This window comes from Acanthochromis polyacanthus, chromosome 12 (assembly GCF_021347895.1).
Source record: "Acanthochromis polyacanthus isolate Apoly-LR-REF ecotype Palm Island chromosome 12, KAUST_Apoly_ChrSc, whole genome shotgun sequence".
NCBI lineage: Eukaryota > Metazoa > Chordata > Actinopteri > Pomacentridae > Acanthochromis > Acanthochromis polyacanthus.
In genome coordinates, this window is record NC_067124.1 from 1252817 (window position 1) to 1394755 (window position 141939).

A 141939-nucleotide genomic window follows, 5' to 3' on the forward strand; every position below is an offset into this window, starting at 1 on the left:
TGCCTATATCGGCCCCCGCCCTCCCTCTGACCTCCCCCTCTCTGCCTCACCCTCACTACTTTTATCCCCTCATTCAACAGGCGGAGCAGCCTAGGAGAGGGAAGCTGGGGTTGGAAGGGGGAGGGAAAGGGGCTATTACCTGGGAGCAGACACTGATCATGGCCGCTGACGCTTTACTGCACTTCCATTCATGTGGAGTGGCTCACTTGTGGGCAGCAATTACCGACCAAATGATCCAAACTGGGCCTTGTGATGAAGAGGCTGGCCTGACTGAGTGACTGGCTGCACTATTCTTCTTTGCTTGTGTGCAGGGTTTCTTACTGTGCTTTTAAACAGAGTACAGTTAGTGGGCAGTATGGACATGCATCTGCACTATGCACCTGTCTGCTGACTTTGGACAATGATAGTCAGATTTTATACTATAAAGTCAACAATACATCCATCCATCCATCCATCCATTCTCTATACACCGCTTTATCCTCACTAGGGTCATGGGGGGTGTTGGAGTCTATCCCAGCTGACTCTGGTGAAGGCAGGGGACACCCTGGACAGGTCACCAGTCTGTCACAGGGCTACATATACAGACAAACAATCACACTCACATTCACAGCTACGGACAATTTAGAGTAATCAATTAACCTCAGCATATTTTCGGACTGTGGGAGGAAGCCGGAGTACCCGGAGAAAACCCACACATGCACCGGGAGAACATGCAAACTCCATGCAGAAAGATCCCAGGCCCAGGCCAGGATTTGAACCGGGGATCTTCTCGCTGCAAGGCCAAAGTGCTAACCACTAACCACTGTGCAGCCCTCAACAATACATGTGAACTTCATTTCTTTTGTTCATCTGATACAAAGGGTGATGTATACTTGATACCTCACCTTAGACATAGCCTCAAATGGAGGATTGCAGGACACTGAAGTACTATATAATGTCAAATGTAGAAATGAAGGCAGGATATTCATCAAGGAGTGCAGGAGATTTATACTGGAAATCTACATTACAACATTGTAAGTATTACCTTGAGAGGGTTGAATAGAGAACTAAAGCATATTTGAAGCTGCTTTTGTAGAGCACCGAAGAAACAGGACATTTTTGAAAGTGATATGAATTCAACATATTGTTACTTTCTGCACATTGTAACAATAAATTGTCATTCTATCTCAAACATCAGGTTTTTCAAGGAAATCCTGCTTGACCATCTCTGAGTTGCCTGAAACTTTAATATAAAATTTAGATACTTGTGAAGATATTTGTGCTTTTAGACTGATATATAAAACTTTTTTTTGCTTACTGACCAACTTTCAGAGCATCTTTTCACACACTGAAATATGAGTATATGTATGTTTAAATATGTTTTTGTCTCGCAAGTCTTATAACCAAGGGTTTTTGCCTTTTAGGGTCTGGAAATAAAAATAATAATAAAAATGCCTTCAATAAAGCACATATTCTTAATTGTTTTATTTTGAGTACCTTTTTCAAACTGCAGGACTGTGTTAGCCTAGCCATGCTATACCCATGTTTCTGACGGCACAAGGGTCTAGGACCGCTTGACAGGGAGGGAGGCGGGCTAAAAGGTTGTCTATCAAATCACTCTGCAGCAATTGGGTAGGTATACAACCAATCAACGCAACGAATAGGCTGATGTAGTTCCTAGAGTCCCGGATTGTGGCTAAGTCCCATTAGCTTCCCAACCAGCGGAGCCAACTGGTATATTAAGGATTTGCCATATCCCGTCGGCATAAGTCCAAATACGTCTTTCTTCTCAATGAAACACTTCAGTGCCGTCCTTTGTTTATCTTTCAAGTTGAATTTTAGCTTCAAATCTTTAAGGACTGTGGCCAAAGCCGAGTCCAAAGATAACTGTTTATTGTGCGCCGGTTGTTTCTGTCAGAATCGTCACGCCTCTGTCGTCACTTAGTTACGCCCGCCTTCTGACTCTACACTTCATGGTGATTGGTCCGGCCAGTTTTAGGAGCATCCAGCCTCGAGCCTTATGGAGGGTAACTAGACCCACCCTGGCAGAGAATTAAATTCGTTGCCATGGGTTGTCTAGCGCGGCTAGGCTAGGACTGTGTTCTATTCTGACTAGGCTATCTACTGACACTTTAGTTCATGTGGTACGACTTGTGATATTTGCTCAATCAGTTGTCATTTTTTTTAGTATTTCATATTAAAAAGTGTCCTGTACATTTGTTTTGTGCTATTGTGACATGCAGCTACACTTGGTTTAGAAAGCATCACTCACTGACTTCTGCATTAACCATTGTTTTATGTTAATTTTTGCAAAAGGCTTCATTTTTTCTTTCATGTTTCAATCCACCCATAATCAGAGGTTGTTTGATCTACTTGTTCAATACTGAGATCCTGAATCAGGACCTGCCAGCTGTGCATTCTGTGTGTGTTAGAAAAAAGTCTGGTGTCCATACACAGACCTGGCTCTGTAAATGGATGGCCTTGACCAATTCAGCACAACACATTTCCACCTTGCATGCTCATGCTATTGCACCGGACAGAGGGGAGTAGGAAGGACAGTAAATCTGGCAACTAACTAAATATGCTAACTAATTAGATCTCAACATGTTTTCTCTAGAATCACAGACTTACCTTTCCTGAATGGTTTTGGTTAGGTATGCATTTATTAAGTTAGTATTAAAGAAGAAAAGTCTCATCTCTTCCAAAAATGAAATTGTGTGGTGCAAAACCTTCCAATATGGATGTCATCCTTTAGAATCTGTACTTTGAAATAAGTTTGGGTCTAAATTTTCAGTTAGAATGAGTAAAGCATGGACAGCTTTTGCTTCCAAGAACAAGTTCACCCCATGTGTTTTTGAGCTTTCAATCATATTACATGATTTTCTTCAGCAAATTGAGCTGTTTTTGGTTTGTAAATGCTCCAATATCCACTTTTTTACTCGTGACATGTAAGATAAAAATCACTGAGGGCTTCAGATTTAACCTTTTCACTCAATGATAGGCAATGATAATAGGATGAAATAAGATGAACATCTTGCTGCAGTGTTATACAGCTTGAATTTTTGGACATGTCTATCATGTGGACACTTTTAAAATGTTATTCTAACTAGAAAAGCACTCAAAGAGCGCAGTACTCCTCCAAGGCTGTTCATTACCCCATATGTCAGAAATGCAGCATTTGTTTATTAGTTACTGATGATCAGAAATCACGACGACATAGAATGTGTCTATTTAATATACATGTACCCACAAACAAAAGGACCTTGCACTGAGCACAGGCGTGTGTCATGCATGTGTACACTATGTGCGAATACCTAATCGCGTGACCTAACAATGTAGGCGGGAATTGATGGGACTCAGAAACACCCCCACAGTTTAATCAGCTGTTCCTTGGATCATTTCTGATGGATAAGTCCTGATAAGTCCTCAGAGGTGGATTTGTAGTAGGATCACAATCAGCTGATGTAGTGTTCACTGGTTGTCATGGTTACAGTGACGCCGTGCCGTTATCTGGCAATGATACAGAAACCTTTAACAAATCCAGACTATAAGCTGCATCACTGCCAAAATCTAATCACTTGGTCTTTGTGTGATTTCTGACCTTCCCTGAAAATTTCATCCAAATCCGTTTGTCCATTTTTGAGTAATGTTGTGCACAGACGGACAGACGGACAGACGGACACCAATCGTCACAGAACTCTGCCGCGTTCCTCGGTGGAGTAATGAAAACAAAAAGATGTGTTTAATGTTGCTTAGCTGCTTGTAGCCCGCTTTTGAGTGGAGAGCTGCAGCACATGTTGATGCTGTTCAAACTTTGTTCAAATTCAACAGGTGATCACTGAAATTTAAAGGACCTTCACCGGCATGAAAACACTGGTAATGAGCAGATGCGTTTCAAATACAACTTGGTATAAATATCGGTCAAACCGAGGCCTGTTCGGTACACACATGCCCTGCTCCCCTCTCACTGTGAGATCGCCAGTGTGGAGCTGGTGCAACAGGCAGGGCTGTCATCCACAGATCAGAGGCAACAATGGCGCCTTCCTCGGCCGCCATTGAATATGTCACTGTGGGAACAGCATAATCAACCCCATGTCACTACCAGCTGCTCCATCAGGACCGCATTAGAACAAACAACAGGCATGGAAGAGGCATAGGTACAAAGAGATGAGACAAGTGGGTAGGAAAGACAGCAATACACTTGTGTGCCACCAATGGAAAGATGATATTGTTCTGGGCTATTTGGCCCAGTGTCACCACTGTGCTCCATCTGTGGCCGCTGGTGAATGAAGAGGAGGGAAGCACAGCTTGAGGCAGTAACTGAAAGCTAGTAGAGGTAAGAAGAACCTCCTCTGTTCCTCCGTGTGGTGCACCGTAGCCTTTACAGCAGAGACGGGTCACGGTATGTTCATGGACAAGCTCAGCTTCAAATTTATTATATTTTCATTCCGGAAGTTCAAGCTTGTGTTTTGTTTTTTGTTTTTCTGCAGGTTTCCCCTTGCATCGCTGCCCTCACTTTTGGATACACTTGTTTTTCATGGTCATAAATGTGTGTGAGCAGTTTGTTTAATACAGTGCCACAGATTTGTCCAGGACCTCCTTGGACTGAAGACAACAAAGAAGCCAAGAGGAAGACAGATGAAAACAGAAATAGTTGAAGCACCATGACCACAAGAGCCGCCATTGTTCTTTAAAATGAAAGATTTCTTGCAGGGATATGTTTGACAACAATGGAGCGTCCTTGGAAAACTCAGGCGGAATATGAATGGAGGTTTTGTCGTTATGTTTGACAAAGGACCAGTGCTACCTGTACAGAGGAGGCTATGCTTCCAATTTGTCAGGGGTCAAATGCATGTCAAACAGGCCAAAATGTGACATTTGGAGGCGAGGCTGCCTCCAAATGCTCCAAAAGTCACAGCGTGCTGAAGCCACCTTCAAAAAACACTGAGGGGCTAAAATTTCCCACCACCATCTACTATACGGAGTAAATTACATTAAATATAGGTTGCGTAATGCATATACCACTCCCTATTCATCCTGTTTGAAGTGCCCTCTCACTAGTCAAGATCTCTTCTCATCTCCAGTACCTGTGAATTATACAAAATGATGCGTTGCGCCATTGATTTTATCAGTCCACTGTAGTCGCTAGTAATCCCATTATAACATGTCTGTTAGTACAATAGCCAGATATGGCCTGAATAAAGGAAGCCTTTCTTTGCCTTGTCAAAGGTAGGCTGTCTTCCAAATTACTTCTTCAGAAGTTAAAAGGCTCACTGCCTAATCAGTCTATTATACCAGACTAATAAATGACCAGTAATTGCAACTAATAACTTATTACTCATCTACACAAATATTCTAATAGCTTGTATTTAGAAGCCAATTTTTTCAACAGACATAGTGAGAAGGAGGGGGGCTCCTATTCAAGAGCCAGACAGACAGCAACACAAAGAAATACTCCCACAATGGAAGCTTAGAAAGCAACCTGTAGCATGTTTTTTCTTCTCTTAGCTGGATTAATATCTAACCTTATTCATGGGGATGTGAAACCTCAGCTTCGTCTTCATCTCAGAGCTGTCTAGCAGCGGGGCTTTGTTTGGTGTGCGGGCCCCTTTTGAGGGAGAGAGACAGCACAGGGAATTATAGATAATGTCCTCTATCCTCTCCCCCCTGCTAGCCTGTTAGGCCTCAGACACAGAGCTCAGTGGGGACCAGTGAGGTGGACACACTGTACATGATTTGAGCTACAGCAGCCATTGTCGTCCCGACAGGGCTCACAGGTGGAAATGCATTCAGTCACAGCCAGGCAGTGAGAAATTACCTATGAGACATAATAAAGAAGCGTGTGCAGTACATGCCGCTCACATTTGTTTCGTTAGTATTGCACTTCTGATGGGGCAATGTTCATTTCCTGTCCTGTGTGTCATAATGCAAAAAATGTGTAGTTTTTAGATCAGGTTAGTTTAGTTAGAGCACTGCTTGTTGCTCTACTTCTTGTAATCAGCGTGGCTCCATCAAACGCAGATTTAATCAGCTTTCCGGTCTTCACACCTGCATGTTACATAATCTATACCTCACAATCAGTGCCATAGCACAGAAATCTGATTATTGTACAGATACTCTTTTGGTAACTACTTTACTACTACTTTAATATGAATTTATTGTCCAGAAAAATCTGTACAATTGAAAGTCTTTTTTCCACACTATAACTTCTGTGTGAGACTTTTACAATGAGGTTTTACATCATTATTTCTGTCAGGTTTCAGTCCTACATCAGACCTTAGACAAAGCTGGAAAGCTGTCTTACTCTTACACTAGCAGGGGATTACTGCAATTCTTTTTTCCACACTTCACACTTTTTCTCTAGTTTTTCCTACATCCTTGTAGCAATCCTGCAGGAGTCTCCTCTAGAGTCTGCACACCTCAAGACTGCAGCAAGATATCATCTACTAGATCAGTTTGACAAATGAACACAAATCCATCAAACTGCCAAGAAGCCAAGCAACAAGTCAACCACCAAACTGTTGAAGTAGTGAAGCATCGTGGGGATAATGTGAACAGTTGAAACTGTAATCTTCTCATTATTTAAAAAAAAACAGTCACATTGTAAGTATATGTATCACGGTGAGCATCAAGTTGCATGTTTATTGTACACATCATGACCTCAGCACATAAACAAACTCTGGATTGAATCTACGTCTGGGAGGAAGCATCATTAACAAATATGTTTATTAACAGCGGCACATTGAGGATTCAATGGGAAGAATACAATAGGGGTAGTTAAAGGGGCAGGACGCACAAAAACCCACTGGGAGTATATAGCCCCTGCTGATCAATGACCTCATCCAGAGTCAGTTTCTCTTTCAAAGGCGGCGAGACCAAAGAGCAGCGGGGCCTTTTCAGCTCGCAGATAACAAACCAACACCAGACACCCAATAAAGAGACTTCCACTTCATTTAAAAGCAATTAATATTCTTGGCCGGCCGGCGTGATCTCTTTGGTGTGGCAGGTCTGTACACGCCCCCTGCACTGTAATGGAGTTGACTGGTTAACTCTGTGGCCACAGTGTTGGCTGCCGGGGTGAGAGCGCTGATGCGCAGTGGGACACAGTGTTTAGATCACAGTGAATGGACCTGTCTCACAGCCCAGTGCACCCCAAAAGAGCCTCCTCTTCTCCATCTCTTTCTCTATGCCATTCTCACTTTTCCGTCTCTCCCTCTCTGTCTTTCCCCTCTTCTTTCTCTCCTCCACGTTGTCTCGCAGTCTATATCGGCTTTTGTTTCCTTTTCTTTCCTCCCTTTCTTTTTTTTAAAGTTCTCCTCTTCAGTCAGTATGGATTGGCTTTCAATAGGAGCAAGGGTTTAAATAGTTATCCTTTGTAATGTTTGGTAATGATTGTCTCCTGAAGATGTGAAAGACAGAGTGCAGGGAAAAATATTTTGTTCCTTAAAACACACACTCACAATCCACAACATGGGGTGATTAAAAAAGACAAATCGTTGAATGATATAGTTTACTTACTTTAGTTAGAATTGCAATGGAAGAAATCACGTTGAGTATAGACTCCTGGGTTTTTCTGCTTCTGTCTGTTGCTTGTATGTAAAACACTGAACCTCTCCAAGCGCAGCCACTGAGAAAACCATTCAATGAAAACTGAAATAAATTACACTACTGTCCAACAGTTTGGGGTCATCCAGACAATTCCATGCTTTCCATGAAAACTCACACTTTTATCCATGTGCTAACATAACTGTACAAGGGTTTTCTAACCATCAATGAGCCTTTCAACACCATTAACTAACACAATGTAGCATTAGAACACAGGAGTGATGGTTGCTGGAAATGTTCCTCTGTACCCCTATGGAGGTATTCCATTAAAAATCAGCTGTTTACAGCTACAATAGTTATTTACCACATTAACTATGTCTACACTGGATTTATCATTCATTTGATGTTATCTTCATTGAAAAAAAAACTGCTGTTCTTTCAAAAATAAGGACCTTTCTAAAGTGGCCCTAAACTTTTGAACGGTAGTCTAAATATTTCATGGCTTTCAATCAAGGTCATCTAAAGATATGCAGAACAAAGCAAAGATCCTGAAGTGGTTATTTTGACTAGAATTAATCCTTTTCTTTGATATTCATGCTGTACTGTAAACTTGGCACACATACAGTACAGAAAACACAGCAGTGAATGCCCTCAGACTGAAGGGAAAGGTTTGCCTGCAGAGACCTTGCCCAGCCTCCTGAATGGTAATGACTAGTGCATTAGCAGTCGCCTGGTTGTTTAGTAGGCTGAGGGTAATGAGGAAATCAATGGGCCACATTCAACACATCTTTAGAGCTTTTCCAGCAATGGAGCTTATTCATCTTGAGCTGTGTGAACATCTTTCTCATGAGTCGCACACCAGGAACACAACACAGAAACACAGAAGTTGCATCTGAACACCTCAGCAGAGGGACACCTCAGCCAGGTCAGCTGGGTTAACAAGATGACTAGTTAACTCTCACTCTCCTATAGAACGGCATATCGATAGTAGCTTGTAGCAGCCTGTGGGCTTCAATTAAATCCAACTATTTACCCGCCAGGTAGTCAATGAGAACTCGATCTGCTACTTTTATACCTCACACTTGTTTATTGTCAGTTTGTAACCACTTACCAGCACAGTGTAGTACAGAAAGTTACAGTTCAGCATCACTCATTTCTGAATATCTTTAGGTCATTTTGAGTCAGAATTTGAATGAAGTCACTTTGGATATAAGGGTGTATGACCATGTTATCACAGCAGCGCTTTTACAGCTGTAAAGAAAAAGTTTGACATTTTTGAACACATGCTTATCTCTGATGTTGTCGTTTAGACAAGAAATGTGTTGTCTGCCTGGTAAATATCAAGCTACAGCAAGGACAGCTAGCTTAGTCACGCATAAAGACAGGACACTAAATCGTTTGATAAAAATGAGAATTAGTTTTATTTAAATTGACTCCACAGTAAACCAGTTATCTCCAAACTCTGTCTGTTAGAACAGAACACACTTCTTGCTCACTGAGCGTTAGCTTTGCCACCACAGCTACACTTTCTCTCAGCGACCTTTTCAGAAGCTCAGTTCCCTCAAATGCTTTTCATTGTCTGGGTTTCACTTAATAAGAGAAGCTAAATCATCCTATAATATTGATACAGTGATATTTCTGCAGAAAAGACAGAGCATCAACATAAATGTTGGAACTTATTGTTTGCCTATAGCGATGTGAAAGATATCCAACTTTTCTTAGTTTGTCTGAGCTCTTTTGGTGTTGCTTCTTGTCTATTTCTCCATGGATTATGGATTCATTTAGTATGATAAATGATATCAGCTCTGCAAGCCAGGCAGATAAATCAGCTTCTGAAAAGGTAGAATTTTCCAGATGCTGGCGTACAGCGTGTTCATGTTCAAGACTTTGGATTGAAATGTTCAGTCATTAATTTGCTCATTCGTATGTCTTTCACATTACCAGTTTGCACTTATTCACTGAGAATGATGCTGACCTGGGGTTCTCCAAAGGTTGTAGAAAAGACCATCTAACTGCACCTACAGCTCACAATAAAAGACATTATATCTGCTACATTTGGCTGCCTGGCTTGATCACGTGTGCATGCAGATGAATTTAAATGTTTTTCTGCCTTTGCATAGAACATTTGACAGGAGACATTGAAGAAAGGAGAGGTCATAACTGAGGTCACACTGCTCATTCTTTGTTCAATTTCCTCATATACTTTATCCAAGGATATCCCTCTCTTCTGTGTGTGTTGTGTGTTTCCTACATGGTCTGAGCGATCAGTTGTTGTACTCTACCTGGTTTACCTGCTTCAGGACAGCAGCCTGTCAGCACTAGAACATCCACTTCACATCCACTTTGATGGATACTCATCATTGCCAGAAGGCCCTTCTGACAAACCAGAGATGGCTGCTGTACCAACCCTAAAATAGCCACAGTTTATTGGACTGAGTGAGAGTGTTCACTTTGGATATAGCTAAAACATCTGCATTTATATCACAAAATCTGTCATTAATGTGTGGATTTGAATTGGATGTATTTGTTTCTTTGGAAATGAATAGACTCCTGAGCTCACAGACCTGACTGCTTGATGTGACAACCCTAAACAAAAGGTATTATAGTTTTCTGAAACCTGCGCAAATGAAAATTCATCCTCATTATTCATGACATCAAACGGGACTGGGGCCCAGAGCAGGCTCATTTGCAGCTGAATGTGGGAGGCAGTGGAGACAGTGGCCTGTTTAGCATGTGTTTGTGTTGCTGAGGTGGTGGAGGGACGGAGGAGGAGAGGGTACCAGTGGGCCACAGCTGGTGTGCCACAGTCTAAACCTTCTACCTGCTGCTATCACAACTGACAGGCTGCACCGCCATCACAGACCAACAGCCTCTCTCTGACTGACGGTGAGGCGGTGGACTCTGCCCACACACCCACCTCGTTACCTTCATGTCTGTTTGCTTGTCCAGCTGAGCCAGAGTTGTCAGCTTGTTTCTCTTGCAGTGTATTTTTTGTATGTCCATCTGTCCACCTTTGTGATTACAGCTTGTGTCCCTCCCTGTGCTCTGCTGTTTAACTGCCCACAGTTATGTGCATGCATGCCAACATGGATCACTTTCTTCTGATGCTCTTATGTGCTTTTCTTCTTGAATGTGTGTTCCATCCCTCTACACAGCTCAGGGAAACCAGCTGCGTGTGTTTACTCTACCTGGTTTACCTGCTCCAGGAGAGCAGGCTGCCAGCAGCAGCCCAGTCACTTCATATCCGCTCTGACAGACTCCCATCATCACCAGGAGGACTGCTCGTCTGCCACATGATTGGGTGTACACACAGAATGGTAGCGTGTACGTGTTTGTGTGCACATGAAGCCATTTGTTCCATCTCTTCCAAGCTCTGTCTGAGCAGTAGTGCATACCTGCATTCATTTCCTGGTCTACCAGCTCCAGGAGAGCAGGCTGCCAGCAGTGGAGCAGTCAGACAACATCAGCTCTGTGAGCTTTAAAACAGGCTGAGAGACCCAGGCAAACATTCGCTGCCTCTTTCTCAGAGACATGTTTTTGTTTTACCAGCCACGCTTGATCAGAAAACCCAGTTAACTGTAATATTCAGTTGAGTAGCACTTTACTGCTGCATGCTTTAAAAAGCTTCAGCTGTGTTCTTCTCCCTGCACAAGCTGTTGAACACAAAACTTGACATAACAGCAGTCACATCACATTATGTTTACTAGTTATTCCTTTCCCTTTGTCTGTGCTCCATTGTGGGCAAAGCAGGTGCTGCAATAAACTGGAAAAAGCTCAACGAGAACTATTCAGTGTATGTCCTAACATTCAGTAAAGGCAGGTATTGTATCATCTAACCAGTGGATCCTCGAGGCCAAGGTCATCTTAGCTGTCTGTATAACCATCTAGTTACAAGCATTCACCTGGTGTCACAGCTCAGAACGCTGATCAGACGGCCGACAATAAGAAGTAACCGAGGACAACTCTTAAATTTAAAACCCTCAACAAGAGCACATGATCTTTATCATATCTGATGAATTTTCAACAACAATTATGACTTTAATTTAGACTCCTGTAGCCACTAAAGTGCTGCCATTCCCATGAAGGGTTAAAATTTCTTTGCATGTACGATTTACAGGACAGAATGCAGAATAGCTGCTCAAATCACATTTCTTTCATCCAGTGCTAAATACCCACATCAGCCAAAAATGCTAAATTCACAGTATTTTCCTGCCATTGGGGTTCTCTCAATCCAAAAATTAGTAAAAGGATAGAGGTTGAGTATTAGAAAGGTTTGTACCTGAATGAAGGACTTGAAAGTGTCGAAGTTGAAGCCATGATAAGAGCTGGTAGAATTCTTTAAATACTTCCTTACTGGTCTCCTTTAGCCGAGTATACGCTGGTTCATCCTTTACAAGAGGAAAGGAGATAATCCAAGCAGACAGCACATCAACAGCATAGTCCATCACACGGTCACACAGCTTAGCTTAAAAGCAGTCACATTGTCCTTTCCTCTGTCTTCGTGAATTCTCTTTGATCTCAATGGAAAACATGAGGTCCAGGAAAGACATATTTATTTATTTTTCAGTATTCAGCCACAACTGTTGTTTGGTGACATTTTTCCAGATGAAAATCTTTCTACGGAGACAGACATGATGTGTTGAAGTTTTGTTCATTATTTTAGTCTAATGAAATAACGGCAGTTAGCTGACATCACGCCAACTTCTAGCTCACCTTTAGATGAGTAAACTACCCATACGGCTGCTGTAGCTGTGGAGTTACAGGGCTGTTTCCTGTGGTAAAAAAAATAAATAAATAAAAATAATTGTAAATACAAATTTAAGAGTTTGGGATCACTATCAATTTCATGTTTTCCATGAAAACACTTTTATCCATGTGCTAACATAACTGCACAAGGGTTTTCTAATCATCAATGAGCCTTTCAGCACCATTAGCTAACACAATGTAGCATTAGAACACAGGAGTGATGGTTGCTGGAAATGTTCCTCTGTACCCCTATGGAGATATTCCATTAAAAATCAGCCGTTTACAGCTACAATAGTCATTTACCACATTAACTATGTCTACACTGGATTTATCATTCATTTAATGTGATCTTCAGTGAAAAAAATGTTTTTCTTCCAAAAATAAGGACATTTCTAAGTGACCCCAAAAGTTTGAACGGTAGTATACATATTTATTGACCGTAGGTAAAGCAGATATGATGTCATTGACATGAAATGATGCTGAATTCAAAGCCATCTCGAAAATCTAGAAAAAATTTAAAAAGATGCCACCAGAAGTCAGATTTACTTGGTGACCTAAGTAAAGCTTCTCAACCACAGCTTCTGTATTTTACATAATTCTCAAAAATAGCAGCCAACATAATAAATGGTCCATAAATACAGTGTTACTTTGCTTTGCTTTTAACATTTCAATGTGGGAAACATTAGCCAACGTGACTTTGGGGTCTTTTTTCCTTCTTCTGTGAAGTCAACATGAATCATTGGGTGACATCATGGTGGCTCTGTCTGTCACACACATACAGTCTATGGTTATAATAATGCACACACAGAGTTTATAAAAGGAAATAATGCTGGTTTTGTTGTTTTTACGTATTGTGATAGGGAAATATTACATATTAGACCTTTAAGGGACAAACGTTGCAGAACAATCTGTTTGTGTCGTATCAGACCCTTGAACTGCATGTCCCTGTAGCAATGAAAGTATGCATTGCAAACTCTCATGGTTAAAGGTAGAAAAAAGGCTGTCTTTAAGTACACTCATATTCTTCAGCATTACTGATTATTCCACCAAACAGAGTTTTTACATAATCAAATAATCAGATATAGTCAGATTCATAGTTATTCCACTAGATGAAGGTCAAATTACACTAGCATGTCCAAAATTTTAAAAAAAAGGCAGTTATTGATCGTGCCATCAAACTTTGGAATAGCTGCCCCCTCCACATACGACAATCTAACACAGCAAGGCCTGTTTCAAATACCATCTTAGAATGCACTACTTAACGGCTGAGCAATAATCCAGTCCAAGTATAATGTGTTGGTTCTTGTTCTGTTTGTTCCTGTTGACTGAATGACTGGTCTAAAATCAACGGATATTAAACATGATGTACATTAGATGTCTATTTTGACTGATGTGATCGAGAAACATGATCTTTTGATGTAAGGTTGTCTTCTTTTGTCGGACCCCAGGAAGACTAGCAGGTGCCATCGGCATCAGCTAATGGGGATCCTTTTAAAGAAATAAATACATCCACTTATCTTATCAGTTTATATCCTTGCTTTGACCAAATTTCACATTTTTTCCTGGGTTTTAAGATTCCTGCTTTCACCTCAGTATATTGGAAGGTTTTTATTTTTTTAAATACTGGAGAATGGCATTTCTACAAAAAACAACAGCAGCGTGTTTTTCCAGAAAAGCTTGTTGAGACGTTTCCTCCTGAACCACTGCAAACTGACTGAGACCAGCATTAGTGTCTCATATCCACAGCAGGGCCGTGGCCAAACATGCAGATGTTCCAGTGAATGTGTCTGGCTTCCTGTGTGATCTCTTTCTGCTTCCTGTGTTTAGGAGAACTTCCAGAAGTAAATGGTGATGCTGCAGGTGTTCAGCTTTAAGACCTGTTCCTGAGCTGGTTCTGTGCTGAGTATGGCTCTGAGATGTTGTATGAACTGCTGTGTAGCACTGAGCCCAAGCAGCCCAACTAGAAATGGGACGTCTTAAGCCCAGATCCAGGCAGTCCTGTTACCTGAGCCGAAAGAGGGTCACTGAATGGTTCCATAGAAACATTTTGCACACGCTGTCAGCTGCACTTGCATCCGCGTTGAAACACCAAACATCTGATGTTTTTCAGCAGCATAAAAAGTTTGTTTTAAATTTTTATTAGCATTAACTTCTTTCCTTCTTTGTTGATTTCTGCTTTATCCATCGTTCATCATAGTTCATCCATTAAACCGTTTAATCAGTGTAGACATGGTATTAGTTCTGATAATGAAAAAGACACTTGAGGTGCAGGAACTCTGTCATCTTTTTCATCACAATAATTGATGTGTTTCTGAAAGACAGATTAGCTAAGTTAGCCATGCAATCAAACATCATAAGACAAATTCTTCAATATCAAAACTATATGCTCTGCTTTTTTTCCCATGTTTCAAAGGATGGTTTTCTAAATAATGCAACAATAGATTTTATTCAGTGCTTCATCTTTTGGTGGAACAAATTCTTAGTGAAACATTCACATTTGCTTTCTGCTTACAGCCTCCAGGTCACAGATTAAATGTAGCAATGTAACACATACAGTATGTTACGGTTAATTCTACCAGAAAAGAGGGTTGAATAAATGGCACAACACCACTGACCTACAACTATTTGTCCCTGTACTTCCTTAATATATAAATATATCCAGTCCATCATCACTTTATTTTTTTTGCCTCTTGTGATTTCAGTTTTTGTGTCCTTGCAGTAATTGTACTTTTTTGTGTCCATGCCAAGAACTATTGATTGGATTATGTATGATGATTGGCTCTCAGTTTAGAATAGCTTTGTATTCAGCCTCTTGCATTGAAAGAATGTTTTAAAGGCTGCTACAAAAGAAGATTTCCTTTTGAAGTGTTAAAGTCCATTACACCATTTTGAATTGATTCCTTAAAAATCAGACTGATAACCAGGGACCTTACACTGTCCTCATCAGTGCACTGAATAGCTTATTTAGTAGTTAAAATCTCCTGTGTGAAGCTGAAATATCCACTAGCTTTATCATGTGTCGTCTATTTCTTGTTCAATCGAGGCAGGAGGTTGAAAAGGATTCCTGTGATCAAGGATACCCACACCAGGCTTTGGAGGAGACTTAGTGGTAGCCTGGAAACAAGTCAGCCTGGTGTGGTGGTTAGCCTGCCGGTGATGTCGGGGTTTGGATCAAATTCTAGGCTGGGAGTCAAACTCCCTCGATCAAACTCTTTTTTCCCTAATGTTCCCACTAATGAACGGCACTAATTGATTGAAAACGCTGGTGGGAGGGGATGAGCGAGCAGGGTGTTGTAGTGTGAGAGAGTGAAGGGGGTTTGAACGCAAACAGAGTGTGGATGTGGTCCAGACTGATGCAGGGGCCCACAGCAGAGCCCCATACACGAGAGAGGGGAGATAATACAATACAGGATACAGTGAATACAAGGCAGCAGACACATAAAGGGACAGTCAGCTCTGACCGCCTGAAGCCACATCCCTGCTGAGTGTGAAAACACTTTGTGGTTAATTCCAGTAGTTCCTGTGGGTTGAATCGTGCCGTGTATTTGTGGCCAATTATAATAAGAATGCATGTTTTGTACACATCCTGGTGAATTATTTCATGTACACCACACTGTCTCTTTGTTCTCACATATGCAAGTGAATAAATTTAGTCTGGTAAATGCATCACATGAAATTCTACTGCACAGCACCACGTGACGATGCCTTACCGCCAAGCTAGCTTTTCTATGCAATCACTGGTGACGTCACCATCCCTGTGGGAAAATCTAATTTGATCTCTTGTATGTGCTATCACATTCCTTCTAAACACTATCCAAAGCTTGTACCCAGTAGGTGAACAAAGATCAACCAGCAAATCAAAAGGCTTTGCTTTGCTGTATCTTTACCGCGGCAGGAACCTGACTCCCCTCAGCCCATCATCCATTTCACCCTCACTAATGGAAAAATCTCAAGACATCTCGCTCTGCTCCACTCTGGGTAGTTGTTATCTGGGTGAAAAAAGTCAAAATTTTTCTAAGAGAGAGTCAAACCTTTCCACTTAAATCTATTGACGCCTAACAGACGCTACTTGAATTGGAGCACTCACTGATATCGAGCAGCAGCATGTTAGACTTCTGCTCAACTTGTTTGTCAATAGGAAGTACTTGTAGTGTAGTCATCATGAAAGCAGAATTAATCAGATTCTTGTTCAAACAAGCCACAGAAAGAGGCAAAAGAGTGCAGCTTTGTGAGGCACGATGTGCCTCGTTTCTCTGAAAACTGTCCATAAGACGTCAACAGAAAGCCCAACAGCTTTCTGCTGGAAAACTTTCTTTGCAAATAAATTATGGCATTACTTCACAACATGTAGGGTTAATGTTTCTGCCTTTTCATTAACATGTGTACATGTATTGGTTTTGTTCAGAGCTCAAAACCCTCCTCACACCCTGCATGTTTACTGTCCATCAACAAGTAGCAGATGGACTGCAGATATGAAGTGACTCCTTATTGATCTGCTGAATATGAGGCCTTTCCTGCACTTGTTAGAATCTTGATTTATCTAGAGACAATTTGACTGAGCTGTGCTGACAAAAATGAAGAAACAATTAGTTATGTTTTCTGTTAATAAAGTACTAACTTTTTAAAATCATGTGTAAAGAAACCACAGCCATCACTCACATTCTCCAGGTGACTTTCTTAATAACAGTATTTTTGTAATGCTAATTTGTAATCTGTGTTATCAAATGAAAATGTAGCAGGTAACGTGTTTTTTAAATTCAAACATAATGTTAAGAAACCACAGATAATGTTTCCAAAGTATCAGCTGAATCTTTAAGTTCTGTTCCTGATTAAAATGCATCTTTGTAGGTTCCACTGCTCTTGCCTTTTGAGTTAAAGTTTGATTTATTGCTAATGTAGGTAGGATGAATTGAAAATCTGCAGCCAGGTTCTCCCATAGACTGTGCTATTGTATATCTATTTTATACAAGTGTATAGAACAGCTCAGCCAGAAAAGCACAGAAGCAATGAAATCTGACAGAGATCTCTCTGCTTTAACACGACAGCAATATTAAACACATTTCTGTGTCTTCCTTAGGCACACCTAAATGTGATCACATTTCACCACATTTACATCAAATGTTTGCTCTATACCTTATTAAGCACCTTTTTTTTGCCTGCTCTGAGGTTCCCTTTGTGAGTCATTTTATACAATAAAGAACCAACAACAAGTCTCATCCTGTTTTTTTTTTTGTTTTTTTTTTAATATATATGACATGGTGTGTTTTTGGAGAATTACCTCCAGGCTGCATCCGTGTTGATTAAAACTTACAGGTGTGAATTGTCCAAGGAGCACTGAGAATGTGAGTGGTGTGAGATTTATAAAATCTGGACACATATAGCCCAGGCATGAAAGGAAAAGAAAATGAGGATCCTATTGTAAGAGCTGAAGTGTTTCTCCTGTGCCACTATACTAATGTATTTAACAGAAGTGCCAGGGACAGAGGAGACTCAATCTACAGCCACTCTATGCAGATTCTTTAAAATGATTACAAGCGGGTATGAGGCCACACTTCTTCTTCACATCTTGAGACGGACATTCACCAGTTTGAACAGTCAGACTGCAAGCAGCTGCATTATACGAATTCTTAGTTTTTATTTTTTCCACCACAGCTAAAGGGAACCGTGTGCAAAACTAAAGGTTGCAGATTGAAAAAACAAACGCTGCAGCGTTTCTGAAGTGGAGGAAGTTTGACTGGTTGGTGGAACAAGTGTGAGTAAGTGTGAGTGTGTGAGTGTGTGTGAGTGTGTGTGTGTGGGGGGGGTGTCAACTCCTCAGAAAGGTCCTTCATGGATAATTCAACAGAACTGCTGGCCTGTGGTTCAGCAGATGAAGAAACATGTAATGTAGCATTTAAAAAGATGTAAATTCATCAGAGCTCTCTGGGATTTTTCATATTTTAGGATGAATAGCTTGTCAGGAATTTTCTATTAGAGATGAGCTCTCATGATGATGAACAAACTCCTAAATCTTCCTTTCTGTCCCCTCAACCAGTTTTTGGACATATTTGCAAAATTTTCAGCTTTGCTGGTGAAAGATCGGAAGTTTCAGGTTTACCGAAGTATCTAGAAGGATCTGGGGGTTTTAGTTAACCAGGCATTTGGTTTTTATATTTCGTGTTAAATGGGACTGCTGAAAAAGCTCTAATTTTACCTCCTTGCATAGATCAAGCTTTTCTTTATTTCATGCCACGTGTTTTCTGCTGTGCTCCACTGCACCCACATGTCATCCTTTTACACCACTACAGCTATTATTTATTTCTAAGGTAGTTATTTGGCCATGTGTTTGATTTCAATTTTGCAAGATGAGCTTGTAAAATCTGAAGCATTGTTTCAAGATCAAACAGAATAAAAAAGTAGCTTTCATTCTTCAGACATCATAAAATAAGGCAGCAGTAATTGTGATTTAATAATATTATATGTTGCAGTGTCACACTCTCTGTGGAGAACATGTTAAAATTTGAAGCATTAATTCCAAATTGGGCTTATATTATTAACTTGTGACTTTGTTTGCATTTTAATAAAGAATATGAATGTTTTTCCTCTGTCACAGGCAGACATGTCCACTTAATAAATTTGGTTTAATCAGTTTATCCATAGGCTGAATGATCAGCATGCACTTTAATCATTTGTTGTTGCTTTTTATTTTTTTGAAGTGAAAAAAGACAGAAAGACTCATTTTTTTCTCATGAGATGCATTAATGCTGCTCTTAATGAAAATAGGCCCAATTGTGTGATTTATTGGGTCATACTGGTGAATTTACAAAAAAATAAAATAAAATGTAAAAAAAAAATAATTACAGAGGGGGAAAACAGAAGGGATTTAGATTTCCTATGCTGCAATAAAATGCAGCTTTAATCAGGTTTTCCATGTAAACCTCCGGGGTTAGATCATTGTCAAACATGGTTAGCTATAAAACACAGCAGAACAACGTTTGCTTCAAATGTTTTAAATTAAATTTATTCAAAAACCAACGACTTAATTGACAGGAGTAAAATATTGTCCTCATAGACAATATGACTTATAAACAAACGTATACAACACTTCTCCACTGAAATGTGAAATATCATACTTTACAACTTCTTTACATAGGCTATAACTGCAACCAATACATCTTCTTTGTCTAGAAATAATTCCTTAAATAAACTGGGCGCTGCTCGCCTCGGCAAGAAAGTGCAAATTTAAGTACAGTGTGTTGTTCAGCGAGGCGCAGAGGAGAGGAAATGAAACACAACCATCATTTTGCAGCTGTTCTGTGGAGTTAAAATGCCCATTGCTGTTTTTAAAGTGCAACTGACAGTTTAGAAGAGAACATGGGGACATTATCACAATAAAAACATAACAAAATACAAAGAACGGTGTTCTTTTCCAGCTCATCTTCCCATGGAGTGCTGAGGAATGTTGCGCTCTTCTGTCATTTTTTTAGTCATTTTTACAAACCCATAAATCCTTTTCTCAGGGGGAAACATTACAAACGATAGTCTTGCTATTTTTTATTTTTATTTATTTTGTTTTGTTTTGTTTCTACACTGCAGACACTGTTTTTTAAAGGAAGTGGTTTCGTCTCTTATTCAGCCTTGATAGATTTTGTCGGTGTTTTGCGCCTTTGGATTGTTGTTCTTGTTTTGTGTGCAGCAGGCTTCATGCCACCCAAAAGAATGTGACAACAACCGTGATGATTTGTGTTTCAAACAAAAGAACATTTCTGAAACACCAGACTTAATTATTCCTTTTTATCATTGTTATTGTTTTGCGAGCCAAAGCGCAAAGGCCAAAAAGGATTTTTTTCTCTGTCTGATGAGGCGGGAAAGAGTCCTTGAGAAAGACTAACAAATACATTTATGAATAACAATATGTTTGTCCAAATTTTCTTGTTCATTTTCTTCCAAAATGTGTCGTTTAAAACTTTATTTGGAGTCCAGAAAGCAAAATTTGAACTGCAAATGTTTGGAAACTTTGGTGGCATCTTGTCCAGACGCATTTGGCTCTTTGTCTAAAATGCAAATAAAGACTTCATACAAGACTAAAGAACGTGTTTTGCTGTGCACACTGTTGAAAAAATCACGAGCAGTCTCTGTGTGGGCACGAAAACATCTCAGTCATTGTTTTTGCTCGACTCCTGGTCGCTCTGGTCGTCGGTGAAACACACGTCCACGTCGCTGTCATTGTCGCTCTTCTGCTCCGCGTCCTCGAACAGGCCGCCCGGTTTGTCGTCCAGCTTCTTCACCGTCTGTCCGGGATGTCTGGACTTGACGTGCCTCTCCAGGTCCCGCCTCCTCACCAGCACCTTCCCGCAGAAGTCGCACCTGTAGGGCGTGTTTCCCTCAGCGTGGAGCCGGATGTGTTTGTTCAGGTTACTCGGGTCTCCAAAGGGCCGGAAGCACACTTTGCACTTGAGCGGTTTGTAACCCGTGTGGGTCCTCATGTGGATTTTCAGGCCGTATTTCCTCGAGTACAGCTTGCCGCAGTACAGACACAGGTGTCCCTTTTTGGGCTTCCCAGACCCGGCGTTGCTGGCGCTCCCGGCTGGAATGGAGTCCAGCCTTGTCCGGTTCTTCTCCACGGCGATCTCAGACAGCTGCTGCGTGTGCATGGCGATCTCCCGGTCAATGTTTGTGATCGAGCCCAGGTCTTGGCTCAGTGAGGGCGCCCCGAAGTAGGACATGGACTCTGGGTATTTGAGGAGGTTGCTGAAGTGGAATTTCAGGGGGTAGTAGGGTGAGCTGTATAAAAGCTCCCCATTATAGACGGTGAAAGGCATCAGCGGGATGTTACAGTCTGCACCGTAAGTCTTGACACCGTCAAAGTGAGGGAGAGAGAACCTTTCAAAATGGAGTCCGGGGGGCATCTGGGGGTAGCGGGAGGGGGACAGGCTGGAGTGCATCCGGCTCTCGACGTGCTTAAAAGCTGAAGTTTCTTCCACGTGAGGCAGCAAGGGGAAGCCTCGGATAGCGTTTGCGCATGGCACCATGGGAGATGCTGAGTCCAGAATTGCAGGTGCGCACTTTGGAGGGTGGTTCCCGCCTCCGTTTAGGCCCTCGCCCACGTTTCGGATCGGTTTCATGTTTCCAATAAGTTTACCGAACCCAAGGCCGCTCAGCTTCCCGCTGCCTTCCTCTCTGGATGAGTCTGCACCGGGGACTTTGGAGACGCCGGTCGGTTTAAAGGCGGAGCGCACACCCGGGTGGAAGCCCATGCTGCTCAGCACCGACGATGTGGCGCCCAGGCCGAGGAGGTGTCCCTGGTTTCTGGCTGAGGTAACGCTCATGTCGAGGGCCCTGTCCTGCTCCTCAGAGCCGCTTTTCTTCGACAGTCCCGTTTTGTTTAAAAAAGGCGAGGAGGAAACCGGCCGCCTGCCAGAGTCTGAGATGGAGGAGTTACTGTGAGCGCTCCTGGGTGAGGTGGAGGTGTTAGGGATGTCTCCAGATTTTGGTGACCTGCTGAAGGTCTCTGTGCCTCTGGCCTGCTCGCTGCTCACGAAGCCCCGCCCGTTGCTCAGAGCGCAGTGGAAGTGGACGTGGGCCTTCAGTGTGTTCGGGTATTTGAATATTCTCCAGCAGTACCAGCAGATGTAACGCTCCTCACCTGCAGAGACAACAAACATGACATTAATATGGCATAAATATGGCTCATTAGATCAGAGAACAAACCCCAAAAAACAAATAATACAGAGACAAATGCACTTTATTTCTGTACGTAAAATACAAATGACAGTTTTGGTAACCTGTAGAAAAAAGACCTGTGAGCGCCGACCAAGGCAAAAAAAAAAATGAATGCAAAATGTATAAATTACTCAAATAAAATAAATGTACATATACTTAATGGACAAAGAATTCCTAAAATGCATATTTTTCATTTAATTTCTTAGTGGGGTTACAAACGAGGAGCTGTAATATTTAAACATAGGAGCAACGCTGCCTTCAAAAATGTTCCTTTAAAGAGGAAGATTTTCAGCAGTCACTGTTGTACATCCCATAGAATTAAAATTCAGGCCTAATGGATGAGATCCGGCCTCTAAGATCTGGTGCCAAATGGTAACAGACACAGGGAACCATCTTAATGCCCCCAGTGGAGCGCTCAGAGGTTAATATAGATGTAATGATTTTGTAATCCTCATTGTTTATGATCAGCATCAAAAGGGCAAACGGCCTGCCCAATCTGGCGCTCAGAAAAACCGGTGCATTGAATGCGGGACTTTCCCTCTCTGCGCTCTTTCCCGTGGAAGTGACAGCAGCTGTTGCTTGAAATCGCAAGTCTCCAGAAACAATGGCGGCGGCCCATCTGTTGACGCCTGATAATGGAGGCAGCGTATGTCCAGGAGCGCACACGGTGTGCTGGGCCGGAGAATCAGGGCAATATACACCCCACATAAAAGTTAGCATTCATTAGGTCACAATACCTTAGCGCACCCACCTAATTTACCGTGAAGCACTTGTTTTTGAATTTATTTGCTTTTGAATACATGAATATTAATGACGCGATGACATTTGTTAACCTCCGTCTCGCGGCTGAATCGCCTCCCTCTTCTCTCTCCATGGTCGCCGAGACGCGTCAGTTTCTGCTTTTAATTGCTTTTTTATTCCCTGTTTCAAGCACCGTAATTACTTTATGACAATTAGTTATTTTTTTCCAAGTCTGATATCATTTCAAGGTATTTTTTCTTTTTACAATAGTGAAGAGGCCCTTTGAGCTGGAAACAAAAACGTCTAATCCAAACTGATCACATATTGAAGGAATTTCCAACAGAGTATCTGTTAATAATCATTTTTTTATTAGATTATTCCCTGTTGAACTGCTGTTTCACCCAGATTAGACAGTAATCCCCAAGCCAAATTATCATTAGCAGCCCAAACAAGTGGATTAAAAGTCTAAGCCTAACAAAACTCCCTCAAATTAGAAATCTCTACATCACAGGTTACAAAATTTCTGCTAATTAATACTGAAATTAAGCTTTAATACCTTAATTGTGTTCCATATTTTTTTTTCCAGTTTTGTTTCGACATTTTCCCCCAAACATGCTCAGTAATAGTTCAGACGGTACATTCAAATTCCCTGTTTAAAAAAATCCTTTATTTTTTCAGCAGCATAGAAATCATTTTTGAGATTAATGTGATTACTTTTCGAAAAATATTTTATTATGCTCAACGGATTCTACTTTAAATATGCCTCATTAAATGAAATATAAATAAATAGATCGACTGCCTGCAGGGGGAAAAACACAACAACAACATCCGATTGATTTCCACCTCTGAGCAATAAAACAGAGGCATCACGGGTATTGGCAGTCATTTAAGCGCGCACTGATGGACCCTTCAACACGTCGATGTGTCTGTAGCACAGGGCATGCGCACAGTTTGGTGCGACACATGGACAAACGAAGCAAAATGTTCAATAAATAATCAGAGATTTCTTTTCTCTCAAAGTTTGTGTTCGATTGTTATTCGTAGAGGTTGTTATTATGCGTGGAAAATCCGAAGTGCTCCACATTATTTTCCCAGCTTCCATAACTCCAAGCGTCCAAAATTCGTTAGATTCCCCGCTCTCTACTGCACCATTAATAGCTGCCCTTCTTACCTTTCTCGTCGTGCGTGGGAGTGGCCGTGGTGGGGATGTCGTACCACTGGGCCAGAGCGTTGGAGTACCAGACACTGAGCTCCTCTCCTGCTGGGATTTCTCTCAGCACACGGTAGAATATCTCCACATAGAACACGGAGAAGAGACGCGTTAACTCAAGTGTCCAAACAGAAACAAACAGAGGAACCTCCGTGGGTTGTGAGTGTGGTGTGATGTGGGGGGAGGAGGAGGGGAGGATAATCACCTGTCCGCCAGGTAGGTCCGACACAGCCTCCAGGTTTTGCTCCTGACTGTTCCTGGCGGCGCGGATGAATCCGATCCAGTCTGGCACCGGGCAGCCGGACTCATCCACGAACTCCCCGCGGACCAAGCGGACCTGAGACAGAAAAGGAAACATTAGGATGGGAATTCTGTGAATTATAAAACACCGAAACCAGAACACCTCTCCAAACTTATCCACGCTCCTTCTATTCGCCTTTTACAATTATTCATTCGTTCGTTTTCATTTTATTCAACTAAATTTGTGGCCAACATGGTCGCCCACGCCTGTTTTCGCTGCGGTACCTGGAGGTGCAGCGCCACGCATCACCAAAGCGCGCTTAATGCGTCTTTATCCGCTCTGCTGATAATTTACTAAAGAGAATGACACACGGGCCTAATTGAGTTGATATGGGAAACGAATTTGAGGAGTGTCAGAGCGTTTCTAAACTGTTCAAGGACATTAAAGATCGAAGCGTGACATTTGACACAGAGATTGCACCTGATGATCGCGGGCAGCCTCGGGGCCACGCATTTAGACGCATCAATCACAGCCGCTGACAGCTTCAACAATAACAGGGTGCAGTTATAGACGCACTTAGAGGCGCAAAATGTTCACTCCAGTGTGCCTAAAAAGAAATATTTGCACGTTTGACCGTTTCAGGTCTTTTTAAAAAAAAATAATTATCATTTCATATCTAGACGGTTTTGATTATTTAATCCTCTGCGATTCTGGTTTTATTAGTTGCTGCTGTTAGTCTGGATTATGGAATTTGTGTAGTAAAAATAATCCCAGACCAAAAACATGCAGTTTGTTTGATTTTATTTTTCATCACTGCTCTTCTTAATACCATTTCGTCCTCGCCTCAGGCTCCTCGGCCTCCTGGCAGCTTTCCTTGGCCGGATTACATTAAAACTAAACGGCTCATCGGGATAACAGACCCGCCAGGCAGTGAAATGTGAGGCGGCTGAGGGCATGAAATCCCACACAGCGGAGCCCATTAGGCCGGTTAAGTAGAAGCACAGACTGACAAGTCGGCCACTAATGGAGCTCAATTATTTCTAACATGACAGGCCAAAGCGATTAATAAGCGCAGGCCCGATGGAGGCTGACGGTGCAGCTTTCAAATCCACATCCACGTCTTTTATTACTGGCTGGGCTCTAGGTAATAATAAACAATGACTTTTAAACGGGAAACATTTCATTTGCTCTAGAAAAATATTGGTAAATTACTCAAAAAATCTTCAAGCAGTTGATGCATTTTTGGAATTTGATGATTTGGAAAAGATTTAGATTTCAGGCTAATAAAAATAAACCGAGCAGGATTTCAGTCTAAAATCTAAAGCCTCACAGGTCAACTTTCCCCTTAAGTTTCGGCGTTTTTACCTTTTTCTTGGGTCCAGCCTCCTTACGGTCCGACACGTACTTCCCCAGTTTGAAGATGCCCGGTACCGGTCCTATCCGGAGCCCGGCCGGGATGCTGCAGTCCGCAAACACACTGACGGTGGTGGACGCCCGGGTGGCTTGCATGGCGTGGGGTGAGATCAGAACCATGAAGACTGATGGAGACCGAGTGGGAGAGCGCGCAAGGGAAGGAGGAAGAAGAAGAAGAAGAAGAAGAGGAGGAGAAGGATGACAGGCCAATATCCGCCCTCGAAGTGACGCGCTGGAGTTTTGCTCTCCGGCTTTTCTAGTGATGGAGCAGGGTAAGGAGCCCCCCCATCACCACCACCACCACCCACCCCTCTGCGCGCACACACACACACACACACACACACACACACACACACACACACACACACACACACACACACACACACACACACACACACACACACACACCCGACCTCTCTGATGTGCAGCAGAGGGGAGGGTGTTGCAGAGAGGTGATGCTGCTATAAGGTAGTCTAAAAAGAGGGGGAGATGGAGGGGGAGGATGAGGGGAGGAGAGCGGTCCTGAGTTTGCATCAGCACTGAGTAGGAGTGTGTGTTTGTGTGTGTTTGTGTGAGTGAGTGTGAGAGAGTTGGGCTCTCCCAGCAGCTGTGTGGAGAAGGGAAAACGGGCCGGCCTGCTCACATGGAGACTTTCCCTCACCCCGCCGCATAATGAATTGCTCCAAAACGGTCAAGAGACACAAAGAGCCAGGCGACCTTCCCATCCCCGAAATCCAATTTGTCAAGGGCAGAGAAAAGAGGGTGCAGAATCAAAGGTCCAGAGCGGCCATTAATCCTCAGCATGTGGCTTTGTCCTCCAGACAGTTCCGATATTTTAACTGACAAATCCACTGTATAATTTATCCATAAATCCTCACCCTTTCCCATTCTTCCCTTTCAGACCAGGTTTTTGGAAATCACTGGCTACTTTAAATCTACTTGGCTGGCATTCTTTGGGTTTTGCATACTTCAAAGGGCTTTCTTCTCCTCCTCCTTTGTGTCCTCACTTGGACAAAAGGAGCAGGAGAGTTTAGAGGACTTGTTAACTTCTATTGACTCTCGGCGTGTGCCGGGTTGAGATCAGGCAGGTACTGAAAAGGGAGAACCACCAGCAGGAAGGGAGAGAAAGAAGGAGGAGGAGAAAAAAAACTCCACAAAAATAAATCTCAGCATCTTCCCAACGCACACACACTTGTGGTTTTCTCGTTTCGTCTTCCCGGATTCCAGGCAGGTTTATTCTGCTGTGTGGGAAAAAACAAAACACAGAATAACTGAAAAATGTATTTCATAGTAAATGCATATTTTCCTGATATGGCGTTTTAATTAAAGCATCAGTTTTGGTAAAGAAGACTAATTTGTGGATGTTTTCATCTTTTAAATATTCTCCTCTTTAAAACAAAACAGAAAAACTATAATAATAAGCAGCATTACTTGTGGAAAAGAAAAATACTACATCAGTTTTACTTTTTATACAATTACTTAAATTTATGATCAAATAAAAAATTCTGAATGATTGATTTAAATCCATTTGAGTATTTTGAATAACTGGCTGATTAATAGTCTAGTTTGAATGGATTTCCTTTTTTAAATAAAAAAAATTAGAAATGTCCTACATAGCACTGCTGCCATGTAAATAAAAACATATTTCTCCACACCTGTCCATATAGTTTAGCCTAGAAGGTTTTAAAAATTACTTTCATTTATATATATATATATATATATATATATATATATATATATATATATATATATATATATATATATATATATATATATATATATTAACTCTGAGATTTCTTGCTGGTGCATTCATGGGGTTTGTGCAGTTGTCAGGTAATCTACAAGGTAATAATGTAAATGATATTCCTACTACTAATAATATTAGTCCAGTGCAGGCATCCTTTTTGAATCTGTGCTCTTAGATCAGCTGCAGCCCTGTTCTTGCTGTATTTGACTGAACAGGAGCCCAAAGACCCACAGATGTGAAATATCTAAAGTGTGAGTGATGAATGGAGGAGATGCAGGCTGAGTGTTTGTGCAGCAGGTTGTTTAAAGATGCTGAGGAGTGAGAACAGAGAAGCAGAACAAGAACCTGTGGGCGATCAGTCCAGACCAAGAACATGCTGACCTGTGACCTATGGTCTCTGACTCTGAACCAGGAGGAAGGAAGGAAGATGCTCAAAATCTCACAGAAAATGTCCGTTTGGTGAATATTAAAGGAATGTGCAGATCTGCGTGTTGCATGTGGAATATTTGGGAATGACAGATGAACCAAAACAACAATAAAACAGAACAGACAGTTGAGTTCAAATCAATGCTGTGATTTATTTTGGTGTGAGATCCCTAAAACCCGCATCTGAACAGTTCAGGTGCTGCAATAAAAACTCTCCACATGAATTTGTCTCTGTCTCTCTGCAGGCATCCCGTGTTGTTCCTCTCTCCCTCTCCTCCTCTGCGCTCCTCCACAGTCCGTCAAAGAGCCTGAAAGACACGCGAACAATCTCATCAATAGGCGCAATGTTTGCGCCCGGCTGTGCGGAGGGGTTATTTATTAACGCCTCGCCATTTGCGACTGGTTCCCATCCACCCTTTGCGCTGCTTTTAAGTCTCGCACTTCTTCTTCTTCTCCACGGTGAAATTAATTATTCTCCGAGGAAAGAGGACAGGAGGGAGGAGGGGGAGCCGGAGAACGAGGGGAAAAAGGAGTGGAAGACGTTTCCTTTCTGTTTTGCGGGAAAGTGGCCGGGGTGAATCCCCGCTCCGTGTGCGCTCTGAAACCCTGAAGAGCAGTGAAAAGGCTCCGTGTCAGAGTGGAGGCAGTGTTGGAAGCAAATGGGATGGAAAATTAAATGAAATTAAATGGCTTGACCGGCGGTATTGTCCCTCCTCCTTCTGTGTTTTAAATAAGGGAGAAAAAGACACATTAATTACATGGTTGGATCTTTATTCTTGGACAATATTGGAGTCAATCAACAGCATTCCGCAAGTGCGCTCCTCTTAAGTGATCTCCTCTTCTCTTTAATGAACTTAAATAACGACCTGAGAAGAATTGGAGCCTGGAAGAGTAGGGAGACGTTTTTTTATGGGCGGCCCTGCCCGGCTCTTGCCAGCCTTTTTTGGCGTTTAACTGTCTAAACGGTGGGGCACTCTGATTTAACTGGTTGGCCATTAATGAGCCATGAATATAGAGGAACAACCTGTCTGCAAAGCAACGCGGCACATCCAGAGAGCAATGCCCCACCAGGGATCTCCATTCATGCGCCCTGACTATACTTCAGGGTGCCAAGGGTTCACCACCACCTCTCCTGGACTGGTTTCAATGGGCTACCCTTTAAGACCCCTTCTGAGTTCAGAAGAAAACACATTTTTTATGTCGACCCATAAACTTTGTTTGGCTCTATTCAGCAGGGCCCAATCATTGTCCCACTTAGCGATGTGGCCTATTTCTCACAGATTCCCACGTTTTAGAAATGACTGTGTGTTTGTCCAAATCCATTTATTTCTCCACATGTAAGCCCACACCTCCCGCACCTCTCACAACTCATTTGGTCCTTTTAATTAAAAACAGAGAGAGAATTTAAATCCCCATGCTGCGGGAATCTTATTCCTTTCAGATCTGAGCCCGCTCTCAAAGTAAAAAAAAAAACCTCAGACAGGCCTGTTTGTCTTCTTGGTGTTCTGTTCTTACAGCAGTCATATCCGAGGTGTTTTACTGTGTGGGGAAAGATGCAGGCTGCACCATGGACAGACCAGCTGCCTGGATGCGGGTGGGACATTAGAGACGCGTTTGAATAGTAATGATGCTTGTATGGGACTCCCACCAGATGACATGATTGGGATTTTAACCCAGACTAATATTCAAAATCGCATTAGAGAGGAGCCGAATAAACGGCACCTGATTCAACGCTGTTCATGCGTGATTGCATTCAGAATGCCTTCTTCTCCTTTTCTCCTCCCTGAAAGTGGGCTGAACCGTTTTGGTATTCAAAGTCTCAAAGTTTTTTTTCAGGACACATTTCCCTGACTTAAAGTCACTTTGTCTCGCATGAGGGGACGCGGATAAAAGCGTGTGAAGTTGCGTGAATTGATATGTTTCGGTGCACCTTATAAATTCATACCTTTTCTCACTCGAGCGCTTCAGAAAGAACGTGTCAGTCAGGCCGATTCTCTCTTTAGCAGCGCATCTATTTGAGGAGTTCATTCCTAGGCAAATGTATGCAGGCCGGGCTCTGCGTGAATAGAGCAGCGTGTCAGCCGACCCTAATTGGGATTTAGCCACCCAAAGCATATGCACAAAGTGACAGAAATCGCAGGTTTCAAAGAAAGTCGCAACATTTGCCCTCCTCTGAATATCAGCAGCTCTTTCCCTCTGCAAAGAGCGAAACCGCATTTATTTTTCTTCCTGTAGGAGGAAACAAGTGTGAGCAAAACAAGTATAATGGCAAAGAGCACGTTTAAAGACATGCAGGCTTGACTTTTCTCTGTGCTTGAATATGAGGGGAAATTTTAACCGATTTCATGGTTTATTATCTGAAAAAATATGCAAAGAAAGATGCTTACATTTATTTTTAAGAAGTTAATATACATATATATTTTGTCAAATATATTTTTTAAATGTATTTTTATTTTTTATTGTATATCTCGTAATTGTCAGTCAATTTCTAATACTAGAGTACTACTAATAAAAAATAATATTCATACAAATAATGAATTTTCATTTTTGGTGGCAGCGATTTTACTTTTTCGTATTAAATTTATGCTTAAAAACGCATTTATTCATTTATTTGCTTATTTGTTAGTTTATTGGTTTTACTCAGACCAGAGGTTTCCCCTCCGTCAGATTTAAAGCACCATGGAGAGCTCCACACGCACGCAACGCTTCCTCCTTTATGTGCTAATTATATCAATAATACACTCCGTCCTATCATATAGATGGAATCTCATCATACAGATTAAAGTGGCGCTGAACTCCCTAAATTTAAAAATGTATGCTTGTTTGTAAATCCTTCAGGTTGGGTGCACGTTGATAATTTGCTGTAAGAAAATGGAATCTAACGACCGCAGCGTCTCGCAGCTTCTTATTACGTCTCCGACTGACAGTTCTGGGTTCAAACTAATTGTCTCCTGAGTGTTCGGGTGGGATGAGCTTGTGGAAATGATGTCCGAGAGGAAATATTGCTTATTTTCAACATGAGGTCTCTGCATAATAATCACGTAAGAAAATATTTAGATTGCGATGACAGGGCTTTAATCTCAGACTCCAATCATGTAGCAGAGTGTAGGTAATTGTCTTTTTATTATTATTGCATTTGCTTGTAGTATTTGTACTAAAGTAGGACTGAAATGTACCGTTTTATTTTTTAATTGCTTATTTAAATATCTTCCTCTTTCGTGTGGTTGATGCTTTTGTGCATATTTTGCATTTAATATTCTTATCTTTGAAAATGAAATGCTGTCCTATAGATTCATTTAAAGAGTTTATTTTAAATTGCAGTAAAATTCTGCATGAAGCAAAAAGTTTCAAAGCTGCAAAAATCATCAAACACTTGTAAATTGTGCTATGTTCAAAAAAACTGAAAGCATTTCACTGTGGAGAAAGCACCGTGCTTTTTAAAAAATGTTTTTCTCGATTGTAGTATATGTTTCATAATAATAATAATAATAATAATAATAATAATAATAATGGTACAGTAATGGTACTGCTGCCATCACAGCACTGGTCCAGCTCCAGTCTTTGTTGCAGTTTCTGTCTGAGGATTGGTGTGTTGCATGTCTCCACTCTGCCCCTGAGCAGGACACTGAGTATGTTTGGCATCTGCTGGCCAGATCCAATCTCTCCCAATCAGCAGCAGGAGGAAAAGGTGTGGAAGTGGATGGAATGAGGACAGGAAACGGCTGTGTGCCGTCATTCTGCTGCAGGACTAAATCTGACTGACGGATTCCTCAGCCCTCCAGAAAGTGTCAGGACGACCGCCTCGACCCTCAGGTGACTCTGCTCTCTCTGCTCTGCTGTTCTTCATGACTTCTTTTCCCCTTTATTCACTATTTATCATCACAAGCCATGAGCATGAGCAACATATGTCTCCGCTGAGCAGAAATGCACGTTTACCAGCATGAAAATGGTGTTGAATACCTTTCTCTGTCCTCAAACAAATACTACCCCAAAATGACACTGAATAAATGAAAGACATGATAATTGAATGCTGATAGCTTTATTTGCATCAAGTAGAAAAAAGGGGAGGGAGTGTAAGGCACACAAAAGTTTAGAGAACATGTTGAGCATTCCTGGTAAGGCATATTTAAACGCTATCATTTGAAGGTTTCACTATAGCAAAGGGTCATTCATGGTCTTCTTGTCCAGGGCAAAGGGCAAAGGTCAGTGCCCAGACATGGGGTTTGGTCAGTGCAAAGCTCAGAGGGGCGTGGAGGTTTAAGGGCGAGAGGAGGTCACTCGGGAATTTCTGTTGCTCATTCGTTGTCAGAGTCATCGGCTGCACCAGTGATGGTGTAGGTCTGTTCCTGGTGGTCCATCTCCAGCACATCGTCCTCACTTTTCACTGTCCTGTAGAGGTGGACAAAAAGAAAAGAAAAAAAAAGAGAGCTGAAGGGACCAAAAGAAGTATGCTGGACCTAACCCTAGCATTATCACAAAGTAGGTTGAGACAGTTTGTGTCTTTGTTTCTTATTCAAAGGCATGTTTGTTTTATTCCGTCTGAGTTTCAGTGCTGCCATTACAATAAACTCTGCTTAGAAAAAGAAATATACCTGATGGTACCTTTACCTAATGAGCACTGTCCTTCGCTCTGTCAGCTCCACAGCCTGCTCTGCATAGCTCTCAATGTTGCCATCATATCCATCTGATCCATATCCCATCCTGGCACCACTCATGTCACTCATTCCTCCCCCAATCTTTCCTATTCCTCCTGGGCCTGATGGCGCAACACCTGTATCATCTCCACCCATACCCTGAGTTCTTCTGCTGTCTCCGATTCCGCCTCCCACTCCAGCAGGACCCATTCCAAGGATTTTACTTCCATCTCCACTTATTCCTCTACCAACTCCATCACAAATCCCTTTACCTATAGCACTGTTTTCTTCACTAAACCCAGCGCCACCAACACCACCTGAACCCGCAGTGTCACTCCCTGCACCCATTCTGACCCCACCAACACTGCTGTCACCCTTAGCTTCAGCTCCACTGCCCAAACCTCCAGGACCAGTGCCCAAACCTCCAACACCCAAACCTCCAGGACCAGTGCCCAAACCTCCAACACCCAAACCTCCAGGACCAGTGCCCAAACCTCCAGGACCAGTGCCCAAACCTCCAGGACCAGTTCCCAAACCTCCAGGACCAGTTCCCAAACCTCCAGGACCAGTACCCCCACCCCCAGCACTAGCTCCAACACCTACACCCCCAGTTCCTAATCCAGCACCACCAGTTGCGTCTGTCCCACCTGCCCTACCCGCTGGACCCTTTCTGCCATTGATACCTTCAGCACCCATTCTTCCACCCAGACCTGCTCCTGTGCTTCCTGCCACCATTCCAACTCCACTCCCCGCACCTCCAACACCTCCACTGCTACCTCCTGTCAGTCCACCACCCACACCACTCACACCGCCCATGCCGCCTCCACTGACGCTCATCCCAGCACCAATGGCGCTCATGCTACAGCTGGTGAGGGACAGGGTTTGCATCATGCCTGAGAGCCGCAGGTCCTCTCCTTCAATCAATTTCCTGCAAAGAAAAGCAACAAAATTAAATTTTTTACTACTAATTCAAATACACAAACAATAAGTCAATTTTGGGTTGTTTTTGCTTCACCTGTAGGTTGTGATCTCAATCTCCAGAGCCATCTTGACATTCAGAAGGTCCTGGTACTCACGCAGGTGCAGCGCAATTTTCTCCTTGGTGGATTTCAGCTCAAGCTGCAGGGCTTCAATCCGAGCCTATTAGTGTTAACAGAGAAATGAGCATGCTTTTATAGCGGCTTTGTGACTGAAAGCGAAAGCACATGTTCATGGCTGGCTCTGGTGTGATCAGGTGTGCACCCTGGGACAACATGACACTGTGTTTACCTGCAGGTCTTCCAGTTCCTTCCTGTACTTTTCTTGCATCTCTCTGATCTGGGCTTCAAGAGCTTCATTCTTGCTCCTCATGGAATCCAAATCTCGTTCTTTGCCTTGGATCTAGGAGTATTTTATCATGAATATTATAATCAATAAAAATTTAATCTCAATCGATCTTTACTGACTTGTTTTCACTTTTGATACTCACATCCTTTTTGGCACCTGCTATTTCTTCTCTAAATCCTCGAACTTTATCAACATGCCTTGAGGTCTTTTGGGTTAGATCTTCGAACTTGTTTTTATACCATGAATCCATTTCCTAATGATGAAGAAGATGAACATTGACACAGATTAATTGAATAAACACAGAGAACATGACTGTACGTTTTAATCTCAAATCCTATTGCGAGGTATTGCTTCACCTGGAGATTTTTGGCTGCGATGTCATCGTACTGGGATTGGATTTGTTTCAAAGCAGCAGCCAGATCAGGCAGCGTGAACGCACTCTGAGCTGAGACATGAGCTGCATAGATCTGTTTCATGAGTTCATCGATTTCCTAGAGAAAAAGAAGACATTTTAGGAACCATCAAAACAAAAGGGAATAGATGAACTACTTGAATGTTGCTTAAACATGTTTTCCACCTGCTGATGAATCCGTTTTAAGAATTCAATTTCAACTTCCAGCTGCTCCAGCTTCTTCTCCAGGGCGATGCGAGAGGAGGTGGCTTTGTCCACATCCTGAAGAACAAACAAAAGCACTTATTGTGTGTGTTTCTGCCTGACAATAATTTTGAAAGAGATGTTCATCAAAGAGATGTTAGCTAATTAAATGGCACCTACTGGACGGAAAGCTTCGATGTCTAGCTCAGCTTTCTTCCTCAGCTCCACTGCTTCCTCATATTTGATTTTCATTGCCTCTAGTTGAGCAGCTGTGGACTCCTTAGCAGTCAAGGAAATGTCCTAAAAACCAAGAAGCCATAAGTAATATGTTTGTCTATTTGATATGAAGGTGAGTGCGTCAGCCTCTTCTGCATTTTGACTTCATTTCTGTGTGTGTCTGTGTGTGCAAATGCATAATCAAGCCATCTCATCTGTGCATAAAACAGAGCTGCCGGCAGCTGTACTCCATGACACCTAAACACACGAGGCGCCTCTCCATTTGCCTGCCAGAAATGTGCCTGTTACCAGGTAAAGAACCTTGAAAACACCAAGTTGACGTCTTGTATCATTGCCTGGATGGATCTTCTACAGATCAGTGAGGTGTAAACTTCATGTCCTGTTCAGAATCCCGTACAGAAAAGAAAGAAGTCAGAAAGATGCAACTTGAAGAATTCAGTCTTACCCGCTGAACTCTCATCTGATCAGCAATCTTGTTCAGCTCTTTCAGCTGTTCTTCATATAGCAGGCGCAGACCTGTCGGCTTCTCAAACCGGTTCTGGTAGGCCTCGATCTCTGCTTCCAGTAACTTGTTTTGCTGCTCAAGTGAGCGAACCTGTAAGCACACAAAAACCTGGCCTGAACCGGACACCACAACATGCTTTCTCTGCACCTATTCCCAGAGCTGTGAATTATATGCCTTCTTTTTAAAATAAAAATACACTTTATTTTGGTGTGACATTTACGTTTCATTGTGAAAAGAAAAAAACACCTTGTTAATGTACACGGCCAGTCTGTCATTGAGGACAATCATCTCCTGCCTTTCACTCGAGCGAGTGTTGAGGAATTCCTGGTTCTCAGCTGCAGCCACATCCAGGTCTATGGCAGGCTCTCCACTAGGCCCAACGCACACCAGGGCTCCTGCACTCACACTGAAAACACACTGATACATGTTAGACTCAGAGGTTTGATGCAAGAGGAGATATACATCATAGGGAACTGAAGAAAAATCTTTAATTTAATAAAAATTATGCTGAAATGACTTGAAACTAACCCTCAGGAAGAAGAACTTAGCTTCTCACAGGGCAGAAAAGGCCCAAAAAGTAAATAATAATTGAACTGTATAGTCTTCCCACCCTGTAAACTCTACTTCTGCCCATATGTAGGGACTGTATCTGACAGAGCTCACCGTGCTCCGACCATGCGTGTAGACCTGCGTGCAGCAGAGACGGTCCTTCGTCCCACTGAGTCCACACGCATGCTGCCCGCTCTGGATGAGTAGCCGCTGGAGGCATGGCGCTCATCTCTCCTAGTGGGGGAAGGACTGGACACCCTGACCTGGTAGGCCGAGCTGCTGCTGTCCTCAAAGTGACGGCGGTAGGATGAGATCCTCTCCGGGCTACGACTCATGGCAGCTGTGTTTGTGCGCTCTCTGGTTCTCTGAAGGGAAATACTCAAGCTGAGCCTGTCTGTGGTTTACTGCACTTTACCGCTGCTCCACTTTCCTGTGTCGCATTCCCTGATTGCCCACCAAGCCTCAGGTTTTATACTCCCCATTGTCATGCTTCTGCTCTGTGTAAGACTGCCCAGTTCATGAGCCAACACATGTGGAATCTTGAACCTCTACACCAAAGCAGGCTTGACCTGCCGCTCAGATATCTATCAGCAGCTTGTGAGGAGCAGGGCTGGACATGGATAGTGACTGACAGCATCATTCTCTCCTCAAAATGCAGATTGTGATCATGCATTAATCTCCCTTTTATAAGAATACCACTGGGTATGCCTGAGTTCCAGTTAACCCACCACCCCAGTGTCCAGCACTGGGCAGCAAACAGACGAGTGGGCAGGAAGGCAGGAAGGCAGGAAGGCAAGAAGGCAGGAAGGCAGGGTCCAGTCAGTCAGCTCTGATGTGATCTGCTCTGATGGGAAGAGGGACTTTAATTGAATGCTGAGCCGAAGCTAAAGGGTGACCTGATGAGGAACAAAGAGCCCTGGCAAGATTTGACATAAATTAGTACTTATTAGTCTGGTCCATTTTCACCATATTAAAACTGGAGTATGCAGTAAAAAGAAATGGAATTAACTGCTTCAGAAGAAAAATAAGGAGGCAGAGGGAAAAGGAGGAGGGGGATTGTTGTCTGCAGTTTACGGATGACATAGCACAGCGGTCAGGACACAGATCAGCCACTGCTGCTCTTTCCTGTAAATATTAACCACCATAACCTTCATAGAAAACATAACTCTCTGGTTTCACACATACACAAAGCCCCACAATGTATGTCCCAAACATAGATTTCACTGTGTCCAACTTGTGAAATGTAAAATAAATAAATAAATAAATAAAAATAATTATTGTTGCCTGTGAAAGCCTTGATGGATTAGGTGAACATCTTTTCCCTCCCACTGACCTCACATTTTGCAGCAGTGTGGGACTTTTGGGAAGAGGTGGAATATTTCAGTCATGCTACTAACTGCCTCATTTCATGTTGCAACCACATAACACTGCTCATCATTTTGGTATGTTCTATGACAGTATTTATGAGGCCTCATTTTAACTGCTAACACTCCCATGTTCCATTCCATGTTTGTGCCATCATCAGGACATCTTCTGACCCTCGCTTGAGCCTTTCTTTTGATTTCACAAAAAGTAAACAAATAAATAAATAAATAGCACCAAACTGACACATATTATGCATAAACTAAACAGCACTGGTGAAGAAAAGTCCAAATGATGAAGGTTATAGAAATATACTGCAATTGTATTCACTCTTTGAAGATTCTATTGACATTACACCAGATAAAGAAATGGGTGGCTATGTTTGTGTTTAGAATCAGTTAGCATCTGGAGAGGTTATGAACAAATTAAAAGAATCGAAATCCAATCAGATTTATGTAGGAATAGAAGTGGTGCTGCAGCTTATAAAGTACAATCAGCACCAACAATAAATGCATTGAAAAGCTATCGCATTGAACACGTACTGTAATGAAATCACATTTACAAGCTCTTCTTGGTGACAGCTATGTCACGTATATTTTACAGCTGTACAACAGGGACTGTTTTGTTTCTACTCATTTTCTTTTCATAAAAATATCTGACTTAATGATAGCGAGTAGTTTTATAATCATAAATCTGCTTTCACAATTAAATATGAGGGCACCTGTCCTTGCCCACTTGCAGAATACGATTAATACGATCAAAAACAGTAGTAACACCTTCAAATCATTTACTCCTGCATCTGAAGTCACTTAGAGGTAATTTTCCTTTAACTGCTGGTGACTCGGTGTTAATAAGCTGGTACAAATATTGATCAAACTTAACAAGACCGTGAGATTATCGTTCGTCCATTCTGTTGTTCTGTGGACTTTCAGCTCAAGCTGTAAAAAGGGAAAGTTAAATAGGGAACAAGGTCCATGGCCACGGCTGACACATTGCAGTGGTGGTATTCTCCTCGGCTCAACACAAACACATTCATTATGAAGGATGATGAAGGAACCTGATAATGTTCCCTGGAGGGTCGGTGGCAAATTCATACTGAGACACAGTAAATATTTGACATAGCAATTCAGTACAGTAGATCATCTTACTCCCAGTGCCTGTCACCTCAGCAAGCCTCTCTAAGCCTATTTATATCTCAAATTATCCAAATGAATGTCCTCCCAGGGCATTTATATCAGAGTCATCCAACACTGGCCCTACGCTGCAAAAAAACACACACAAGCTGGATATTACTCTTCATCAGAACTATCATTTTATTAATCAAATGATGTTGGCAAAAACTGAAGTGGCTAAACTATTTAGTATTTACAGTACATCAACCTAAAGCGTTCAGACAGTTCATAGTGACCAGTGGAAGACATTCAGTTATGGAGTCATTTGCATAGGAAGTTTAGACATGAAATTGTTAGTACCTTTTGTACATTATAGCTGCTTGTATCAGATTTTTTAAGAGGTTGTAAAGGGTTTATAAATAGTTCTATGCTGACTTCAAGTAAGAATGCAGTAGGTTTTACATTTTCAGCAGCAGATGTGTTTGTTGAGCCCTCTTGTCCCACTTCCAGATAAGAGAAACTTGAAACCACAAAAAAAAAGTGCAGAAACTTTTTAAAACCCTTCATAAGACTGCTTGCGACACACTCTCATGTTACAGCCTGATTTCAGGTAATGAAAAAAGGAGCTTTAAATATATATATATATATATATATATATATATATATATATATATATATATATATATTCTGTTCATTTATCCCTGGTTCATTTTTGATGCTCATGTGTCGACCAGTCTTGCCATCCACCAGGGTAATGCTGAGCACTGAAACGAAGAGGGAAAAAAGGAAGAAAGTGAATGTGGTATATCTTAACAAATGATAATTTATAATAATATAAAATGATCATTAAATTGCATTTTTTAATCTTCACTGTTCATACTAAGCAGCATTTATTCTCTACTTTCAGTTTTGTATCAGAAATGTGGTGTGTGGCATCTTTCCAAAGAGCAATGCATGATGGGTTAAAATTATGCAACAAGTTGTTGAAACTGGATGTGGTCTCATGATGAACTATAAAAATCAGACGTGATATTCAGTTCACTGTAGTTTTGCTATTGTGCACACAAGAGAGTGGGCTAGTGAACCTTAAGAAATAAAGCTTATATTACTCCAATAGTATTATTATTTCTGGACTTAATGATAAGATGATAACTAATGATTTTGACACACATTTGCTTCAGAAACACGTCTTACTCTTTGTATCCCAGCGAGGTGGCTGTGTCGAGTGCTTTCTTACTCCTGATCCCCGCAAGACAACTGAACACAATGTTATCTGTCTGCTGGGGCATTTCACCACCGTACTTTTCTTTGAACTCTTCCGGACCCAGCTGGAGGGCAGTGTTCACTTGTCCCACTGTAGAGTCAGACAAGGTCAAGTGGTGAATATGTGCTATTGGACAAACACAAAATGTTGATGGCTTACAAAATTAAGACCCATTTTCTCTTCTATGCCATTAATCATTTTGGTCAAGGTATTTTACATTTGTATGTGAAATGGAACCGTACTCACCAGTAAATACAGTTTTCACAGTAAAATAACAGGACTGTATGGCTAAATCTGATGTGTAGGCTTTTTGAGTTTATTTATTCAAGACAACAACAAACTCTGCAGTATATCTGTGTGACAAAGTGTTATTTTTATTCTTGTCAACCCAACTGTACAACAGTTTTCTGTGTGTTTTAGGTGGACAGACCAGCACTCACAGGGGACGTTAATGGATCCGGGGATGGTGCCGTACTCTCGGAGCTCCCAGGGCTCCCGGACATCTATAACTACAGCTTTCCTGCTGGCCAGAAGCTGCTTCAGCTGCTCGTAACTCACATCTGCTCCCTGCGGCTCTGAACTGAACCTCCTGAGCAGCAGCTCTGAGTCTGAAAGCAAAACAAACATAAAAAAAAACTGGTGATACACATCAAATGAACCACTTAGAACAGAGACAGTGAGTCGCTAAAGGTAACACTCACTTATGCAACCGGGGAGAGTGTTGACAAAGCTGGACACAGAGCTCTGTACTCCCGGGACGGAAGCTCCAGGCTGGACGGTTCTGCTCCATAACAGCCGAGGAACAACACCTGAAAACCTCCAACACCTTCTGAGAGCCATGTGTGACCAGCTAAACCCTACACTACTCTTTATATTAACACTCCTTCGACAGAAAAGCGGAATCACGCTGCAACCCTGTTACAACCGTTAGAAGTCACACGGACGAATACACTGCCAACAACCAGGTGCGCATGCGTGTAAGTACGGATCACATAAAGGGCAAAAATACTCTTTTGGACTTCGAATTAGTTCAGTTCAGGTTATGCAGCACCATTACATCATGTGAGGAATGCAAAACACCTTAGCATAGACGTTTCCGTTAATATTTAAACAAATCAACCAGGACATCATCAAAATTACGATTTTATATGACACATTCAAAGTCATAACACATGATGCATTCATGGAAATAGGAAAGATGGTACAGTAACACTCCCTCAGTATATTTATGGAGAATTCGCTGTATTTATTGGCCTTTTAAGGTTGCAGTGTTTGTTTGTTTTTAACTGATTTATTTCTTTCATTGTTTCATCTAATGTTTTGTTTATTTTAATGCTTTATAATGCACTTAATAACCCCATTTTTGAAAGGTGAGATAGGAATAAAGCCTCTTCTTCTTCTTCTTCTTCTTCTTATTATTATTATTATTATTATTATTATTATAATTATTATTATTATTAGTAGTAGTAGTAGTACTAGTAGTAGCATTAATATTATTATTTTTAGTGTTGCGTAGTAATAGTGGTAGTAGTAGTAGTAGTAGCACATTGAAGATCCATTCAGCCCCCAGTGGCTGTATCACTACATGAACAAATTTAATCAAGATGTAACATAACTAAGTATTAGCACTAAGTAGTCTATTATTATATTCAAATGTATAACAAATAAACAATGAAACTTCAGCCAGTAATGTACACTGTAATATAGTTTGCTGTCAAGGTTTGGAACCTGTTCTTTGGCTTTTTAATTTTCAACAAAATCAAAATAAATATATTTTTATGAATAGAAGATATATTAATATACGAACAATCCAAACGCTGTGTAGCCGCAGGTGCTTAATAAAACGTCTACAAACCTCTTCAATTCCTCAGAACCTGTGATGCTGTGTGAAAAGCAGATTTACAACTGGACATGAACGCAGCATTGGGCCAACCTGAGTTGCCGTAGTGCGTCACATGTTGACTGGTGTTGCTAGTTAATGCCACCGAAAGCTTAACACATTTTTAGAAAGCCAAAGGCAAAAACGAAAAGGTATTGAGATAAATGCTCTGTCGTTGTTGGTACTGTGTACATTTATTTGAAATGTCGTAATATCTTTGAGAATTGTTGGATAAAACACTCTTGTTAGGGTTTTTTTGTATTCTGAGGGGCTAATGTAGCTCACTTGTTTGCTAGCCAGGAAGAGTTGACATCTCACTGTTGGCTTCATCTTAGCTAACACAGTCAACGGAGGAGCTGACTTAAAGAGGTGAGTTCAGATTGCCTTTTCTCCAATTTAAAGATGAGGATGCATTCGTCTATTGTTGAAACTTCTTTACCAACCAACATAAAGGCCTTTTTTGCCCCACTAAGCTAGTGTGGGTTGCTGAGGCCTCTTAACCGTGTTATTGCCTAATATTAGGTAGTCATCCATAATAAGGTAGAATCTTTTATTTCTCTGGCTGGTTGTCGTTCAGTGACATGCTGTCCACTCTCAGGTATTGTGACAGATGGCTTTCTCATTCTCTGTAATTTTGCCACAGGATTCTTTTACAGTGATTCAAATGGTAATAAGGGATAAGAGACTTTCAGCTTTAAGTATGGGTAAGGATAGTACTGTGAGCAGTGAAGAAGCCGATTTATTAATGTTGCTTCTGTTTAAGGGCAACAGGAAAGTCATCTTAAACGTGAAAGTATGGAGTTTTAAGGAACAGGTAATGGAATACCTGCAGACAGTAGGTTTAACAAACTCTAAAATCAAACCTTAACTCTGGGTTGACTAACTGGGCTGTCAGACTTTCGGTTTCATAATTGGGTAACAATTAGTTTCTTCAATTCTGAGTGAAGTTAATCCGAATAAAGCTGTGTATGCTGAGATAATAAGCCCTAGTCAATGAAACACAGATAACATGATTCACCAAAGCTGTATCATCCCAACTGGCCTCAGCAGGTTTATAAATGATAATCAATGTGTAGCCGGAACATGATCATATTACCTATAAAGGGAAAAAAGTTTTGTCTCCAAGAGTTCCACTTATATATAGAATTCACCAGAGACAACTCTAGTGCTCAGAAACTCTAAGAAGGACTTTGTCTGATGTACACTGACAAAAAATAAATAAATAAATCTGAGATTTGCGTATGACCCAGGCTATTTTGCTTCCACATGACTGGAAAAAACCTTCCTGATGTACACATAGTCTCTGTCATTTACTGAAGGAGCTGTGATTGGAATGTGAGTGCAGTTTTTGCTGCTGTGTCACATCTGGAAACCCTAAAATATGCAAAATTAACTGACTAGTGCTACAAGTCTACAGGCTTCATAAATATGTTAAGCATTGCTTACACCTGCAATACCATTAATTTCTTCTACGATGAGACTTGTGGGTCTTTGGTTTTGGAACACCACAAATGTGTACAGTGAATATTAAATATACATAATAATATAGATAAAAATACATATTGACTGTTACTTCTCTGCAAGAGTAACATTTTAGGCATCCCCCTTTTCTTTGAAATACACTCAGCATCATCCATGGTTTCATAAAGTACAAGAAGAAGAATTAGTTCCAAATTGAGAGCATGTCCATGATTTTTCATATGAACAACAGGAAGGCTGAGACTGCTGACGGTGCAGGGAAATAGTAGTGTTCAAACAGATAATCCTCAGGGAATGAGAGAAGATCTGAGTAGGTTGGATCACTCTCTTCCTCCAGGCTTCAGTTAAAGAGGAAAAACTCACGGTTAATTCAAGATACCTTGTTATCCAGCAGGTTAGCTTCATGGAGCATGTTGCTCCTGTAACCTAGTCAGGGTTAAGGTAACTTGCTTTGTGAAACTAAAAACCTTGAGTCTCCTTCAATTCTAAATCAACATACTGTGACTTTTCACTAAGCCTGCTTTCTGAAACAGGGCCCAGATCTTTCATCTGCTGAGTGTTAGCCTAAGAGTGGGGACACCATCCCTAAAATCTGCAAAAGTAAACATGGCAGTAGTACAGGTGTGACATCACAGGGATGGTACAGGTATCTGATCATGTGACGTAGACCTCAGGCAGGAAATCAATGAATAGAATTTGAGGTTATTCTTTTTTTTATTTGGCACCACACTGCTTTCATAGTTATCTAGTGTAAATATGAGCACCCTCTAATATAGCTGCAAAATGGCTCATTAAACTGATTGACAGATTTTAAATCCTTTGTGCCGCAAAAACGTCTTACTGTACCAATACCAGTGTAGCTAATTTTAAAAGTACTGCATGATGCAATCAGTAAAATAATAATGAAAGTCAGAGAACAGTTCAAGCTTTGGTATGTCACTCCTTTTTTATGTCATGAAATAACGTGGGGTAGCTTGATTGTGTGCAGAACCAAAGTTTGCCCTCCATCCTCCTTTCAGAGCTCCAGATGCGGCTAAAAGACCCCTTCTCTTTGAAAGCCGCCGATATGACTAAGCGGACTAATAAACCGAGGAAACCTCGAGATGAGGAGTCATCAGATGAAGTCAGTGGTAAGTTACTGCAGCGGTACAAGGCACCAGATTGTTCAAGATGAGAGCTTTGGCTGAGGCCTGTACTGCACAGTGAATAGTGGGTGGGATGAAATCTGTAATTATGTTCAGAAAGCAAGACCTATTGATGATAGTCTGTGGTACTTTTGTACAAATGTTCTTCAAGTAATTTACCAAGCACATTCATCCACGAATTCTGTCCAGCTTAGAAACACAACATTCCTGATCCTCCTGTGATTTTTTCACTTTTGTGAGTCTGTGGGATTTTATTATTTGTCGTAGTAGAAAGTGGCATTTAGCTTTCAGTGAATAAATAGTCCCTTAAAATGATTGGAAGGTGTTGTTTCGATCGTGTGCATCGTCTTTTAATCAGGACTGACTTGCCAGCATGTGAGTAAAGCAGTGGACCTGAGCTCGGTAAAGAAGTCGGTCCTCTCCAGTGTGTGGTCGGTTTGCTCCGAGTGCCTGAAGGAGAGGACAATGATCGACGGAGAGCCAGCTGCATCCCACGACATCCTGGTGTGCCTAAAGTGTGGCGTTCAGGTGAGGTTTGTTTTTCTAATGTACAACAGAATAAACGTAAGTAAACGCAGAACATACACTGAATATTTCCTTCTGATTATACCACTGTTAGTACACAGAGGGACACTACAGTTCATAGAGTAACAACATCATCTAGCCAAGCCATTTTAATCCTGCTGTTTTTTAATTATGCACTGGAAAATAAGTAGCTATGGTTCAGAGAGAGAAGATAATCATTGCAAAAATAGAACAACTATTTTGAAAAGGCTTGTGTTATTTCATTATATGCAACAAATTTGATTCCTGCCTCAGAAATGTGGCAGAATGGGGAATGTTTCTTCTTCATTTAAATGCCATACCTTCTTGTGTTTTTCAATGTTTCTACATGTTCAAACATTTTCATTGTTGGGTGAAAATATGACAGATTTCCAGTAATGTCCTGGCTGTATGTCTATATTTAGGGTGTAGTCTGTACGGTCAAACAGCTTACAAATGATGGCAACGTAGCTCTACCGCATGCAAAGTTTGGGCTATGAGGTGAGGAGGCGCCACGGTCTTTAAAAGTAGACATGTTCCCTGGACCTGACTGCATTTTATACTTTGTACCAAATATTTAAAACTGAAATTTCTTAAATGAACTGTCTTACAGAGCTGCAACCAGTCAGGGATCCAGCATGCTGTCAAACACCACCAGGCTTTTCATCCAGAGTCACACTGCATCACCATCAGCTTGAGCACGTGGAAGGCCTGGTGAGAAACACTGGAAGTTATTGTGAATAGACATAAAAATATAAGACTAGACGCAGTGGTGTACTTTCTGTCACCTTGTGATTGCATTTTGTCAAGCTGCTGCCCTTGTTTGACCTGACATAGAAAATAATGTGTCTTTCTCATTTTGGTTATCATCATTTTCAAGATGTTTGTCTATAAATTTGACATAGTTCTTAGCTTTATGCTTAATAGCTATTTTCTAGTTGCCTGATAGTAAATGCTGTTTAACTCCATAATGACATACGCTACCGTTCAAAGGTTTGGGCTCATCCAGATAATTCCATGTTTTCCATGTAAACTCACACCTTTATTCATGTGCTAACATAACTGCACAAGAGTTTTCTAACCATCAATGAGCCTTTCAACACCATTAGCTAACTCTGTTGAGTTCTGCAGGAATTAAAACCCTTCCTGTGTCTGTTTACTACCATCTCTTGTTATAACAGGTGTTTTGAGTGTAATGAGGAGCTCTCTACTCACTGCAACAAGAAGGCTTTGGCGCAGACCCTTGACTTTTTACAAAAGCATTCTGTCAAGGCAACATCAGGTAAGGAAAGCAAACAGGACAATTGCACCTTGACTCTATCGTAATTAGTGACCCAATTTATGACAGTTCACTCCCTGGTATTCAAATAAATTGACTTTCCTCACAACAAAAGTTCCAATTTAAACTTGTCAGTGGTCTACTGACGTTCCAGCTGTTGACTGCGGTACACCTGCTCCCCCTGCTGGCAGTGGTCATCTGGCCTGTTATTCTCAGTGATTAGACACTCCAACAGTGAGATGGGTGACACCACTTTGTTTCGGAGGGATGCAACTACTTTGTTCTCTGAAGCTGTTTAGGGCTTCAAGAGAAATTTCCTTCTTTCTGCAGGTCACAAAACTAAATTAAAGAGCATTCTGTGACAAAAACATAAAATGGATTTGTAAATAATTTTACTTACCAGGAAAAATAATGTTTGAATATGAAGAGAGTCTGAGTTGTTGCAGTTGGTTCCATTCATACCGAGTTTGGGCAGCCTGACTTCCCACTTGCACTATTCTGTCCTTTGGCCTCATTCGGACCACCTGAGCCCTCCTCTCCCAGTCAGTCAACCATATAGATATCAACCCCCCACTCCTCTCTCCGTATTTGCACACATACACCTTCTGTTCCTGAATTCCTGCACCTCTCCTGCTTTGCGCCTGTCCTGCTGAGTGGCCTCCTAACAGACTGTGGCTGATCATGGTGGTGGGCATCATCACTTGTGGTCTCACTGGCCTCTCAGCAGAGCCCTCTGCCCGGTGCCCAGTTGTCAGTGGCCAGAGGCCAGCCGCCAAAGCTGAATCAAGCTGGTCCCCCATCTCAGCAATGGCCACAGAGTTGTAGAATTGGATCTGCAGCAATCCCCCACCCTCACCCCCACCTTGCACATCGCATCACTGCACATATTAGAGGAATTAAGCGCTTGAGCGATGCTTCCCGGCTGGGTTCCCTGAAGAACAAGAGCAGCTGCGTGGGGTTCAGCCTCTGCTCCGTCATTCTTTGTCTTTCCATTGCTATCTGTTTCTGTCCCATGCATCCTCTGTGGAGCTGCTGTATGTCTCACCACCTCTGGGCCTGTGTGCTGCACTAGTGGGAGCCACGGTCCTCAACAAGTCAGAGTGACTGGATCTGAACAGCTGGAGCGCACTAACTCTCAGTGGACACGCAGACGCTCACAGATACACATAACACAGAATGTTGAAAATAACTTTCAAGTCAAGCAAATGCACCACTTCCTTCCAGTCTGTACTATGCGCTTACTGAAGGTTTTAAGGCTCAGGCTGATACAGTTAGCTGGATCCTTATTGTACAGTGTATGCTTTGCAGCACAGAGGACAAGCTCTTCCTGGCATAGTAAATCTGAATAACTTTCATTTTTCAAGTACATTACATACCTGAGGAATTTCTGATTTCACAAAGTAAAAGGTGTTTTGAAAGTCCTCATATAGTTTGTGTTACTCACTTACACTCAGGCATGCAGACTTACGGTACAAATACATACAAATAGGGTCAACAAATGAACAGAAGTATACAGAAATTAGACATACAGTTGGTTTACAAATGTTACCATTACTGTTCCTTACATTCTCTGTTCTGCCAGTAATTCTGCTTCTTAAACACAACATGCAGCACTTGTAGATCAGCTTATGCATAACAGTTTATTGACCCAATTAAGCAAAGACTATACTGGAGCAGTTTGTGTGTGTTTTGTTGGATATGTTTGTATACGATGAGTGCATGCTGCCAGGTAAGGGTCCACTGTTGGTGGGACTTTATTTTCCAGGCTGGACAGTTGCAACCTACAGCCCTCCTACAGCTTTGCCTCTTTAAATTACCTGTCACCTTTCCTAACACTCAATTGTTCCACACCGGTCGGCCAAATGGGTATAGAAACGGGCAGCCATTGTTGCAGCAAAATAGGCGTTGAGAAGCTTGTGAAATTGCATTCCAGTGTGAAGGCCAGATTTTCTCAAGAAGCTGCTGTTGTACTCTGTTTTCCTATAGACCTCGAGCACAAAAGAGCCCCGGCAAGGATTTTTTTCAGAATCTATAATAATTTTGTACAACAACAGCTCAGGGAAGAAAGAAAGTCGATTAACTGTGCTCTCTCACCATCAAGGCCTTCAGCTCAAGTGCCAAAGTCCCAGTAAAAAGCAAATTGACCTCAGGGAGCTAGACTCCAGCTCGTAACACAGCTGGGGAGTCTTTGTGAAGCAAATTAAAATGTTGGTTTTGAATAGACGTCAGAGCTTGTTTCTCATTGGAATCTGTTAATTCTTTCTTGTTTTATAATAGTGATTGTTGTCAATCAGTTTCTCTGTGTAATTGTGTTGCCGTCATATGTATGTTACTATACTGTGTGTTTGTTCTTGTGTTCTCTTTTGCAGCATTTAGAAACACAGGCAACATAATCAAACAATAGTTTCTAGCTTTGTTCTGTAGTTATATTATTAAATTGCTTACCAGTGTTTTCATTCCCTTTACACTTAGTTGCTTTCTAGTAGATCAATAACAAAGGCTGTTTGTGTGACCATGTAGTCTTTGTCATCTGTTCAGTGAATCTGAGGAAGAAAGAAAAAAGCAAATAAATCAGTGAAGCTAAATGTGTGTGGTTTGTCAAAACCACATTTCTATCTGGGTATTTTAAGCTCTTTAGCAGTAGCTCTAAATTTCTATATTAAAATATTTTATAGCATTTTCTACTAAAGGTCTTGTATTTAAAATCTGATTGTTTTTTACCCCTCATATTAAGCAGGATTGGGTTCTGGTGAGAGGGTTGTATGGCTGAGAAAAATACTGTTTCACACAACCAACACTTCAAAAGAGATCGCTATGTGGCCACACACAGCATAGAACACACCTATTGTTTTCTAAATAATAATGACTATTTTAAAAAACATGTTCTTGCTCCCTGTCTGTGTTTTTACACAAGCAAACATGAACAGTGATGTGTGTGCTCAGACTCAGCACGTTACAGTTACATCAGCTGGAATGCATCAAAAGGGCTTAAATACAGTAATTTGTCATTTCCCCTGTTGTGTTTAGTTTTTCAGCTACAATTATGGAACAACACTCCATAGTAACAGCTTTCAGTTCATAGTAGTGTCAGTATTTGTTTCGCTCATTTTAAACTTCTTAGTGCTGTCAGTAGGGCTACGTGTCGCAGTAAAGGAACAAGGAAATGCTTTCTGGTTTTTGAAAAAATTCTCCTTGACATATTTAGATTTTAAGTAAATCATCAAAATTTATGTTTTTGTAGCGCCGAATAGAGTGCTGTCACTGTGGGAGATGTGGGAAGGTTTCCACATGCTTTTCTATGGGGAATCATTACGTTCTCTCTGAAGGCGCACATTTAGTTCACTTCGGTTCTGGGCTCAGTTTCCTGAGAATGATCCTTCTGATGTCTTCTCCTCCCCTGAGAGACCCTGGCCAAAGGCTGAACTTGAAGATGTGGTTTTGTAGAATACTGCACCTTTATTTAACTGGTTTTCTGCTGCTGGTTGATGGTTTTGGAAACCATAGTCTTTAGTTTACTGTCACTTTAGCTTTGCTGAGTCAGTAGCCAGGAAGCTGCTTGTCCCCTGGTGGTGCTTTCATGGAGGTAATCAAGAGTGATTCTGTCTTTATTCCCACCACCGCACATGAAAGTAGGCCAGATAGTGGGTAGCAAAATCTGTGTGTGTGTGTGTGTGTGTTTGTGCATAACATGGCGCTGGGCTCTCTTGGCCTCAGATGGCAAGGAAACAGGCTTTTCATGCCCTGCAGTCACAACAAATTAGCGAATTAATAAGACATTTGGTGTTGCTTGGCCTTCCTCTTGACTGCCTGCTCTGCATGAAGTGAGCTGGCCACGGCCCTCCACGCTGCTGCGCTGTAAGTGAACATAGATGCATGGATGAAGCCCACTGGCCACGATTTGACAGTCTCAGCTCATCTGTGAAGCACATTACGAAGGCTGTAAAGAGTCGCTTTGAAATCACATCCTGTTTGTGTCTTGAGTATATTGATTGTATATCTGGTGTTGGCCTTGCTGTCGCTTGACAAAATGTCAAAACAATGCACACTTGACTGAACAGTCTATTTTTTGAGAGACTTCAGGAAAGTTTAGATATTTTCTCTTTCAAAAGTGTGCTCGTACTATGTCCTGTGAAAGGAAACAAGTCCCATGCTTCTTTGTATATCTCTTGTGTGAAAATGAGCAGGGAGTGCAGGAGGTGTTGGTGTACATGCGTGCATGTGGATGGGCTTGAGCACCGTGATGCTTTCCTCTGCCCTGGGGAGAGGCTCCACAGTGTCACTGCTGCCCACACTCGGTGGCTGAGCAAGGAGGGCCAGGTGGTGGTGCCGAGTGCAGCACAGTCAAGCGTGGACGCAGCGCATGCTGACATTTGCCTTCGCTGACTGCTGCAGGGAGAGGAAAAATCTGCCTTTCCATATGCTTGTGCTCGTTGCAAACCTTCCCTCCACCCACTGCCCCCCCACACTGCCCTCTTCTGCCCCCCTCCCTCCAGTTTCAACCAGATGGCTCCCTGAACATTGTTTACCTTGGGTGGCGGTCCCAGATGCAGTGTGTGTCCATCGGCATCCCCATTCCGCCCACTTAGTTTCTTCATTCCTCTGCTCTCTCTCAGCCTCAGTGCCAGTCACAGCGCTTACACTCAAGTTGCATCAAGTCTGTTGATTTTGAGTCTCAACAAGCTGACACACTCATTTACACACTTTATGTACTTTCTCTTAGTTGTCCACACTTGGATGAACATATATTTTCACACCAAATCAAAAACACAGTGTCTGTTTTTTCTGATCAGGCTGAAGTCCTTCCTCATCTCCACTTGTTTTCCATGCATTGTGTGTGTTGACATATGGGAGCTCCCTTATGGCTGCATATTGACGATGAAAATAGGCCTCCAGATGTTGCCAGCACAGAGGGCCAGATGCATTTAGCACCACTGGGTGGAGCGCATCAGCAGCATGTTGTCCCGGCAAGCTGAACCTCACCCCTACCTTCTTGATCCCAAAACTACAGGACATAAAAAAATGAAAATATACAGCCGCACTGCTGATAGAACCAAGAGAACATGAGAAAGACAGATAATATTCTGTGTGTGTGAGGTGTCTGCATGTTCAAGTAGTTGTGGGTTTTCTCCTCAAATCTGTTTAAAAGAAAATTTGCCCTTTTCCTTAGTCTTCTTTTTAGTGGTTTTGATAGAATATAAAATGCAAATTGTCAGGCCACGTGTGAGATGTCCAAGGTTCACATTCCAGCGCCTGTGACCAGGACTCTAACATTAGTGTCCTTGGCCTTGAGGAGGAAAAGCTCGCTGGGTAGCGGCCAGCAGCGGACTTAACCGCTGCTGTAGGTTGAATAGCTTTTTTCAATAAATTTGATGTGCACAAGTAGTGGTTCTATAAATTGAATGTGTGCAGAGGCAAGGCCATTTGTGTGTTTAGACGAAGAACGGTGAGAGTAAAGGTGCAGGTTCTTGTGAAGGTTTCTGGTTCAGTTGAATTTCCATTGTGTGGGCATAGGTGGGTTCAGGCTAGTGACCCCTCAGCCAGCCTGCTCTCTTGACTGGCTTATATTTGTAAAGTGTTCATGAACCAAACACTTTTTGTACTTCCAGACATTTATTTGATTTCTCTACAGCTTCTAGGCCTTAGGGTTCTGTTCTTTGTCCCTGCAAGGATTTGCTGTTTTATCTTGAAATTTCTCATTATATCTTTTAACAGAAGAACCTCAAGTTTGAGTTTCTATCCAAGAACAGCTTTCAGTGAGCTTTTAAATACAATTCTATATTTTTACTAGTCATTCTAATGACAATGAATGAATTCTAATGGCAAAATATTTTTTATCTAATGTAAATATTAAAAAAAACAATTATTCTTTTGCTTCAAAGTTCTAATAGTACACCAATGAACTATTTGGGTTTTTTCATCATGTATGGTGTTGTAGTTGCGACAGTGTAGTGAACGTTGTGCAGCCTTTCTGTGTTGATGTACACAAGAATCCTCCAACAGCCAAAACAGACTGACTAGCAGAAAAGAACTCAGCTCCCTCAGTAAACTTTGGACGGCATTCAAAGCATAATGTCATACATCCAGTGTCCTGTCTTACTATCCAGTGTTTGGATGTTTTTGACCACAGTCTGACATATTGAATGCAGACTTGATCATAGCAGTAGAAAATGTTCTTGTTCGCTTCTACAGTACTGCCAAAAAAATAGAGAAATATTCTAAAATTCCTCTAGTAACAGATCGCCTATCTCTAAATGTCGTTGCAGGTTTATTTTGACTTTAATCATCAAAGACAGAAACTAGATCTACAGTCTTTACGACATACCTAATTATGTGTTTTATAGGCACAAGCAAGATTAAATATGTACCAGAAAATAAAATATTACAGGCTACACTATTGCTTTGAATAAGATCACACCTTGATTAGATTAAATAAATCCCTTATCAAAATACAATTCATTCCCACCATTCAGGTACTATCGCTGAAACAGTAGGAATGTATGCTTTATTTTTCAGCCATCTGCATGTGTATTACTCTGTATTTAGTGCGTATTACTCGGTATTTAGTGCGTATTACTCGGTATTTAGTGCGTATTACTCGGTATTTAGTGCGTATTACTCGGTATTTAGTGCGTATTACTCTGTATTTAGTGCGTATTACTCTGTATTTAGTGCGTATTACTCGGTATTTAGTGCGTGTTACTCGGTATTTAGTGCGTGTTACTCTGTATTTAGTGCGTATTACTCTGTATTTAGTGCGTGTTACTCGGTATTTAGTGCGTATTACTCTGTATTTAGTGCGTATTACTCTGTATTTAGTGCGTGTTACTCGGTATTTAGTGCGTGTTACTCGGTATTTAGTGCGTGTTACTCGGTATTTAGTGCGTGTTACTCGGTATTTAGTGCGTGTTACTCGGTATTTAGTGCGTATTACTCGGTATTTAGTGCGTATTACTCGGTATTTAGTGCGTATTACTCTGTATTTAGTGCGTATTACTCTGTATTTAGTGCGTATTACTCGGTATTTAGTGCGTGTTACTCGGTATTTAGTGCGTGTTACTCTGTATTTAGTGCGTATTACTCGGTATTTAGTGCGTATTACTCGGTATTTAGTGCGTATTACTCTGTATTTAGTGCGTATTACTCTGTATTTAGTGCGTGTTACTCGGTATTTAGTGCGTGTTACTCGGTATTTAGTGCGTGTTACTCGGTATTTAGTGCGTGTTACTCGGTATTTAGTGCGTGTTACTCGGTATTTAGTGCGTATTACTCGGTATTTAGTGCGTATTACTCGGTATTTAGTGCGTGTTACTCGGTATTTAGTGCGTGTTACTCGGTATTTAGTGCGTGTTACTCGGTATTTAGTGCGTGTTCCTCTGTATTTAGTGCGTGTTACTCGGTATTTAGTGCGTGTTCCTCTGTATTTAGTGCGTGTTACTCGGTATTTAGTGCGTGTTACTCGGTATTTAGTGCGTGTTACTCGGTATTTAGTGCGTATTACTCGGTATTTAGTGCGTGTTACTCGGTATTTAGTGCGTGTTACTCGGTATTTAGTGCGTATTACTCGGTATTTAGTGCGTATTACTCGGTATTTAGTGCGTATTACTCGGTATTTAGTGGATGGTATAGCATAGTCATTCCATGTTTGCTCTGTGCAGAAGCAGAAATGTTCACTCTTCCCTCTCTGTACTCTGATGCTGACATAAGCACCCAGGATATTTAGAAGTGGTCATTTTTGGGAGTTGTTATTCGTTTATTGTTTATGCAAGTCATGTCTACATGCAGATATCCTGTTGATTTTTAGTGGCATGTTGTAAATGTAAAGTGTGGACTTCTTTCTATACATGTGACATCTCTGTAGATGTTAGTAAGGTACTGTCTGCTGTACCAGAGTTCAGAGAGATCATGCACCAGTACTGAGCTTCTCAGTCACTGTGGAGCCCTGCATGATGCTGAGTTTTATATCATCATCTTGAGTCATTTTGCACCCTCTAATGTAACTTGCCTGAATGTAGGGGTATGCTGTTTTTTACATTTGTTTCCAGATGGCAACAAAACTTTACACAAAATAGCTATTGGCATGTTTTTTTAAATTTAGATGTTTATTTGTATAGTTACTGATCCATCTAGTGGAACAGTTATTCATCTAATGTCATCCTTGTGAGTTAGCTCACCAGTGGCTCCTACCACACGGCAGTAGCATATTATTGTTCAGCTGTCATGGTGTTAGTTTCATTGTTATCTGCTGAAACGCCGTCAGCTCACACAGCTACAGTACCCAGTCTGTCCCCAGCAGTCTCTATGCTGCTGCTAGATTCTGACCATCTGTGTCTTAGTTTGTGCTGAAGGTTAGTTTTGGTGATCAGGAGTAACAGCTGGCTTTGGAGAGCCATCTCTCCAACCCCAGCCCCCACCTCCCTCACTAACCAGCGGAAACTTCTACAGCTGTCATCTGCTTTCCCAAATGACCCAACTCTCCTTCCAGCTGCCGTCACAGCACCCTGCTCCCAGCCCCAGTCTTGTTTCAAGGCTAAGCCCTTTTTTCCAGTATTCTGTCACAATCCCAATTAAAGACAAGCAGATTTTTTAGCAGTTGCAAGGCCGACTGGCGCTCCCAGTCTCAGACCAAGCGCCACCTTAGCTGCAGCTTCAAGCTTGACTTAAAAATAACCTCAAAGTAGAAGTCAAGTCAGGGTTGAGAAATTGGATCTTTTGTCAGTTTCAAAGACCATCCAAGCAGTTTATCATGTAACTAAAACTTCCATTCTTGCGGTGTATCTCTTTAAATGTATTATGTTTCTGTTTTTGCTGTCTTCCAGCAGCATCACCCAAGATCATCAAACTGCGAGAGGAACCATCAGACTATGCTGACCCGCCCAGAGGCAAAAGTTCAGGGATCAACAGCACTTTGGTTCCTGTTAAGGGAATCAATAACCTTGGTAACACCTGCTTCTTCAATGCTGTTATGCAGGTTGGTACTGCTGATTCTAACGTTATTATCATTAATTGTTAATGCCCTTTGTTTCAATCCAGTTCTTACCCGTGGTTGTTCAATGTTAGATTAGAAACCTCAATTTTAGAAAGTGTTATATTGTACATTATCAAATGTTGTGATTGCATTGTTCAGGGTGTTTTGAAGGGGTAGAATAAGGTATTTGTGATTAGTATGAATATGTCATTCTAAAGCTGAAGCACAAAGTTTTAAGTGGATCTCTTAATGTAAGCGACCTGTTTGCATTTACTGCGTTATCTCCAGCGGCACTGTTAGCCTAATGAATTACAATGATTTCTATTCTAAGATAACAGTACAAATACGTACGCCCTTTCAGTCCTGTTCAAGTGCTTCTACTTACGAGTCTGCTCTGTATTAAACCAGATTAGGGTCTTACAATGGCTGTGAGAATACGCAGGTCATTTTGTGTAGTTTTTTCAGTGCAGCAGTAAATGCAGTGCTGGCTTGGACACATTCACCTGCCCGTACACGAGTGGTACTCAGTTGGTGCAGAGCACGTTCACAACACAACACAGCTATAGAGTGTCCTCAGTAGTTCTCTGGTCATGTCATGGTGACTGCAAACTGACATGCCTCTTCAACAATGAAGCTGTTTTTTTCCGCCATTTTGTTAATCACCCTCGGGGTCTTCCTCGTTGATTGAAATTCGAGTGAGCGCGCTTTACATGCTTTTCCCTCCCTCTCCCTGTCTGTTTGTATTGTCTCCTTGAAAATTGCAATCTTTCTGGTGAAAACACATAATTGTCAGAGGATGAGCTGTGTCTGTGTTCACAATGCCTGCCTCATTGTGGGTTTTCCATAGCAACAGTCTGTATTGCCAGGATGTGACAAAACAAATATCTCTTGAAAGGGAAGAAAAAGATGCTTCTCTAACATGAAGGGACAATGACTGCTTCAGGCTGTGTCTTTGCCGAGGATCTCCTCTACATTTGAAACTCACAGATCATGGATGATTTAGAAATCCTCTGTCAACATAATGAACTCACCACAAGTTCCCTAAAACCTACTAAAATGGAGATAACATTTCACGAGGGTATTTTAATTGACCACATTGTATTGCCACAAGCTAAGTGCAGATACATTTTCATGGCTGTGTTTGTTATGATTTCTCGTTCACTTTGTTATGTTTCCTTGTTGGGCTTTGCTGAATAGTTCTGTTGTCCCTACAGAACCTGTCCCAGACACACATGCTGATTGACCTCATCCAGGAAGTGAAGGAGAAAGGGTACAAACTAAGGATCTGCCCCCCTGTTGAGACCAATCTGGTACAGTCTGCTGTAGTTTGTTCTGCTCCTTTACGAAGTCTTTCAGCATTTGATAAACAAATGCAAATTGCCCCGTATTTAAAGAGAGATGTGCAATGATTTTTTTGTCATTGGCTAATAATAACTTTAAAATACTCAGAATCATCCCAGAATTAACACTGATATTATGTCAGATTAAAAGTTTAGTTTTGTTTGAAAATGTTGTAAACATACCTGGGATGTTATACATGCAACTTAAAGTAGTTTTACTGTTTTGTCCTGTGAATCTGCAGGACAGACCTGATGCTCTCTGCACTGAGCTGTGAAAATATTTGCAGAAATCATTATCAGCAACTGACCAAAGAGTTGGAAAGTGTCAACATCTCAGATATCTGGAAAAATCCATTGTTCTACATCACTAATTTTGCAATTATCATTCATAACTGTTGTATGAATATATATATATATATATATATACACACGTGGACAAAATTGTTGGTACCCCTCAGTTAAAGAAGGAAAAACCCACAATTCTCACTGAAATCACTTGAAACTCACAAAAGTAACAATAAATAAAAATTTATTGAAAATTAAATAATCAAAAACAGCCATTACTTTTGAATTGTTGATTAACATAATTATTTTAAAAAACAAACTAATGAAACAGGCCTGGACAAAAATGATGGTACCTCTATAAAAGATTGAAAACTATTTGACCAGAGTGACATGATTAACTCAGGTGTGTCATTTAATTGACATCACAGGTGTTTCCAAACTCATAATCAGTCTGTCTGCCTATTTAAAGGGAGACAAGTAGTCACCCTGCTGTTTGGTGAAAAGGTGTGTACCACACTGAACATGGACAACAGAAAGCGAAGGAGAGAATTGTCCCAGGACATCCGAAAAAAAATTATAGACAAACATCTTAAAGGTAAAGGCTATAAGACCATCTCTAAACAGCTTGAAGTTCCTGTGACAACAGTGGCTCATATTATTCAGAAGTTCAAGACCCACGGGACAGTAGCCAACCTCCCTGGACGTGGCCGCAAGAGGAAAATTGATGACAAATTGAAGAGACGGATCGTTGGAATTGTATCCAAAGAGCCCAGAGCAACCTCCAAAGAAATTAAAGGTGAACTCCAAGGCCAAGGTACATCAGTGTCAGATCGCACCATTCGTCGTTGTTTGAGCCAAAGTGGACTTCATGGGAGACGACCAAGGAGGACACCACTGCTGAAAAAAACTCATAAAAAAGCCAGACTGGAATTTGCAAAAATGCATGTTGACAAGCCACAAAGCTTCTGGGAGAATGTCCTTTGGACAGATGAGACCAAACTGGAGCTTTTTGGTAAGGCACATCAACTCTATGTTCATAGACTCAAAAACCAAGCATACGAAGAAAAGAACACTGTCCCTACGGTGAAACATGGAGGAGGCTCAGTAATGTTTTGGGGCTGCTTTGCTGCATCTGGCACAGGGTGTCTTGAAAGTGTGCAAGGTAAGATGAAATCTGAAGACTATCAAGGCATTCTGGAGAGAAATGTGCTGCCTCGTGTCAGAAAGCTTGGTCTCAGTCGCAGGTCATGGGTCTTCCAACAGGACAACGATCCAAAACACACAGCCAAAAACACCCAAGAATGGCTGAGAGAAAAGCGTTGGACTATTCTAAAGTGGCCTTCTATGAGCCCAGATCTGAATCCCATTGAACATATGTGGAAGGAGCTGAAACATGCCATTTGGAGAAGATACCCATCAAACCTGAGACAACTGGAGCTGTTTGCTCATGAGGAGTGGGCCAAAATACCTGTTGACAGCTACAGAACGCTCATTGACAAATACAGAAATCGTTTAATTGCAGTGATTGCCTCAAAAGGTTGTGCAACAAAATATTAAGTTATGGGTACCATCATTTTTGTCCAGCCCTATTTCATTAGTTTGTTTTTTTAAATAATTATGTTAATCAACAATTCCAAAGTGATGGCTGATTTTGATTATTTGATTTTCAATACATTTTTATTTATTGTTACTTTTGTGAGTTTCAAGTGATTTCAGTGAGAATTGTGGGTTTTTCCTTCTTTAACTGAGGGGTACCAACAATTTTGTCCACATGTGTATATATATATATATATATATATATATATATGACCACATAAATGGAAAAAATCTATAATTGTTCGAAAAAGGTCATGTAAAAATCTAATGTTTAAGAGAAATGTCTAAAATTGAATGTGTAACATAGAAAGTAAGCGTAAATACTGCTTTGCTGTTGTGTTCCCTCCAGGATTTCTGCCATAACTCAAAGTTTGTTTTCATTTTGTCTCTTCGTATTCCAGAGCCAGCTGACAGTAGCGCTGCCCAGTCCAGAGCCGCTGACTGCTGCAATGTTTCTGTTCCTCCAGAGCATGAAAGAGTCAGGAAAAGGTCCCATCAACCCCAAAATCCTCTTCAACCAGCTTTGCCAGAAGTAAGATGTAACCCTTCATATTAACTACCACTTCTTTTCATACTACAGCCTCTCCTTTTGTGCCCTCATGCATGGCAGCTAGCCAGGGCTGCTAATTCAGAGTTTTGCTGTCTATAAAAGTAGCTCAAGAAAACATGAACTGTATAGTAAAATAATGTCCGTTGTTAGTGGGACTGGAACTGTTTTCATTTGCTTTAAAACTTTATCTTTTGTGTTGGTGATGTTACGAGTCTGTGGATGCTGTGGATTGGTTATTTGATAAAACTTCAGTAAGTTAGAGCAGCGATTATATATTTCTTTTTAAATTCAGTTTGTGGAATGATGATACAACAGCTTCAGATACCCGTACATATTTGATCAGAGAAGTCATAAGACTGTGCCGTAACAGTTAGCATTGCAGTTCTCCATCACCACCACTGCAGTTTACAGCACAGGAGTCGCAGCTTTCACCTGCTTGCATCCTTTTACTGCAGCGGTGAACACTTTAAACCAGCCAAGTAGCACCTGGTCCCAGCCGAGTGCCTTTCACCCACTCCACCCTCAACATACACAAAGCACACTAAAGCCACTGTACCTTACCAAATGTCCAGCAGCACCTATCCATTTGCGGCTCTTGTGCTGCTTGCCACACCGCTGTGCCACCTGTGTCGTATTTGATCCAGAGCGTGGCCCAACAGACTGTGTGACAGGCGGACACACAGCCTGTTCTGTTGTTGCGTTCCCTTTCATGAACAGTGTGAATATTTGGTTGGCTGACTTCTTGCTGAGCATGGTACACTGCTGGTTGGGTCCACTCTGTTTGTGTGTGTGGGGAGTGGGTGGGGGTTCTGCACTGTTTAGCCGTGCAGGTGGGTGACCAGGGCATTTGATGTCGGATGACTGGGTACGTCTCTGGTGCGGCTTTGACAGTTATTCTGGTACCTAGCTTTCATCAGACTGGCTGCTGTGTGTGTGTGTGTGTGTGTGTGTGTGTGTGTGTGTGTGTGTGTGTGTGTGTGTGTGTGTGTGTGTGTGTGTGTGTGTGTGTGTGTGTGTGTGTGTGTGTGTGTGTGTGTGTGTGTGTGTGTGTGTGTGTGTGCGCTGCCACCTCAGCCTGCAACACACATGCAGGCAATTGTGCGTTCAGACAGCAAGCATCACACACACCTTCATGCACTCATACATGACTAAATACAAGGTGGGCCAATCTATTCCACTAGCATGCATTTAAATAGAGAAATGTGAGTTTCAGCCTCAGCACCCATTGTCCATACTCTGCTTTTCACATGTGAACTAATCAAGGCCATAAAGTCTGTGTTTAGTGCATCCATTCTCTGTTTGCAGAAATCTAGATTTGCTCCATTTGCACATTGTTTTCAGTGCCTCAGAAGAGCAAAAAATGAAGAAATAAGCGTTTTCTCTATAAAGATTTTGCCTCTCTTTTTATAAGCATAGTTACATCCTTACAGTCGTATCAGTTAGCTAGAAATCTGACAGCTGACTAGTTAATTAAATAAGCTTATTATAATAATCTTAATAAAACAGAACTCAGTGCCAGTTATTTGTTCTTACTTTCTTTGCTTTCATCCATACATCTTTACAGGAACTGCAGCTTGTCAGGTGAATATAACACGATGCAGATCTTGCCATTTTTTTCCAGAAACTCTGCAGGGTTGGATTTGTTCTTTGTTTCTTGTTAATTTCTTGAATGGAGCTCCTGATTCCAAGTAGTGTGACCTGAGAGCTGAACGCGAAGAACAAAAACACTGAGCAAATGTCAAATTCAGTGAACTTGTTTCACACCAAAAAATATGCATCAGGTGAAGACTGTGAAAATACTGAGAAAAATACTTGGTTCTCTAACAGTTTTTGGAAAAAACCTCATAGTTTCTTGTTTTGAGTTTTTCTGTGTTTTTGGGCGGAGGAGGGTGACGTCTGTAAATTGATCTTCTTTGGCATTGAGACTGTTTGTCTGAATAAACAAGCAATCTCAGAGATGTCACCTTGAACTGTGAAAGCTTTTGATGGCCTTTTTAGGTCATTATCTGCCCATTTATGAGCCAAGCTTTAAAGCAGATATTCCAAAGAAAATATGTCAAATTAATTGATAACCAAAATTAGCTGTACTCTATAGAAGATTGATATTTTTAGCTGTCACATGAAATTCCTCTCCTCCTAGACTGTATTAAAGAGTTTGTCTGCTTGTTCTTTCTCTGCTGGTCTATGAAGCCAAGACGTTGAAGCGCAGTGCTTAAGTAGAAAACAGCACACAACTGTTTCTAAGTCTCACTTGTGATTCTGTGCAGTTGTGCTTGTTTGAGCAATGTTAGAATATTCTGGTTCATCAAAAGATGGCTGTAGATTTTTTTTTTAATGAGACCACACTTTATTCTTCAAGGTTGTGATTGCCTTATAAAATCCGGGTGCTTTTATTCCCTTATATGCCGATTCTCTCTGACATCCACAAGATGTACATGATTCCAGTATTCTGTGCTGAAATGGCCTGAGCTCTCGCATGCTTCTTTATTAGACTCCTCCACACAGTACCTCGTCTACATTCAGTTAGATCCAAAGATTTGACATGAAGGGACGAGGTCAAGAACTGCTCCTGTTTACTGGGGCATTGTTTCCCCCATTGTGGCTACCTTTATGATGGCTGCACTCTGTGAAAATGTCCTGCTTTCCTCACATGTGCCACTCAAAAAGGGTTGGTTCTGCCCTTGACCTGTGGGGACTGACGGCGCTTTTCCATTTCTCTTTGACTGTCTTTCCCAGTACGGTCATGTTGACAGACGGGTTAATGAGGCTTTCTGGCTCCGATCAGGGCCGCTTTGAGTGTTTACGTGCAGCACTGGAGCCCTATTCAGTCCTGTTTTTGTGAGCGTGTGCGCCTTTCTGCTCGTGCGTTCTTATTGCGTTTGACCTCAACCAGCTGAGTACCCCACAGCCTGCCTCCTCATCCTCCTGCCAACGGAAGGGCTCTGGTCTGTGCTTGGACCAGCGCCACGCTATGTGCATTGAACGGTCAGCACCACACTCTGTATCTGGTGCCAGGGAGGGTCCCGGCTTGTACCCGGTATGCGACAAAGCTAGTCAGTGGCGAGTCAGAAGTAGGCTGCATGTCATTTAATTAAGGTCTCATGTTTATGTACTTCCTTCTGGTCACCTGGAGTCTGAGGGTTTAAAGCATTATAAAGCACCATTTACTGAGAATGTTACTTATTATGTCTCTATCAGTCTACTGGGATGCACTCTCTATGCATATCTAATGCAGGAGCTGGACAAAAAGGCCACAGAGAAGCATTCATCTACACCTGCTTCTTTCAAGGACTGATTCAATTTTCAGGACAGCCACTGGACACTTTCTTGTATTGCAAAAAAAAGAAAAGTACGCTGGGTCTCTTCTCTATTTATGTGCTGTGTATAAATGTCCACATGCCCACATCTTTCAGATATTGTTCATAAGTAAGCCTTGTCAGAAGCCTTTCATCCCTAATAGAAATAGCAGAGGACGACAATGGATTCCATCTAGTGCTGGCATCTAGGTCACACACACCTACATGAACACACATATAGTACACACATTAAAAGAAGCAGCAGATATTCAGCATTGGTATAAAAAATAATAAAAATGTTGGCAAGTGCTCCTATTCTGAGCCAGAGACTACAGTCCAGGGATTGAAACTTCACATCTATTCACCGTGGTCTACCTGTGACTGTAGGAAACCCTACAATAGGAAAGTTGATAGCTCCTTTATGTTCCAATAATAGAAATTATAACCTGTGTAACTAGCACAAGTCAATTAAAAGACATTGTTTAAAGGTAGGCAGACTGTTTTCCATCTAGTGAGGGCAGTATCATGTATGTCATTGCTTGAAACAACGTTGGATTTACCAGCAGCAAACTGATCATAGTTCAGTTAAAGTTTTCTGGTGAAACAAAACCTTTTTGAATGTATTGAAACAAGGAGGCTAATTCTTATTCTTACATGTCAGTTTTTCAAAAATATCATATTCAATATAAATGTGTCCTGATGAATCCAAACTAGAATCCGTATTTTAAGGTGCCATGAAAATTATAAGAAGATAGACTAACTGTATATTTTTCAAGGTAGCTGTTCAATGATCTTTCAATGGGACTAAAAGTTTTGTTAGTTTTCCACATAATATCTTAAATATGGGGTTAATTGAGAGTGGTTCACCGACATTCAAATATTTCAGTATGACATATGTTTAGTCATTGTTTTATTTTTTTACGTTCCTTATGGATTACATCGAGTCCAAAATAATTGTCATCTAAATTTCAGATACCACATAGCATTGTATTCTGTCACACTCAAACGTTTTCATTGAAGAGTTGAAGTTTATGGAAAAGGGGTGGGATTAAATAAGTGTTTGCGCACTTCTTCTCACTCCTATATGTAGATCTAGTCCAGAAGTGTGGCAAAATTCTTCTGCTTTATGAAATTGTTTTGTATGGATATGTGTGTATATCAGTCTTGGGTATGTATGTATGTATGTATGTATGTATGTATAGATATTTTTGTATGTATGTGTATGCATATACAGTATATATATGGATATTTAATATCCATTCTTTGCTCACCTGATACTTGTGTTTACATATTTGAAATAAATATCTCAAACCAAAAAAACAAACAAACCAAAGAGCTGTGTAGTTTTAGAGACAGGGAAATGTCTTTGATGTTATTAATGATACATTACTTGTTTGTTTAATCCATAATTACAATAATAAATACTCAGACTAGCAAGATAGTGTTTTTCTTGTTAGGGTATTCAGAAAAGTTGGATGTGCCTTGTGCGTGGCTGTTTTCGTACAATAAATGTTTTTTCTGAAGAGATTGTAGAGTCACATTTCTATACTTTATGGCTGTGTGTTAGTAAAGCAGAATGGATTTATCATAAGGGCTGTGTGTGGGTGTATTGTGTTGCTCATACGCATGTGTTTTTGAGGGGGGAGCTTGTGTGGCCTTGTGTCTGGTACTAACTCATCCGGCTATTAATTGTGTTAGCACCGCAGCTGTTTGCATTGGCCAGATTGAGAACAGTGCTACAGGGCCCTTCTGCTTCTCTCCGCTGGGATGAGCTTCCAGACCTCCTCATTCCCACTGATCCTAACCAAGCTTTGCATTTTTTCTCTATCTCTCTCTCTCTGTTTTTCTTTCTATCATACTCATTTCTTTCTCTGTTTGCTTTGTATTTCTCTCTGTCTTAGTTGTTTGACAGACTCGTCAGCGGAACACGAGGGAGACATTCCTTTACTTCGTGTTCTTTTTCAAGGCTGAAGACTAAATGACATGTGTGCACTGTATCTTCCTCATCGTGTCTGTACGACAAGGGCAAAAGAGACGGACACATACCATGTCAGTATGTGAAGGTGTGAGGGTGACTTTGGGCTTTTTCAGGCCTACTGGTTATGACCTGTGTTGAGGGCAGGCAGTTGGGCTTTTCTTCCTCACTTATGGAGATTGTGTCAGTGTGTTATGGATCACAATAATGGCAATAATTGATCACAAAACACTGTGACAAATATATATGGTAATATTGGTTCTGGCTGTATGCTATTGAGAACATGTTGTCAGCCTAGACAGATACAACTTTTGTCTCTTTAAACCGATCAGTAATCTGTTTGTACAAGAGTCTGAGGAGCTGAAGTGCCAGCAAAGATCTTCCACAGGAGTGTTAAAGCAGTAAACCCACTACCACTTCACTCCATCCTCTGAGCATCCTTAACGTTTGTGTGATGGCCTCTCAGTGTGTGTTGCCCGTCGGACCAACCTGTCCTGTGGTTATGTGGCTGACTCGGCCCAACAGGTTGCATGGCTCCAGCCTTGGCTGCCCATCTGCCCCTGACATCTGTCCTCACATCTGCTTCACAGTGGACAGCCAGGGGACGGACCCAAGGAGAGCTTCCCCTCTAACCATTCTGGCTTTAATGGCCTGAGTGGAGGTCCTCCCTGGTTTACCAACAAAATGCACAGCAAAAAATAACAGCAATTATTAGGCTGACAGGCAGCATGGTACAGTTTTAACTTTGCTGTAGATCAGTCCTGCTGGGTGATTCCTTTTCAAACCAGAGGGAGTGCAGAAAACATGAGCCCCACCACATTTATTTATTTATTTGTTATGTTAAACCTAAAGCTAAGTTCTATGAAATATTTTGGTTGAATTTCAGAGCTTGTTTTCAGACCTGGCAATTCTGTAGTTTTACTCCCAAAAACATATATTACTTTTTAGGGTTGAATATCGGCAGAAATTAAATAAAAACAGGTGAGGTCAGACATGCAATATTTGTTTATTAGTTGTTGGTGATCAGAAATTGTCCATTTAATACAGATGTACCCACAAACAAAATGACCTTGCGCTGAGCACAGAGGTCTGTTCTGCACGTGTACGTTATGTACGGATACCCAATCGAGTGACCTAAATGTGTAGAGGACGATGGGAATTGATTGCACATGGAAACACCCCCACAATTTAATCAGCTGTTCCTTGGATCATTTCTGATGGATAAGTCCTGATCAGTCCTCAGTGGTGGATTTGTAGTAGGATCACAATCAGCTGATGTAGTGTTCACTTGTTGTCATGGTTACAGTGACGCTGTGATGCTATTTCATCCAAATCCGTTTGTCTGTTTTAGAGTAATGTTGCTGACAAACAGACAGACAGACATATGCCGATTGTCACATAACTGCACTGAATTTCTTGAAGAACGAAGGATTTCCAGTAGGGGTGTAACGGTACACAAAAATCACAGTTCAGTACATATTTCGGTACAGAAGTCACGGTTTGGTTTGGTTCTCAGTTAAGGGCAAAAACGGAGAAAAAAAACCTGCTGGCATGACTTTCTGGCTGAAGTTTGGACAAGAAGGAACTTCATAACAGGGCTCTATCACCTAAAATAGGAAATACAGGGTGACACAAAGAACGGAAACTTTTTAACAATCCAATAAAACCAAGAGTGATGGAAGAAAAATATTTTATTCATAGTAATTGAAACCTTAAAACATGCCATTTAAGAAACAATGATGGAATTGTCATTTTTTAAAAATGACTTCCTGTAGATGGCGTCCTCCTGTACGAATACATTCTTGAAATCTGCTGTTGAGATTCCTCATTAACCACTGCAACATCTCAGCGGGGATACTGTGAATTTCATCCTGAATTCTCTGTTTTAACTCATACAGAGTTCTTGGTCGAGTCGTGTACTCTTTACTCTTGAGATAGCCCCAGGTAGATTTCAAGAATGTATTCGTACAGGAGGACGCCATCTACAGGAAGCCATTTTTGAAAAATGAAAATTCCATCATTGTTTCTTCAATGGCATGTTTTAAGGTTTGTTACTATGAATAAAATATTTTTCTTCCATCACTCTTGGTTTTATTGGATTGTTAAAAAGTTCCCTTTTTTTGTCACCCTGTACATTTGAATGTAATTGCTTTTTTTAAAAAAAAAACAATACCATTTAGTTAGGCTCTTGTTTACCAGTATAAATATACTAGTAGGCTAAAAAAAATACACAATCTTGTCATTTATCTACAGCAAAGAGCACAGTAATAATGTTAAGTTACTGTAAGCTGACCTTCATCATAAGTTTAAAACCTCGGTTCTCAATAACGGAGTATGGCCGTAGATCTGCTGCTATGAAAACACCATGGACTTGGCTATCGCTTTAGCACGTTGTGAATTGCTCGGCAGGGTTTGATGAAATAATGTTTTCGCTAGCATTGTTTGTACAGTTTGCTGTTTTTTCCTAGCAGTGGGGATAGCTACGCTTGGAAGGAGCTTTTTCTAATGTGTGTCTAAGTTTGACGTGTTGCTGGATGCACAGCTGAGGACCGCTTCACAGTGTCGGCATACAGCTTTCGTCTTGTCCACTTGTTCTTCTACTTTTTTGTACTTCTCTGGGAAACCGAAGTGATCCCAAATGGGTGATTTTAATGACGCCGGAGCGTCTTCCAGCTCTAGAAAGCCAGTTCTGTCCTGGGCTACCCCCTTGATCCTGTGGAGGTGGTGGGAGACAGGAGGATGATGACAAAGCTGGTGTCTATCATGGAGGACACCTCCCACCCCCTGCAGGAAACAGTAAGATCAGTGGGCAGCTCCTTCAGTGACAGACTGCTTCACCCGCGGTGTCTAAAGGAGAGATACTACAGCTCCTTCCTTCCGGCTGCAGTCACACTTTACAATCAAACCTGCTCCCAGTAGTTCAGTTCACCCACCTACAAACTGTGCAATAAAAAGTGTAAATAATGATGCTGTGCAATTTTATAGAAATTTTGCTGTAAATACTGCTTTTTTCTTCTTCTGAAGAGAATATTTTTATTTATATATATGCACTGTGTGCTGCACTCTTTTTATTCGAAATGTTTTCTTTGCTGCTGTACACTGTAAATTTACCCACTGTGGGATTAATAAAGGTCTGTCTGTCTGTCTGTCTGTCTTTCTTTCTTTCTTTCTTTCTTTCTTTCTCTCTCTCTCTCTCTCTCTCTCTCTCTCTCTCTATCTATCTATCTATCTATCTATCTATCTATCTATCTATCTATCTATCTATCTATCTATCTATCTATCTATCTATCTATCTATCTATCTATCTATCTATCTATCTATCTATCTATCTATCTTTCTTTCTTTCTTTCTTTCTGTCTTTCTTTCTGTCTTTCTTTCTGTCTTTCTGTCTTTCTTTCTGTCTTTCTTTCTTTCTTTCTTTCTTTCTTTCTTCTCGTTGTTGCTAGCATTAGCCATGAAGCTCCGACCATAGATATATATCTATGGCTCCGACAGGAGAATAACGATCCGTCACATCCTGTGGTTCCCTGGAAACTCCAACTTGTTTTTAGTTCCGCAATACTGCGCGACTGTGAGCCGGAGAACATCCACCGGAACTGTGGACACTACGAAGTTTTAGGTTTTGCAATTAAAACAATTCTGTTCATTCTTAATAGTCTTAAAATTTTCGTACTGCGGTCCACCTCTGTACCGAACCGAACGGGCCTGTCCTGAACGTTTCGGTACGAATACGTGCACCGTTACACCCCTAATTTCCAGCAGATCCAAATGATTGAATTGCTCCATTTTCAGTCATAGACTCTTGAAATGGAAAAAAAAAAGTGCAAAATCTGTCAAACAGGGTTGATATTGGGCCCAGGAGTTACCTGTAAGTGTGGTTATACGTGTATGGGTGTATAAATATGTCCTACTATAAGAGCTAGGCTATGGTTGACATTTCAACAATTTTTGAGGCCTCTAACATCAGTAGAATTGATCTGTGACAAATATGGCATGCGTAAATCAAAACAGTCTCTGTGTATAAACTGTTGCACTACCATACAGCGTGCAGGAGCAGCGGGTGAACATTTTCACTCATTTGCTTTCCTTTCAGCTTTAAACTCGCTGAGTTTACACTGTGCCTAAAGCACAGGCAGTCCATTCTGTATTTAAGTTTATTTGCTTGGTTTTATTTTAAATGTGCATAATATTTTAATGTTTAGTAGCAGTTATGTAAGTCAGATTTTTACCTCGTTTTTAGGTGCAACTCAAGCAGAGGTTATTTGTCACAGTTACCATCAGCGGTGCACCCGGACTGAGCCAGAAGGTCTTTCACAAAATTGTTCAGTTTGGTTTTGTTAAATCTATAAACTGTTCTTGTTTTTATGTGACTGTTAGTGGAGGTGCACACATTCAGTGATAGAAGCAACACAAAGTTCACAGTGGGAAATACTGTGTGTGCCACAAAGCTGCATTGGAAGGAAGGATTTAACAGATACAACAGTGAAAAGGCCTTGGTAGAGGGAATGGTAGATTCCACCTTTTTCATTTTCTCTATACATTCTAAAGGCTTTGTGTGTGTGTGTGTGGTAATTTTCTTCTTGACTTTGTTTAGGCTTGTATTTTGTAATATGAGTCTTTTCTTTAAGTTCAGGAGTCCTTCCAGCCTTTGTGTTATTTAACTAGTCCTTTTTCCTTAACTGTCTTTTCATAAGTTTCTGTTCCTATATTTTTCTTCACTTTCTTCTGTGTTTTTGTTTGCAGAGCTCCACGCTTCAAGGGCTACCAACAGCAAGACAGTCAGGAGCTTCTGCACTACCTACTGGACTCTATACGAGTAGAGGAAACTAAAGTGAGCTTACACACCTCATATGTACACACACACACACACACACACACACACACACACACACACACACACACACACGTATCTGGCTATTGTGCTTTCGTTTTTCAATACATTTGTTAAAAGATGTTTTGTTATGTAGTTTCAAAGTTTGCTTAAGTTTTACTTTTTAATGATGGAAAAATCCTTGAAATGTGCACAAAGTACTCCTTGTACTGAGGGTGTATTTTCAGTTTTTTGGTAGATGCTTTGTGAACATTTCTAGCAGCAATAATAGAATTATCAAACACATATATCTGAGGTGCTGTACTTTTTTGAAAACCATTCATCTCAGCACATGGCCAAGTCATTTTTGTCACTGGCATTTGTTGTCAGTCTTGTCAACCCTCCACTTGTGCACTATATTCTTTGCTGTAATTTGGTAAAGATCGTAAAATCCATCCTACATTACTGTTGTCATAATGTAAGATGCTCAGCTGTGTCTTTGTGAGTGGTTGTGTGCACTCACATAACCCAATGTCATCTTTTTGACTGGATAGCCAGTTTTTGTGTTTAAACCTTATGGTGCCATGTTTTTGGCAAGGACACAGAACCCCCACCCCCTAACCCTTCACACAGCAATTAGGAGACCCCACAGCAGCCCTTTGGAGGGCTGGGCTGGCCCCCATGGCCCCACCAGTGGCTGCATGAACCAAGGAGGAGAAGTTAGCGGGTGTGTTTAGTGGTCAGCCCCGGGCCAGGAGGGGCCACAGGCGAGGCCCCCTGCTCCCATTCAAACTTGTGAACACAGACAGTTGTGCCACTTAGGGGACTTGCAAGTGGCACGACCGGCATCATTGTGTGATCTTGGGAAACACACAGCTGCTGAATGAGCTCCAGGGCCGTCCCATTGTGCTTGAGGGTCGCCCGTGGCCCCCTCCTGCACACACACACAGACACACACACACACACACACACTCACTCATCAGCCCGTCTCCCAATCCAATCAAGGAGGTAAAAAGGGAGGGGGTATGGCCTCCTCTATTCATTCACTCAGAAACTCATTTATACAGCTCATTCAGAGATACAGTGGCATATTTTTTAAAACATCGTAGGACATCATTCCAGTCACTAACTTTTCTAAGAAACCAAAATTACTGTAGAAGTGTTATTAGTATAGCTTTTTCCTCATACATAGGAAAAATATGGTGCAAACTTCAGCTCCTAAACCAACAATGAGTAATCAATACTTGGATTTATCAAATTTATGTGTGGGAAGTCACACATAAAAGCAGCGCAGTTAAAATACACACTATCTTGTGTGTGTATTGGGAAGGCACTGGTATTTTTGCATAATCACAACCTTTTCGAGGCCCTAAATGTTTGTGTTGATTGGCAATTAGTATCAGAGATCTGAATATGCTAATTTGGCCCCAGTCAATTATCACCAATTAGCTGAGATGGTAGGTATTACTCTCTGAGGGCATGGACTGTCCTTCTTAGCCTCGTCTTTATTTTAGTTTCCACCCCTGCACCCCTTGTACCAGCAGCCCTCTTCATGGCCCCGACTCCCCCCCCCCATGTGGGACAGTGCACGCTGTTACTGTGGGGGGAGGCAGAGGGCGCATGGGGGTTACTGGTAATTAATTAGTAGGAGAGCTGCAGCCTGGTTTGACTGTGCTGGCTGAGTGGGGTGCAGACTGACCGGGCTGGAATTAACTGGGCTTTTTGACCTAAATAGCCAGTCCAGTGCGTGGGTCCCGGGACAATGGGGGCTGACTGGTCTCGGCTCAGACATAGACCATGGCCAATTATCTATTGATTGGTGCTTTACTGTGGCTGTGCCTCTTCACAGCTCTCTCACCAACACACTCACTGACCATGTCACCTCCAATAAGAGGAGCCTGATAAAAATGTGCACACACACACAAACATGCACAGTTAATTAAGAGATTTACACGTTAACGTTTTTAGACAAGCACAATAATTATTTTACACTAATGATGCTTATAATGGGTATACCTGTCAAACTCAGCTGTAGGCTAGATTGTGATATATCACTAATGGATGTCATAAAGACAACTCAAGAAATGAAAAAATATATGTTTTTATGAATTGCAGTTGTATAATTTCTATAGTTAATATGCATTTGTGAATATCACTTTAAATTTGAGTTGCATTATTTTGTGTTTGTAGAGGGTGAAAGCAGGCATTCTGAAGGCTTTCAACAATCCCACAGAGAAGACGGCAGATGAGGAGACCAAACGCCAAGTCAAAGGTTGGTATGAGCGCAGACACATGGCCCAGATCAATAGCCCCATCCTGTGGCAGTTAATGGAAACACAACTCAGCCACTGAACACTGTGGTCTTTGTCAGATTAACCTTCTGGTTGCACTTTAAATTTTTAGTCTTATCTCATCAAGAAGATCATTTATGAACCTGCTGATCTTTTGACTTGTTAATTTTGATTATTTTATCTCCTAATTTTATTGCCTTGTATGCATTTCCTGTGATATATATAATTCTACCATCTTTAGAATACTTGCTGTTGCAGCTGTAAAAAAGGCCCTACATCTGCACTTTTATTCAGGTCTATTTGTAGTATTTATTGGCATTATAAGTAGTGTAATCTAGAATTATTTAGTTCAGCACATTGTCAGCTGAATTAGAGTGTTTACCAATCACAGAATCTTAAGCAAAACTTCTGTCATGTAATTAGTAAGGAAGCATAATTCTCTATGCAAATAATTGAAAATGTTTTTTCTTTATCCCCACAGCGTATGGAAAGGAAGGCGTGAAGATGAACTTTGTTGACCGCATCTTCGTAGGCGAGCTTACCAACACGATTATGTGTGAGGAGTGTGAGCATGTAAGTGTCTGTGAGTGAATTAAACCAGTTCACTCGGTGTGAACCATGCAGATACAGCTCAGTATGTTTTCCACAGCGGAACGTTATTGAATCAGTTGACAAACTTTCTTCAACCAGCCTATTCAGACAGAAGTTTCTTTTTAATAATTATTTAACTACGTCCCACACCATTTCCAGCAGCAAAAAAAACAGAAAACAAGTTGATGGAAAATCAAACTAGAAATACTTGAAAGACCAGCTCAGACAGCTATTGTTTACAGCAGGCATTTCCAGTAAAACCTGAAAGCTTGGGGTGGTTAAGAAAACAAATCCCGTTATGCAAACTAAAGAATATCCTTGAATGAAGAGAGCACCAGGTGTGGAGCTGGAGAGGAAAAAGCAGAGAAACAGCCACTTCCCACATCTCTTCTTAGATATGCTGAACATGTGCAGCTCAGTTGAATATGATTTTGGCAATGAAGGAACAGAATAAGGTATGTGATGGCACTGACTTGCTTGATTCTCTTTCAGATCTCCACAGTAAAGGAGGCCTTCATAGACATCTCTTTACCCATCATAGAGGAGAGGGTAAGCTGCTACAAAATGTATTATTGCAGTTTAATTACAAAAAGAATAATGATGAATAAAGTAGTGCTCAGCAGTTAAAACCACCGGTAATTTGCGAAAGCTTTGTGCACTCATGATGCTTGTTTTTGTTCAGATATCAAAACCTTCCAACCCTGGTCGGCTGGGGAAGAGCAGCCGTGAGCAGGACACTCATGGAGCTCACAATGACCAGGTTCTTTCTGCAGCACACTCCGTCAACAGAAATACCAGGAAGCTGAGTGGACAGGTAGTATGCATATATAGACTGTTTGAATATTATAGTCACTGTCCATCTTGTTTAATAAGAATGTAATTCTCTCTCTGCTATTAATATTCACGCTTCTCATAAAGTCATTATCTTTTTTGTTGGGGCTTTTTGTTGAACACAATTTTCTGTTATGATAGTTCTTCACTCTTCAAGTTTACTTTCACTGTCATTTCCTCAACTACTTTTGTCAGCATTTGTATTAAAATAGATTTCTCATAGACCACGGTGCTGCTCAGGGCAGAAAATTAAGCTAAAAAATGCAACAAACAAAACGATGAAACTCTTTTGAAGAAAGTCTTTTGAGAAACATTGAACATTCTTCAAATAGCAGTTTAATCATTTGTGAATGAAGCTGCCAAAGGTGTTAATGTTAACATTACTCTAAACATTGTAGCTTATAAATTCCAGTTCTTCACTGCAGTGGATTGTGAAGCTAACAGGGTTTGTGATGTGTGCAGTCATTGCTGTCGCTCCAGTGTTTGCAGCTCTATTAGTGTTGAGATGGCCTCGGTGTCCATGGGAGAGGACTGTGGAGTTTAAAGTATTTCTTCCCATGCATCTTCAGAGAATCTCATGCAGAAGACTCTCGGAATCTTTTGCACGACTGTACTAGCAGTGTGAATGCTCATATTCACACTGACGCCATTTAAAATATTGTTATAAGCATTACAGCAGTTGTCAATGTGTAAAGTTAGCAGAGTCTGCATCTCTAAAAGCAGATAACATGCATGTCCTGCTTCTCCACAGAGGCAGCAGAGCAGGAGATCTTCCAGTTCTGTGGAGGAGAGAGGAGCAGTCTGTGGTGCAGAGCGACCGGAGGACGAAGGGGTCGCTGGTGGATCAGCTCGTGGCGTCTCGGTCTGTAAAATGGCAGCTGCTGGCAGCCTATCAGATGGCAGCGAAAGAGAATCGGGTGCTCAGGACAGCAGTAACGACGCTGACAGCGAGGCCTCTGAGAGCGAGTGGACCCCACGGGCCTCCTCCAGCCACAGCCACGGACATATGTCCACCCCATCATCCACTTCCACCCTCACGCCGTCCCCAACGCCTGTCTCCGCCTCCTCCCCCTCTTCATCATCCTCTGCTAGGCAAGGTGGCGCTGTAGAGCAGCTGGTTACTGCAGTTTCCAAAGTCAACCTGGGCTTCAGCTCTGGGGACTGCTCCACTTCCACACACTGTTCTCCTGAGGAGCAGGGAGAAACACAAACCCGAGATAACCTGCACCATCAGCACCACCAGGGAGCGTTCCAGGTGCTGTCCCACAGTTACACCCCCAGCTCCAAGGAGTGCTCCATCCAGTCCTGCCTCCACCAGTTCACCTCTGTGGAGCTGCTGATGGGCAACAACAAGCTGCTGTGTGAGAGCTGCACTGAACGTAGGCAGAAGCAAGTACGCAAGAGCAGCTCAGCAGGTAAGACGAAGCATGTGGAGCCGCAGTGCAAAAAGCCGACCTGCAAATGACTGACATGACGTAAGAAGCCGTTACAGAGACACTGGCCACAAAATCCACTTTGAACATCCGACATTCTGTGTAAACCCAATAGCTAGTTCTACAGAGTTGGTAGTTTTGTCCTTCATGAAACATGTTGGCTGTGGACAGTCTGAATTCATCCCAGTTACAATAGATTATAACAAACAGCATTTTTTTCTCTGGAAAACGTATCAAAACATTCATACATGCTGCTGCTGTACAGTCTTTTTATCTAGTGTCTGAATGTGTGTTCACAACGTTGCAAACAGTCCTACTGCTGCCAGTATGGTTATATACACAGCTACCATGTCATCCTTGACTGATGCCTGACCTGGTTGCAGTGTGTGTTTACGCATGTCAGACCAGGTCCTTGCTAGTGTCTGAGTGAAGGCCTACATTAGGGATAACTATGTTTTTACAGTTGTCGTTTTCTCCAAGCGCCCTGAGGTCCCTACGATCCTGTAATGAGTTGCTGTTTCTGTATTTCTAGAAATTGCTTAAGCTTTTTTGACTTTTCTTTGTGTTATGCGTGACGTGCGCAGATAAGAAAATGGAGAAGATTTACACCAGTGCTAGGAAACAGATGCTGATATCCTCGCTGCCTCCTGTCATCACATTGCATCTTAAACGCTTCCACCAGGTAGGCAGCCACGTTCTCCCTGTCGTCAGCCTCTGTTTTATGCCACGAATGTTCAGCGGTGACTCTGAATATATTTCTGTGTATCCCAGTCAGAGACACTGACGGGTTGTTGCAAGCCTAAATGTTGATTTTACTGTGTTTTAAAAATTTTCTTTTGTGTTTTTTGCACTTGAAGGCCGGGATGAACCTACGAAAGGTGAACCGCCATGTTGACTTTCCTCTCATACTGGATCTGGCTCCATTCTGCTCTGCTTCCTGCAAGGTATCAGTCCAACATAGGGCACAAGTCTGCTTTAAGTGCAGAAGTATTTAATTGACTCTTCATTTTTCTATGTCAAATTTCTGATTAAACTTCCCACTGGTGAACCTTTTCTACTCTTACTGACAAGTCACTATCGCCATATTTCTTCAGTGGTTCCGTTTGTTTTGCATGTCCTTGGTTGGTGCTCGTCTTAAACACTTGCATTTATGTATCTTTCTTCTTTTTTTATTTACTCCTGTTTCCCTTTTTGCTAATCTATTTTTTCGACCTTTTTGCTAGAACTTGGCAGCCGGTGAGCGTGTCCTCTACAGCCTTTATGGGATAGTGGAGCACAGCGGCTCGATGCGTGGCGGACACTACACCGCATATGTAAAAGTGCGCGCTCCCCAGAGGAAAACGGAACAGCACCACAAGAACCTGTCAGGTCAGGGGTGAGCTTGCTTGAGCTCTATTAAAACCTTCTGTCTGTTTTTTTATAGTCTCTGTGTTTGTGTGTGTTCATGAAAGCAGTCAGTGTTTGGGCAACAAAGGCCTGACTCCCTGTAACCTTGAATATATCCTCTACAAAGCAGAGGATGAATAGAGGTCTTTGTGTTCAGTAGAGCCATGTTTTCGCTTTTCTTTTTTCTTTCTTTTCAAAGAGAGTGTCTAGAGTTACAGAGTAGTACTGAAGGTAGTTAAAAAAAAACTCAAGGAAGCAGTTGTACTTGCTGCGATCAAGCTAATATAAGACGTGACATATTATAGTTGGAGCCTTTGGTTAGTTACGACACAGGAGTCCAACATGTTGAAATGACTGCTGACAGACAGGATTAATCATGTGATGTCTGTTCTTGGTGCTTTACCCAAAAACACGCAGGTAACCAAGTGCAATATTCTCAGTTTAATTAAGTACATAGAAATAAGTCTTTATCTGCCAAGAAACGTGTGTCTGTCTGTCAGCAGCATTACTCAGAAATAGACGAAGGATTTGGATTAAATTTTCAGGGAAGGTCAGCAATAACACAAGTGATCAGATTTTGGCAGTGATGCAGCTCATAGTCTGGATCTACAGATTTGTTAAATATTTCTGTATCATTGCCAGATATCGGCACGGCGTCACTGTAACCATGACAACAAGCGAACACGACGTGATCACATGACTGTGATCCTACTACAAATCCAGGATTTATCAGGACTTATCTATCAGAAATGATCAGCCTTGGAGGACTGCTGCTCTCTCTCTCTTGTTTTTATTTGTGATGCTGCAAATATTTTGTACTATGCTATAAAACCATAAAATCAGGAAAATTGCATCTATAAAGCCATATCCTGTTGATGTCAAATACAGTACCAAGCCTTCACCATAAGTGTGTGAACTTATGTTTTCAAACTTGATTGTTTCTCACAACAAATGTATGAATCCATTCAGCCAGAACAGTGACATTTGGGAAAAGGAGGAATGTAAATGGAGCAGAGGGACCAAAAACAAACACACTTTTCTGTTTGCCACCTTCACGGGCAGTACAGGAAGCGAAATTAAATGTGTGAATTTAATGAAGTTTAAATAAATTACAGTCAGAAAATGTTTATTTTCTGCTCAATTTAGTACATTTTAAGTTTAAATTCATTTTAAATTTAAAGTTTTATGCTCTGGCTTCACTGCTTAACGGTAGTGGTTGCAGTTTGATCGACAAATTTGATTTCCTTGTGGCACTCGGATAAAGTTGCATGAAATGTTTGTGGAAGCTTCCTCACTGGATAGCAGTGTTTTAGCACTGCTCTTATGGAAACAGAGAACCCTCTCACTGTAGACTTGACAGGTTTAGGACAGATTTTGCTTCTTAATGACGTCCACACTCCTCATTGAGCTTTTGTGCCTCATAATATCGATGATGTGTGTTGTTCAGGTGCGAGGGATGCCAGCAGCAGCTCCCAGGGCCAGTGGGTGTACGTCAGTGATACCACCGTTCAGACGGTACCGGAGTCAAGGGTACTCAACTCTCAGGCATACCTGCTCTTCTACGAGGAAATGCTGTAACGTCTCCTGTGAAAGTCTTTCTCCTGAGATGTCTGTTTGGCTTTGTTTGTTCTTCTGAAGCCTCTCCAGCTCCTCTTACTGTAGCTGTGACAGTTCAGAGGCAAGAAAAGGGAAAGACTTCACTCTAAACTCATTTGTCTTACTTATATTGGCACTTCTAAATATCATAGACATATAAACCATAAACAGATTTTAAAGTTACTTTCTGGTTTGTAGCCCAGATTTTCATTAATGTTTCCTATTTTAAGAATCCTGTTCTTTAAAAGGAGGTCAGGAGAAAAGCGTGTTCTTGAACCTGAGCTGTTCCAAAGCTTTGGTCTGATCTCGGTCATTGTCACACGCCGGGATAGAAGCTGCATGATGGAATTTGCTACGATGCCTAACTGGAAACAAGCAGGATTATCGCATGTTAAACTGCACTCAGCGCTGACTAGTTGATGTCAGTTGTGTGTGTGTGTGTGTGTGTGTGTGTGAGAGAGTGTGTGTTTACATGTGGATGAATGACAGACAGGTGAATGTAGATTAGAGGTGCTGTGTGTGCCATTTTCACATCAGTAAATGATTGTTGCATTGAATCACAGTCAGCAGTGTAGTTGCATAATTTCATATTTACACTCCTGAAGAACCCTGGTTCCTCACAAAATGTTTTACATTGAGAGGCAGTGACTCAGATTTACTGTGTTCCAGATAATTATGCAAATATGATTTTTCGTTATTGTGAAGAGGCTTTTTGCTTAATTTGACTAAATCTGCTTTTTTACTATTGCAAAGGCCTATTGTGAGCATTATTTGGTAGTTTTGGAATATTTTTATTATTTAGAGGTGTAATAATCCAATTTTCTAGAATGTGACTGTTCTAGATAATCATGCAAGTCAAATAAAAAATAAACAAAGTTCAGTTTTAAAAGTAAACAACACATTTATTTTATACCAACAAGTATATAACATGATAATCTTTATTTTTAAAACAATATTCAACAATGGTATAATAAAAACAACAATTTTAAACAATATTGAATAGAAAATGTGTTTATCACATGTTGATATAACTGCCTTTCTTCTGCAATACTTTAACCAGTCTAGAATCAACTGAGCATGTGAGCTTTTTGATGGTTTTACAGTCAATGTTCTTGCTTGTGGTCAATATTGCTCTCCAAAGAATGTCCTTAGAAGAAAACTGGCGGCCATTGGCGTACAACTCCTGTTTGAGAATTAGCCCAAAGATTCTCTGTTGGGTTTAGATCTGGTGAAGCAGGGGGCCATGTCATCAGGCGTTTGTCCTTGAAATTCTTCTTGGCCAGCCACTCTTTTGTGTACTTGGAGGCATGACTTGGCGCATCGTCCTGCATGAAGATGATGCTCTTCTTGTAACTGGCAGCAGGCTTTGATTTGTACCATGGTATAAAATTTTGTTCCAAGAACTTGGTGTAATTTTCCGAGTTAATTTTTACTCCTTCTTCTAGAGAAGAGTAAAGTTTTCTTCGCCAGTTTTCTTCTAAGGACATTCTTTGGAGAGCAATATTGACCACAAGCAAGAACATTGACTGTAAAACCATCAAAAAGCTCACATGCTCAGTTGATTCTAGACTGGTTAAAGTATTGCAGAAGAAAGGCGGTTATATCAACATGTGATAAACACATTTTCTATTCAATATTGTTTAAAATTGTTGTTTTTATTATACTATTGTTGAATATTGTTTTAAAAATAAAGATTATCATGTTATATACTTGTTGGTATAAAATAAATGTGTTGTTTACTTGTAAAACTGAACTTTGTTTATTTTTTATTTGACTTGCATGATTATCTGGAACAGTCACATTCTAGAAAATGGGATTATTACACCTCTAAATAATAAAAATATTCCAAAGCTACCAAATAATGCTCACAATAGGCCTTTGCAATAGTAAAAAGGCAGATTTAGTCAAATTAAGCAAAAAGCCTCTTCACAATAACGAAAAATCACATTTGCGTAATTATCTGGAACACAGTAATTGTTTTTGACGTGAGCACATCATAAATGGTAAAAATTCAAAGAGGGAAATGAATTCAGATATATTTGTTCTCTGCACTGAAGACATCGACACTCAGCATGAAGATAGTAAGCAATATCATTTGGAGCTTAAAGGGATTTTGTTTGTATGTTTGATGATAGCAGTGTCTGCTGTTGTACCGTGGATGTGGCTAACGGTCTGTCTTTTCCTACTTATTTAGGAAAATGATGTAATAATACTGTTCACAGCTGACAGTGGTTTCTGTCTACATGCTGACTGAAATTGCTGCACACAGCGCCTCTAAGGAGTAGCACAACAGTTATTTTACAGCCTACTGGGAATGGATTGTTTTCATAACATCAGAATGTATAAATATAAGACTATCAATGAATTGCATTTGCCAAAGACGAGTTTTGCAGCTGCGACTTCAAGCAGAGTTTACGTCATTCAGAGTTTCTTTTACGTGTGTTCTCTCAAGGTCATTGATATAGTTCTCATGTTTCACTGCACAAACAGACATACTCAACGTTTATCAGATCAACAAAGCACCTTGTCTGCCTTCATTGTACAGCTCTACTGTAACTGTAGGCGCACACACAAGCCCATCAAGCTGCTCGACAAAGAGCCAGCACCACAACGGACTTACCTTTTATCCCCTAATGCCATCCGTAAGGTTGAGCAAAAAATAAAAAAGATTTTCAGAATCCACTTTAAAGCTGTAAGCCTGATAGGAAAACCATCTTTGCTGTAATGTGCATGGGTTAATGTTCTAATGAATGTATTGCCTATTCCTGAAACGTCCATGTCAAACTGTCTGTCCATGTTTTTCTATGAAAGTATTTCAGATGAAACTATTTTCATTTTTTCCTGCTTGTTGGACTTTTGCCAAAATGGAAGAAAGAGAAGAGTTTAACATATGCATCAGAGGTTTATTATTTTCTCTCAACACAAGGACAAAATCAGTGCCTCTGCTTCAGGATTTACAAACCTGTGCACGGTGAGAAGAAAACATATGCAGAGTCAAATGTAAAGAGGGATATGTGCGGGTTTTATTTATGTACAGTACAACCTACTGTAAGCAAAAACAATACTGAGTGTATGTAATTGTACATAGTAGACACTATACAGACTCATGGTGCTTCAGGCGTGCAGGGTTTTTCCTCAAGACACATTATTATTCCCAGAAATTGACATTTAAATTCCATTATGGACTATTAAACATTTGGAATGAGTATAAAAATGTACTGTATCAAAATAAATCTAATTTATGAGCTGTATATAGGTCCTGTATATTCAACAGGACCTGTCTCTCTTTGTTTTTTTGTTTTTTTTTGCCTCTCATAGAAAAAAAATCACAACAGATTTTGTGTTTTCTGCTGTGGAATTGATGTCATGCTGTTTTTCCTCTAAGCGGGATGTTGTCGGCCGTCTCTCTGGGCTGTCGCTGTGGATCCCATGGTGCCATATTCAGCACATCTTCGCCTGTTATCGGCCCTGACGGGTGCAAAGCAGCACTGCTTCAGAACATGTCGTGAGCTGGTGAAGAGGAGGTGGGTGTGGAATCAGGAAAAGGGCAACGTCATCGCCTTGCACGTCCTCCTGTTCCCACACGCTGTGACATCCCAGTCATGCAGCTGGAACGTTAAAACAGGTTGTCAAGCCGCCACCAACAAAAAGAGCAAAGCTTTTCTGAAATGTATTTGTCTATTTTTAAAGTGGGAAGGGGGAGGGGGGAGGCTTTTAGCTGGAGGACATGCTGCTGAAGCATTTCATGTGATTTAATCTCACTTAACGAAAGGCACCCTCCCCTTGTGTGAGGCACTTGTAAGAAACTAATAAGGTGCTGCTGCATTGCTCATCTACCAGCAGTGGAGGTTAAATTTTACTGTTCTCACCATGCAAGCTGCTGTCACTGTCAGCGTCACCTTACTCCACACATACATGCATTAATACTCAACACACTGTACACATTTCCTTCAACAAACGTCTACACACTTAGACTGCACATGCCTGAGGCTTTGCTCTTCACACCACGTACACATCAACGCCACAGACCCACATAGCACTGAACACCTGCACATAACCTTTTATTTAAGCAAGTTGTGTCCAATAAATATATTCCCTGCATCTTTTACGAAACATTGGTAATTGCTAAGATGTATCGAGTCACTGACCGAATTATGAAATTATCTTTTTGGCCTTCATTATATAGGAGAGTGGAGAGAGACAGGAAATGTGGGTAGAAGAGTAAAGAAATGACATGCAGCAAATGGCCATGGGCTGGATTTTAACAAATAACTGCTGCATCATAGACTATTGCCCTGTCTATGGGTCGCCTGTTCAGCCCGCTAAGCTATGTGGGTGCCTGATGAAATTATATTTGAGTGAAAACCAGCAGTTTCTAACACTGGACCATGGCTGACTGCAGTTATTCATGATCCAGAAACATACTTCTGTCATGAATTTTGCTGTTTGAATTCATCCAAGACGAACATCAACACGTTTGTGTTTGGTAAGTGGTTGCAGAACTAAAGAGGCAAACTGAGAAAATGCAACTTGTGTGTCCTGAATGCCTCAGGTTCATTTTGAGAGAATTACTTTGAGGCAATTAGATCATTTGGAAATTGAAGACTAATACAAAGTGAAATGTTAGGGGTTCATTAAGGAGTACTCCTCGGATTTAGCGCTCCTAAAACATTGTTGGACATGTTTTAAAAGGATCAGAATCAATGCAGTTTAACCTTTTTCCCCTGACATTCTGCCTTCACAATCTGACACCTACATTAATCACAAGGCAACTGAACCTGTGACAGTTTGGTGTGAGATGCATGTGTGCTAAAGCAGCTCATGTAGCCTTGACTTGCTGCTCTCCAGCAGAAATGAGACGTGAACTACAAAGGTCTGATTAATTCACTTCTTTTTATCTCCACACCTTTAGATTTATTTTTTTATTTTCACATTTGTAGTCTTCAGCCACACCTGAGACGGAGTCACATTACTGGAGGACATTTATCAGCCTTCAGACATTTCCCTGCTTGAATTGCTCAGACAGCAGTTCTCTCCAGAACTTGGGTTAAAATCCCAAAGTCAGATAATGTCATGTCTTGTCAGACTAGCTGTGACAGATGTTGAGTTTACTGTCCAAAAAAAAAACACAGAAAATGGCAAACATTTGTGTTTAAGAGACTGAAGCAGAAATTTTTTGATGTTTTCTTCCTGAACACAGATTTGTTGGTATCTGGTCACCATGTGATGTCTGTTCTATTCACTAACATCTCTTGTTGACAGATTAACTCCACTAACAACAACCCCTCACATACCCTGATGAAGCTGTAGGTAGATAGATAGATAGATAGATACTTTATTAATCCCAAGGGAAATTTAAGTAGATTCCACAGATTCCTTTAATAAATTCAGTGAATGTTTGATGCTGTATTTCTCGATACAGAGCAGTTTTAAGTTCAATTCAATTCAATTCAATTTTATTTATATAGCGTCAATTACAGTCAACTCGTCCCAAGACGCTTTACAGAACCCAAATGCCTGACCCCCAGAGCAAGCCCAAAGGAGACAGTGGCAAGGAAAAACACCCTTTTAACAGGGAAGAAACCTCGAGCAGAACCCGGCTCTATATAGGGGGGAACCCATCTGCCTGCTGGCCGGGGGGGTTGAGAAGGACAGAAGAGGGCAAGGGGGAGGGATGGGAGAAGAGGGAGGGGTGGGAAAGCAAGAAAAACACAACACACATTTGGATACATGCATGACAGGATATGTGACACAAACAAAGTATAAGCTAACATTGAAAACTGACTCATAGTTTACTCTGATGATGTACGGCTCTGACATTAAACATACTCCATATATAGCTAGCAGTAAAATTCAAACAGTATGTAAGTTAGCATAACAGTATAGTGAAGGCAATGCAGAGTTGACTGGTGGAAAAAGGGAGTTGGAAGCAGAGGGCTGGAGGAAGGTCAGCGGCAGCATCCCACAGTGGACATGGTGGAGACTGGACCAGCTGGTGGAACATCAACCACAGATCTGAAGCATCCAGCTCTGGGACCAGGGACACTCGGAGAAATAGCACAGGGGGAAACAGAGTGAATGTACTGCAATAACGGTATACATATTAAATGTAAAGGTAGATAGAGAAGGGCTCAGTGCGTCAAGAAAAGTCCCCCAGCAGCCTATAGGCCTATAGCAGCATGACTAGGGGCAGAACGAAGGGACGTCCAAGAGGGAGTCAGCTGTGCAAATGAAGACACAAGCCGAACCCCTGTGGGTCACCCAGTCAGCCCCAACTATAAGATTTGTCAAAAAGGAACGCTTTAAGCCTGGTCTTAAAAATAGAGAGGGTGTCTGCCTCCCGAACCCAAACTGGGAGCAGGTTCCACAGGAGAGGCGCCTGATAACTGAAGGCTCTGCCTCCCATTCTACTTTTAGAAATTCTAGGAACAACAAGTAAGCCTGCAGCTTGAGAGCGAAGAGTTCTACTAGGATAATAAGGTACTATCAGATCTTTAAGATATGATGGAGATTGGTTATTAAGAGCTTTATATGTCAGAAGAAGGATTTTAAATTCTATTCTGGATTTAACAGGAAGCCAGTGAAGAGAGGCAAGTATAGGGGAAATACGATCTCTTTTGCTAACTCCTGTCAGTACTCTCGCAGCAGCGTTTTGGATCAACTGTAGATGTTTGAGAGAGCTATTTGGACAACCCGATAATAAGGAATTGCAATAGTCAAGCCTGGAAGTAACAAAAGCATGAACTAATTTTTTTTTTTTTTTTTAAGTGTCAAAGAAGTCACAGATGTTGCCCAAGAAAGCTAAGAGAGATAAATGACATAGGACCAAGTGATTTATTTATTTTTTGCCATATTTCTCATTAAAAAAAAGATTTGTAACCATGTTGGTTTTCTGTTAATCAACCAACTGATTAATCAGCATATTTACTCTTTCAGATATTCATTTCTAAACACTAAGTTCAGGAAATGCACTGATTACTGGAGGTCACCAGTTAGCCAACAGTGGATTTTTGCCCTGAGGTTTTCCATTGTGTAGATCATAAACACACATATTTTTAACAACCATTGACTCAGGAAAGGCATGAATAGTGACTGAAGTTCTTCTTTGAATCTGGCCCTGCTCAAATTTTTGGCTTGATAAACTTTTACCATCACCTGTTGGCATCACTATCTGGGATTCACCTCCTGCTGCTCTTCAGGTCAAATCCGTGATTCTCTGCTGTCTGTCACCGTGTGGTATCTGTTGTTCTATTCACTCTCATCTCAAACTAAATGTGTTATAAAGTCCTCAGTGAGGCTGAGGAATATCAGCAGCTACAAACAGGTCAGTCCTTCAACTGTTTTCTGTTTGTTAGTGTTGAAATGACTTGTTGATTAGTTTAGTAATTTCTGTTCCTGGTGGGTTTTTCTTCTCCAAAAGAAGAGGAATGCACCTTCAGACACTAAGCATTTTTGGCAGTATTTTATCTATTTTCTACAGTTTCTTACACTGCAGCACAGACTTTTCATAGACATTTTAATGCTCAAAATTTAATAATTTCATATTAACACTAAAAAAAATACAGTAAATGAAATGCTAAACTATATACACATATGTCGACAAAAGACTGAATTTCAGCAAAATGCCGAAATATTCTGTTTTTAGTCATCTTCTGGCGGGACAAAGCAGAAGATGTTTTTCAGCAGCCAATGCAAGAATAAGCTGAATCCTTTCCTCTGTGTCTTTGCAGTCTCTGAAAAAGCAACACAGGACAGTCAGTCACTGAACTCCACTCAGCAGAAGAACCAGTTACCCACAATGGACCTGACAGCTCAGGCATGAGTGAAAGTGAATAATAATTCCTACCTGTTGTGGTGTTGAAGGATTTGTCCTCCTGGACTGGCTGCTCTGTGATGATCAGCTCATCCTGCACTGCAGTGTTGACAGGAGACTCATCAGCAGGAATCACAGGAGGTGGAGGAGTGGAAACCTCAGCAGAGTCTGCTTCTGGACTTTCACTGTCCGTGTTCATGGACTCTGTTGTGTGAGTTTGACTCTGAACCAGCCCACAGATCTCCTCTTTTGCAACACTGGTAATGGTGTTCAGCACAATGGATGCAAAACAGTTGAGTCTCTCCTCCAGGACGTCCTCAGGGTAACTCTGTCGGACCTTTTCCTGGATTGACTGGACCACATGGTCTCTGATGGAGCGGGAGAAGGTGACCTGACAGCGGATGGTGGACAGAGCAGCTGAGACCCGGTCCTCGACAGCTTTTGTGACTCCAACAGCCAATCTACTGAGCTGCTGGGAAGACATGTTGAAAGAAGTGTTTTGAGGAGGCAAGTAGAAGCCCTGCAGGACTTTTGGAACCACCTCCATCACCACTTGGTGCAGGCTGAGCAATCTGGAGTTTGGAGCCTCCTGCTGCTGCTCTGTCAGGTTTCTGGCATATTTCTCAACCTGGCTCAGGATCTTGCAGTGCCTGTAGGTGGAACTGATTTAGAATTAGTTTTAAACCACAGACACATCACGACCACTGTGATTGAACTGATAACAAATGGATCAAACATAACTCACTTCATCTCAGGAGGCATGGCCTCTGGTGAGTTGAGCAGCCTTTGGGCTTCAAGCTCAACATCCCTCATCTTCATTCTGGTGTTCACCTCAAACACCTGAAACAAGGAGTGATATATGATGGGCAGACTGGACATGTTTACATGAGACAATTCAGGGTTGTGTGACAAAGTCCAAACTGGTGTTGGTGTTTCCAAGGTTGTGGTCTTACCAGTCTGAGAAGGGGTCTGACATCAGCCTCATCAAAGTGCTCCACATCATCCTGCCAGAGCCTTCAAACACACACAAAATACAATACAGTACAATACAATACAATACAGTGCAATACAATACAATACAGTGCAATACAATACAATACAGTGCAATACAATACAATACAGTGCAATACAATACAATACAGTACAATACAATACAATACAGTACAATGACTTTATTAATCCCCGAAGAGAAATTCAGTTGTCTGGGTTCCTATCTGTTTACTTTGGAATTTTTTTTCTCTGTCTGCATTTATTCTGATTGTTTAACTCCACGGAAGGGGTGTCAACATTTTATGAGATTAATGCATATTTTAGTCTTGCAGCCAAATATTTTATTGTTTAGTGCATGTGTGTGACCATCACCAGCCCTCCCTGAAAGCTAAGCTGACACTCTTTATTAGAATTCCCTGTTAAGAGCCAGGGAGGGCAGTGCTACACCTCAGTGGTGATGTGAGGGGAAACAAAGGGTGGACAGGACGAGAGGGGACGGACAGGGACAGGGACTAGCAAGCGGTGCTATTACATCTGAAGAATATCAGGTGCTGTGTTATTCCCGACTATTAATTACCCATCAATAAAACAAACAAACAAACAAAAAAAGTTGAAAAAAACACACACAAAAACAGAAAAAACAAACAACAAACAAAAAAATGAATAAATAACCAAACAATACTGAACACCATAGTTGTGGGTGTCATGTCAGTATAGAGTGGAATAGGCCAGAAGAAGATACTAGAGAAAAGGAGAGTGGGTTTAGTGTGAGTTTAGACTCTGAAGAGAGTCTCAGCACATTCCGGCGGGTCCCATCACTGCTCAACAGTGGAACTCGACAGGAGCTGGTGAGACCTGATCAAACATGCACATGCAAGTGTGAAGGACCCCGAAGCCCAGAACAGCCATCACAGCAAGGCAGGGCCAAGCTGACAGGTTGCAATGTGTTCAATCCGATTCCAACCAGAGCCAGCTTTTTTAATTGGTTTGTTCAGATGCCTTGCATCCTTGTTTTTTATACTGCCTGCCCAGCAGACTGCAGCATAAAACAGGACACTTGCTACCACAGACTGATAAAACATCTGCAGCATCTTACTGCAGATGTGTAAAGATCGAAGTCTTCTGAGGCGAAACAGTTGGCTCTGACCCTTTTTGTAGATGAAGTCTACATTTTTAGACCAGTCGTGAGCCGTTCTTTGTCACCATCTCTAAAAGTTTGTTTTTTCTGGTTGAGGATTGCCTTTATGTCGCTTGTGATCCATGGCTTGTTTTTGGGGAAACAGCGAACAGTCTTTGCAGGTATGACTGTGTCTCTACAGAAGCTGGTGTATTCAGTAAAACATCAACCTGTCTGTCAGTGTTCATACTGTCCTCATCTGTTTCTAGGAGAACATTCCAGTCTGTTGATTCAAAGCAGTCCCTTAGAGCTTCACTAGCTTGAGGATTCCATCTTCTGATTTGGACTTTAGTTGCAGGCTGTCTCAGCACACAAGGTTTGTAACAGGTCTGCAGATAAACCAGGTTATGATCTGACCTGCCCAGTGGTGGTAAGGCAGTAGATCTGTAAGCGTCTTTGACATTGGCATACAGCAGGTCTGGGGTTTTATTCTCTCTGGTAGGGAAGTTAACAAACTGTGTAAATCCAGTCAGGTGAGAGGAGAGGCTGACATGATTGAAATCTCCTGATATTATTACAAGTGCCTCAGGATGTTGAGTCTGTATCCTAGCAACAGTATCATGCAACACATCACATGGAACCAAGTCAGTTGCTTTGGGTGGAATGTATACAAGTTTTGTTATGATGTGACTGAACTCCCTTGGGACATAATATGGCCGAAGTCCAACTGCCAACAGTTCAATATCTGGACAACACAACTTCTCCTTAACCGTTATGTGTGAGGAGTTACACCATCTCTGGTTAACAAATAAAGCCAGACCTCCTCCTTTCTTCTGGCCACTAGCTTTAGCATCTCTGTCTGACCTTATGAGGGTGAAGCCAGGTGGATCCACAGTTGAGTCTGAGTTGTTTTTGATTCAAACAGATCTCAGTAAAACACAGGAGACTGCATTTACAGTATGTTTCGTCAGTCGTCACCAATGTCTCCAGCTCCTCACTTTTGTTTGGCAAAGAGTTGACGTTTCCCATGATGACTGATGGAAGAAAGGGCTTGTATCTCCATTATCTAGCCTTCACCTTTGCACCAGCACTGCAACCACGAAAACACCTCAAGATGTCCACTGGAATTGGATGTTGCAGTCCAGATTTGTTCTGTCTCAATGAAAAAAGCTCCTCTCCCCAATAAACTCTTCTCCCAGCAGAAACCTCCATCAGCAGCCGACAAAAATATCAAAAAAATGCAGCAAAAATTTAAAACCGTTAAGAGATGCCAAACTTTGCAGCCACTTTCACAGGCGCAGGTTCCAGAATACAACAAAAACACAGCTTCATCTTCACTGCCCCTCTCCTCCCCATTACACAGAGTTAGAGCTAGGTGTAGTGCTCACCTGGGAGTGTGTGTGTGTGTGTGTGTGTGTGTGTGTGTGTGTGTGTGTGTGTGTGTGTGTGTGTGTGTGTGTGTGTGTGTGTGTGTGTGTGTGTGTGTGTGTGTGTGTGTGTGTGTAACTTACATAAATCTCAGTGTGTGTTTGTTCTTCTCCACCAGCAGCTCGGTCATGTCCTCAGCATTCACCTGAGGGGGGAGCTGTTGTTTCTGCTGGAGCCTCAAAAGTTCAACCATCAGTCCGATCTGACCAACAAATAAAACATTTTATGTCTTTCAGCTTCTGTGAAAGACAGTGTTAATGAGATTTTACCTGCTGCTTTCTTCTAGTGTGAACATGAAACTATATCTGGCCTTACCTGAGACTGACAAGAGGCCATGTGCCAGCAGGTCTGCACGGTCTTCTCATACATTGGTGTGTCAAACAGCATCTGTGAAGGAAACATAGTGTGTTTGAAAAGTTTGAACTATACTTGAAAATATTTACAGATTAACTCTATTAACAAAAATCTCTCACATACCCTGATGGGGCTGTAGATGCCACAGGTTCCTTCAGTAAACTCCATGAATATTTCAATGCCGTGTATCTCAATACAGAACAGGTTTAAGCGTTGATGCAACAAGTAAAGCTTCACAACGATTTGAAGCTCAGTGTTGAAGTGGAGAGTCCTCAAGCAGAGTTGATCTTCAGAGTGTGTTCAGGTTGAAGAGTGAGTGAAGTCTGCAGAGATTCTCACTGCTGAGTCTCTGCTATCATCATTCTAGAACTCTTGAGTGGCATTGTTTGTATTTGAGTCAAAGGTCACCTGGTTGATTAGTAATTAATGAAGCACTTCATGAAAAGTGGAAAGGTTTACAGATGTAACTTTAATTTAAAATGCACATCCTACTTTTATGGAATAAAACATGAAATAAAAAGACAGAATACCAGTCCAGGGCTATGGTGCGTGTTAATTTGAGGTCATGGCTCTCCAAAATGACAAATCTAGATAATCTGACAGAAGGTAATCTGACAAAAGCTATGATTAACAAGGAGTACAGAATGACTTTTTCTTTCAGAAACCAACACTAGTGTAACAGCATGCCTTTCATACACATTTGTTAATTTCAAAATTAGTTTTTAGCACTTTAATCTTTCTTTTATGTTCACTTTCATGTTTTAAATGATATATGATCAGAATAAACATTTAGAGGTCAAATTACGTTGCGGCTAAGTGGTTGAATTTCACTTCAACCTGCCTAAATCACTGTAATAAACTATTCGTGCTGATATAATTAATTCCAGCATGTTCTCCTATACTGTGTTTGACCTTGGTCAATAGTAGTGACAAATCTCTATTTAAAATTAAAAATATATATATTTTTTGGTTCTCATATTTCCTAGTTCAGCCAACCAAGGAGTCTGCAGGCTAATAGACCACTTTGCTGCAGTTCACCGAACATTCTTCTGCCATTCTGTGCATCATTTCTACACTGCTGCATTACACAGCATGTTTCCATGTTTGCTGTGCTGTAATTTGATTTGGCACATATTACCAACATGCACCATGGAAGCCCAGCATCAGTTGAAATAATTTTCCATTTTCAAATTAAATATTGACACAGAGATCCTGTTCATCCTGTACATTGCAGTTTAAGACGGTGTATGGAGTCCTGAAAGAGCCTGTCATGCCAGAACTTTGATTTAACATTGCATACTGACACCGAATTGATTATTACATCTTGTTTAAAGCCAACTTGAATTAGATAGGAATGCAGGTGCTCACATTCCCATTGCTGCCTATGACACTGTTTTTGTCAGTGTAAAAAGGCCCAAACTTGACAAAAAGGGCTAATGTTTGTTGAATCAAACATTAATTATCAGATGGACATGTAACTTTTATTGATTTTTTTCGTTTTTAGATTTAAATACATGTTCTCTACACGTTTTGAAACGTTCAGCACTATTGTGTTTATCATTCTGAACCTGATCAGCATCTGAATGCCTCAAGGAGCTGATGCTGCCTTTACTGGCTGCTCGTTTGCTTATACTAAGAGTCATAGCAATAAATCAGTCACCGGCTAATGGTTATGCATGTTCAAGTAAATAAGTCAGGCAAACAAAAATATAAACAAATCAACAAGAATGGACAAAATGAAACTTAGTGTACTGACCACGAGTCCTTATGCAAGAGGTAGACTATTTATTTATTTACTGAGTGATGCGCTTCATATATTTAGATTAAATGTTGATGTCTACAGCTACTTCACTCTAATCCTAAATTGTTTGTTGAGGATTCAATTATTTTTGTGTTTATTGACGTTCTTCTGCTAAAGCTGAAATTCCTCAGTCTGATAGATACTCACACAAAACAAAATATTTAGTAACTTTAATGGAAAATACAAATACAATAACATTTTGGAAGACGCAAAAACAAATGTCTCAGTACGAGACCTATACATGGATGGAGTCTGTTTTAGCTTTGCTCGCCTTAAACGGCAGCGTCACAGAATTAGAACTATACATAATGCCTGAATTATCGCATTTCCGATTGACATGAACGCATCAGAGCCTCGGTTAACACTTCCTCCCAGCAGCTCGCTTTTGCAGCCATTTTGATTTGGAGCCGCATCGCCGGAGAGAGGCTGTCTGGAAAAGGTGGGAATTATGTTACTGAAAGCACAGCGTCGGTGGGAAGCCTTTTCAAACCTCCCCGTTGGCACGTAGTTTAAATGTAAAAGCACATTTGTTCGGCTGTTAAATAACGGCGCTATTATCTGCTAGCTTTCAGACCTAGCTTAGCTCAGGCTAGCTCACGTTAGCTCGGTTTAGCTTCCTTAGCTCATAAACGCATGACCCGAGGAAGCTTTACAGGTTGGAATTTCGCCAGTCCTAAATGTATTTTTGGTATCTTACGTCCGTAATGGCACAAGAACCCATACTACATAACGTGTGCGTCCTCCATTAAAAGGTAAGAATGGTCTCAGGCTTTCTCGAGCTAACGTACAGCTAGCCGGTGACCTGAAGGTAACGTTAGCACTTCTATTAAAGCTGAAGCTCGCTATTTTCTGGCCATCAGTCGAGTGCAATTTCTGGCGCATAGTCTGCAGCACGTCAGCGGAAGACACGCCGAGAGTGCAAACTAAAAGTGAAATGTCGATTGTTTGCATGTTTTAGGTGTGAATCCAGAGAGGAGTGATGTGGGACCAGGGAGGACAGCCCTGGCCACAGTGGCCTTTGAGCCAGCAGCAGTGGATGCAGTCTTTCCAGCACCAGCAAGATCCAGGTCAGTGAATGATGCATCAAGACATTATTCCTCAAAAGAAATAAGGGTCTCTCAGTCTTTCTTGCATATCTACCTGCTGCTGAAACAGGATTGATAGCTAGTCTGAATACACTGTTGTCATCTGATGTGTGCTGTATTTTAAATGTGTGGATGTACTCTGACTTTGTGCAGGTCAAGTGGACTGGGCTGCCCTGGCACAGGCATGGATCGCCCAAAAGGAGTCGACGGGAGCAGAGCAGCACAGTATCCAGCCCAATGGCCAGGACATCCCAGGCATTGAAGCTGTCGGACAGAGTAACCATGGTGCCTTCCAGGGTGACCCAGCATTTGGCAGAATGTGGCAGCCAGGTACACAATCGAACCTTTCACAGGACAAGCTGACAGCCAAGTGTTTAAGGCTGATGCTGTCCTTAGTGAGCCTCAACTGACAGCACCTTCACAGCTAGTCATTCCCTTGTTGTTTTTGCCCACAAATCATGTCTCTCCATTTTTTACTATCATAGGAAAAAATGATAAAAATGCAATCTTAAAATTACCTTGAGTTGTGGATGGTTTTGTTGCTTTTTTGACTTTGAGTGTTTTTTCACATTTTTGGCACAGGTGGTACATCTTTTCTGCTGTTAATAAAACCTTGTTATCTATTGAAAGAGTATAATTTGTCATTTTGACCTGTTCCAATTTAAACCAAATCCCCTTCAGACTGATGTTGAGCATTTTACGTTGAAATGTCTTTTGTCTACTAACTACTTTGTGATTAACAGAATGGGGAATGCATGGCCAGCCGCCTCCCCCTCCACCCCCTGAACAGGCCTGGATCCCTCCAGGGTCAGGACCAATGGATGTGGTGAACCCCAGTGAGGACAGCAACAGCCAGGACAGCGTGGAGTTCAACTCTGAAGCCCACCATGGGGTTTACCCCCAGAACAGCCATGGGTATGGGGCACAGCCCGACAGCTACGCCATGGCCCCCATGGCCATGAACCAGTTTGATTATCAGGTATGCAGATGCTACAGTAGAAACTGTTGAAGCGTTTCAGTTTTAGTGTGACACGAAGGAGCAATCCATAGAAAGTGTGCCGGGTCCAAGCATCTAGGTGTGTCAGTCATTGCTTTCGCGATGCTGTGCAGAGGAAGTTGTTGGCTTGTTGAGGATCCAGCATGGTTTGGTATTGTTTTAGTTGCTGATTTTTATTTACTTACATTTCCCTGGTTAGACCAGACAGACTTTCTGGTCCAGGCAGGAGTGAAGGATGAATGTCAGCTAGCATGCTTTGGGGATAGACATCAACAACCCCACACTCAGTTGATTGCCAGAATCAGAGGAATTTTTGATGCTTTGAACTACCTCTAACTTTCAGTTTGTGCTATCTCTCCACAGCATGGAGCGGCTTCCTCCTTTGCCCCCACACCTGCAGGCTTCCACTCTCCATACTGGCAGGGTCCTCCTCAGAACAGACGAGATACCAGACCGCCTGGGTTCAGAGACAGGCCCAGATCCCCGATCCAGCTACCAGTCAAACCAGAGGCCCCAGCTCCACTGGGTGAGTGACAATATCTGCAGGTCTTCAAAGTCTAAAAAGGGATTGAATGCAGCGCCTGTGGAAGCTATTAAAAAGTTTATTTCTGCAAGTTGTAAATGTTTTCTCTTTCTTGCTCTTTGCTTACTTTTTTCTGTTTGTCCATTCGTCAATCATGAACTGTAGTGACAAAAGTCTTTGTTTTTCAGGTAAACTCAGCAAATCTTTAGCATATTTGCTTGGAAAAACACCTGACACAAGTAATAGATAATCAAAATTGTCAATTCAAAGTCTCAAAAGAATTAATCATTTTTTTCTGTTACTCCAGATCATATTAATTGGAAGCATTGTATATTTAGGAATGATTATGTGCAGAAGGAAACGTATGTACTAAGTAACTGTGGTGTGTTTTTCTTTGCTGGAATTACAACAGTAAGGTGACAATGGAGAAATTTTAAGTGGTGTTAACAGTGTTGCTGGGAAAAAGTAATAATTGAATTGAATTACTTTTATTTATTTAATTTTCCAAAAAACCACCTATCATCCTTTCTGTTCCTTTGCCATTCTGTGGATGATGTTTCCATGAGACCAACCGGACGTTATATTCTGTGTGATTCTTAAAAAGCCAGGAGAAGTCTTACATGTAATGAAGCAGAGCTCGTAAAAACATTGAGTGCATTTTCATTTAACTAAGCCAGCAAATTAAGATGAAGCCTGCTCGAGTTCCATGGATGTATGCTGTTCTGTTCGTGTGCTGAATCTCACAGAGGGGCAGTTTTTTTTTTTTTTTAGCTACTTTTGTTTCTGTGTTTTGTGCAGAAAGCTGTAGTGAGGATAAAGAAATCAATATGTTTTTACAAGCCATTTTCAGCAAGTGTGAAGGTTCAGAAGGGGTGGATGTAGCTTGAAAAGGATTTGAGTATGTGGATAATTCATTTTGACCTTTAATTTCACCTTTAGATGCTGTAAAAAGACGCACGCTGCCTGCATGGATCCGAGAAGGTCTCGAAAAGATGGACCGGGAGAAGCAGAAGAAGCTGGAGCGAGAGCGAATGGAGAAGGAGAGAGCAGAAATGGTAAAAGACGATGGCAAAGAGCACGAGCCAGACGAGGAAGGTGATGGGCCACGAGTGCCCCGCAAGAGTAAATTTGTAAGCACATTATTTCTGTCCTTGACTGCAGAATGGTTCCTTTGACAAACAGGTTACTCTGTGCATGCCGTGTGAACTCTTTTTCTCTGGCATATAAATCCGGTGTGGTTCAGTGATTGCCTTTACAAATGCACACTTTGCTCTTTGAAACTCAGTCTCTGCCTTTTATTTTCTTCAGGACAGTGATGATGAGGGGAATGATGATAATGATGAAGCTGAAAAGATTTCCATTAAGAAGGAGTTTTCTGTCAGGAGCCCTTCACCTCCTGTGGAAGACAGTGAACCAGAGATGACTGAAGAGGAAAAGGAATTCCAGCTGGTCAGTTTGACTATTCACATCAGATCAAGTGCAGACAGACTGCTGGAGATAATGTGACGTTTCTCTGTAGGATTCATTGAAAATTTTGGAATGTTTGTGTTTACTTTCCGTTTTTTGTAGATGATCATCACAAAAACTCTTCTGACAGAGATCCTTCTCGAGGTTACTAACGAAGAGATTCTGCACGTAGCCAGAGAGACTCACAGGAAAGCCACTCGAGGTCTGCTCTTGTCTTTTCCAGTTATTGCATCATCTATGCTTGTCTTCAAGACATAGTTAAATCTGGAGAGAATCCATGATGTGCATAATAATCTCTTTGAATTAGTGTTATGCCCTGTAAGCTAGGGCGATTGAGCTGGAAACATGGGAGTATGTCTCGTATGTATTTTAAACCATTCTCTGCTAATGCATCAGAAGGAAAGAGCAGAGACAGGTTTTTCACAAACAGTATTTGGAGATCTGTTCATCATGGTACTGAAGGTCCTGCTGAACGGCTGTAAGGCTGAATTAAGTCTCAGCACTGAGTGTGGCCAGCACTCACCTGTAGATAGACGTGAGCTCCTCCATTGAAGTGACTGTGCATTAGTACAGATTGGTTCTGCTCCTCCTGTCCGACTGTTTGACTTGGATTGTGTGACAGAAGTATGTTTGTTAACCCTCTCTCTTTTCTCCATTTTTTTTTTTCATTTTTTATTTTTTTTTCTCTTGTTACCAATGGCAGCTCTTGTGAATAGTGCTTTATCTGTGACCCCCTTCTCTAGCGACTCTTGCCTTTGAGAAAATGGCAGTATGTGTTTTAACATGTTGTTCCTGTTGTTGATGTGAATCAAAGCTCCTGCAAAACAGCTGGCACAGTCAAGTGCACTGGCTTCTCTGACTGGTCTCAGTGAGTATCCCTTTTTCTGTCACTGGGGGGGGAGGGGAGGGAAATATATATCATTTCTAATACATGGTGGAGTGTTAGTAGCAACGTCGGAAAAGCTGTTGGCACAAGACATGACATCCAGATACGTTACCCAGTTTTTAAGAGTAACTAAGGCAGAAGTGGCCTTTGATTTTGCACTTTAATATTAGAAGCATGCTCTCGAATACTAAGTATTTACAGGAGTGTTTGAAGTGTTTAAGGGCTACATGTATAGTCTTTGTTTTTAAGAGGTTTGTTAGTATGAAATACAAGTTACACAGAATTAACCGCCTTTCATGGGGACCTTGGGTTGGGATTGAGGGGTTTCTTGAGTGGAACCTGATTGTGAGACTGCATCTTGGGACTTTCCAACACTCAACAAGCTGGGGGCTCTGTTGTGGCAGGCGGGCTGGGTGACTATGGTTCAGATGAGAGTGAGGATGAGGATGGCCGCAGCATTCGAGGATCCGAATCCTCCGACACAGATGAGGAAGAGTTACGCCACCGCATCCGGGAGAAACAGGATGCTTTCCGCCGCAAAGAGCGGGAGATGCAGCAGCTGCAGGAAAAACAAGCACAAGAGGCTCTGCTTGCACGCGGTAAGACTTGAAGTTTTGTCAGTGATTTGTTATTTTTTTAGTAAAAACAAACAAGTACACATTGAAATGCCTGAAATCAAAATATTTTTCCCTATTTTTGTTGCTCAGTGTAATTTGACTATTTTTTTATTGTTTCAAATATAAGTCATAGCTCCAACAAAGAAAGGTGCTGACCCTGGTTATTGTGTTGTAAATATAATGATAATTAGGGTCCGAGCACCGACGGTGCCGAGGACCCTATTGAAACCCTAGGGTTTATTTATCATTCTTTGTCAGCCTCGAAATTGGCCTTTTTGACCCCCTAAACATATATGAAAACGTGTGAAAATCGCCCCACACATCAGGGCCAGCAAAAGTTTTGATATTTTAGGGGAATGGCACACGTGCGTGCCAAAATGGCTCAACAGCGCCCCCTAGAAAACTAAGAAAATTCAGCCCCCGGACAGGGTTTCACTTAGAGCCACGAAATTCGGTACGCATATCTAACTCGTTAGTATTATTATTAAATATAGACCTTTACAGATTGATGCAAATTCTTACAACATTACCTTGAGTTGAAGCATTAATGCTGCTTGCAACAGCGCCACACTAGAACATAATTCAGAGTTGGAGATGGTACTTATAGAAAGCTTAAGCAGTGTGTTCCTGATGTGTCTTGGCTTTTCTTTAACCTGAATCTTTGTCTGTTTATACAGAAGAGATGGCGAAGGAGAGATTGAGCAGAGAAAGGGGGGAATATGAAGAGGGTCAGTTGGAAAATCCACACAAACAGGAAGTAAAAGAGAGGGAGGCAGAGCCCTTAGTAGATAGGCGTAGGTCTCGTAGTGAGAGGGAAGGTAGTGAGGGCAAGCACTCAGGCAGAGGGAAGGAGCGATCAGGGAGAGGTGGAAGCGATTCCCCAGCCAACGGTCGGAGCAGCTCCCGCTCCACCTCAAGCCACAGCAGCAGTCATTCGTCTTCCTCATCTTCATCTTCCTCAGCATCTTCTCGCAGTTCCTCTCGATCCTCTTCCCCACGAAGGAAGAGGAGGCGTAGTCGCTCTTCATCCCACAAGGCCCGTCGGCGCAGCCGAAGCCACAGCTCCCACAGACATCGTAGTGAGAAGGGCAGGGACAGGAGGAGGAGCAGCGCAGAGCGATCAGGTCGCCACAAGAAAGACCGCAGTGATTCCAGGGAGCACAGGAGTCGCAGGAGTAGATCCAGATCCAGAGAGAGAGACCGAGACAGAGGCAGGGCTAGAGCCAGAGACAGCCGTAGTCGTAGCAGAGAGCGAGAGAGGGAGAAAGAAAGGGAAAAAGAGAGGAAAAGGAGTCGAGAGCGCAGAGACAGCAGTCACAACCGTAGCAGTAAACACAAACAAAAGGCCTCTAGCAAAGACAGAGAAAGGAGGAGGGAAAGGAGTCGTAGTCATGAGAAAGACAAGAAAAAGAAGGATAAAGATAGAGAAAAAGAGACAGATAAGAAGAAAGAAAAGCCAAAGCCCAGAGAAAAAGAAAGGGAAAAGGAAAAAGGAAGCTCTGTAGTTGCAGAGGAGAATGGCAAATCAAAGAAAAGGAAAGAAAGCGATTCCTACACAGACTCCCAGAGTGACAAGCGCTCTCGACACGATAGTAAAGCCAGTAAGAAGGGCTCTGCCAAAGCTAGCAAGAGACACTCAGACTCTGACTCGAGTAGATCCCCTAGCCCTGAAGTTAGCAAGGAAAAGAAATCTAAGAAAACCAAACGTAGTCGCTCAAGGTCGACGGAAAAATCTCACAAGTCTGGTAAGAAGGCAAGCCGCAAACACAAGTCTAAGTCGCGATCAAGGTAGTATTCGTTTTTTCCCTCTTTTTTTACCTACTCTGTTCTTATTGTATGTCTTATTGTGATTTTCTCTGGAGTCCTTTAATTGACCTATTTTCAGTAACTAAACAAAGAATGTTTACTGTTGTTAAAGTGTATTGTCAAAGGGAGCTGCATGTTCTTAACTGTGAAGACAAGTCTGATGCAATAAAGGGTTCTAATCCTTCATGACACTTTGATCTGCCAAATGCAAATTAACAATGAATGAATTTCTAACAAAATTCATTAAAGCTTCATAATCCTTCTTTTACCTTACTGGAGCAGAGGCCTCTGTTTTATCACACATAGTTAAAATGTGAAACTGCCTCCTGTCTAAAGTAGAGAGAAAATGTCTCAATGCCAAAGATAACCAAATAAATACATATGTGGCTTTTGCACTATGCTTTGTAGGGTGGACTGCTTCTCCAGAATGTGCAGAATGCTAGTTTTTATGGAAGTTACATGCATAATTTCATACTGTGAACGTGTGCTTGATGGGGGGGCACTTGTGCATGTTTGTGTCTTGTAGTCTGCACTGTAAAGTGTGATTAGTGCAGGATTAATGTTGTGTCCATGCCTCTCTTTCAGGTCAGCATCCCCCTCCCGTCGTAGCAGACGCTGAGGAGCACAGTTAACATCCTGATCTGTGCACGTTACCATTTTAAATTCCATGAGTTGAGCAGGCTTGTCTCATTATAGAGGCAGTTGTGTAGGTGAAACCTCCCTCATTCATTTCTTTTATTGTATATATGTTGTTATTTTTAAAGTGTGACTGAAGAACAAGACATTTTGAATGGTAGGAGTTTTCATTGGTATCGTTACGCAGAGTTTAATAAGACACTAAAAACTCAAGTTGTATCATTTTAAATAAAAAAAAAAACCAGGATTAACTTTTTTTTTTTCAAACGCTGTTGTAAAAATGTCCAATAAAACTGTTTGTTCCTTGTCTTGCCTCACTGTTTCTTTGTGTGCTGATAACCAGAGATAATTCTTTTGTAATACTCAATCAGTATACATCACTTTAAGGTACAATTGTAACTCCACATAGAATCACATACAGTCACAGAAAAAATGATTAGACCACCCTTGTTCTCATCAATTTCTTGTTCAACTGAATGGCTTGTATGAGCGAGCCTTATGCCCCATACTCCCGCAGGACACCCCACAGAGCCCCTCGGGGGACACAGTCTTAGGCCTTCTCCAAATCCACAAAGCACATGTAGACTGGCAGGTCGAGCTCCCATGATCCCCTCAGCAGCTCTGCAAGAGTAAAGAGCAGATCCACTGCTCCATAACATAACCAGGATGGAATCTGCATTGTTCCTCTTGAATCTGAGGTTCAACAATTGGTCGAAGCCTCCTTTCCAGCACCCTAGAGTAAACTTTCTGGGGGAGACAGAGAAGTGTGATACCCTGGTAGTTGGCACACACTCTCTGGTCCCCCTTTTGAAAATGGGAACCACCACCCTGCTCTGTCACTCCACAGCACCGTACCCAATGCCCATATGACATTGCAGAGATGTGTCAGCCAAGCCAGTCAAACAATGTCCAGAGCCTTCAGCATCTCAGGGCAGATCTCATCCACACCTGGAGCCTTGCCACTGAGGAGCTTCTTAACTACCTCAGCTACCTCTGCCACAAAGACTCCCCCGTAGAGGACATGTTTAATGGGTTCAGGAGTTCCTCAAAGTGCTCTTTCCACCACCCAACAATGTCTCCAGTATGGGTCAACAGTGCTCCCCTCCCTGACTGTATACAGCCTGGGCAAAGCCCTGCCTCCCCTTCCTGAGGCGTCAAAGGGTTTGCCATAACTTTCTTGAGGCAAACTGAAAGTCCTTCTCCAACGCCTCTCTGAACTCTTCCCACATCCAAGTTTTTGCTTCCATGACTGCCACAGCTGCCATCCTTTTGGCTGACAGGTACCTTTCAGCTGCTTCAGGAGACCCCAAGGAAGCCAAGCCTGAAAGGCTTCCTTCTTCAGCCTGATGGCTTCCCTCACCACTGGTGTCCACCAATGGGTTTTGGGTTGCCACCGCGACAGGAACCAGTGACATTCAGGCCACAACTCCTAACAGCTGCTTCTGCAATGGAGACTTTGAACATGGACCACTCAGACTCCATGTCCCCAACCTCCCCCGCAATGATCAATTCAGTAACTTCTGTTACTGAGTTGTATTTCTAATAAAAATTCCTTAAAATTATGATTTTTTTTAAATATACCAAACTAAGGGTTGTAGTATGACCAGCAGGAGATAACTGATGGTTAGACAGAGTTAAACTTTTTTCTACAGTGCATAAGAGTGAAGTTACTGAATTTTATTACTCAAAAAAATCTTTAAAATTATATACAAAAATGAATATCAAATCAAGAGTTGTGGTATGTGGCTGAGCAGTGCGGTAGTGGTTAGCACTTTCGCCTTGCAGCAAGAAGATCCCCGGTTCAAATCCCGGGTTGGGCCTGGGATCTTTCTGCATGGAGTTTGCATGTTCTCCCTGTGCATGCGTGGGTTTTCTCCGGGTACTCCGGCTTCCTCCCACAGTCCAAAAACATGCTGAGGTTAATTGGTTACTCTAAATTGCCCGTAGGTGTGAATGTGAGAGTGATTGTGTGTCTGTGTATGTAGCCCTGTGACAGACTGGTGACCTGTCCAGGGTGTCCCCTGCCTTCACCCGAGTCAGCTGGGATAGACTCCAACACCCCCCATGACCCTAATGAGGATGAAGCGGTGTATAGAGGATGGATGGATGGATGGAGTTGTGGTATGACCAGCAGGAGTCACTTGATGGTTGCAGTGATTTTGGTGACATTACAGTGTATAAGAGTTAAGTCACTATTTGTGTTGTGTCTCTCTTCGCTGTTGCAGTGGTTTTGCGGTGGTCCCTGTGCATTTGTCATACAGCCAGCTGTGCATAGATACCAATAGCTTGAAAGAGAGCTACTTTTGATAAAGCTGGGCTCATAGCACATTGTCTCCCTAACAGCGATGGTAAGGAGGCATCGCTTATGTTTTGACAACCTATATCTAATGAGTTATTGATGCCAGAACCGAATCTGTGAATATCTTTCCAACTTTACTGGACTTCTAATCCTTTGCATGTGCAGTGCTGCTTATGACATGAAATGGCCTCTTATATACCCTGGGAATACAAATAAGTTTAAGCATGTCAAGTAGGACATGCAGTCTTATGTAATCAGCTGCATTTTTTGTCATGCTCATTGCATTCTTCAGGTAATATGCCTTTAGTGGTACCAGGCATTGAAATGAACAAGAAATTGAAGAAAACAAGGGTGGTCCAACAATGTTTTCCATGACAGTAGACCTCATATTCCAGTTTGTCCCAGTAATACAGAGTGCAAACCGTTATTTATACTAATGCCAATAACAGAAACTATAAGGAAATATGAGAATCATGAGTACATCACATAAATTGATGCTTCAGCAGTGTAACTAGTTTCCAGCTATTTGTTTTCCATCGGAACCAGCTGTCAGTGTGACCAGAAACTAAACTTTAGTGATGTGTCATATGTCAAACGTGGGTCGATGAGCCGATGCTTTGTAGCGAATCAGAAGAGTGGACTCCCAACTTTTTTAACGGAGTATGGAGTTTAACACTGTCCTCGCAGAAACCACGTTACTGGATCATAGGTTTAAAAAGCTTGCCTTCAGTAACAACAGAGCTGTTGACAAGGCATTTCAGAGAATAAGAGCAGCAGCAGAATGTCCCCGAGCAGCCTGACACCTCCACCATCAGAGGGCCAAATGGAGCAGGAACCACAGACTTCTGCAGTGTGGAGGCTCTTTGATGGAAGAGCTGCAGGAGATGCTGCAAGGAGAAATCCTACAGTTGATGCTGTAGTGGAAGGGAGATCATAAGGAGAGGAGCCCCTCACCCAACGAGCAAGTGACCCACTGAGCTGGAGGCAGGCCAAGTTCTCAGTCTGCCCCACCTGGTGAAGGTGATGGAGGAGAGACTGTGGCAACTTCTCTTCCATCTGAGAATCTTCTCAAAAACAGAGCAGACATTCACTGAAAGGAAAAATCATATCAGCCCATCCAAGCTCAGGTATCTGATATTTTCTGAAAGCCTACCTGCACTGAGGACATTTATACTGTTTGAACACCGAGTTTGGTTGTGTTTCTGTTCTGTGGGTTTGTGTGCGGTGTTCTGTTCATTTGTTTTTTGTTCATAGACATTTTGATTAAAATATTGAACAAACGTTAGAATGCTTGCTTTTGTAACAGAACAAATGCACAAAATGAGGCAATTATGAGGCTTCTCATAAAACGCTGAATGCAAAAAGTCTTATCAGTACACAAATCATTCACTTTTACCAGGTTAGACTAAAATATGAGGCTACAAATAATACATTAGGAGCCGTGTAGCTGCTGAAAGAGAGGGCTCTGCTTTGGGAACCGGCAAAACAACCTGCTCTTTTCAGAGAGCCTCCCCATCATATGCTCCTCATCACTACTAAACTTCTCCCCATTGCAGAAAAGATGGGGGCACAGAATGTTTTCTAATTTGTTCAAATATATCGCACCCGCTGGCCTATATCGTACTGAAAAACGCTCATTAAGTATGTAAACAGTTCAAATACAAACTGTAGAGTTTTCTGGGCTGTAGGAGCAGAAAATGGATGGACGAGCGGATTGTGTAGTCGATGGAGTTAAATTCCGGAAGATGGCGGCAGTGCAACGTAACAGCTGCAGTTAACTTTAAAAGCCGAAGAAGAAGAGAAGAGCACCGGAACAACGAAGAAGAGGACACCTTCAGTCAAGCAGTCTCATGTAATGTTGTGGAGAGGTGTACTGAAGCTAGTAACAGCTAAACAGTGTTAAATGTACTCCAACAAGTTTGGCCGCCTCATGCTGGGGCTGTGCAGCCGCAAACCGGCCGCTGTCAGCGGTGCGGTCCGGAGGGCGGCTGGTCGGAGCGGGTTCAGCTGGACTGCAGTGTGTCAACAGCGGACACTGTGGCTGCAGAGGAGCGACTTTCTGGAGATGGAGAAACGTGCCGTGATCCGTCAGACCGGGTTAGCCAAACCAACTGGGTGGTCATTCCTGCACTTAGCATGTAGCACTGTAGCTGAGATAGCTGGGGCTGGGAGCTTTAGCATCACTGAGGGTCAGATGTCTGTTAATGACAGCTGTTAGGTTACCTTGAAAGACTCCAAATGGTCCAGACACTTGAGGTAGTGTGAAGCAGGTAGTGGAGCCAAGGCTGGAGTCAGTCCTGAAATCTTTCCATTAGTCTGGGGTCATATTCAGTTACTTGAACTCTACACTATGTTTATTATTAAGGTCTCTGGTTCTGTTATACTGACTGTGTCTAAACTTTCATTTTCACCGTCGCAAATGTGGCAAGACATCAGACACATCTCTGAGCTGCCATTACAGTAATTACCACAGTTAAATTAATGCTTGGAGTCCCACTTTAACTGGACATTATTATCGTTGTAAAGTTATTATACTATTCATGATTAAATAGTTGCACTGCATTCCATTTTGTGGGTGTGTTTGATAAAATACACACACACGTGTCAAACAATTTTCAACAGTATTTTGTAAACAATTTCTGTTTTTGTCTTAAACAGTGTTTAAATAAACTCATCTTAGCTTGTAATCTGATTGAACTGACATATTATTTTACTTATGTGAAGTAGTTTAAGTGGTGTGCCTTATGGTTCAATAATTTAAAGTAACAATAATAAACATTATTAAGAAAGTACAATTTGCAACTGCACAATTTGTAGCTTTCAGTAAAATCCATCTCTCTTCAGCTTTTAAATTGACCATACAGATTTAGGATGAATAACAACACAAATTCCTTTCTAATCGTCTGGTCTGCTCAGTCATAGACCTAATCTGTTGGGAACGTTTTAGATTAGTAGATTGAGTTTGCGAATCCTCCTCCCCAAAAGTGGTTATAGAGTATCAGTCAGTGTCCAAAACCCAAGAAACAATCCTGTCCCCCAAAGTATTAAATTTATTCTAAAACAAAAGGGGAACAATAACAAAAATACACTTTTGATAAATAGTAAATGTTCTGAAGCTTTAATAATAGAGTAATGTACTAAACTGATTGTGAAAGCTGTTGTAGATCAGTGTTGTGTCCTGCTACATTACATGAATTATCTTTAATATGCATGCAGTGGTTAAACAAGCAGTCTAATTATTTCTAGTTTGTCCCCTGTTTGAAAATGTGACAGTTAGTCATGGCTGTTTTCCATTTCTGTGTGCAGTTCTCGGTCAGCCTCTCAAACCACAGTGGACCCCAGTGAGCTGAAGAGGTTCCAGTCACTGGCCAGCAAGTGGTGGGATGAACAGGGAGAATTTGCAGCTCTTCATGCCATGAATGACCTGAGGGTGCCTTTTATACGGTGTGTGCTTGTCCAAAATATGCATTTCAGTCGTCGCTATATTCATGCAAAGCCAAGATGTTGCAGCTAAGGAAATGCCAGCGAAGGTGATTGATTAGCAGAGCTGTCAACAAATGGTGTCAGGAAATCCAGCCTTGTGGTGTTTGAGAGCAAAGAACATTCAGAGATACATAGTAAAGGAAATAGAAAGTGACAGGGTCCCTCTAAACATCAGTACATTTTCAACCAACAGCGTCTTGGCTGCCCCGCCGCTGCATATGTGCATGTTTTTGGGGGAGCTGAGGCTGTTTTGATTGATAAGATCTGTTGTTGCGTCGCTCCACTGTAATCATGACAGTGCCCATCCAGCCCAGGGCCCATTACTACGCTCCCCTTCCCCCCCTGTGGTCCTGTTGGTGGTAGTGATGAGGATGTGTGTTTGTGGTGACAGTGTGACAGATCTGGTGTATGTCTAAGTGTGGCTGATTTGCCTGATAAGGCTCTGCCCTCAGGGTGTGTCTAAATGAGACGCAGCAGCACCGCTGCCACTGCTGCTGCTGGACCTTTTAGACTCTATACACTTCCTCCTGTTATGGTCCTAACTCATGGTGCTCATTGTTTCACTGAGGTCTGTTCAAATGTGCACTTGAGTTCAGTAATATTTCATTGTGGTATGAAAAGATTTTGTGTTATTGAAAGGTGCTGCAGTATTTCATGTTTGAATTATGTGAAATTTACAATGTGAATCAGCTAAACTGAAAAATGCTTTACCCGTGTTTTTACCCCTCAAAAAAAATCACCTAATAAAACAAGAAAAGCACTCAGAGAGCAGTACTCTGCCAGGCTGCTCAGTCACTGGATGATGTCTGACGGATGAACTCTTTAAAAAAATTATGGCAGAAATCACAGCAACATAGAATGTGCCCATTTAATATAGATGTACCCACAAACACAATGACCTTCCTCTGAGCACAGGCGTGTGTTCTGCATGTGTACGTTATGTACAGACACCGAATCATGTGACCTAAATATGTAGCAGACGGCGGGAATTGATGGGACTCAGAAACACCCCCACAATTTAATCAGTTGTTCCTTGGATCATTTCTGATGGATAAGTCCTGATAAGTCCTCAGAGGTGGATTTGTAGTAGGATCACAATCAGCTGATGTAGTGTTCACTGGTTGTCATGGTTACAGTGAGGCCGTGCTGCTATCTGGCAATGATACAGAAACCTTTAACAAATCTTTGGATCCAGACTATAAGCTGCATCACTGCCAAAATGTAATCAGGTGGTTCTTGAGTCATTTCTGACCTTCCCTGAGAATTTCTTGCGAATTCATTAGTCTGTTTTTTAGTAATGCCTCTAACAGATGGACAGACAGACAGCGATCGTCACAGAACTCCACTGAGACTTCCCTCGTTGGCAGAGTAACAACATGGAAACATTTCTTACAAAATTTGGAATATTCATGCATTTTTCTTATTGTTTTGTTTTTATTGTATTTGTCAGTTTTTGCTATTTTTATCTCTTTGTACAGCACTTTGAAAGTGCTTCATAAATACATTTATTATTATTATTACAGTGAATTAATAGGAGCATTACAAAGTGTTCTTCATTTCCATCATGGTTTCATTTTAAAATGCTCATTATCAGTAACTAATTTTATGCTGTGGTCATTTCCTAATAAGATTCTCTAAAGGGCAAAAACAACATGCAGAGATCTTTATTTACATTTTGGAAAGCTATGGTTTTAATAATGGAAGTAGTTGTTTCACAGAGTCTGACTTTTCATTTGTATTGATCCTACACTTATTAAAGGTAATTCAACTTCACTGATTAATTTCTCTGTTCTCTATTGACCACTGAAATTTGTATTTTTATTTAGAACAACAGCTCTGAAGTAGTTCACTCATTTTTCAGTTCCATCACCTAAAGCACAACAAGCTACAGTAATCCTGTGATGTCTGAAGGTGTATAGTGCTGAACAACAGTTTAATATACTGGAACAGAGCAGTAATACAGGGCAGCGTTTTGACGGCAACACAACATTTAAACTGTGTCATAGAGATGATGAAGAAATGAGCAGCTGTGTTGCTGCTCATGTGGGTAATGCCAAGAAAAGACAAATATTTACCAATATGTGTGCCATTCATACTGACGTCTGTGCTCTTAATAATCAGTTTTAATTTTTATCCATTGAAACTCTGATGTGAAACCATTTAAGACACTGTTCCATACACTTAGCTTGCACTTCTTGTTTTTGCTAAATGAAAGAGAATTTCTGCTTTTTCCCTACAGTAATTTCTAAAGTTAAAATCGGTTTTCTCACCACCGTGACAGCTCAATCACGCCTAATAATCATTTATCATGTAGTGATAGCTTGACGTTCCACACAGACGGCGTTTTAGTTGCTTTTGTTCTCCTTTTTCTGCTTTGCGGTGGCATGAAGAGGTGGATGCATGATTGCTCTTGTACTCTGGCAGAGCTGTAATGAGAATGATGCATATCCACATCTGGGCCTGTTCTGCATGTTTCTTGCCTGAGGCGCACAGCTGTCAGACACTGTGTGAGGGAAGGAAGGAAGTAATGTATAGAGGAAGGAAGAAGCAGAGCGTAATTCATGGTTGTTAGCTGCTGATGTTGTTGCTCGAGGCGATATGAAGGATGTTTAAAAAACATGTAAATGCCCAGAAACATCTTTCTGCTATGGAGGTTTAGAATCTCATATCTTCCCATGATCTTTTCAGTTTAAGTGTTAAGTCTGTGACCAGCATATTGCATGTATATGTTGGAGAGTATGAGGGAAAATGTGGAGGTGGGAGAGACAGTTTGATTTAAAATTGTGACTGCTCATTTACCTGTACAGGGATAATCTGCTGAATGTGCACAGAGCACGTCATCCTGGGAAACCACTCGCAGGACTGAGAATCCTGGATGTCGGCTGTGGAGGAGGCCTGCTCACCGAGGTAAAACTGTGTGCATGTGTGTGCGTCTTTTGGGAAAAAGACACAAACACAGTGAGGACAAGGACACACAAAAAAAGTGCTTTTCCTACATATTATCTGTCCACTCCCAATTGTTTCAATTGCTGCCTCTCACGTCACATTGAGCGTTTTCTTTCTGTTGCACAGTAAATCTGCGCCTTCAGTGTGTTCTAGTGCCAGTCTGCTCACATGCACACGTAGCAATGCCTGGAAAAACATTTCAACGTCAGCCCGGTGCCCGTTCTCTTTTGATGTGACTGGTCGCGGTGTGGTGGATCGGACAGTCGGTCGTTTACGGTTGTTTATCTGTTTGTTAGCGTTGATAGCTGGCCAGCCAGGATGGAGCTTTCATCTGAACTGAGGACATACCAGCTGTGCAGTGTGATCTGGGAAGACAAAATCAGGTCCTGTATTTATATGGCTCTGTCACACAGGCTGTCGTATTCAGACACACACTCACACAGTAAAAATGCCAAAAAGTGTCTGTTAGGATTGTGATTGTTATTTTGTGTCTGGGTGTCCTGTCGCTGCAAGTCCCTCCATCAGAAGGGATCGTCTGTGGGAGGACGGATATCAGCCTCTGGGCAAGCAAACAGCTCTCCACACAGACTGGTGTGTTTAGGTTTGTCCAGAGGAGGGCAGTGTGGCTCCAAACCACTGATTAGTGAATAATACCAGAGCTAAATAGGTTTTTATCATTTCACTGAGTGAGGACAGTTTGGGGAAATCTCCTGAGACATTGAAACATTTCTGCTGCAGTTTTTTCAGCTTTTATGTAACAGCACAAATACAAGGCTTGTGCTGGTTCCAGGAACCATGACCTTGTTCTAACATATAATCCGTGATTTGCATCTTGAGGCCAAAACACGGTATGTTCATGAAAACTATCTGAGTGGGTAGCTCATCAGTTTTAAGTCTCAGTGCAAGCATGCATTTGTGTGTATGAGTCATTTTTGCCAAATATAGCCTCAGTAGCTAATGGTGGGAAAATGAAAAAACCTGATTTTATGATTTGGTTCATTGTTGAAGTAATTAAAATGCTCAGATATGTGTTACGATCACATGTTTTTATTATGAGATGTTGACAGTACTTTGGTTCAACAGTTGATCCTGGGATGTATTTTAATCACAATAATGTGTTTTAAATGTGAGATTACCTGTGATTGTCAAAGAAAAACCTGTAGGTATGCTGCAGTAATCAGTAAAAGAGGAAGATGTGAGACTAACATCCAAGTCACAGCATCTTTATCACAGGAGCTAACATGTAGTCTGAGGACCAGCAGCATAATCATTCAGTCTGTTTTTTGTTAAATTTAATCAATGTATTGTGGATTTTATTTTGGCATTTTGCATGTTCGATATCTGCTCGCTCCTCTGGTACTGTTTTATGGAGTATGCTTTTCAGTTTGACCTGCTTATCTCCGTGCTTTGTTTAGTTTTTTAGTTAACACTGAGCCTCGTAGATGTCGTCATGATTCTCCTCTGTCTCCTCTCTGCTTGTCCTTCACCAGCCCCTGGGTCGGCTTGGAGCTAACGTGTTGGGTATAGATCCAGTTGAAAACAGCATCAGCACCGCCCAGCTGCATTCCTCCTACGACCCGGACCTTCGTGACCAGGTGTCCTACCAGGTGTGCACCCTGGAGGACCTGTCAGGTGAAGAGGAGGGAGGAACGGAGGGGCAGGGAGCGGCTCAGTTCGATGCTGTTGTTGCATCTGAGGTCGTGGAACATCTGGCCGACCTGGAAACGTTCGCCTTCTGCTGCAGCAGTGTGCTGAAGGTGTGTCATGTCATGTGTGTGTTTGTGTTCTTTGGCCACATATTCCTGCATCGATACAAGATGTGTGTAGATCTGAGCGCCTCTTAATGTGGTGGCTCTCGCAGCATGTGTTCTTATGTGTGGAGTTTGTACTGAACGTTGAAAAGCTTCAGTGAAAGCTGTGCATCAATGCTGCGGCCAGAGGACTGTAATCTCCTAGGTCAGTAGGCCAGAGGAGGAAAACGGCCTAATCTTCACAGAACGCCTCTGCATTTGACCGGACCGAATGCCTGACCAGACTCTCTCTCTGTCTGGCCCAAGTCTCTCCTCTGCTCTTTTACAGAAAAAAACATTAGAATGTGCTGCTGCAGGGCTCATTTTCAGAGCTTTTAATGTGAATTCTCATATTGTTTGGATTCATTCTGTGGAAAAGCTGCATTCTTGCACTTTCATTTTCTGTATCTCCTTCTTCTTCCCCTCCAGTTCAAATTCTTAACCTTGACCGAGTTCAACCTTGAGCTTTGGCTCTGTTAGCTCCTGGTCTTATGGGGTGGATTCTGTCACTGAACGCTTTAAATCCATTCTATAAATACCCTTCTGACCCGGGATCAGTCCACCTCCCTCATTGTAATCAAACATGTTTAAAGAACAATAATGCACTAAAACCATTTTCATTTTCTGTGTGCAGCCAGGAGGCTCACTGTTCATCACAACTATAAATAAAACCAGCCTGTCGTATGCGCTGGGGATCGTCGTAGCCGAGCAGATCCTACGCATCGTTCCCAGTGGGACGCATGACTGGGAGAAGTTCATCAGTCCAGAAGAGCTGGAGCGCCTCCTGGAGTCCAGTAAGTCAGTCTGAGTTCCACATGATGAACAGAAAGTGTTTTATAATGAGGCTGTGTTTTGTCTCTTTTTTGGAAAATGAATTACACCCAAAGTACAGGTACTCTGTGTTAATCTTACATTGGTAAAGTCAGGCAGAAACTTATTTACAATATCATAATATGTGTATTAACATGATATCAGTGATGTGTTTTTTATATATTACAATTATCATAAGTACAAGTATATTATGACAATTATACTTATTGTTTTTAGTTTGCAAATCTTTGTTCTACAAGAAACCTGGACATGTGAAGGAAAAAAGCTGTGTGTTTTCCACCCTCTTTTAACAGTTCTGTAATATAACGGATGATTCCAAAAAGTAAAAGGACAGTTTGTGAAACTGTTCATAAAGTTTTTACTTAGTCACCCATTTAGGAAGGCTCGATCTTCTGGTTCAGTCAACACAAAGTTTTTACTAAATTGATATTTAATCTGGGCTGCACAGTGGATCCGTGGGTAGTTCTGTCACCTTGCAGCAAGAAGATCCCCGGTTCACATCCAGGGCTTCCTGGGCTCTTCCTGCATGGAGTTTGTATGTTCTCTCTGTGCATGTGTGGCTTTTCTCCAGGTTCTCCAGCTTCCTCCCACAGTCCAAAAATATGCTGAGGTTAATCTGTGATTATAAACTGTCTGTAGGTGTGAATGTGAGTGTGATTGTTTGTCTCTATGTGTAGCCCTGTGACAGACTGTTACCTGTCCAGGTGTCCCGTCTTCACCCTCAGTTAGCTGGGATAGACTCCTGTGACCCTGATGAGGATTTAAACGGGGTATAGATGATGGATGATATTTAATTAATGATACGTTTGTGGGAATCTTTTTCTGTACATTGAGGCTTGAGTGCTCTCAATCAATCAGAGTTTATTTATTTATGCTTTATGTAATTCAGCTTCAGAGGCAGTTTGATCACTTGCAGTGCTAGAAAAATATCTGCAAATATAAATATATAATACATTGAATCTAAATGTTTGCCATGCCCTTTCTTCTCCATCAGATGGTTTCTCGGTGCAGTCTGTCCAGGGGATGCTGTACAACCCGCTATCAGGAGGCTGGAGCTGGACGAACAGCACTGCCATCAACTACGCCCTCCATGCAGTCAAACTGAAAGATCCAGCCGAGGACAGCAGCCCCCACCCAGAGGACCATGCTGCAGCCGCTCACAGCTGAGACATACAGTGAAAATAACAATTCAAGTTTCCAAAGCGTGGAGCTGTGATGCAACATATAAGACTGAGTTTATTCAAGGGAAGGACAAACAGCCTCCAGACGGAATTAGAGATGTGCCACGCTCACAATAAGATTGCACTATGCTGTTGGAGGGTTTGATAGTTGTTTAGTGTTTGATAAGCTGTGCTAGTCGTCTGTACATCTGTAGTTCTGTCATTCGGTAGCAGAGCTGAGCCACACAGCTCCACTGTGAGCAAACATCGTTCTGCTCCGCTTGGTTTGGTTTGCTCAATGTTTTGCAGGTTGCCATTAAAGCTGACCTTTCCTCAGTTAAAAATCTCATTTTATTTGATGCTGGATGCTAACAGAAAATGTGATTTTCCATTTTTAAAAGCCTGGATAAGTTGTGTCCACGCATGAGAGCGGACAGTCGCTTCCTCTGGGATTTTTCTGGGTCTCATGTGGAGTATTATATAATGCAGATCTCTCCCTGTGGCGGAGAAGAAGTCAGACCATGTTCTTAAATAGAGCCTGTGAAATGCATGCAGATGCCACATTTTTCCTCTTTTGCAGCGGTTATCTGAACACTAGAGGTGCTACTGCAGGAATAAGACTCATCTCATGGGGGACATAATCCACTGTATTAAACTGCTGATTAGAATCCTGCCTGGGTTTAATTAGGCGACATGGTTAAACTCTGACTTCCCCGTTATTTCACACGTGTCTGCTGTGGACCGTTTTATTCCCACACCACATCAGCTGTCTACAACAACAAACCCTCCTGCTGTAATGCGCGTCCCCTGGAGCGGCGGGACCGCGCTGCTAACTTGCGGTATCCATGGCTGCAGTGAGGAGGACTGTGGTGCGCAGAGATCAGATGTTCAGTGAGTATCTGGTGTTAAATACAGCTTCTGTCAGTGATCTGCACGCAGGGCCAGCTGGTGACTGGCAGCTTTCTTGGCATCAGGAAAGATAATGACGGAGATGTAACTAAGCTTCAGGATCATCTTCTTTCCTCGAAGTTGTCTTCATCCAGTCCTCGGCATGCTCCGTTCACACATCCCCAACTCACCTGCTGGATCAGACCGTCAACATGAACGTCTTCGTGCACTTTCGAAGTTGTTCCCGAGTGAGTACATCCACCTTTACATCACATTTACTTATTCCATTAGAGGAAATGATTTATCAGGTCGGACCACAGCACAGATAAATGAGTAGCGTAGATTTATGATCACACAAAACTTTTATCCTGTGCGTAATTGTTTATTGAGCACATGCTTTATCTTCTCTCCATGGATACGTCACCAAACACTTCTATCTAAGCTCGCAGAGGTAAACAAGCAGAACAGGTGAGCGGTCACTGCTGGACTTTTCTGACTCCGCCTCGGACGGTTTAAGACGTTGTGTGATGATGAGATGGATTTGTTGTCATGTTGTGCTGTTGGCCAATGGGTTGAGTGTTCGTCATGGAGAACCACTGGTTTCACTGGGATGCGGGGGCTCGTCAGGGCGGGGTGACTGGAGGAAGACAAAAGGCCGACTGTGTCAAGTTACCACAGTTTGATACAGCAGCACTGGAAGTTGTTTTACTTTGTCGTCAAAATAAAAGCACCAGGCTGTTATATGGCAGCGTTTTGTTCTAAATGGAAATATTCTGTTGTGGGTCATTCCAGAAATGGAGGTCCACCAATAATCCATGGACAAAATACTAAAAAAAATAAAAATAAAAAATACAGTTGTTTTGTAAATGTTCTTTTCCTTAGAAAAAAAATCTGGAAAATAAAAACACCAAAACCTAGGAGCAAAGAATGGTTGAAAGTAATTTTAAAATACCATATAAGCCTGGGGTTCCCCCTAAAATGCCATTTTTCTCTTGTGATGACCAAACTGAATGTAAAATATGTACATACATGTATATACATATTTTCATCTACTGATTATTAGTTCTTATCTGTGATTTTATACATCGCAGACACGATGATCTTGTTGTAAAGCAATGTCCTGCTAAGAAAATTTTAGATTGTGGCATTCGATATACGGCTACTGTGACACAAACCACACATTAATGTTGTAGCAGACCAAGTATGTACCTCAGTAGGACAGTGTGCCCTGCCACACTGCACAGGAACAGCTCGAGGAACATGGCCAAGAGCTCAAACTGATGACCTACCCGGCAAAACCTCCAGATCCCAGTCCAGTTGAGCGTCTTTAAGATATATATAAACTCAATCATGTATACCTTATCTAGCATTCCAAAGGATGTGCTGCCAACATTTCAGTGCTAGATAACACAGGACCCCCAGAGGTCCCTGATGGGTCACAGCGGTTTTGGCAGTACAAGGAGAACCCGCACAGTATAAGGAAGGTGGTGTTTTATGTTGTGGCTGATCAGCATTTGAAATTATTTAATAAAAAATCTTCCAAGATTTGACAAAATACAGAAAACGTAATCCTGACTTCATTACTGCTTAATAGTGTTCTCAATGCAGAGCTGTTTTTAGCATTCACAGTCACACCTGACCAAGATCTCTGACAAGGTTAAGTGTACTTTACCACGTCTGCATGAAAGAACTCAACGACAAATAGAACCGTGCACTATCTTAGGTTTAAATGTTTAATGTATTTTAGGGTTTGTTCTAAATGTTTATATTGTGTTCAGTACAATGCAGATCATTAGTAACGATGAAAACCATTGACTGATTTTTGGACTCGGTACAGCTGCAGTAAAAATTAAAATCTTTTAATAATAATAGAATCTGTGACAACACAAAACTTTGTTAAAAAGCCTTTGTTTATTAATGTTTAACTTGTGTTTGATTAAAAACAGAGTGTGAAAGAGGCGACTGCATCAGAGGCAGAGTACGGTAGTGTATTTTCTAACTTAATTTATTTTAGCTAGAATCAGCAATAAAAACATAAAGGTATTGTAATTGGAAACATGCTGAATATTTGATCCAATAATCAGGCAGAAGGTCAGACCAGTAATTGGTAGACCCTTAATGTACATTATTTGTACATGAAAATGGCAAATATACCTCTGAATCTGGATATTTTGGTTTGTTCGAAAAAATAAAAGAGCATCTCTTAGTCATTTGGGCAAAAGTGCTTGAATGATGATGGAGAAATAGCCCACATATTGTCACTACTGTTACATGTCACCAGACTCATTCTTTGATACTGTCTGCCATACCCCTCTTACCTCCTGTTATCACACCTTTCTGCCATACCCCTCGTCTTACCTCCTGTTACCCAATTGCCCTTTTGTTCTGTTGTTTTACATTTATTTACAACCCCCTCCCAATCCTTTTATCCATTCTCTGAGATGTCCCTTTTGTCTTATCCTCTGTATTTGCATACAGCCCCTCCCTACCCTTTGATCCATCTTCTGATATTCCTATAAAATGTGTGCCCTGAAAATGTTCTGGGTGGGCTTACCTTCACAGGCTCATGCTCTGTGTTGGTAAGCCCACCGTATGCCGGAATACCAATAAACACCTCACTACAGCAAACTTTGCAGAACCAAGAGTGAAATTTCCTCAACAATGAGCAGACACAAGCAGCAGGGACCAGTTTGAACATAAATAACTTTTAATTTATCAATTATTTACAAATAGCTAATTGCACTTTTTTTCCCAAGCAAAATACCCAAATAGGTTTTGATTCCAGGTTTTCAAATGGGATCATCTTTTGCTTTCTTTATCTTATACAGTAATAAACTAAATATTCTTTTGATCAGATGAAAAAAGCAACTATTTGATGATGTTACTGTCAGCTTTCATGAGCAACAGATGGAACTCTAACAACATTAGAGGAGATTAAAGTCACACGAGATGTTCAGTCTGACAGAATGTGCTGGAACACTGACAATAACTGGCATTTACGGTGAGGATCCATGCAGCCTGCACATTATTAGCTCATGTACCGGTTTAGTTGTGGAAGGTTTAACAATCTAAGTTTCCTTTTGTTCAGAAAATATAACTGAAACAGCATGAAACGGTGTAAAAGTCATTAAATTAACACCGCTACAAACCCCAACAGTGACATTTATTTTGAAATTTGCACCAGGAGGTTGCGGTGCTGTTTGTTCTTAGCTTGACGATGTTCTGTGAGAACCTGCAAAGGAAAGCGACCTGGGTGCTGAGCTTCGTCCTGGGGAGGGCAGTGGAGATGTTTACTCCTCCTGGTTTCCTGGACCAGTGTTAGCCTCTCCGTCGCCATGCCGTAGAAACCCCGCCGGGCGCTTGGATGAAGCCTAACGGGGACTGCAGCAGCAGGGAGGCAGCGGGGCGGCTGTAACCGAGGGAGGGGAGAATGTACTGGGCTGCTGGCTTCGCCTCTTCCCGACCGTGTGTGGTTGAACTCGGGCGGAACCACAGCCTGCCTCTCGGGCTGTGCGCCTCCGAGCAGCAGCAGTCTTTGTATGGCTATATCATCGCCTTTCCTTTGCAGGACTACGGGGGCATCATGTCGGTTCTGGGCTCGGACTCTTGGTGGAAGAAGACTCTGTACATCACCGGGGGGGCCCTGCTGGCTGCTGCAGCCTACCTACTGCACGAGCTGCTCGCCATCAGGTAGGAACACACCGCATGCCGTGTAATTTTGGATGATTTATTTGGTGTGCTGTGCGTAAAACTATGAATGGATGCAGGAGTCCAAAGGGTGGAATCTCTGTGCAAATCTCGCGGTGGTTGCTGAGGTTTTCAGCCCCTGTTTTCCTCCTTCCAAGGACACGACCAAGAGGGAGGGAGAGCTAAAATAAATAAATAAAGGAACGAGTCACGCGTCCGCTCGTGTGCCAGCCCTCGTCGGCACCTGAGCGTGAATAAATGGAGCGCTCCTCGGGCGCTGCGGCGTCAGCCCGACCTTTAATGAACTCTGCTGCTGCGATGCACAGCAGCTGTACAGAAACACACGGGAAATAAATAAAAACAGGGCTTCATCTGCAGCTAGCTCCTGATGAAAGCGGATGAATGAGACGCGGTGTGAAAGGGATTAAAGCAGGACTGTTGTCAGAGCGAAGAATGCGTGTCTGTCAATGGAGGGATTATTTTTGGGCCAGGCCGTGGCCGGAGAGTAAGTACATCCTGTTACAGTGGCCTGGTAGCGGGCATTCACTCCCTCCCTCCCCCGCGATAAGCTGTGTAACCTTACATTTCGTGCTGCTGCTGAATCACGTGCAGGAGGCTGAGGCTGGACCGCAGCCTGCCGGCATCATCTGTTCAGGACATGTGATGTGTTGCTGCCACTGGCAGCAGCTCTGCCGGTGCAGTCAGCTGTTACTCTCCTCCTGCGCCCTGTACACATCCTGAAGAGAGGCTCCGTAAGAGAGATTTTATTTTCAATTCAGAGGAGGTGACCTTAAAGACTCTCAGATGTGGTGTTCAGGAAGGATCAGACATGAGGATGCTGGTTTCAGCACCACATGAGTGTGGACAGCGACATATCAGACTAAACCCTGCTGATGTTCGAACACTGAAAATACCAACTACTAAATGACATGGATGTGTTTTTTGTATGAGGAAGTCTGGAGTGGCAGAGAAGTATGTTAGAGTGGTGCAGGACATGTATGAGGACTGTAAGACAGTGGTGAGGTGTGCTGTAGGAGTAACAGAGGAGTTCAAGGTGGAGGTGGGAGTACATCAGGGATCAGCTCTGAGCCCCTTCTTGTTTGCTATGGTGATGGACAGGATGACAGACGAGGTTAGACAGGAGTCTCCATGGACTATGATGTTTGCAGATGACATTGTGATCTGTAGTGAGAGCAGGGAACAGGTGGAGGAGAAGCTAGAGGCATGGAGGTTTGCCCTGGAAAGGAGAGGAATGAAGGCTAGTCGCAGCAAGACGGAGTATCTGTGTGTGAATGAGAGGGACCCAAGTGGAAGAGTGAGGTTACAGGGAGAAGAGATCAAGAAGGTGGAGGATTTTAAGTACTTAGGGTCAACAGTCCAGAGCAATGGAGAGTGTGGAAAAGAGGTGAAGAAGCGTGTACAGGCAGGCTGGAACGGCTGGAGAAAAGTGTCAGGTGTGATGTGTGATAGAAGAGTTTCAGCTAAAATGAAAGGAAAGGTTTACAAAACTGTGGTGAGACCAGCCATGTTGTTTGGTCTGGAGACAGTGTCCCTGAGGAAAAGACAGGAGGCAGAGCTGGAGGTAGCAGAACTGAAGATGCTGAGGTTCTCTTTGGGAGTGACCAGGATGGATAGGATCAGGAATGAGGACATCAGAGGGACAGCACATGTTAGAGGCTTTGGAGATAAAGTCAGAGAGGCCAGACTGAGATGGTTCAGACATGTCCAGAGGAGAGAGAGTGAATATATTGGTAGAAGGATGCTGAGTTTCCCACTGCCAGGCAGGAGGCCTAGAGGAAGACCAAAGAGGAGGTTTATGGATGTGGTTAAAGAGGACATGAAGGTAGTTGGTGTGAGAGAAGAGGATGCAGCAGACAGGGTTAGATGGAGGGAATTGATTCACTGTGGAGACCCCTGAAGGAAAAAGAAGAAGAACATATGACATGGATGTGTTCTAACACTAAAAATACCAACTACTAAATGACATTAATGTGTTCAAACACTAAAAATACCAACTACCAAATGGAGCATTATTTATAAATCTATATTCAGTCCTTCTGACCTTATTAAATAATTATTATGTAAGCCGTTGGCTTTGCCACAGATCCTGCTTACACAACAAAAGGCAGAAACTACAATAAGGCGTCCCTATGACACTAAAGGAAACACTTTCATGCTTGATCATTTATAATGATAGAAGTTGTATCATTCACACACAAAAAAAATGCACAATATATTATCTTACATGGTGATTTTTCTTGTGTTGATGCTCATTTAGGCTCCAGAGAGGTCAAACCTTCTCAGAAATTAGAAAATAGCAAACTGTAATTGGACTACCAAAGATTCTAAAGCAAGTCTGAGACATAGTTCTGGATATAAAAAACATTAAATTGTATGGAAATGGGGCTGCATAGTGGAATAGTGGTTAGCATTTTCGCCTTGCAGCAAGAAGATCCCGGTTCAAATCCCGGCCTGGGATCTTTCTGCATGGAGTTTGCATGTTCTCTCTGTGCATGCGTGGGTTTTCTCCGGGTACTCCGGCTTCCTCCCACAGTCCAAGAACATGCTGAGGTTAATTGGTTACTCTAAATTGTCCGTAGGTGTGAATGTGAGTGTGATTGTGTGTCTGTGTATGTAGCCCTGTGACAGACTGGTGACCTGTCCAGGGTGTCCCCTGCCTTCACCCGAGTCAGCTGGGATAGACTTCAGCACCCCCCTGGCCCGAATGAGGATGAAGCGGTGTTTAGAGGATGGATGGATGGAGGATGTATGGAAATGGAAATAGATATTTACTCATGTTTTGCTATTGTGCTCCTTGAGACATCAAAGAGCATTAATGTGTGGTTTTCTGCAGGACACCTCTGAATAGAATAGAATAGAATAGAATAGAATAGAATATTATGTGTTTGTCCCACATGGGGAAATGTACGTCACAGCAGTAAAGTGACAGTAAAAAAAAAAGCAAGAAAACAAAACTATAATTAAAGAGGTGAAGTAGTGTACACACTATACAGTATACCTAATAAAAGCAGAAGAACACAAGGATACTACTGATACATGTCACTGCATGTACTGCACGTCATTTCTTCATCTTAAGCCAATCTTAGCATCAAACGATGTAATCTCTGACTTGGAGAGAAGTGGAGAGAGGGCCAGGAAGTTCACAGATCTGCACATTCTAGAGGAGGTAATGGTGTAGTGTTAGATTAAAGGCATTTATAGACAGGGATAGGTGATTTTCATTGAAAAAAGTTTCTAAATTTAAACCTTTCTATGCAGAGATCAGTTTTTAGGGGTTAATCAATAACCGGAGAGAGATTTTAACACTGACATGAGGGTTAGCAGTGTGACCACTTAGCTTATATATTATTCATAAAATAATGTTCAGTACAAAGCAGAGCAGATGTTGTCAGAGCGCTGTACTTCCATTAAGTTACACAAATCTAAAGAGCATTGGCCTGTGATAAAAGAGATCCAGAAGTGACCTACAGAGTCTGTGTCTGTCTGCAGGATGATGTCTGACAGCTGGAGAGAAACTGTTTGACATGATACATCACACATATTCCTCTTTAATTGTAGTTAGTTGCTGGATTGGCAGGTCCTGCTTAAGTTTTAGAGACATGGAAATAAATTCCCAAATGAATGTGCAATGAGACAGTGGAGTAAAGCAAGTAGGTTTTTAATTATTTTTTATTTGTTTGAATTTCTCAGTTCTTGTTTATAATGAGAGCTTTAATCATAATTGTAGTACTGGATGCCTTTCAAATCCACCTCACGTCCAGTGTTTGGCCTTTCAGTTATACTGCATTCACACACTGGCAGCTCCTCTCACTAATGAACACTAGTTTATGATTAAATGTGTCAGACAGCAGGCGTACAGACCAATAGGATGGGAAATCCTCCACCTTTGTTTCCTCAAAATTACAGCAGCATGATGACTCATGAAGTCAATCATTTCAGTTCCAACAGAAGAGACAGACACAGTGGAGCAGCTTCAGCCATATTCTGCACATGGAGGGACTTTAAACTCCTGGAGAGCTCAGATCTTCATCCATTTCTAATGACAGTCTAAACTAAAAATAACCATCATTATTAGGAAATAGCAATAAATTGGGCTTCTGGTAGTGATAGCCATTTTGAGATAATTGGAACTGGCCAATTACTAGGGAGTTTTCAGAGAGGGCCTTCACTGGGTTGCTTCTGGGGTCTGACTGGCTGCTGCAGCTAATAAGTTGTTTTCCATGTTGCATTTGAGCGAAGATAAATCTGTTTGCAGCTCAGTGTGACATCGAGAATGAACGTGTTTACCAGAGCAGTAGCAGGAGGTGATGCTGTAGGCTGAGAAATGGTAATAAGTGCCCTAAAACTTACTTCATGTTTCTTTCATGCTTGCGTTTTTTTCAGAAAGCTGTGTTTGTTTAGTTTAAAATTTAAAATAAGTCCACTGCAGGCAGAGTGTAGATCTGCTTCAAGAAAAACAGATCAAAAACAAAACCGATGTTTATTAAAGTTCAGTCATTTTGTCTCTTTTTTTATTAGTAAACTGTTGTATTTTATCAGCTCTAACAAAAACAATGATGTGAAATCTGTAATATATATCCACTATCCGCCTCTATTGTTCTCACTGTATTAGCACAGGCCTAATAAAACTCATATCAGACAACCTGTGGACTCTTTCTTGGTTACCTAAACGAACCCAAACTTGGACCGTTATACATTTTCATTTCCTGCACACCATAGACTGACAGTAGACTTTATTTCTGCATGGAGTTCAACAAGGACAACAAAACATTAGGTCTGTAGAGTCTAACCCTGAGAGTTACTAGGTCACTGCAAATAAAAACAAGTGCATGTTGGTGGGTATAGTTGTTTTAAAAAGCAGCTGAGGGGCACAGAGACTCCCTGCTGTACTATAATAAGCCACAGCTATGACCTGTTCCTCCCAGGAAGGTTTGTTCGAGGCTAAAACTGAACAGCAAGCCCTATTTTTTAATTCAGCTGCTGAGTTGTGTTTGGTATTTATCTAGCAGTACCCACTGACCCAGAAAACTGGCAGCCAGACTGATTTACAATTTTTCCAGGAAAGGATAACGCTGCAATTTTTAAAGTTGGTATCGAGGTTTTCTTCTCTTTACTCTTGTTCCTGCTGGTGTCTGCACACAGTTGACAGGATTTTAGGCACCAAAGTCTGTCTTCTTCCCTGCAAAAGAAGCCATTTGCTGCAGTTAGCAGTGGAAAAACAGAATCCACAGAATGAAAAGCTGATTTAGGCCTGCTAGGTGACAGCACAGAGCTTCTTGTTGTATCCTTATGTCAGTATGTTCTTCACATGTTCGTTTTCAGGTGGTTTTGTAGCATAAGTCGATATTTAAATATATGGTTCTGTGTTTAGAATGAATTACACTACTGTTCAAAAGTTTGGGGTCTTCCAGACAATTCCCTGTTTTCCATTAAACTCCCACTTTTATCCATGTGCTAACATAACTACACAAGGGTTTTCTGATCATTAATGAGCCTTCCAACACCATTAGCTAACACAATGTAGCATTAGAACACAGGAGTGATGGTTGCTGGAAATGTTCCTCTGTACCCCTATGGAGATATTCCATTAAACATTTCCAGCTAGAATAATCATTTACCACATTAACAATGTCTACACTGGACCTATCATACATTTAATGTTATCTTCATTGAAAGAAACTGCTTTTCTTTCAAAAAAAACAAGGACATTTCTAAGAGACCCCAAACATTTGAACAGTAGTGTACATTCAGATACTGGAAAGTGATCTTTAAATATAAACTCCACACAGCAGTGTTTGTTTACTAAAGATTGTTTTTCTCCATCTGTGTAGGAAGGAGCAGGAGCTGGACTCTAAGGATGCCATCATCCTCCATCAGTTCTCCCGGCCAAAGAACGGCGTCCCCAGCCTCTCACCCTTCTGCCTCAAAATAGAGACGTACCTGCGCATGGTGGATCTGCCCTACCAGGTGACACAAAGGGCAGCTTAAACCCTCTTAGCTGTTATGTGTCTGCTTCAGTCATTCTGCCTGGGGAAGCTGGAGGTTCTGTAGGACGTCTCTTCAGCCATTAATATCCTGTTCTTTCAGTATTCATTCCAAGAAACGCTGACGGTCCTGTCAGAAATGTAAAACTCGGGCCTCCCTGAGTGACAGAGGAGCTTTTAAAAAAACATGTTTCTCTTAAATAAACTCTGGACTAGTGACAAGTTGGCTGAAGCACAGTCTGCTTCACTGCTGTTCATATCTGTAAGGAAGAATGACCTACATTTTAGGAGGATTACATTCTATTAGAAATACCTATGAAGATGTTTGTTAGAGACATGCAGCGTGTTTAAAGATTTTTGCAGCAGCAGAGGCCCAGATTTTCTGACTCTGGCCCACAACTACATCCCATAATGCCTATTATGTAACTCAAAAGCATCTTATGTTAGCCTCTCCCTACCTAGCAAACAACCGTATTTTAATGCTTTCTGTTAGAAATACGTATGATGACATTTCTGTGAACAGCCCTGATGACTTTAGAAACAACAGTCACAGGTTGGTGACAAGAAATCCAAACTTGTGCGTGAAGTCATTAAATCCTCTTGTGACCCTTAAAATTCCTAAGCTCTGTCTAATCTGGTTGGGAAAATCTGAATAACAGCAATAAGAAAAAATATCTTTCTCCACAAGCTGCTCTGTGTGTGGAGAAGATCTACATATTCTCACCGGTCTTCGTGTTTCCGTCTGCAGAACTACTTTGACGGGAAGCTGTCGCCTCAGGGTAAGATGCCCTGGATCGAGTACAACCACGAGCAGGCGTCAGGGTCTGAGTTTATCGTGGACTTCCTGGAGGAGAAGCTGGGGGTCAATCTCAACAAGAACCTCACCCCCCAGGAGAGAGCCGTGTCCCGAGCCGTCACCAAAATGGTCGAGGAACACCTCTACTGGTAACAAACTCACGTAAACTCAGACGCAGTGTTACGCAAGTTGCAGCTGTGATTCAAAGTGTTTACTGAAACATTCCAATCCCCTTTTACATGATTGCAAAGACAGAATACAACGTTCTATGTCTATAATTTAATCTAGCTGAGTGCCTGCAATTGCTAACTCAGTTTTTTGTACATATTAATTTTAAAATATGTATTTTAAATGAATATAAATGAACATAAAATGCTAACTTGATTTAATGTACATATTCATTTTAAAATAAATATTTTAATTCCTACCTCAATGTTAAAGCATATCAGGGACCACCTACACTGATCTCATTGAAAAACCATAATAGCCTTGATCCAAAGGCTAAAAAGAGATATTGAGTCTTCATTTCCAAATCTATTTTTTAATTTAACCGTTACACATGCAGCCTTGTAGCCCAGGCTGACCCCATCGCTCCTTCACAGTGGTGAGTCACTCCAGTACTTGAGGGTAAGAAACACATTGCTGCTGCTGCTAGGGAATCATTTTCACCACTCCTCCCACACCCACAGAGGCTGTGAGTGTTTTTTATTACCTTAAAGCTCCATCCATCTTTCATTATCCACCCCCCCAGCACACACACACACACACACACACACACACACACACACACACACACACACACACACACACACACACACACACACACACACTAATCTAACCCTGTCTGACCCTGCCTGGTGTGGCCTATTGTGCTGCATTTACTAATGTCAGGACACACTTTGAACTAAGCTGTCAGGTCTTAGTCCTCACATAAAACCCTAAAAAGATTGTTCTGGAAGGCAGTAAATGAGAATGTACTGTCCGTAGCACCACTGTTTCTTTGTGTTTGTGTTTGGTAAACATGACTCCGTGACATTTCCTGTACAGCAGCAGAGCTCATTCGTGTAACCCACGTTCTCTCTCCTTGTGTAATCTCCCTGCTCCTCTTTCTGAGCTCCTCTATCCACCCTGCACCATCTTTAGACCTACATATAGACCTATTGATTGAATTATTTATGTCAGGGAAGGGCAGTGTGTTTGCTTGCTGCTCTTTTTGTGGTGAGACACAAGCAGACGGGCAGCACTGACTTCCAGTCATGTAGTCACAGAGTCGCCCTCCACACTGATGCTGCTATAAAAATAGAACTGAAAACTGCTGATTGAGGCAGCTGTGAGCTTTTTGACCATTTCTGTCCAATCAGCTTCACAGATTTGTCACCTATTAACAGTGATCATCAAAGAAGATCCCACAGTGTTTTCTGTTATAATTTATTTCTCTCAAAGATGTGCTGATCAATGTTATATTAACAACTGACCTAATAGATGTGTCATAGATGAGATGTTGTTTGTAGTAAAGAGCTTACAGAGAATTATCCTCCAACAGCAGTTTACCCTGCTCCAGAGAACATTTTTCCCTTTTTGTAGCTCCCTGTGAGATCAAAAGGCAGTAGAAAGCAGAGTTTTGACCACAAACACTGCTCTCTCACCAACCCTTTTTCTAGCAGGAGCTGAAGAAATCTTGACTATTTGCTGTCTGCAGTCCACAGCAGACAGACAAAACAAGTAGAATTTAGCAGCTGAAGTGCCAGATTTTTCCCTCAGGAGTCAGTCAAGGGCAAAACAGAGTAAAAAATAAGATGAATTCTGGACTTAGACTCAGCAGGTTGAAAGCTGGTCCTGGATGTTTAAGTTGGGAACTGTTCATTCACTTATTAGTCTCAACAACGTTATAAAGTGATGAGCAGATTTTGTGTTTGCAGCGTGTTGTGATGGCTCCAGGTGACTTTAAAGGCTAACACTAGTTTTCAAATTGACTCTGGAACAGTGAAGCAGCTGTCATCAGTCAGGGTTTATTATGAATGTGGATTATTAACTCCCATATTCCCCCTTATCATTTTTACCTAAACAACAAGAAACCACTATTGCTCTTTTTCGTTTTCATAATAATTGAGTAAAACCCATTTATTCGCTACCTTTACGGCCTTGATTTAAACGTCTCCTAGTGATTCAAATGTTGACTCACATATTTCACTTAAAAGAAGATATTCAGATATTTCAGATGTTGGCTAAATCCACTATTCAGCTTTCTGTCCTACAAAAGTTCTGTCTCAGTCTGTATTCCTGCTACTGTCTGAAATTTCTTTCAAATGCATTTTAACCCCAGAATAGATTCATTTTTAATGTAATGAAATGGGGCTGCACAGTAGCTCGGTGGTTAGCACCGTCACTTTATAGCTAGAAGATCCCCGGTTCTCATCCCGGCCTTCCTGGGATCTTCCTGCATGGAGTCTCCATGTTCTCCTGTACATGTGTGGCTTTTCTCCAGGTTCTCCAGCTTCCTCCCACAGTCCACAAACATGCTGAGGTTAACTGGTGATTCTAAATTGTCTGTAGGTGTGAATGTGAGTGTGATTGTTTGTCTCTATGTGTAGCCCTGTGACAGACTGTTACCTGTCCAGGTGTCCCCTGCCTTCACCCTCAGTCAGCTGGGATAGACTCCACCCCCCATGACCCTGATCAGGATAAAGTGCTGTATAGATGATGGATGGATGTAATGATGTTCTATTTTTAAATAAAACCTCCACTAAGTAAACTATCCATCCATCCATTTTCCTCCGCTTATCCGGGCCCGGGTCGCGGGGGCAGCAGGCGAAGCAGGTCGTTCCAGACGTCCCTCCCCCCGGCGACGCTTTCCAGCTCTTCCTGGGGGATCCCGAGGCGTTCCCAGGCCAGACGAGATATATAATCTCTCCAGCGAGTTCTGGGTCTGCCCCGGGGTCTCCTCCCAGACGGACGTGCTCGGAAAACCTCCAGAGGAAGTCTCCCTGGAGGCATCCGAATGAGGTAGCCAAACCACCTCAACTGGCTCCTTTCGATGCGAAGGAGCAGCGGCTCTACTCCGAGCTCCCTCCGGATGTCTGAGCTCCTCACCCTATCTCTAAGGCTGAGCCCAGCCACCCTACGGAGGAAGCTCATTTCGGCCGCTTGTATCCGCGATCTTGTTCTTTTGGTCACTACCCAAAGCTCATGACCATAGGTGAGGGTTGGAACGTAGATGGACTGGTAAATCGAGAGCTTCGCCTTACGGCTCAGCTCCCTCTTCACCACGACGGTTCGGTACAACGCCCGCATTACTGCTGACGCCGCACCAATCCGCCTGTCCATCTCTCGCTCCATTTTCCCATCACTCGTGAACAAGATCCCGAGATACTTAAACTCCTTCGCTTGGGGAAGCAACTCCCCCCCAACCCGGAGGAAGCACTCCACCGGTTTCCGGCAGAGAACCATGGCCTCGGACTTGGAGGTGCTGATCCGCATCCCTGCCGCTTCTCACTTGGCTGCGAACCGCTCCAGTGCGTGCCGGAGGTCACGGTCTTAGGATGCCAACAAAACCACATCATCCGCAAAAAGCAGAGAAGCGATCCTGAGGCTCCCAAACCGAAAACCCTCCCCACCACGACTGCGCCTTGAAATCCTGTCCATGAAAACCACAAACAGGATTGGAGACAAGGGGCAGCCCTGGCGGAGTCCAACACCCACCGGAAACGTGTCTGACTTAATGCCGAGTATGCGGACACAGCTCTCACTTTGGTTGTACAGGGACCGAACGGCCCGTAACAACGAGCCTCGGACCCCATACTCCCGCAGTGCCCCCCACAAAGCCCCTCGGGGGACACGGTCGTACGCCTTCTCCAGATCTACAAAACACATGTAGACTGGCAGGTCATACTCCCATGACCCCCTCAGCAGCTCCGCAAGGGTAAAGAGCTGGTCCGCTGTTCCACGACCGGGACGGAATCCGCATTGCTCCTCCTGAATCCGAGGTTCGACTATCGGCCGAATCCTCCCTTCCAGCACCCTAGAGTAAACTTTCCCGGGGAGGCTGAGAAGTGTGATACCACGGTAGTTGGCACACACTCTCCGATCCCCCTTTTTAAAAATAGGGACCACCACCCCGGTCTGCCACTCCCCAGGTACTGTACCCGATGCCCACGCGACATTGTATAGACGTGTCAACCAAGACAGTCCAACAATGTCCAGAGCCTTCAGCATCTCAGGGCGAATCTCGTCCACACCTGGCGCCTTGCCACCGAGGAGCTTTTTAACTACCTCGGCGACCTCTGCCACGGATATGGAGGCAGATACCCCCGAGTCTTCAGGCTCTGCCTCCTCCATAGAGGACGTGTTTACCGGGTTCAGGAGTTCCTCGAAGTGCTCTTTCCACCGCCCAACGATATCCCCAGTACGGGTCAGCAGTTCTCCACCCCGACCATACACAGCCTGAGCGAAGCCCTGCCTCCCCTTCCTGAGGCGTCGAATGGTTTGCCAGAACTTCCCCGAGGTCGACCGAAAGTCCTTCTCCATGGCCTCCCCGAACTCCTCCCACACCCGAGTTTTAGCTTCCACAACTGCCACAGCTGCCGCCCTTTTGGCCAGCCGGTACCTGTCAGCTGCTTCAGGAGACCCCCGAGCCAACCAGGCTCGAAACGTCTCCTTTTTCAGCCTGACGGCCTCCCTCAACGCTGGTGTCCACCAGCGGGTCCTTGGATTGCCGCCGCGACAGGCACCAGTGACCTTCAGACCACAGCTCCTAACAGCTGCTTCTGCAATGGAGGCTTTGAACATGGACCACTCAGAATCCATGTCCCCAACCTCCCCCGGGATGCAGGAGAAACTCTTCCGGAGGTGGGAGTTGAAAACCCTACGGACAGGGTCCTCCGCCAGACGTTCCCAGTTCACCCGCACTACACGTTTGGGTTTACCAGGTCTGTCCGGCAGTCTTCCCCGCCATCGGATACAACTCACCACCAGGTGGTGATCAGTTGACAGCTCTGCACCTCTCTTCACCCAAGTGTCCAAGACATACGGCCGCAGGTCTGACGATACGACTATAAAGTCGATCATCGACCTTTGGCCTAAGGTGCTCTGGTACCAAGTACACTTATGAGCAACCTTATGCTCGAACATGGTGTTTGTTATGGCCAAACCATGACTAGCACAGAAGTCCAATAACAAAACACCACTCGGGTTCAGATCGGGCAGGCCGTTCCTCCCAATCACCCCCCTCCAGGTTTCTCCATCGTTGCCCACGTGAGCGTTGAAGTCTCCCAGGAGAACTATGGAATCCCCGGGCGGTACCCCTTCCAGGACCCCACCCAGAGACTCCAAGAAGGCCGAATACTCTGAACTGCTGTTCGGCGCATAAGCACAGACAACAGTCAGAGTTTTCCCCCCTGCAACACGAAGTCGCAGAGAGGCGACCCTCTCGTTCTCCGGGGAGAACTCCAACAAAGCGGCGCTCAGCCGGGGGCTTGTGAGTATCCCCACACCCGCCCGGCGCCTCTCACCCTGGGCAACTCCGGAGTAGGAGAGAGTCCAACCCCTCTCCAGGATTCTGGTTCCAGAACCCTTGCTGTGCGTGGAGGCGAGCCCAACTATATCTAGCCGGTATCGCTCCACCTCCCGCACCAGCTCAGGTTCCTTCCCCGCCAGTGAGGTGACGTTCCACGTCCCCAGAGCTAGTCTACGCCACCAGGGGGCGGCACGCCTAGGCGCCCGCTCCTGCCTACTGCCTGGTGGGCATAGCACCCGACCCCAACTTCCTGCCCTGTAGGTGGTGGGCCCACTGGGCGGACTAAGTAAACTAGATGATCCTAATGTGGTAAATGTTCAGTTAGTTCAACAGATAAGTAAAAATGTGACTTTTTAAAGGAATTTTGTTTTGCATCAAAGTGTTTTTACTATCATTATTGTCAGTGTTTTTTTTAATTATGTTAAGAAAAACATACATTTTATGAATATGTTCAAAATAAAAGAGCCTGAATCTGAAAATCACAATTTCTAGAAGAAAAAAAGGCCATAATCTTGTAAATTAACGTTACACTGAGTGCTTTTGATCACTTTGTTAGTAAACTCTCAACCTTTTCCACTGCTGAGGTTCCTGTACTGACACCAGGCCACATCTGTTTAAAAATGCAATCAGCACCGTTTTTTAAATGCTACCAAGCTTGGTGCACGTAGTACATAGGATCTTATTCTTCTATACAGATCAAAGTAAGATTTTCTCATCATGACTGGTCTGTTCATCCTAAAGCTTCAGATAAAACATTCACACTCCTCTACTTTAATATCAACTGAGTAAAGATGAAATCCTTTCCTTTCTTGCTGCCAGCTCTGTGAGGCTCAGTGCTTTGTTTTTTCTTCAAATGTCTGAAAACAAAGGACAGTTTGTCCTCTTGTGATATCAGATAAAGTAACAGGAAATAGCGTGTGGCCAGTGGACAGTCACCACTCCCACATGTAACATAGACCAGATGCTGGAATTCAATTAATATTGAGCAACGAGTCACATGCAGCTTTAGACAGCAGCAGACCGGACAGTAGGACGTCTTTACAGCAGTAGTATGACATCAGGCTTCCAGGCTTTTGGATGTAGAAGCTCAGACTGGGGTGAGGTGGTGTGAGAAAGGGCAAGTGTGGAAGGATGCAGCAGCTTAATCTTGTTAGACTCTGCACGCACAGTTAGCCCCAAGAGAGCACACACCACAATAAATGCAGCACATTTAAAGGAGAGGAAACAAGGTGGATCCGTGTGAAACTGCTTTTCTTCTTTGGTTTTCTTAAATAAATCTGTCACGGTCACAAAAAAAGAAAAAACAGATAAGTGGGAGAAGAGTAAATGAGGGATTTGGAGGATTTGAGTTGAGCTTGTTTGGACATAAACACATAAGATCTGTCTGGTGCTGTGAGACAAATCTCTGCTTGATGTCTGTGGCTGCCCAAGTTTCCTTTTGTACAAACAGCAGGGAGTCTGTCTGCGGTCCTACCTTTAGGACAAATGACTGTAAGAAGACGGTGCATTACAGGACTAAATGGATGCTTTTGCTCATTAGTTTTCAATCCAGATCTGTAGTGGAATTTTTCATGTTTGCAGCTTTACTTTTTCTTTTCTGATCATATTTCTACATGAGACGCAGAGACCTGGACTTTACTCATGGACAGTACAAGAAGCTGACAGTTTGAGGGGCTGAATGTATGCCGTTATGCCCAGGCAGAGAGCAGTGCAGCTGATAGATGGGGCAGTGGGACGACGTGGTGGTGGACTCTTATTGGTTAGGTTGAGATTCATTGTCACTGGACATAAAGCCCTACTGGTAACATGATGCAGGGGCTGGAACTCTGATTCACTTATTGTTGACGTGACTCTACATCAGTCACTGTATCATAGATTCATGAAGAGGAGAACACACCAACTAAAATGAAAATCTGTGAGGATGGGCTGCTACTGCTACTGGCTCTGAGTGAGCTAAAAAAAAAATCAAAAGCTGCAGAGAAAGTTAAAGGTTCGGGTATTACTGGGCAGGTAGATGTTAACCTTTTATGAAGACATTTGCACATAGTGTAGGCATTTTAACACTAACAAGACAAAACAATAAATAAACAAGAAAAGCACTCAGTACTCCAACAAGTGGTTTTATCATTTTTGACCGATGGAATCTTTAAGCAATTTGTGATCCTCAGCGGGGGATTTGTAGTAGGATCACAATCAGCTGATGTAGTGTTCACTGGTTGTCATGGTTACAGTGACGCTGTGACGCTATCTCGCAACGATACAGAAATCTTTAACTAATCCGTGGATCCAGACTATAAGCTGCATCACTGATAAAATCTATTCACTTGGTCCTTGTGTCATTTCTGATCTACCCTGAAAATTTCATCCAAATCCATTAGTCTGTTTTAGAGTAATGTTGCTGACGGACGGACGGACGGACGGACGGACGGACGGAATGAATAATAGAAACTTTATAATAGAAATAGAATAATAGAAACTTTATATTAATGTTTTAGACTAGGGGTGTCAAACATATGGCCCTCGGGCCAAAACCGACCTGCAAGATGACTTTGCAAAGTATACAAATAAATTACAGAGACGACATTAAGAAATTGGAAATTTGTAAAACTGTAAATTTAAAATAATTTCTAGACCGTAAGTTTTGTTGATCATAAAGTAAAATACTCGATTGTTCAGTTCCAGATGACTGAATGTTGTGTTCCTTTGTAGACACTCTGTGATGTGTAGCTTGTAATGTGGAAATGATAAACTGAGGCTGAATGTTGTTGAAACTGAACTTATTTTTCTCAAGAAATTTCAGTTTGTTCATGATGTTTTGTAAGAAAATAATTTATACAATGTGGACATTTTCCAAATGCACTTCTTTGCATTAAAACACAGGTAAATATTTGGAGTTATTTATTAAATATTTTGGTTATTTATAGGTTATTATGCTGTGATTTCACTGGTCCGGCCCACGTGAGATCAAACTGGGCTGTGTGGCCCCAAACTAAAATGAGTTTGACCCCCCTGTTTTGGACTGATACTGGGAATCCGTGTCTTTTTTTATTTAGGAAAACGTACAAACTCCACGTGTTGCTATGACACATTCTGGGCTTTAAAAGCACCTTGTTGCCGCTGTAACGTTCACCCAAAGCTGTCCACGTTTTGTGTTCCTTCAGGACGATAGCCTACTGCCAGTGGGTGGACAACCTGGAGGAAACTCAGAAGCTGCTGGCGATGAGCGGGCCTCTTAGCGACACGCTGAAGTGGCTGCTGAGCCACCTGAACGGCAGCATGGTGCGCAGGGAGATGTACGGCCACGGCATCGGACGCTTCTCCAAGGAGGAGGTGTACGCACTGATGGAGAAGGACATGAGGACGCTGGCCACTCTGCTGGGTAGGAAGATGCTTACTCCATTACAAGTACCACTTACCTCAACAAAGTTATGTCTGAAGGACTACCCTAACTCTGTTATCTGATACATGGCAGAGTTGGCAGTTTTTTCAATTTATGGATAATGAAATTACATCTTATCATAGTACAGATCAATTTCCATTGGTAGGAAGCTTTTTATTTAGTCTTATAGGATCACTGTCTTAAATGTATTCATAAAGTCAGTTTGGTGGATGAATAGTTGTGGAAAAAATGATTAAATCTGAACATTTCATTCACAACCTAAAACCTTAAATCAGGCACCAGAAGTGTTCATGCTGATATTGGAGAGAGAAGGAGAAAAAGAGAATCAAGCTGATTTGTTGACAGTATTCTCACACCGGGATGCTCACAGGGAAAATCGTTATATTTCAGGCTATCATGGCGGAATATTTATGACTAAGGCAGTCTGACAAGTTATCTTTTACAGGTGGTTTATCTTCCAAAGATTCATTTGTGTGGCTTTGATGTATGTCACTATGAAATCCTCATCACATCCTTGTTTGCACTTATTGAGATACAGACAAATAAATGAAACAGGGAAGATTCAGGATGCAATATCGGTGTTCAGATGGAAACAAGCAGTCAGATGGAGGAAAGAAAAGCTCTTTGCATTGATCTGTTTGTGTCATGTAAACCACTGTTGTAAAATGGAAAGTCATTCCCAGAGTGAAAGCATCGGTACGCTCTGCAACCATACAGCGCCTCCTTGTTCAATGTTTGCTGCGCATAAGTGCCAGAAGTGTGGCTCTGAAATCTGAAAACCAGTGTCAAGATGAAATTAGTTTACTATCAAGTGTTTTCTCTAAAGCAGGGAGGCACACAAGGACAGCTACTGTCCCCACTTGGCCTCACTGTAGTGTTTGACTTTTACTCTGGGTTATTAACACTGGTTACGAATAATAAAAAAGCAACAACTTTAACTTTAGCATTGTGGGTAATTGGGAGTATTAAAGCAGTGATTCCTAGCCAGGAGGTACATGAAAGATTGCAGAGTAGCTATAGTATTTATTTGACAAAGTAGATATAATTCCACAAAAAAAATATCCTTGTGTGAGTTTTGGAGCCTAACGATCCAAATACAAACATACAACTTGTTTAATCCTTAGTAGTGAGCTAACAGCTGTCACTGCAAAATGAATGGATAAAATAAATGTAAAGCATTAGTTTAAGGGTGGATGTACATTTAAATTATTATCCAAGTGGGTAATTAAGAAATAAGAAGTTGAAATCCGTCAGCCGTTATCTACACACCACTTAATCCTCATAAAGGTCATGAGGGGCTGGAGTCTGTCCCACTGACTGAGGGTGAAATCTGGGTAAAAACACCAAAAAGTGATGCATAAACAGCTGATATCACTGAAGGTTGTGGATGAAGTATTGAAACATCCATGAGTGCCCTACTGGTAATACATTTAATTACTACTGTGTCTGCTTTTGGTTGTATAGTCTGACATCTAGTTTGAAATCAGTTGAAAGACTTGTGCTGTTTCTATCGTAGCACTTCATTTCATCTGATGGCACTATCAGAAAACATCAGACAGAAATACAGTTTTTTTAGTCACTGTAAATGTTTTTATCGACAATTAATCATCATTTGCGTGTTTATTTCCCCTTTGCTGTGGAAACTGATGAAACTGATGAAGCTGATGTTGTTCTTTGTCGTGTAGGAGATAAGAAATACTTCATGGGCTCTAAGATGTCTACATTAGATGCCACAGTGTTCGGCCATCTAGCTCAGGCCATGTGGACTCTACCAGGGACACGACCAGAGCAGCTCATCAAAGGTCAGTAGATCGCTTCAGAAATCAGACATCAATGACAAACTGCAGCAGAACTTCCATGAACATTTACAACTTTCTGCCGCTTTGTTTTCGTGGTGTTTTTTCTTTGTAACCACTAGATGGCAGCGATGCTCTACTGCTGCTGGCTTTGGTAGCTGCTGTTATGTCTTGAACAGAAAAGAAGGCACTTAAGTCTCTTATCTTTTCAGTGTCAGAGCTTGTGATGTCAACAATGAAGATTCTGCATTTTAATACTTAATTTATGATCAAAGCGCTTGTTGGAAGAGGACAAGACAAAAAAAACTGCCATCAGACTTGTATTGACCCACAGTGCCATTAAGAACCTGAGATGCTTCCTGCTGTGTCTGTTAAAGCTCATACATGTGACCCTGCCGTCTCCCCACAGGAGAGCTCATCAACCTGGCCATGTTCTGCGAGCGGATGCGGAGGAGGTTCTGGCCTGAGTGGTTTATGGAGGTGGAGGATCTCTACTATGATGGAGACAGTGAGAGCAGCGGCGGCGGCTCGCCGACAGGCCAGCTGGACTTCGGCCTCTTCTCCAGGACTGACACTCTGGACGACAGCGACGGCAGCAGCCAGTCGGCCGGACACACTCACACACACTCCCCCGACTCCGACCACTCCCTCTTTGACTCGGACGTGGGCACGGGGTCTGACAATGACATTCAGCTTAAAGAGGAGTTAATGCCGGACCTGGAGGTGTGACCTGCAATCGGCTGACAGACTGAGACTGACTGGAGGCTGGAACATTCTGCTGTGTGGTTTTTGCTTGATAAAATCTGGCTGGAACAACCGGTCCAGACGACAGCTCGCACAGCAGAAGAAAATATGCCAGTTCTTCCAACTGCAATACCCAGCATGTTTGAACATCCTAGTGGACAGACTGGGCGTTTATATGCAGAGGATACAAACTGAACCTCCTAATAATACACATGCTACTGTACGGTTCGTCCCCTCCTGTAACGTCAGAACTGTCCCCGTGGCGGTTCGTCTTTGCCTTATTTGTCTCGTCCTAAGATGCAGAAGCTGGTGTGAAAGGTTAACACGAGGGGAACATCTCATCTAATGAAAAGTGCGACGACAACGGAAGAGCGTTGCAAGACAAGACAGGTGGCTCCTCACTTGCTATGAAATGATGCAACTAATCACCACTCTGCCACGTGTCATAACGCACAAACCCGTTCAGACAGGTAGAGACTGATCATGTGGCTCCAACAGAACAGCTGCTGTGTCTGTGCTGTCCAACCATCCGTGTGCTGAAGAGTAAACACAGATGACATGGAGTGCCAGTCTATGCCCCTAGATTGATCCCTGTGTCATTTCCTTTACGCTACTGTATGTGGAAAGAATCTGTGTCAGAATGATTTGTGTCTCCATCAGACTGCGATTGTTGAATATGAGGAAGGATGAGCAGATTTGTGCCTGTTTCATTTACCGGTTATCATCCGTGTTTCTCTCCAGTAAGTGAATATCTTTTTGCATTTTGTTGCTGTTGAGCTTTGGGTTTTTGGTCATTTCATTTCCTTTCAGTCTCATTTAAGAGCTGCAGTTTGTAAATTTGACCACTAGATGGAGTCAGCAGTCAGCCTGTTGCCTTCTCCATTCTGTAACGTCAAGGTCATTCCATCCAGACAACCTGCAGCCCTTTTAACTCATGACATTACTTCTACTTCATTCCAACACTTCCATATTGTGGTTCCCATTCAGAGGTGACCTGTCAGTGTGTAGGTGTGATGTGCGATTGCATGCCTGCTTACATACTGAAAACGTGAGCGCAGCATTAAACCAGCCTTAGTGCTCAGAACATTAAAAAATGGGTGAAGCTTCTCTACAACAGTTACTGTTGTGATTTATTTATTATCAGTGCCGTGTGGTTATTATTCTTTCTTATGTGTCAAATATATATTTTTTGTTAATCTTTGTTTTCTTATTACTCTCAAAGAGAGATGTTATTTTGCACTAGTGGAAATTTATTTTCACCTTATTTCAGTGGGAGAATTCTGCTGTGAAGGTACAGAGTAGGCTAAATGAAAGGGAAACACGGATGTAAAGGAGGACGCTGAGTGTTTTAATCATGAATCCACTGCGAGGGGACTGCTGCTTGTGTCGGCTGTGTGTATGAATGTTTCTGGGTGTGAATGTCATCAGTGAAGCAGTTGATGGAAAAGTCTTTGCAGACTGAGTCAGAATACCAGATCAATCAGGGCTGCATATCACTACGTGAAAAAGTTAGAATTTGGACCAAAAAGTCTGGAGAAGTGTTTGCTTTTGTCTGTGACGTTAAGCTAGGCGGAGGTACGTGTAATCGAAAAGCGATGGCTGTTAAATAGAGATTGTGGTTCACATAGAGTAGGTGTGGTTCATATTAAAGGGTTGGAAACACCCAAATTACAGAATGCATTCTCTTACTTACATCAAATGGTATCTAGTCATGCAGATGGGTTTGGTTTTGTTGGTCCAGGTTTTGCTCTTTATCAGTCTCTCATACAGGAAACACATGGTCAGTGGGTTTCATAGAAAATAGTTCCAATGAAACTGTTTAGAATGGAGCTGTGGCAAAAAAAATGACAGCAGACATGTAAATCAGACAGATGAATCTGAACAAAGCACATGTCAGGGTAAAATCTGATTCATGTCGGGAGAAACTCGTAGTTGGCTCTTTGACTTTTAGATTTTGTCAAACATAAATGAAATACTAAAATTGAACACGTCAAATATTGCATACTTTACCGTGTTTAAAACTGTAGTTTGGATGTGACAGCTGTCAGGAAGATGTGAAGATTTAGAGATGTTTCTGTATGATTATGTAAAGCTGCTATGGTCAGTATTTTTACATTAACAGTGAATCAGATTTATGTTTAATGTGATAGGAGTCAGCTGCAGTGATGAACCTGCACTGAATTATCTCTGACTTTACACTTTCCTTTAATTCTATGGAGAGTTTTAGCCCCTTATTGTTTCACTTTTATGACTAACAACGTCAGGGTTTCAGTTCAACTTTACTGTTTTTATCTGCATCATTGTCAGAAATACAGACACTACAACCAGCATGTTGACATGGTTGAGATAATTCGCTCAGGAGTTGGACACCAAACCAACAATAAATGTAAAGGTAGTGTTGTATTCACAGTCTGTTCTGGTGCCCCACTTATCAAAAATATACCAGTACAACTTTAAATATTCAATCCAATTCCATTCCATTGTGCTGGAGTAAAGATGGTTAACTTAAAATCTCGACAAGCAAAATCAAATCTAGATGCACATCTCATACCATTTGAGGTACCTGAGTCGATCTGATTTTTTGCAGTTTGAGGGAATAAAATGCTTCTTAAAATTGTAGCCTTGATAAGTGAGTTAGTTGAGCGACGTGCAGAGTTTGATCCAGATGTTGGGATTGTTGTAACAACCTTCTTCCATCATGTCGTCCTGTGGTTCGCATCCTGACCTGACCCTCCTCGGCGTGGGTCCTGTGCTTTTCAGTCGCCTCATTTGTCTGGGCGTCATATACAGTTGGACTGCTTTAATCAAGCCATATTAAAACTAGATGTCTTGTTATTGGAACCATGTCATAGCATTACTGCTGGCGTAATGTAAATACTGTATGTGTGACAAAGTGTACAATACTGTATGTAGAGCTGACTGACTGATCAAACTACCCATGGCAGTGCAGTCGTTAAAAACCGGAGCGACTGGATGATTTCAATAAAGAATAGCTGTGACAATTTTAAATATGCTGTCGTTACTGACTTTAATCTGCATCTTTATCATGTGTTGGGTTAATAAAAACAGCCTTGATCTCATGAAGCGGCTTTATTGAGCTGCACATGACATTTTAGTGTGTTATAATGTCAGATCTTGGACTGTATTTTTGCGGTTGTGTGTTTTTTAATCATGCTAACGAGTCACAATCATTCAGGTGCAGAGGAGGGGGGCTGATTAAGAGTCTGCCAGCCACTGCAGGCGAGACGGGAGGAGAAGAGAGGAGCAGGAGCTGGAAGAAGAAAACTTGGGAGGGAGCGTCGAGGCCAAAAAAAATCAGGCGGGGAAAGGAGAAAGTTAAGCCAGGGCAAAGCAGGAAGTAACCAGGAGCAAAAAGGAGAAAGAGGGGTGAGGAAGAGGAGGAGAGGAGCAGGTGGTGGAGAGGAGAGAAGGGGTGAAGAGGCCAGGACTGGGGAGTGAAGGGATAGAGGAAGTCACTGGGGAGGAGGAGAGTGGGAAGGAGCATCAGGAGTATTTGGAGGGGAAGGAGCAGAGCAGATAGGGGTAGATTGGGAAAGGAGTAGACTGAAGAGAGAGTCGGAGTGGAGAGGAGAGGAGAGGAGAGGAGGGGATGAGGCGGCTGGGCGAGGGGCCCGGGGAGGAGAAGCGAGGGCCACGGATCAGGAACCAGGCTCCCGGGGGACGGAGCAGGTGCAGGCTGCGAGCGAGGCCTTTGGGCCTGAAGGGGCTGCCAGAGCTTAAAACAATCTGCACTGCTCCTTTTTTAATTTGGCTCAGAGAACAGCCCACCCTCCACACTGACTGTCTCTCCCTCTCTCTGTGCTTAACAGATCAGCGATCCACAAAGAGGGGTAAACACACACAGAGCAAAATTAAAATCGGAACTCCCCTGGCACGGCAAAACAAATTAGAGCAAACAAATTACAGAGAGTCAACACACAAACAGTGGAGCATCTGTGGCTCTCTGGACTACCGGAGCCGGTGGCTACCTCCCACACCACCACCTCCAACCTATAGTACATGTTCACAATAAACTCTGTGTCAATCCCACTGGCTCAAACATTTTCCTTTCAAATCGCTCTTTAAAACAGTCCTCCGTATGGTGTTTTGGGGATTGTCTTTGTCCTTTGCATGTTTTGAAGCAGCTGCAGAAGGTTTGAAAGAGACCTGATGACCAGGGATGGGGTTTTATGAGCACCACACATAAATACATGTACAATATTCCAGTCTCAGATACCAATTAAGTGTAACACACCTGCTTTCTCTGCTATGCTGTCATTCATCCGCTCTACACTTAATCTTCATAAATCCTACATTTATGGATTTTCTTCCCAGATAAACGTGGGGAAATTTGGATGATGGAGCTACAATTCAGTTTGGCATCATAAAAAGTACATCATAATGAACACTAGGCCTCAGAGTGAAGAGTGAGCTTCCTTCTAAAATCACCATGTTTACTGATGGTCAACAATCATGAGGGAAAGGAAGTTACATACAACTTTTGTCAAGGATGGTGGTTGTTGATAATGCTGAACAAATTATTGGATGGATTTCTGAGACATTGGTTGTATTCCTTAGAATGACTTGCAAAGGTCCAGCACCATCATCAGGTCTAAACTGAAATTAGTCCAATGTGGCCTGTGAAGCTGATAGTGCTAATTTGTCACTGCTCACAAAGCAACATCCTGAATACACCAAGTTTACTAACTCACGTGTATTTCATCTGTTACTGTGATTTGAGGTTTCCTATTTTTTTTGTTTGTGAGCTCAGTTGGTCTTGGCTGGCCCTCTCCCTCGGCCCCGTGGCCCCTCTGGCCCTCTGGCAGTAGCTGTGGCCTGTCCATCTGCCTCCTACTGCCTGGGTCTGGTGGGACAGGGGCCATGGAAGACCCCCCGCGCCCCTCTCAAAACTCCCCCGCACCCAACACCCTCCCCAGCCCCCAGGCCAGCTGCTCAGGCCCCTGAATCTGCACAGCGCTGCCAGGTGGGCCCCAGGATATGCAGTTGGACCCCCTCACATACACACATGTACACGGACGAACACACAAGCACATGCACACTCTCACAATACCAACACATATGCTCGCTAAGCCTCTTTACAAATGGAAGCCCTGCAACACACATGGTTACACGGGTGGCCCACTTGAAAAAGAAAAACTTGCTCTCATACACCCACACACTCTATGAATGTGTGCCAACTTTTTAACACACAGCCTTTGCAGGCTCAGGTGTTTCCCACAGCTCCCTATAATAGTCTGAGTTCACAGGGTGGGACACCAACAGGTGGCGCTGTTTTCTTTACTAATTACAGCTTTATTTATTCATTGGCATGTGGAACCTTCCAGATGACTTTGGCTGGCCTGCTCATTCACAGGATAAAAACAAAAGTGTGTGTGTGTGTGTGTGTGTGTGTGTGTGTGTGTGTGTGTGTGTGTGTGTGTGTGTGTGTGTGTGTGTGTGTGTGTGTGTGTGTGTGTGTGCGCGCTTTTTTTTAGGATGCTTTCTACTCTCCGGTGGGACACAAACCATCACCTGCCTTTCAGTTCTTATAAATTTTTACAATATTTTTTAGTCTTTTCATGCATTTTTTAATGTCAGTTTGTTCCTCTGTCGTCTATAACATTGTCTATCAGTGTCATCAGTCCCAACAGGATCCTCACAAGCCACTGTCACATTAATATGCCAGTAGAGTTTTACTGAACATCAAAATATAACCTATATGTAATACTATAGCTCCTAGTTCAAATTTTGAATGTGGTGTTCCACAAGCATCAGTACTTAGACCTCTTTTGGTTTCTCTCCCATTTGGCCATAAAACACAACACTGATTGTCAGTGCTGTACAAATAACACAAATGTATTCTCCTGGAACAGCTTCCTATATTTGAATACCCAGGAGACTGAAAAGTTACATCTGATCTGTGTTTGCATTAGCTACCAGAGAACTTGAAAATCTTCCTTCTGACGTGCAAGACCTCATAGGGATTTTCTTCTTATTACTCCAGTGCAGTACTAGATCATGATGGTGTTAGAGCTTCCGTTGTTTGGCATTAACTCCCACTGCAAATTCAGCAGGCAGGTCTGTTGATCTTTTCAAGTCTAGACTTAGATTACCATCTTCTTCGTCTTTCCTTTGCTATGGTTCAACCCTGTCTTCTGGAATTATTTTCATATAAATTATTACGATGTCAGTAGCATACGTAACTGTTAACAGATAACATTTTTAAAGGAATAAAGCACCACATTTGTTAACTGCACTGATGTTGTTAGGCGGTGTTTGGGGTGGATGGTGGGTTTGCAAAGCACTTTAGGATCCACGTACAGAATCTAGACAACATTCAGACAACAAGATTAGCGATTGTATTAAGATTAGTAAAAGCTTCTAGTATTGATTAACTTTTAATAAGCATGTTATTCAGATCACAGTATTTCCCTAACCTTAACCATGTTGTAAGTCAATAAACAAGTTTAATAATGCTGTAGTAAACACAGTACAATTGGATATTGTACTGCAAGATTAGATGTTTTGGCAGAACCAAATAGTCAGTGAACGTCACCAATACATTTAATCTTCTTGCCACATTCTTCATAATGATAACAGAAACCCCATTCCAGCCACCGTCTTGTTTCCTTCATATATTTTCATTGCAGTTTAGTTGCATATGAACATAATTCCATTGAGACTGGGTTGCATGGTCCCTCCTAGTTTACTGGCTGTTTAGCACTGGCTGGCTAAACATTCACCTGATGCTGATTTTTATGAATAATTACTTTAATTCTAGTAGTGTAGTTTTATTCCTTATCTATCATAACTTCAGTTGCTATAAGTACACATACAGCAGCATTATCTTTCATGTGGAGTCGTGTTTCTGACTACATGGGGAATGAAAGCACAACATTTAACCTCTTAGTTCAAGTTTTCTAACCCCTTGTAAATTTGCCCCATCCATGGGGTCTGTAATGGCATATTTGGGGCTTCGTACAGTTCAAATTTTGTCAGAGGTGTCATATTTACACACTTTATGTAATTGACTGATTACTCGATTGATAAACTAGTATTCAATAGATTGATCAATTACCAACATGATCGTTAGCTGCAGCCCTAATGTATATTTTTATTTTATTTATTTATTTTTTATTTTTTTTAAAAATATATTTTCAATTGTGTAGTTTTTCTCTAGATCCGGTATAGCGGGGTGGGGTTTGTTTGTATGTTTGTTTATTTGTCCCTTTAATTGTTGAAAAAAAATATAAAAAAGACATTGATCAAAGTTTTCTAACTCCTTTAAGAGAATACCACACACGATGAATTAGATGTCTTGGTCAGGTGCTCAACCACACCTGCAACCAGAACAGGTTCAATGTGATTTAGAATTGATTATCCAGTTCTTTGGAGCTCTCCAGGATGGACACCATTCTTCCAGAAGATCTTCCCTCTTTTGGTGCTTTGATGTGACACGCTGATTGGAACTTTCCCATAGGTGATCTCTTTCAGGATCATTAAACCATTTGGTGACCGCTCATATCCTATTAATGGGGCATTCAGGGTAGTGTTTTCCCCAAGGGGGTAAGTTTGATGGGCTGCACGGTGGGTGGTTAGCACTTTCACCTTGCAGCTAGAAGATCCCGAGTTTGCATGTTCTCCTGTACATGTGTGGCTTTTCTCCAGGTTCTCCAGCTTCCTCCCACAGTCCAAAACATGCTGAGGTTAATTAGTGATTCTAAATGGTCCGTAGGTGTGAATGTGAGTGTGATTGTTTGTCTCTATGTGTAGCCCTGTGATAGACTGTTACCTGTCCAGGGTGTCTGCTGCCTTCACCCTAAGTCATAGATATGCTCCAGCCCCCACGACCCTAATGAGGATTAAGTGGTGTACAGATGATGAACGAATGGATGGATGAGCTTGATGACAGAGAGCAACTTTGTACTAATTTGCAGTGATCTATCTCTCTGAAAGGACAAGTGGACCCAAACCATGCCAGAAAAAATGCGCCTTTCAGCTTAACAGAGCCACTGGATCTCCTCATTCCAGGGTGAAGGGTTCAGGTTTTTCCTTTGTCACCTATCTGTGTCTGGATCTTTAGCTGCTAAATGTTCCACTCTGACAACAGTTACATTCTGCAGCTAAAAACGAAGGTATGAAAACAGTCAAAAAACAAACTGGTGGGCTAAAAGTCACCAAAGCATCACAGAGCTAAGCAGGAATGTGGAGTCAGAGGATAAGTCCTGGTGGGTTCATCACTGAAGGCCTTTGATGTGATCTTCTCATATTAACATTCTTAATTTTAAATGCTGTAACTTTTGTTCACCTTCACTTTCTCCGATCTCAGACAAACCATGAACATTGGCTGAAACTTTTCCTTGTCAAGTTTGCTTCCCTTGCCTAGATCCTTGGAGACAGAGTGAGTCAGTGAGTCTCCTGGTATTGTGTCGTGTTGTAGCACAGTCACAGAGACTCCGCCATGGACCAGACCCTATC

The 141939-nt window shown here is 42.1% G+C and overlaps 7 protein-coding genes across 11 annotated transcripts; 4 read left to right on the plus strand and 3 right to left on the minus strand.

The window, feature by feature from the left end:
- Positions 1 to 19243: 19243 nt before the first annotated feature.
- Positions 19244 to 25867, minus strand: prdm13 (PR domain containing 13). The gene is made up of 4 exons (XM_022204905.2): positions 25530 to 25867; positions 24129 to 24260; positions 23885 to 24005; positions 19244 to 21895 (listed from the first exon to the last, which is right to left on the minus strand). The coding sequence occupies exons 1-4, from the start codon at positions 25695 to 25697 to the stop codon at positions 20406 to 20408; spliced, it is 1911 nt and encodes a 636-aa protein (XP_022060597.1). The 5' UTR covers positions 25698 to 25867; the 3' UTR covers positions 19244 to 20405.
- A 5957-nt stretch (positions 25868 to 31824) lies between these two features.
- Positions 31825 to 35931, minus strand: zgc:172323 (uncharacterized protein LOC564165 homolog). Its single transcript, XM_051956635.1, has 12 exons — positions 35711 to 35931; positions 35294 to 35447; positions 34988 to 35137; positions 34486 to 34605; positions 34288 to 34383; positions 34067 to 34201; positions 33853 to 33963; positions 33654 to 33764; positions 33400 to 33524; positions 32744 to 33312; positions 32359 to 32401; positions 31825 to 32139 (listed from the first exon to the last, which is right to left on the minus strand). Exons 1-12 carry the CDS (start codon positions 35929 to 35931, stop codon positions 32046 to 32048), a joined length of 1929 nt encoding a protein of 642 aa, XP_051812595.1. The 3' UTR covers positions 31825 to 32045.
- A 2316-nt stretch (positions 35932 to 38247) lies between these two features.
- tstd3 (thiosulfate sulfurtransferase like domain containing 3) lies at positions 38248 to 40314 on the minus strand. Its single transcript, XM_022204897.2, has 4 exons — positions 40036 to 40314; positions 39775 to 39942; positions 39265 to 39424; positions 38248 to 38834 (listed from the first exon to the last, which is right to left on the minus strand). Exons 1-4 carry the CDS (start codon positions 40172 to 40174, stop codon positions 38777 to 38779), a joined length of 525 nt encoding a protein of 174 aa, XP_022060589.2. The 5' UTR covers positions 40175 to 40314; the 3' UTR covers positions 38248 to 38776.
- A 957-nt stretch (positions 40315 to 41271) lies between these two features.
- On the plus strand, positions 41272 to 77347 carry usp45 (ubiquitin specific peptidase 45). 3 transcript variants are annotated; one of them, XM_022204877.2, is made up of 19 exons: positions 41277 to 41365; positions 41510 to 41582; positions 43712 to 43822; positions 44196 to 44365; positions 44994 to 45094; positions 45562 to 45662; positions 54476 to 54627; positions 55839 to 55934; positions 58247 to 58377; positions 68410 to 68497; positions 70667 to 70748; positions 71249 to 71340; positions 71851 to 71907; positions 72041 to 72172; positions 72941 to 73604; positions 74207 to 74304; positions 74480 to 74566; positions 74846 to 74990; positions 76456 to 77347. In XM_022204877.2, the coding sequence occupies exons 3-19, from the start codon at positions 43720 to 43722 to the stop codon at positions 76584 to 76586; spliced, it is 2430 nt and encodes an 809-aa protein (XP_022060569.1). In that variant the 5' UTR covers positions 41277 to 41365; positions 41510 to 41582; positions 43712 to 43719; the 3' UTR covers positions 76587 to 77347. The 3 variants fall into 3 exon arrangements, with proteins under 3 accessions (XP_022060561.1, XP_022060577.1, XP_022060569.1); XM_022204869.2 differs by having other exon boundaries at positions 41272 to 41582; XM_022204885.2 differs by having other exon boundaries at positions 41272 to 41582; positions 54479 to 54627.
- Positions 77348 to 90423: 13076 nt separating this feature from the next.
- pnisr (PNN-interacting serine/arginine-rich protein) lies at positions 90424 to 98431 on the plus strand. 2 transcript variants are annotated; one of them, XM_022204849.2, is made up of 12 exons: positions 90424 to 90546; positions 91066 to 91174; positions 91346 to 91522; positions 91936 to 92171; positions 92553 to 92715; positions 93652 to 93842; positions 94021 to 94161; positions 94282 to 94381; positions 94994 to 95047; positions 95470 to 95664; positions 96360 to 97470; positions 98074 to 98431. In XM_022204849.2, exons 2-12 carry the CDS (start codon positions 91087 to 91089, stop codon positions 98105 to 98107), a joined length of 2490 nt encoding a protein of 829 aa, XP_022060541.1. In that variant the 5' UTR covers positions 90424 to 90546; positions 91066 to 91086; the 3' UTR covers positions 98108 to 98431. The 2 variants fall into 2 exon arrangements, with proteins under 2 accessions (XP_022060541.1, XP_022060550.1); XM_022204858.2 differs by lacking the exons at positions 94021 to 94161; positions 94282 to 94381; positions 94994 to 95047; ... (1 more) ...; positions 96360 to 97470; positions 98074 to 98431 and having other exon boundaries at positions 91936 to 92107; positions 93652 to 93801.
- A 3715-nt stretch (positions 98432 to 102146) lies between these two features.
- coq3 (coenzyme Q3 methyltransferase) lies at positions 102147 to 110977 on the plus strand. The gene is made up of 6 exons (XM_022204837.2): positions 102147 to 102520; positions 103730 to 103867; positions 106714 to 106813; positions 108343 to 108609; positions 109277 to 109436; positions 110468 to 110977. Exons 1-6 carry the CDS (start codon positions 102327 to 102329, stop codon positions 110638 to 110640), a joined length of 1032 nt encoding a protein of 343 aa, XP_022060529.2. The 5' UTR covers positions 102147 to 102326; the 3' UTR covers positions 110641 to 110977.
- Positions 110978 to 111634: 657 nt separating this feature from the next.
- On the plus strand, positions 111635 to 136470 carry faxcb (failed axon connections homolog, metaxin like GST domain containing b). 2 transcript variants are annotated; one of them, XM_022204824.2, is made up of 7 exons: positions 111635 to 111769; positions 115090 to 115211; positions 121061 to 121196; positions 121962 to 122158; positions 130683 to 130900; positions 132607 to 132723; positions 133127 to 136470. In XM_022204824.2, the coding sequence occupies exons 1-7, from the start codon at positions 111734 to 111736 to the stop codon at positions 133444 to 133446; spliced, it is 1146 nt and encodes a 381-aa protein (XP_022060516.1). In that variant the 5' UTR covers positions 111635 to 111733; the 3' UTR covers positions 133447 to 136470. The 2 variants fall into 2 exon arrangements, with proteins under 2 accessions (XP_022060516.1, XP_022060508.1); XM_022204816.2 differs by lacking the exon at positions 111635 to 111769 and having other exon boundaries at positions 114683 to 115211.
- Positions 136471 to 141939: the final 5469 nt, after the last annotated feature.

What these genes read in the sequence shown, in the direction of transcription:
- zgc:172323 (XM_051956635.1), bottom strand. Translation starts at nt 35,931, where the DNA reads ATGAGTCGTAGCCCGGAGAGGATCTCATCCTACCGCCGTCACTTTGAG. An exon ending in ACACGCATGGTCGGAGCACG is followed by an intron (nt 35,448 to 35,710) that starts GTGAGCTCTGTC and finishes TTTCAGTGTGAG; the next exon opens with TGCAGGAGCCCTGGTGTGCG. An exon ending in TAAGGGTGACAGCAGTGTTG is followed by an intron (nt 32,402 to 32,743) that starts GTGGGGTCAGAA and finishes AGAGCTATGCAG; the next exon opens with AGCAGGCTGTGGAGCTGACA.
- faxcb (XM_022204816.2), top strand. Translation starts at nt 114,952, where the DNA reads ATGTACTGGGCTGCTGGCTTCGCCTCTTCCCGACCGTGTGTGGTTGAA. An exon ending in TGGTGGATCTGCCCTACCAG is followed by an intron (nt 121,197 to 121,961) that starts GTGACACAAAGG and finishes TTCCGTCTGCAG; the next exon opens with AACTACTTTGACGGGAAGCT. An exon ending in GACGCTGGCCACTCTGCTGG is followed by an intron (nt 130,901 to 132,606) that starts GTAGGAAGATGC and finishes TTTGTCGTGTAG; the next exon opens with GAGATAAGAAATACTTCATG.
- coq3 (XM_022204837.2), top strand. Translation starts at nt 102,327, where the DNA reads ATGTACTCCAACAAGTTTGGCCGCCTCATGCTGGGGCTGTGCAGCCGC. An exon ending in GCCGTGATCCGTCAGACCGG is followed by an intron (nt 102,521 to 103,729) that starts GTTAGCCAAACC and finishes TTCTGTGTGCAG; the next exon opens with TTCTCGGTCAGCCTCTCAAA. An exon ending in GAGGAGGCCTGCTCACCGAG is followed by an intron (nt 106,814 to 108,342) that starts GTAAAACTGTGT and finishes GTCCTTCACCAG; the next exon opens with CCCCTGGGTCGGCTTGGAGC.
- usp45 (XM_022204869.2), top strand. Translation starts at nt 43,720, where the DNA reads ATGCGGCTAAAAGACCCCTTCTCTTTGAAAGCCGCCGATATGACTAAG. An exon ending in TCTTCAATGCTGTTATGCAG is followed by an intron (nt 54,628 to 55,838) that starts GTTGGTACTGCT and finishes TTGTCCCTACAG; the next exon opens with AACCTGTCCCAGACACACAT. An exon ending in TCTGCTCTGCTTCCTGCAAG is followed by an intron (nt 74,567 to 74,845) that starts GTATCAGTCCAA and finishes CCTTTTTGCTAG; the next exon opens with AACTTGGCAGCCGGTGAGCG.
- pnisr (XM_022204849.2), top strand. Translation starts at nt 91,087, where the DNA reads ATGTGGGACCAGGGAGGACAGCCCTGGCCACAGTGGCCTTTGAGCCAG. An exon ending in TGCCCCGCAAGAGTAAATTT is followed by an intron (nt 93,843 to 94,020) that starts GTAAGCACATTA and finishes TATTTTCTTCAG; the next exon opens with GACAGTGATGATGAGGGGAA. An exon ending in AGGAAAAGGAATTCCAGCTG is followed by an intron (nt 94,162 to 94,281) that starts GTCAGTTTGACT and finishes CGTTTTTTGTAG; the next exon opens with ATGATCATCACAAAAACTCT.
- tstd3 (XM_022204897.2), bottom strand. Translation starts at nt 40,174, where the DNA reads ATGGCTCTCAGAAGGTGTTGGAGGTTTTCAGGTGTTGTTCCTCGGCTG. An exon ending in CACTCTCCCCGGTTGCATAA is followed by an intron (nt 39,943 to 40,035) that starts GTGAGTGTTACC and finishes TTTTGCTTTCAG; the next exon opens with ACTCAGAGCTGCTGCTCAGG. An exon ending in ACCTCGCTGGGATACAAAGA is followed by an intron (nt 38,835 to 39,264) that starts GTAAGACGTGTT and finishes TCTTCGTTTCAG; the next exon opens with TGCTCAGCATTACCCTGGTG.
- prdm13 (XM_022204905.2), bottom strand. Translation starts at nt 25,697, where the DNA reads ATGGTTCTGATCTCACCCCACGCCATGCAAGCCACCCGGGCGTCCACC. An exon ending in AGGCTGGACCCAAGAAAAAG is followed by an intron (nt 24,261 to 25,529) that starts GTAAAAACGCCG and finishes TTTCTGTCTCAG; the next exon opens with GTCCGCTTGGTCCGCGGGGA. An exon ending in TCCCACGCACGACGAGAAAG is followed by an intron (nt 21,896 to 23,884) that starts GTAAGAAGGGCA and finishes TTGTCTCTGCAG; the next exon opens with GTGAGGAGCGTTACATCTGC.